General features: G+C 38.9%; 2 protein-coding genes across 5 annotated transcripts; both read right to left on the minus strand.

Moving 5' to 3' along the window:
- Nucleotides 1-437: 437 nt before the first annotated feature.
- Nucleotides 438-65,340, minus strand: LOC117394931 (protein FAM83H-like). 2 transcript variants are annotated; one of them, XM_059012957.1, is made up of 6 exons: nt 65,237-65,340; nt 65,031-65,069; nt 29,065-29,561; nt 20,170-20,334; nt 10,909-11,033; nt 438-8,283 (listed from the first exon to the last, which is right to left on the minus strand). In XM_059012957.1, the coding sequence occupies exons 1-6, from the start codon at nt 65,292-65,294 to the stop codon at nt 5,415-5,417; spliced, it is 3,753 nt and encodes a 1,250-aa protein (XP_058868940.1). In that variant the 5' UTR covers nt 65,295-65,340; the 3' UTR covers nt 438-5,414. The 2 variants fall into 2 exon arrangements, with proteins under 2 accessions (XP_058868940.1, XP_033849585.3); XM_033993694.3 differs by lacking the exons at nt 65,031-65,069; nt 65,237-65,340 and adding an exon at nt 51,950-52,271.
- Nucleotides 65,341-80,235: 14,895 nt separating this feature from the next.
- Nucleotides 80,236-115,359, minus strand: LOC117435355 (uncharacterized). 3 transcript variants are annotated; one of them, XM_059012958.1, is made up of 16 exons: nt 114,927-115,359; nt 114,642-114,834; nt 109,064-109,127; nt 108,058-108,126; nt 103,383-103,401; nt 102,432-102,485; nt 100,810-100,872; nt 98,136-98,275; nt 97,639-97,755; nt 95,786-95,837; nt 90,089-90,377; nt 87,083-87,137; nt 86,697-86,762; nt 86,080-86,184; nt 81,467-81,542; nt 80,236-80,863 (listed from the first exon to the last, which is right to left on the minus strand). In XM_059012958.1, the coding sequence occupies exons 2-16, from the start codon at nt 114,674-114,676 to the stop codon at nt 80,802-80,804; spliced, it is 1,266 nt and encodes a 421-aa protein (XP_058868941.1). In that variant the 5' UTR covers nt 114,677-114,834; nt 114,927-115,359; the 3' UTR covers nt 80,236-80,801. The 3 variants fall into 3 exon arrangements, with proteins under 3 accessions (XP_058868941.1, XP_033914332.1, XP_033914333.1); XM_034058441.3 differs by having other exon boundaries at nt 114,642-115,359; XM_034058442.3 differs by lacking the exons at nt 114,642-114,834; nt 114,927-115,359 and adding an exon at nt 114,228-114,246.
- Between the last annotated feature and the right edge of the window lie 10,785 nt (nt 115,360-126,144).

The raw sequence follows: 126,144 nt of genomic DNA on the forward strand, positions 1-126,144 counted from the left end.
TCAATCCCAGGTGGGGGACACTCCTGCTGTACCCTTGAGCAAGGTACTTTACCTAGATTGCTCCAGTAAAAACCCAACTGTATAAATGGGTAATTGTGTGTAAAAAAATAATAATGTAATTGTATGTAAAAATAATGTGATATCTTGTAAGTATACTGTAACTACTGTACAGTATACAGGGAAATAGAAAACAACTTGCTATGGTAGAAAAACATATTTAAAAAATCAGTATAATGTAGCATATAAAATTGATTTTAAATTAATTGAATGGGACCCAGAATTCCGTAAGTGTTTGATCTGTTCCCAGTCTTACTGTGTGCCTCATTATCAGAGGTGGAACAGGACACTAAAGCTTACAGTAAAACCTGGAATGGATACAGAAAAGAGAAACCTGACTGAAGGGAAAGAAGTAACAAACAGCAGCAGACACCACAAGATTTTTCTTGTAAAGCAAGTTTTTTATTAGACAATAATAAACAAGCCAAAAATAGCTGAGGTCCTTTATTCTGTACAACCAATTTCCTCCCACGGTAGTTCTGTAATGTGCAATTCTGGAAGAAGCAGGAGAAACTTTCTCAGCTGTTACTGTACCACAATATATCCACAGGCCCAATAAAGCTCTAGCATGCTCCAATATAAACAGGTTCTGTCCTTTAACTCTGTGTGTCAGAAGCTTGACAACCAGAGCTTTCACCAAAGCTTGTAGTGAGTCGTGCAAAAAAGAGGATTCACAGATAATTCTTTGTATTTTGTTACTGACCCATCACTACAACGTGTCTAATTTTATAATTAACACTGGGATTAAGTTTTAATTACGGCAGCACTATCTTGCAGCGGCTTATCAAATAACAAAAAACATAAGTTATTTGGTATTTTATAAGGACAGCGATGCCAGAACAAAAATGTTATCCCAGAACAAGTTTCTTTTCAGCCCTTTTTGCGTGTTTACGGTGATGGATCCAGCGTAACTATGAAGAATGATCAGCTATCTTATGAATAGGTTAACTGGTCAGTGCCTACAGAGTATTCGAGAGACAGCGAACACAAAGCATGGCCCGCTGTTACATTGCAACATAGTGTGCACCCCCAGGGCAGCATTCCACCTTCCAATTCTACAAGGGGAGTTGGAACACTGGCCCTCGTCGGCTGGTGCTTCAATTTCTCCACTCCCTGATACCAGATCCTGGTACATTTTTCTTGATTTACTTTCGATATACAAATACAACTCAGAATAATATGAAACCCTGCAAAATAATTATAATGAATCCTGTAGAACATATACATTTAAAAACATTAATTAATATTGACACCCCCACCTCCTGCTGCTTAGAAGGTATGATTTTATATATAGTTTTATTATACATATAAATGGCAAAACAGAAATTAAAAATACACATTATTAAGAATTTTCCTGATAAGATAGTAATATGTTGGGCCTGATTCACTCAGGTGTTTTATTTGTTTAATAAACTGTAGTCCCTTTAATTAGCTGTACCACCAGTTTCACTTTTCCCCGCATCACTAATAAAGTTTTGCATCACCTAGAATTTTAGGATTGATACATCATTTAAAAAAGACTATGTGAACATAACTTAGAGCTTATATTTAACATCATGTACTCAAAGAAACTACAAAATGATATTGCAAAAGTCTACTGGAAGCCATAATAGTACATGTTACATTTCGAAATGTCAAATTTTCCAATTGTCAGTTTTTCGTTACGTATATGGAAAACTACAAAGCAGTTTGCGACTTTATGAAGTAAAATTAGTTAATTCTACAGGGTGATGCAAAACCTTTGGCCATAGCTGTACATCTGGGGCAACTGTGAAAAAGGCACTCAACCTAACTAACCTGATCCAAAAAAACACACACATAGAAAATAGATATTTTTCCCCACTATATATAATAAATGAAAAATAGAACTGATATGATGAAAAACAAAGATTACAGGTTAAGTACCTATGATTAACAGATTTTGTGGCATTTAGTCCCAGATCAGCACATGGTCAAAATAATTTGTAAACAGATTCATCTGGAGTACAGCACCGCTAGAAATCACAACAACGAGAGGCTTTCGCCTGAACAACTGCATGGTTTCAAAATGTCTTAAACTTACTGCTAAATTCAGTGTAAAACAAAACCGAGATTGTCCCTTACTGCAAGCCATTCACAGTGATACTACTACAGCTATGGCCGAAAGTTTTGCATCGCCTCGACTTTTAGGACCGAGATAAAAAAATCTAATAAAATAAAATAAAAAAATCTTACATGAACATACTTTTATTTAACATCATGTAATCACATAAACTACCAAATTATACCACAAAAGTCTACCGGAAGTCATAACAGTATTACAGTATTTCATGTTAATGTAATATTATTCAGAAGGTTTCATTCGACTTTATGAAGCTAAATTAGTTATAATTCTATAGTGGGGTGATAACTTTTGGCCAAAGCTGTATAGCTTTGTGAGTGTTGACTCTTATTTCAATCTAATCCAGCCTGAAATTTTATATTGCAGTGAATCTAATATTTAAAAAAAAAACGGATCCACTATTGTCATAATACCTCATAACCTAACAAAAAAAAAAAACTATGAAAAAAAGTCAGATTGTGTCTTCACTGAACAATAAGGCTGTATATATTTACAGAAATACTGAGTTAAATTCTACTTTTATAAATTAAAAGATGTTAAATAAGCCAATTATGTTTTGCAAACATTTCATGAATTTCAAATGTGATTGATCATAAAATAGTAAAAGACCTTCCACAGGGGATTGCAATTAATTCGATTTCCTGGTGAATCACCCATTGGCTGTATTGGGTTACTTACTGTAAATCTAGGGGTAGATTTGATGTACTCTGATCCCTGGTACAGTTCTTCAGAACACTCTCTCAGTGTTCTTTAGTATGTTCTAACATATCATTTTACAAAACTGTATACTACTGTATACGTTTCATATAATACATACAAAAATGAAATCCAAAAAAAAACCCAGTTGGCATTTCTCATTAGCATTAGAATTTTTGTAGTAGACATATAGAACACAGTATAAGATATACTTATGGATAATTTCTCATTCTGAAGGAAAAACCTACAGTAGTAAACTAAGAAGCACACTAGTGCTCAGTACTCCATGCTGTAAACATCATTCAACAATTTGGTGTTAGATACAGAATCTCCTGCTAAGGTTTCTGTTGTGGTTTTAAATCTTTTTCATAATTCAAGCATGTTGCAAACAGATTTTACATCTAGAATGGGTTACACTAACACTACTGGTCTTAGACTTCCAGGACTGCGTTTTCCACTGTGTGAAATCACAAACAAATTGCCCACTCCATAGTAAATGTGCAATACGGGCAATTTGTCCACTGTGAAAAATAGACCTCAAAGTAATCAAACTACACTAAACCAATCACGCGACCCCCCCCCCCCCCCCCCAGTACTTTGACAAAGATTTATTGGCTTTAATAAAGTGAATTTAATACAGTTTTTTATGGCACTTATAATAGACTGCTGTGCTTTTCTTGATATAACTTACTTTCAAATGCCTTGCTGAACATCTGCACCCAGTGTTTCTATGAAAATGATATGTGGATGCAATAATCCTATCCTATTTGGCAACGGTTAAATCATTAGAATTAAAATATTAATAATAACAATAACAATAATAATAAATTATATAAAAACATGTTAGACCATGTATTAGTTGCACCAGGTTTAGTAAGCTTTTGCTCCAGTGAAAAAGATTTGCACCTCTCATTTCTCCTAAAAAGGAAGAACTAAAAACTGATGAGTGAAAAACTATGGTTGATTTCCCAGAACCTGAATTGCACTAAATTTCGGAATATCTGAAGTAACATTAGGTGGTCCAAAATTAGCACTAGTAGGGTCAAGGTGTGGTGGAATTATTATATCAAATTTGGAAGGTCTGGCCCATCCCTGTGAGATGTATTTGTAAATATTACCCATCATTATGATTAGCAAATGAATGATGGGACACTGCCTGCTAGGTGGTGCAACAGTGGAGTAAAAGCGTTCAAATTCTGGTCCCTTGTTCCTTGCTCATCTGTTTTTTGGACCCTGCTGAGCTATACGATTCAGGCCCTCATTTAGTACAAGAAATTAGTGTTCAGTGTAATCACTTCCATTGTTCTGTACAAATTGCTGAAGACATATTGACAAAATTCCCAAATCAAATGAGAAATCCATTATCCTTAACCCCTCCAAGCAGCACAACATTAATACTGGATTTACCTGTCTCTGCATCTGGAGTACCGTAGCATCTAGGCTGAAACCGGCATGAACCATACCTGCCCACGGGTATTAGGTCAGCTGGATTTTCAGGTATTTAAGGACAACTTGAGGGTCCGCTCCCTCTATCATGTTCAAGGTGTTGTCATACAGGTAAAACAGTAAATTAAAAAGCAGTTGGTTATTTGTTTTTGTAGCTTCCTTCAGCTGTGAGCAGTATAAGCACATTCAAACTCCAGAGGTGCAGAGGAAGATATCCATTAGTTTGCTGGTAGTGTAGATAACCTTCTGCCTGTATTACAATGTCCAAAAGAAAAGCCATATAAATATGTTTATACATTTCAAAGTACCTACTGTACATGGTAATAAGAAGAGCAGGCCAGTATAAGGTAGCAACTAGGATCGAGTCAGCAACAAGCAGCAGAATTTTCCTGAGTTTTAAATAAGAGGGGAGATCAGTTAGGTAAGTGACCGTGATCCCCCTCTCCCCCAAATAAAAATTCTGCTTTAGCTTTTAACATACTGTAATCTCGTTTTAAATCTTGCAAGCGGAGTCTCCAATAGAAATAAAGGAATGTGCTGTCATTCAGTAGTTGGTGCGGGTTTAAAGTATTGAGAACTAATCAGGACATTACCCAGCAGCACTGGGACATGTATTTATTATTATTTTTGTAGTAGGTTTTATTTTTTAATGGGAAAAGGGTAAAGTCAATGTGAATTGATTAACCATTTCCACAGTTTTTTCCGGTGTTTATTGGCTATCCACCAATTTAATTTTTTTTGTATCAGGGGTGTTTTATCGGGTTTTATCAGTTAAAACCGAAAATCAGAAGCCCTAAATATAAATCAAGTATATTAAAAAGTTAAGTGTATTTGTCTGTAGGTCACCTGCCACTGGTTTGCCATCATTCCAGGATATAAGAATTTAAAAAAAAGTTAGCAGATAAACTGCTGCAGAGTTAATTATAATCTCAGCTGTGGCAAAGTATTCCTTTGAGAAAGTAAAATTGGGAAGAATATATGCAAAAAAGACACAGAGATCATTCTGTAAGTTTTTCTGTAAATCATTATTGTTGTTATTATTACTATTATTGTGGTCAATATTTCCGTAGCATGAAGTGGTGTTTGTCAGTATTGTGTACTCAGAACTGCAGCATTATTTTTTGCTTTTGAAAAGTCCCAGCTTGAGTTTGCCCATCATCGATTCCTTGCTGACGTCCGTTTTCCCATCCTCCTCAGAGCCATAGTCCGTCCCAGATTTGGGTGCTTCCTCCTTGTTCTTGTAGAAGACCTCGAACCGGCTGTAGACCTTCTTCTCCTTGCGCATACTGTCCATCTTCTTGATGAGCTTGTCCCGCTCCTCCGGGTTGGTCTGCGGCTTCTGAAACCGGTTCTTGGTCAGGAAGCTTTCAGGCCTATGGACAGACTGAGAATTGTTCTCCGAGCTAGAAACATCGCTGGACTCTTCTGTGTTGTTGTTGGAAGCCTGTTTGGCCATTTCTATCCTGTTCTTCTGGCTGTTGGCGGAGATCTGCTCCAGGATGACCTTGGTGTCATCTCGGAGGTTGCTGCTGTAGAGCACATTAGAGGTGGAGGATGTGAGCCTGTTCTGGCTGCTCTTGGGTGGGGATGACTGAGAGGATTTGTGGGTATTGTCCTCTTTGTTCTCCACTGTTTCTGGACTCTCCACGTTAGTTGTCTTGGTGGAACTCTGTTCCTCTGACACTTCAGCGACTGTGGCCATGGGCGGGGCAGAAGAATTATCCTCACCAACCTTCTTATCTACCTTCTGTCCGAGGAATTCTTTGAGCTTTTGTGATCCCTTCTTTAGAAATTCTATGGCCTTTGGATCCTGCTTGCCCTTCTCATCCAGGAGATTTAGTGAGGTGTTGGAGCCGTGGACTTTGTTCAGTTTCTCCACAGACTCCCCCCGAGCCAAGGACGAACTGCTCTGGCTGCGGGACTTTTTCAGCTCCCTCTTCTGGGAGTCAGTAGCATCAGTAATAACTATAGTCTGCGAGGACACTTTGAGAGGAGGAGGCTTGGTTGGCTTTGCAGGTGGGGCTGGGGGTTCTGTATTAAATACTTCAACAGCAGGTTTGACCTCGTTTTGTATGGAATGCTGTGTGACCTCCTTGTGTGTGGCTGGCTGTGGCTCTGGTGTTTTTGCTGGTTTAGATACATTGCTTATAACTGCAGGCTTTTTGTTGGCAGGCTCAGGCACTTTGCTATTTGAGTCGACAGTTGTTTTAGCTGCTTTGCGTTTGGCGGCTAACTCTTTGAAAAAGGAAAGTCTGACACTGGGGTCATTCATGTTGACCATGTCCGTGGTCGCTGTTGATGTTCCACTGGGGACTTCGCTCAGGTCTTCCGGTGGAGAAACTTTTTCTGGTTTCTCTGGTGGAGGAACCTTTTGTGGGTTGACTAGAGGAGAAACCTTAGTGCTAGCCTTATTCTGGTCAGTCAATTGGAATTCAAAAGGCTCCCGTGCGATGGATCTCCTCTTCTCAAGAATCTCAGCAATAGTCATTGAGGGCTTAAGGGGGTCTTTCTCCTCCTTTGACTCGCCTATTGACTGCTCATTCTGGGTAAGCAATGATGAACTGTGCTGCTCCTGCTTGGACGAACTGAAGATCAGTGAAGATCTTAACCTGGAGCTCCTCTGAAGCAGAGGGTTCAATCTATGCCTTATGGATTCATGCTTTGAAAGGGTGACCTCCCCTAGTTTCTTACTCTCTGTCTCCTCGCCAGTTTCTGGTGTTGACCCCGAAGCTGGAGAATCTTTCACAGTCTCTGAAACAACCATCCTCGTGAAACGTGGGGGCTCGCTAGGCTTAAAAGTGGGCATCTTTGGAGCCTCTCTTGTGAGGAATCTGGGGACAGATGGTTCTGGACCAGTAAACAGCTCTTCTGAAGGTTGGGGGCTGTCATTGAAGGCTTCCAGCTCTGTTATAGGCTGCTGTGCACCCTCCTCTCTGGAGTCTTCGTATGCACTGAGGTAAGAGGATATCCTCCACTTTCTCAGCCCCTGATTCCCACTGGAATCTTGTGGCTGCCTGTCCAAGCTGGACTCATAGAACAGCTGGTTCTGATCGGGGGGTTGCTTTTGCGTCGGGGACATTTGGCAGACGTAGGGGTGACCCATGTTTTGGCTCCTCTGAGTGGCCTGCCCTTGCCATCTTTCCCCTGAAACAAGTGGATTCTCAGAGCCATGCTTCACCTCTTTGGAAGCATTGGAAGGAACGTAATCCAGCCGAGCTTGGTAGCCACCAATGTCCTGCGGTTCCATCCTGGGCATCTCCTGGGGAAATCTGGAGTCATCAGGAAATTCCTCCATTTGCTGGTACCCCATGCGGCTGCTCCTGATTTTCTCAAAAATACCCTGTCCCGAGCCCGGCCCCTCTTGCATGTTGTGATCGAAAGGCCTGTCGATCTGATAGACTTGTTGTCTCTGGAAGTGGCTGCTCTGGGCCTCCATTTCTTCCACGTTGTTCATTACCCTTTGCCTCATGAACTGCTTGGAGGAGGAGTAGCTCTCACGTGTCCCCTCAGCAAAGCTGTGCCTCTTGTATGCCTCCAGCTCCATCTTCTTGGTCGCCATCATTGATTTGCCGGGATCCATAAAGGAGCGCTCCATATTGAACTGCGCAAACTTACTGTTGAACATCTGCATGGAGGACCCTTCCATGGTGTTGTGGAATGGGTCTTCCCGCCTGAAGTGCAGTGGCAAATCCCGGTCACGGTCCATCCTGTTGTCAAAGGAGTAAGTGGGGTGCTGGGAGGCCAGGGATCCCTCCATCTGGAGGTAATGCATGGGCTTCATGACAGGTGGAGCCCTCATATGGCTTCTGTACTGGTTAGAGTCATAGAGGCTCTCCCCAGGCATCGGCACCAGTGCGTTCTCCAGAACCAACGGCTGGGATTGGGCAAACAGGATGCGGAACTCCTCATCGAACGTGGCCACTAGCTCCCCCAGGAACATGTGGGCAATGCAGCGGTGGATCTTCTCGAATGACCACATGAAGCTGCAGAGAGAGAGAGAGAGAGGAATTGCGCATTTTGAATAAGTAAGAAATCAAGAGCATTTCGGTTTTTTTTTTAAATAGGTTTTATAATCTGTTAAGCACAGGCAAATAATTGAGTGACAAAGTGGAAACTAGCTCTCTGTCCATCTGCTGGAAGATATTGATTCTTTATACCTGGAATCCATTTATGATCTGTAGCGAGAGCTCTGGGACAAGATGTGGCACTCCAGGTTTGTAACTGTGACTGGACCAAGGTGACAACGGTCAGGGGTCTGAAGAATTATCAAGGGAGAAAGAGATGCCTGAGAGAAGGGGCAGAGGCCTCGCATTGATCAGTACTTCTTACGAAGCTGGTCAAGTCAAACGAGTGAAATCCAGTGACAGTATGCACACCACAGTTTGTAGGATATCAGCACCCCTGTTATAGACAAGGGTAATTCCAATAGGAGTACAACCAGCGATGAAACCAATAATCCTAGTGAGCCTAGTAATACGAGCCAGCCTAGGAGAAAAAGGAACCTTAATAGGCACAAACCAAGGGTTAAGTGGCTAAGAGCCTATGAGAAAATGGCTTGGCACATAGTTGACATAAACCTTTGCTTTTTATTGGAGAAGTTAAGTGGAACAGTAAAGGAAGCGGGGTACATTTGGGGATACCATTTATGCATATGGGAATGAGAGGTTTGGAGTAGAAGATAGAAAGCAATGAATAACTAAGATTCCAGGAAAGTCCAGACAGCAGCTGGAGATTGAACATCTGGTTAGAGAAAGGAGGAAATTGAGGAAGCAATGGAGGAGGGCTGAAAATAAAAAAGTCAGATGGAGGCCCTCATCCACTTCTGCAAAGTGATCTAAAACAGAAGTTTGGAAGTTGCAGAGAGCGTAGCAAGAACCAGCTTTTATAAAGATCTATTCAAATTTGTGAATAGCTTATTCACCAGCATAAACAATGGTATATTTACAGCAACTAAGCCAGAGTTGGAGAGATATCTTGGAGACATACGCTGATCCAAGAATATCAGAGGGGAGCCTAAAAATCTCGAGGAGGTTGAAGAAGATAGTGTGGTTAAAACAGTTAGCAAGGGAGTGGTCTTTATCTCCAAAGAAAAATAATCTAGCAGCATCAGCCAATTCCGTCCAATTTCCCTGTTAAACGTGGATGGTAAGATATTCTTCAGCATTGTGGCACAACGGTTGTCAAATTGTATACTGAAGAACTGCATGATAGACACCTCCATACAGAAAGTTGGTATCCCAGGCTTTCTGGGATGCTTGGAGCATGTCAGTGGCAACAGTTGGCAGTTTCTCAAAGTTGGAATCATGGCAGGTCACAATTTCACCACTGGACTTTACCATGGCAACGGAAGTTATTATTAGGGACTCAAAATGGGTAGTGGGAGAATGGCTGGCTTCTGCCGCCACTTAGAGCATACTTGGATGACCTGACCACCATGACTACAACGGTAGCCTGCACCAATTGGTTACTTGGCAAACTAGCAAATAACATCAGATGGGCTCTTTGACAGAAAGACAATGATTCTTGGTGGTAAATCTCCCTCCCGACCTGTGAGGGCGCTAAGTAGCAATGACCGAGTACTTTGGACTTTTTGGCCTGACAATTCATTCCATGGTCGGTCATCTAGGAAGGACAGAGCTTCGATACACAAATGCATTGACCCGGAAGGGAAATGATGCGACAGCCACGGATTGGAGGACGGTATATTAAGGGGACGAAGCAACGTGATCGGTTCCTTCGCTTTGGTTAACAGTAAACAACCCAGAAGGATGGAAAACCCCTGTGATTGCTGTTCGTGAGTGTTTATTTGTTTTTGGTTACTAATTCTATTGGTTTATTGTTAGTAGACACCTAAACAAGTTTCGGAGCTGTTGCCGAGGGCCAGCAAAAACCCAGAACAACACTGCACAAATTGTCACCAGATCCCACCCCGAGCACTACAATGCGCACCTGGTGACTGGTGACCATGCTTGTATATTGTGGGAGAGATACATGTTGTTATTATTTGGAGCTGCAACCCGTGTTATTTTTATTTTTTCTTGTTTTCTCCTCAATTTGGAAAGCCCAATTATTATTTTTTTTTTTACTTCAACCTGGCTCACCGCTGCCACCCCCGTGCTGACTCGGGAGAGATGAAGACGGACACATGCATCCTCCGAAACGTGTGCAGTCAGCCGTCCGCTTCATTTCACTCTGCAGGCCCGCCATGCAGCCACCACAGAGCTACAGCGTCGGAGGAACACGCAGCTCTGGGCAACTTACAGGCAGGCCCGCAGATGCCCGGCCAGTCTACATGGGTCACTGGTGCGTGGTGAGCCGAGGACACCCTGGCCGACCTAAGCCCTCCCCACCCGGGCAGCGCTTGGCCAGTTGTGCACCGCCCCCTGGGAACTCCCATCCACGACTTGAACTGGCGATCTCCAGGCTATAGGGCGCATCCTGCACTCCACGTGGAGTGCCTTTACCGGATGCGCCACTCGGGAGCCTGTGTAAAAGACACCTGGTTTAGAAATGATAGCTAGAGGTGTGAAAATATCATCTGTGAGCTGGTAAGTGGAAAATCTCTTTTCAAAAATCACAGAACTGTTGCTGAAAGGTTAATCTCCTACCTGTAGTTTCCGCTCAGCACAGCTCTGCAGTCCACCAGCAGGAATCGCTCCATCACCTGGCCCTTGAATGACTTCCCAGTGCGGCAGAAATAGGTGATGCCAGCCACCGTCCTCACCCGCATGAACTGAAACACACAGAGACAACATCAAGTCAACTGAAATACAGGCACAGAGCCAATCTTACACAGCAGCGAGACATGCTCCACTTCACCAAACACCATGCAACACTGTAAGAATCGACAACAGCATTGTTGCATCACTGTTAAGTGGTTGAGGTTACTAGGTAGTTTATTTCTTGATATATGCTTCAACAGTTTTGAATTAAGATATATGAGCAAAATATGTTCTGCTCTATTTATAGTTGCAGACAAAAGTATTGGCACCCTACACTTAACAGAAGATAATTCAAGAAAACGTTAAATACAAGCACTTATAGCCTTTTCACACTTGCACACCAGAGCAGTGCCGAGCGCTCACGGTACGGCTAGTTTCATACTTGTCATTTTGTCGAGCCGAGCCGTAACCGAGAAAATCTGGCCTCGCAAGATATCTGGTACTGGCTTTGTGCTGAGTAAGGCTGGGGGCGGGGTTAACTCGTACTGTCCGAAACAATAAAGTCTACCAACAGATTTCACAGGAATTGAGAAATACGGGACTAAGTGTTGTGAAAAAATAAAAAAATAAAACACGATTACAAAAAACCTAAAGATCCTAACAATAAAGCGGGTCAGACAGCAAAAAAAGTAAATTTTATGATTTCATGGACGCAGTTCTTGGTCACAAACATGCAACGACTGATATGGTCATTTATTTAACATTGCATGTACAAAAACAAGTTGTAAAGAAAAATATCTGTAAATATGTTACGTTTAGATTTTGTTTTTAAAAGGCCTACTTTAAATCTATTTTTCTGAATGTTTACTGACATTTTTCAAATACTATCTGTAACGTTTTAAAGTTATTATTATTAGTAGTAGTTAATCTAACTTTAATAATATGAAATAATATGATTTTATTTGCATTCAGAAACATGTGAACAACAAATACAAAGTTTTTTTTTATTTTTTCACCACACTGTTTCGCGCTGCGCAGTGCTTAATTTGTGCCGGGGCCCAGCCCCGGAACCTCTGGGCGTGCAGAGTCACATTCCTGGTGCCTCTAGTTAAAAATCTCATAAAATGCTTTCTTTTTAAATTCTCAACACAGTTGTATCAAGTCTGCAAGTTCTTGCGTGTGCACTAAAGAGAGACAGTCCGCTGCCATGTTTGTAGCCTACTTTAAAATTACTTTACGATTTCAGCTTGAGTGCCTTTAAGTAAGATGACACTGGCTGCAACTCTATTGTCGTTTTTTATACACAAATAAGCTTTCTTGATTTGAAAAACATGAACAATACAAGTAACTGCTTACACTACTTGGTTTGATTAAATGAGTAGTACACAACAAAATATGAAAGCTGAACATTAATTTCAACAAAGAACGGCAACTTTTTAATGAAAAAAAAACTGTAGCCTACTTCAATAGGATCATTAGTCTGCTATATCATATTAAACCAAAACAATAAAAAAAATAACAACGATCTGGTTCTCTCTTGCCTTTTTCAATGAATATAATTCAATTAATAGAGAATAAAACCATCCTAAGATAACAACTACCGAACTACCCTTTTTGTAATCTACCAGCGACTTCTGTTGCATACACATCGCTGATATTAATAGTGCAGTCTGTGTAAACCAATGTTCATGTTGGGGTGTGTATTTATTATTATTTTTTTAATCAATGTCGTCCTTCTGGATGCCCTCTGAATGCATTTTAATTTTTTATTTTTTAAATCCACCCGTGCTGGGTGGGCTCGGCTTTGTTCGGTTCAGGTGTGCAAGTGTGAAAAGGCTATTAGTGAACATTAGCCACTAGAACACAACAAAAAGACCAACATTCACAATTTCTGGTAGTTTAACAAACATTCTTTATTAAAAAATAAAAATAAAAAGCATATTAGCAAAAGTACTGGCACCCCTGCTTTAGTATTTTGTGTAGCTCAGCCAGATTCCTTCAACTCAGACACATTGGATACACAATGCTTGGCTACAGCTTTTTTCAGATCAGTCCAAAGATTTCTATTAGACTCAGATCTGGTCATTAAAAGGCCATTCCAAAACTTATCTTATTTTTCTTCAAGAATTCCACACTTGATTTAGTCACATGCTTTGGGTCGTTGTTGTGTTGGAAGATAAACTGTTTGTCAAACAGCCTATGAGCAGATGGTATCATTGTACTTTGTAGAATGTTTTGATACATGGCTGCATTAATTTGATAGTCAATCACATGAATGTCTCCAGTCCTTGAACTGCTAAAACACACTCATATCATGATCAAACCATCTCCATGTTTAACTCTAGGTACAAGGTTTTCTTTACGGAAGATGTTCCTCTTTTTTCTCCAAACATACTATGGTCCATTTTTGGGGAACAGTTCTATTTTAGAAGAGACAAGAGAATTTGTTTGAAGAATGCTTCAGATTCCTGTCCATATTTATTGGCTTATTTAAGACGGTTTGCTTTATAAGTGGTTTGCAGCAAGGTCCACATGTATATAACTTTGTATAACAAATCTTTCATGCACTATTATGCCTGATGCTTCTAAATCTTTCTTAGCTTTTAATCTTGGATATTTTTTTAGCTGCTCGGACTATTCTCCTACCTGCTATATTTGTTGTGGATTTTCTGTAGCTATTTTCTTTGCTACGAGTGCTTTTTTTGAACATGAATCCAACTCCTTTGTCTTGACCATCATCTGCTGTTTGCCAAAATGTTGTTCTTCAACAGATGTTGAAAATAATTACCACTTTCTCTGGCTATTGACTTTATAATGCAGCATAATTACTACGTAATGGTTTTCAATTAATAAATACATATTTTAAATTAGTTCTATTCAATTTGTACAGACTTTTAGGCTGTGTTCACACTGGACCTGTTTAAAGGGTTTGGTCTGCGATTCGGTACTTTTGGTGTTAAGTGTTAACAACAAAGTCCGCTTGGGAAACAAACCGTACCACCTAATGCGGTTGTCTCGGTCCGTTTGGCAAACACACCAAGTCTGGTTCGCTTGCTAAACGTCAACGTGAACAACTGCTGGACTCGGCCCCTTTGCACATATGAAACAACCATACAAGGTAACCTGACTTGGAAGTAAACATTTTGTGTGTAGTTTAGTTCATATTCTGGGAAAACAAGTAGAGCAAAAACAAAATCTCTTGGCGCTACATTAGAGATTGTCCCAGTTTTCAGCCTTCATCTTTTGTCCCGATTGGAAACAGTATTTTTAAATCATTCCGTTTTTTTTTTTACAAAACAGTATTGGTGTGTTCAGCATGTTACTAGCAAAGTAATGTATTAGGTTGTGTTAGCGCCATTCAAAAATAAAACAGGGGTGTAAAATTCATATCGTTTGACGCCCGGGACAACAAGATGAGTGTGCGGGACAACAAGATGAGTGTGCGGGACAACAAGATGAGTGTGCGGGACAACAAGATGAGTGTGCGGGACAACAAGATGTGTTTGCGGGTGTGGCAAAGTGGTTGCTGATTAAGACCAGATGCAGAGGTGATGCAGTGCAGAAACAATCGCACGTGAAAACTGTAATCCAATTTGGAAAATGTTCTTTTTATTTTAACAGAAATCCTGGTCTGGCGACCAAACAATAATCCTCCAGCAATACACCCCTGGAGTAAAGCTCGGCAGGAGAATAATAACGATTTGTAAACACAAACAAATAATAATACGTTATCCGCTCCCACAATACTACTAACACAAATCACCAGTCCGGGTGCATGCAGTAGTGCTCAAGGTGGGTGATAACAAATAACAGTGACTGTGGTGTTGTTGTTCCGGGTAGTGCTGGCCCAAGGCGACAGCTCCGGAGACGTGTTAGCCGTCTAGTGAATTTACAAACAAAAGACAATTACTAACAGTGCTACAAACAAACAAAACACTCACGAATATTTATTATTTATTTTTGGGAACTCTCCCGGTCCTTCCAGTTCCGTGCGTCTCTGAAACCAAGCGAAGGAACCGATTACAAGTCTCTGTCCCCTTTTTATGCTGTCACGCATGACCCCTTGGTAAGCTAATGCAGCTGCCTTACAATCAGCAGCTGCTACATTGTTTACCTTCTGGGTCAATACGTTCTTGCAACAGAAACTCGCCTTCTTCCAGACTGGCCAACTCCCCGACCCGGGAAAGAACTGTCAGTCCAGCCCGTCAAAAGAACTCTGTCCTTGCTGCTTAGCGCCCTCACAGGTCGGGAGGGAGATTTACAACCAGAACTCATTATATTTCTGTCACAGCGGGACAAGATGATGTGTGTGCGGGACAACAAGATGTGAGTGAGGGACAACAAGTTTTACTGTTACTTTGCCCTTCAGACAAGTACATTTTTTCTTTTTTTGTCACAACGTTCTGTTGCTAGAAAAACTCCCGTAGATTTCTAGGGAGTCACGCACTCTAAATCTCAAAGCAAAAATATATACAGAGTATACAAAACAGATATCCTTTTAATTCACAAACCCTCAGTCACACACAGTAACATACATATTTAAATTAATGCAAAAATACTATTACATTGCATCTGTGTACAGTAGAAGCCCAGTCAAGTTTAACAATGTATTTTTTTTTTAAAAGCTACTTAATCTCGAGTGGCTTTAGATTTGTAAAGCTATACATTGACTTAATTATTTAATACAACTTTGCACTGTAAGACCGACAGACTGTGACTGAAACGCCCACAAAACAAAATTATTTCCATTTATCCGATGGCCATATAGGAAACCAAAACGTATTAAACAAGCGTCATCACCGTTCTTCTGGGTAATGTAGTTTAGAAACCAGTTCTTTAACCCTTCCACTTGAAAGTATACCGTATTATACCTTTCTAAACAGCTGAGAATCTGAAGATTATTGAGAATAACGTTTTCACTACGATGAAATATACCCTACGATTACCTAGTTTAAATGTAAAAAATACGTTTTAAAATGTACTCAAATTCATTTTTCTTTAGAAATGTCTCTAAGTGTAATTTAGCGATCTCCTACCTAAAAACTGTAACTCAGTGGTATCACTGTATCAGTGGTAGCCACAACTCTCAGGAAGTAAGATCAGAAAGAATTTTATAAATACCGTGTCTGGTTTTCATTTTACACCAAATTGTTTGATGGGTGTGTAATGTGAAGTAGTTCGCCATCAGATAGATCTGTCAACTCATCAACATCTTCTGTAAAAAAAACAAACATTTTCTTTCCGGTCGGTAAGCATTCTTGGTAGTGTAAAGCAATTTAGTATGACCTCCGGTAATGCTGCTCTTTAAAATCAAGGTATATATGGCAATCAAAACCTAAGATACTGAAATGCTGCACCTCATAATAAAAGGTATCTTTATTGGCCTGGTGCATGAAATCGGACGTAGTTTGAATCTTTTTAGTTTAATTATTATTTTTGTTTTGCCATGTGTCATGCACAAAAAATTAGATGGGCTCAGTTTTGGCAAGTATGTTTGGACTGAATTACGTTTTCTTTATTTGATTTCATGAAGCAAAAATTATTATTAATCACTAATTGATTGTGTTCATCGTTTCATAAAAGCAAAATCTGAAAAGTTGTATTCTACTTGTGTGCGTGTTTTGTGGGATGGTGAGGGGGCAAGGAGATTTCTAAGAAGGACAAGTAGATTTTTTTAGCATTTTGTCACTAGGACAAGAAGTTTTTTTTCAAAAATTGCACACCCCTGAAACATTCAAACATTCACATTCATGTTTTGAGATGACAATATAAAGAAAATAATGAGTTATGATCTGCAATAAATATACCTGATGTTTAATTTTTCAACTATTATTGTGTTATTATATGCAGTTATTTTAACGGCTTCATAGTTGCTACGGCATCAGTGAATTAAAGAAAAAAAGTCCCAGTTTTTATGCAAATCTGGTAACCCTAAATTACATGGACAGTGCGAGAAACTAAAGCTCTCATAGAAATGTAGTCAGACAGCAAATGAACTGGACAGAACTCAAAATTTTCTCTAAAATAGTAATACTCTAAAAATAGTAATTCTCAAATGACTTTGTTTAATGCCTACAGAGGAGAACAGTGCAGTACTGCGTAACTGAATACTGCATTACTCTCTTACTGCAGACATTCAACTAATGTATTAAAGGTTGGGTGCAATGACATAAAGTCATTGCTGAGTGCAGCTAAACTTTCTATACATGTCCTGAAAGTTTCATTCACATTCGTTATTTATAAAGTGGAAAAAAAGGCAAATTTGTGGTTTGACCGTTTTCAAAAACCTTCGAGACCTCTACCTGGAAGAGCGCGCGTGCGTGACATCACACCAGGACATTCACTGTTGTAAACAAATGCAGTAGATGGAGGACAGAAGTGAAAGCGATGTTACCGGTTTGGATGTTTTAGCATCTTAAAATCAAACAGATCAGAAATGTTGGTCTTGTGCTTCATTTATATTGGCTTCACAATGTAAAAAACGCTTGTTTACATTTGCACTTACTTCTCTCTCTTCCGTGGTTTGTTGTAGTCTGTTGATGGTAGAGTAGTACAGAACGAGGTTGTTTTTTGTGGCAGTTTCAGGTTTTTTAATTTGAATTTGTTTCTTGGCAGTATTTTCACGTCTGCTTTTAGTGATAAGCTTGTGCCAAGCATCCTTATTCAGACAGTGAATTTATTTTGAAGAATATCACTTGATTGTTGCATCTATGCATCCCTGCTGTAGCGCGGTACTGGAACTTAGTTATTAATCAAACAAACTTAATCAAACATAAAGGTTAAATGATCAATTGTATGTTTCGACTACGCCACACTCAATGGTGAGGGACCTCTAATTATCTCCTGCACAGGTATTTACCTGGGCATAACATCAGTGACTGATAGGAAGTATACAAAAAAATTGTTATTGTTACCTTTTTTTTTTTTAATAAGATGTTCAATTTACTTGAGTAACACCAGAATTTACATAATAGTCCAGTCAATTACATAGCATCACACACACACACACACACACACAATCCAATAACCTTCACTGTCTATGTAGGCTATGCCTTGCTGCAAAGGTTCTTAAGGCTGGTTTATACTTCCGACTGCGACCCCATTTTTTTTATAACTAACTAAAAGAATCTTGTTTTCATCTGATTGGGTTAAAAAAAAATGATGTCATGGGAAAAAGAGTACAATAATCCTAATAATGTTCTGTTTGTTAACTTGTGTCTTTTCCATGCTTGGAGGGACATACAGGTAGTGAACAAAAAATGGAAACACCAATGTAAAGTCACTTAATAGGGCGTTGGGCCACTATGGTATCCCACTCTGTGGAGTTCTCGGTGGACCGTTTTTGATGAAACTGGCTGCTCGTGCCCCAGGTTGAAATTTGCAGTCAATTGATCTGCAGTTGCTCACCTGTTTTGCCTGTTGCACTTCGAATTAATGCACGGATATCACGATCCTGGAGTATGCACTTCCACCCACTGTTGCCCTTTGCTGATGATGTCTTTCCCTCGGAGTTCCATGCCGACATCACCTTAGACACCGTTGCTCGTGAAACATCAGAAAGTTGAGCTGTCTTGGTCACTGAAGCTCCTGCCAAACGCCAATCACCCCTCTTTCAAAGTCACTGAGGTCTCCTCTTGCAGCCATGCTAGCCATAATTATAGGCAACCAGGCCTGTCCAGCATTTTTATACATGACCCTAAGCATGCTGGGATGTTATTTGCTTAACGCATGAGCCACACCTGTGTGGAAGCCCTTGCTTTCAATATACTTGATGTCCCTCATTTACCCAGGTGTTTCCATTTTTTTGTTCACAACCTGTAGTTCCTAATTTTCTCTACCATATTAAAAAAAATCTCAGTTGTAATTATGCAAACCAAGACTTCGACTGACTATTTTTACTCACAAACGAATGAAGAAATTGGCAACTTCTTCATTTTAAATTACAAAATTACAGCAGATTTCTGGTTGAACAGCTGCTCAGGCAGACCACACCTGTCATTATCAGCTCCTCTACTCAACCAACACCAGTGTCTATTAAACTGTCAATCTGGAAATAAAGGGATTCAACTTTGTACCATCCACATTTTGATATTTTTTGTATTTATTACCAGTTTAATATCATATGTGGCGTTTAGCAGAATTCTCTTTTGCCATTTCTGCTTTGATCATCATTTTTCCACTTAGGTTATGCTTAGACCAGGCTTACTAACTAACATCCTCTTTCAACCCACGGGAATTCGCTTCTGATAAGATTCATCAGTTTTAGAAATGGTAACTAGGGGTTTGCAACTGTGTCAGTAGTGAGATAGTAAATGGAAGAATCTCTTTACTATATCAAAGTTTACTATATCAAAGTTTCAGAGGGAGAGACATTTCAGATGCACAGCCCTGGTGGTAATTTTTCAAACTGCCTCACTTCAGAATATCTTTTCAGAAGCAGACCCTGATTGGAAAAGTAGTTAGTAAGCCTGGCAGATAAATAACGATTTAGTCAGAAATAACAGAAAGTGGTGAAGAACACTCACAATAGGAAATAAACAGGTTAGAAAAGTGAAGTCATTGTGAAGTGCGTAGTTTCAGCTGCATGGAACTACAGTTACAATCCATTGACAAATAAATTTCATTTTAAAACATTAATACATTCATAAATATGCTGTTTAAAATACAGTGCACAAACAAGAAAGTGATTTTTTTTGTTTAAAGTGGCAAGCAGTCGACCCATTCAACTATCTTTACCTGAACTATTCGACTCTGTCAAATTAGCAGTCGTTCGGCCCATAGCTTGATTGACTAATACTTTGTACTTTCTTAATAGATATACAGCTATGGCCAAAAGTTTTGCATCACCCTATATAATTAACAAATCTTGCTTCTTAAAGTTGAATGAAACCTGGTGAATATTTACCTGCTGAATTACATACCACTTTTAACGAAAAACTGACAAATTGAAAAATGTGACATTTCAAAATCTAACATGAAATACTGTACTACTATTATGGCTTCTAGTAGACTTTTGCAATATCATTTTGTAGTTTCTTTGATTACATGATGTTAAATAAAATATCTAAATTATGTTCACATAGTTTGTTTTTAAATTATGTCTCAATCCTAAAATTCTAGGTGATGCAAAAATCTTGACCACAGCTGTAGGTGATTGTAATAGAAAATCAAGAGATTGAACAGTCAAAGGAAGAGAGCATTGCTTACATTGACTAGCTCCAGATTGACTTTGCAGTGGGTGACCATGGCTATGAAGTGATGTGCGTTGAGCTCGTCCAGCAGGATATAAACTGGCACGCGGCGTGAAGCAGCGTCCAGAATATCAGCAAACAGATCCACATCGGTGAACACATCCATCACCAGGGCGATCACCTGAAGAACAGAGACAGGCAAGCGGGTCAGAACGGCATTCACAGGACAGTCACCACCGTCCCCATTATGTTAAGGACACCCACATTCTGTCCCTTATGAAACGAGCAGTGTTGTGAGATGCTGTGTCGTTAAATATTCTGACCCTTGGTGGTGAGATGAGGTTGAAAGCTGTATAATGATGAATTCAGATGAGCCTGCACAGTGGTTAAAATGCTGGCTGGCGGCATGCAAGGTCATCGGTTTATGCCCTACCACCGTCCTGTTAAACTTACAGTGACACCCAGCAGACCCTCCTCCCCCCGAAGGTTCAAAAGACAATTTCTTTTCTGTGTATATATTTTTTATATAACTGTGTTCTGTAAAGTTATTCCAAATATGTGCTACATCTTTTTCGTAATATTTCATGTAAGACTTTCAGTATGTGCGTTTGTGTCCTGTGTGTGTGCGTTTTTTTTTGTTTTTTTTGACAATTCTCAGAATTCTACTTCTTAGAAGCTGCTTTGAAAGGAATCCAGTCTAACTGCAGGCCGGACAGCATTGGACATCAGTTATGTACATCAGTTATGCATGATGAACCTGCTTGGATATGTTTCTACTTAAAGGCAGTTTATTTGAATAAAATACTTTTTCATATAGCTTGTTACAAATATCCTGAACCAAAAGATGAATAGGCCCCTTTACTTATGGACACAACCAGCAAGTCTTCTCACAAAAAAAAAAAAAAAAAAGATTACACACCATTGCACTTATGTTAATGTGTGTAATAAATAATCTAATTTCCTTTTAAACACTTAACAGAAGGTTAAATTGCATTATTTTCCACCTCATGGGCATGCCTGGAGCTCAGGCGTACAATACCTGATTTTATATTTATTTTAATAAATGATTTTGAAAGAAATTTAAATAACTACAATTACTTAAAACCCCAGCTGTGGATCACCACGAATGAACCCGAGAAACACACTTTCACTCAAAGCTAGCTAGTGTAGAACAAATCGATACATCCTCTAGCTTTTTCAGTGTTGTAACACTGGTAATCCTTATGTTTCTATACAATTGAACAATACAAAAACAGTGTAGGCACACTTACTCATATCTGCAAAGTTAAAAACGTGAAGGTGTTGTACAGGTTAAAACTATTTTTATAAAACTGAATTGTGCCAAATGCAATGCGAAATGTTTGCTTCCAGGTAATTGTTATGTTCACCATTCAGTGATTCAGATGGACTGACATGATCAGCGCATAAAAGGAGGTCCCATTTTTTGAGAACCCCAAATAAAACTATGCCAATTGACAACAGTCTCTAGTCTGACTGTGACATATTCCATGGTTTAGAATACCAAGAAACAAGTGATACTGTTTGGAATCCGGTTTTGCAAAACTCAGTGGGGCCGTACACATTCCTAAATCGTAGTGTAGGTGACACCTGCCAAACTCAGAAACTTTCAGTTTTGGATTACAAACAAAACTACAGTAAAAAGGGTGAAGATCAGTCCCAGATTCCAACAGAAAAATATTTTGAAATTAGTTACAGTTTATTTATTTTATGTTTAGAATTTGATTAACATTTATTTTTCTAAAGAGGACTGTTCGAGAGTAGAACATACAACGTTTCCCTGTGGAAAGCTATCCAGTGTGTTATCATGTGCTGGCCTAGTACCTGTACTGACATTTGGAGACATGGAGAGGGCCATTATCTAAATGTATTAATATTATGATGAGCCCTGTTTTTATTCTTCATATGACGCAATGAATAATACAAAAAAAAAACCTTTGTTTTGATAGCACACGCTGCATGCTAGTTATACATAAACAAAATGTATTCTAAATGACTGTGGAACAGTTGTTTTTTTTTCACACGGTAGTAAATTCAGCATTTATTAAAGAAATCAAAGTAATAATAGCATTAAGATAGCCTACTGCAAATGTGTTGGTAGAGTGGGGTCTGTCAATATCTAAGTTACATGTTTAAAATACACATTTTGTCTTGCTGAAATAAACATATTAAAACCTATTCATATTTTTTTAGTATGAACGTTTTATACTGTAGAAACAAATGCCTTTACAATTCCTGTAGTACAATTGTTATTTTAGCCCTATGAACTTGCAAAGGGCAGCAGTGTGGAGTAGTGGTTAGGGCTCTGGGCTCTTGACCGGAGGGTCGTGGGTTCAATCCCCAGTGGAGGACACTGCTGCTGTACCCTTGAGCAAGGTACTTTACCTAGATTGCTCCAGTAAAAAAAAAAACTACTGTATAAATGGGTAATTGTATGTAAAAAAATAATGTGATATCTTGTAACAATTGTAAGTCGCCCTGGATAAGGGCGTCTGCTAAGAAATAAATAATAATAATAATAATAATGTTGTTGTAGTTGTTGTTGTATGTGTCATAAGGGTTGCATTGGAAACTGAAAAGGGAAGGAAAGCAATGGAAAGAACAGTTGTTTAGTTGTATTAGTAGGTTATTAACATTTGAAATTGTTATACTTTTTGTATTTGTGTAGGCCTACAATAAAATACTTTTACAGTTATTTTTAACCTTCTTGGTGTGGCTTAAGTTTTTCCATTGTGGCTAAAAATGTTGAGTTATTTTAGCCACAGTGAACTAAATAAAATCCCTAAAGGGAACAGTGACTCATGATAATTTTAATACACCCAATTGAATGTATTTGTGAAACCCTAGCATGTGTCTTAAGCCGTGTAAGAGTGTCTTTCTTTCTATATTATTGTGTTAGCAGAGGTGTGTGTATGTGTGTGTGTGTAGCAGAGGTGTGTGTGTGTAGCAGAGGTGTGTGTGTGTGTGTGTAGCAGAGGTGTGTGCGTGTGTGTGTGTAGCAGAGGTGTGTGTATGTGTGTGTGTAGCAGAGGTGTGTGTGTGTGTGCGTGTGTGTGTGTAGCAGAGGTGTGTGCGTGTGTGTGTGTGTAGCAGAGGTGTGTGCATGTGTGTGTGTAGCAGAGGTGTGTGTGTGTGTGTGTAGCAGAGGTGTGTGTATGTGTGTGTGTAGCAGAGGTGTGTGCGTGTGTGTGTGTGTAGCAGAGGTGTGTGTATGTGTGTGTGTAGCAGAGGTGTGTGGGTGGGTGTGCCCTATTCTTTCATCTCATCTTTTCAATTTCACAGAGAACACCTGTTCTGTCTCTCAGCTTTCCCTGGTCCTTGAGGGAGTATCTGCTGTATCATCTAAATTCACAGCCACTGCGCACACACAATCACACGCTTAGAAGTAACAATGAAATATGACGTGAGACGCTCTGAATATAAACATGATTAAAACACAAAGACATACATTCAGGAAAGATTTACAGTCAGATTTGAGAGACTGGCTGGCATGCAGTGTTGCCAAGCAGTTTGAGCCAAGGCACTGGGATACAATGAAGGCAGTGCAGGTAGTGACTAGAGCAGAGGGGCTGGGAGGCACTGTGGTCCAGTGTGGGTAAAGCTGATTGTATGCATTTTGACATTTTGATTTCTTCACTCTAATGACTGGTAATAATTTAATCAATCTCACGCCCTTCTAATTAAACTGTATTGCCTGTTGAGGCATGTTGACAATGAGTCCAACCAGGAGAGAATGATTTAAAGCTGCAGAGTCCCACAATTGTGTTAGTTTCTACAATTAAAATACACTTCACAGGCGGTTTACTACATTCTTCCATAGCTCAGCCCCCTGTGCACTCTCCTTTAGCAGGCAGACCTGGTTGACTGTCCAATTTGTTTCACTACAAGTAATTTGAGCTGTAGGGACACAAGCACCCTCCCCTTTTGAAACCTTATACTGTGAGAGCCAGAAAGGTATTATTATCCTACTACTCGCAACAGCAGGAGGTTACAAATAACATCTGTAAACTATCTTTTTGGTCAGGATGAAAATAAACAACAGGCATTTAGATGGCATTTAGATAGCATTTTGTTCTACTGAAGTGTGTAGAAATCCATGTATAAAACATCACTATGCTCAAACAGGAATTCACAAGGAGGTAATAACATCACTCTCATTAGCATATATGCTACACATGTTTTAGTGAAACTAGTCAATTCTGAGTGACCAAGATAAAATAGTTTGTGGACTTTTATGTTGTAGGTAAGTCATGGGCCACATGCCAGTTGTGCAGCAGTCTAGAAAAATGCTCCAGGCAGGCTAAGGTGTCTGGTGTGGTTGCAGTGTTTTGTGCAAATTACCACGTGCCAGGCCAGTGGTGGAGCTCAATTGGAACATGTTCCATAATAAAGTTTTTATGAAATACAGGGTTCATACAGGACATGGTAAATAAAATTCAAGGACTTTTTCAAGGACCAAAATGTTGTTTTCAAGGACATCTTATTTTTTTGTTATATTTATGCTTACAAGAAGTTAAGAAAACGTCATTGTACTTAAAAATATTTACATAATGTTTACTTTTAACTATATAACACAAGTAAATAAATAACTTAAAATCGTATATACAAACCAAGCAGAAAATTAAAAGGCGCGTCAGCCAGATGAATATATAATACTTAAAAAAATTTTAAATAAAACACATGCTTTTAACCCTAATATGACCATGAAATTAAGTAATAATGGAAAAAAAAGACATTTTATGTTATTATCTATCCGTTTACAAAGACGTGGTGAACTCAAGAGTTTAAAACACAAAACAAAAAACAAGACCGGTTTAAGCACACAAAACTATCATCAATACACACTGTATAATACATTTTAAAACACAGGAAATACAAGTCAGAAAAAAAAGATGATTTATATTTTTTCTGATGCTTCTCAAGTAACGGTCCAGGTTTTTGATCCAGCCAGCACCGTAATATTTATTTTAATATCTTCACTGATTTATATTGCATTTAAAACATTCAAGACCCAGTCATCATAACAAATATCAAGATAAAATGAGTAAGTGCATAATTTTGTCTATGCTACTAATCATGCATTTATCGTGCAATTAATGTTTCATGTACCAACATGTTATGATTTGATTTTTCCTACAACTTATGAGAAAGTCCTGCTGGATTCCTACAGGAAATCCGGCTGAATGTGCAGGAATTGTGAAGGTGTCCCTCTGGAATTGTACCAAAATGCATCTATTGTTTATGTTTTGGAGGTCAACATCTTACCATTTCAGCCTCAGGCCCATGTGAGTTGCTGCTACTTGCCGAGTCTTTGAAAGTATTTGAAAAATATTCCAATATCAAACTTTTTCCATCGTTGATCATTAAAGCTTTATGTTTGGCAGACTTCACGTGCCTCGAGTGCTGACTCTCCCATATTTCCGATATCAAAATCTTTCATGCATTTTTTTGCAGCGCGCACGGTTAATATTCTTTGAGTCTGGCAACAGCCAGCCGGCATACAAATTTATGTCCTGCCACGCAGAATTGTATTTACATTTTTCTGGCATTTACTTTTGTGTTTTCACAGTAAAAACATTGCAGAAAAAAAGCCAATGGTAATCAGGTTAAAAAAAAATAAAAACGTCTGTCACTGTCCATTATCAAGTTGGTGGAATACTGTACGTAGAAATATTTTAGCGTCTATTATATGGAAAAGGGTGGTGTTTATAACCGAGGCGTTAATTTTAGAAGTACAGTATTTATAATCACATTGAATGTCTTCTCATGCAGCCATTTTATTATATTTTACATGAATACACTGCACGTGTAGATTATCTGTGATTATGATCAAAAATGACCGGTTGCTTCTATAGAGACGTGAGATTAATAATTGAAGCCAAATTTATAATTTACATAAATTTAGAATTGAAGTAGCCAGTAATAATTTTGTGAATGATTTCTCCCCCCCCCCCCCAGGACTTTTCTCAGCAGATTAATCAGTACGTTTACAAGACAAAGTGTTTTCCGAAAACTAATGTTTTCGGAAAACTGATTTTCTTAAAACGTCACTTTTCAGTGTTGACATGATTAACGATAGAAAGTCTAATTAGAATTCAACTGTATACATGGATTGAAGTTTTCGGAAAACGCAGGATATATTCTCATGCAAAGTACTGTAGTACCACAAGTACGATTTGAACAGACCGGACATTTTTTTCTGCGATAGAACGGAGACCAATCCAACAACAAGTTCTTTATCGAAGTGTCAGGTCTTAAATTCAAAGATTACTATCCTATACCTCTATTCAGATTCCCCACAATGTGCAATCAGACTTTCCAACAGCTCATCCTGTTCTATATTAACAGTTTCTTTTGGTGACATTATTTTAAATTATCACGTAATTTTAAAGCTGGAAAACATGTGCTGCTTTAGTATGGGCTATTCAAAAAATACATACGGATAAATATTACTTTATCCCTAACTTATTATTATTACATTATTATTATTATTGTTATTATTTATGATTAATTTATTTATTAGCAGACGCCCTTATCCAGGGCGACTTACAGTCGTAAACAAAAATACATTTCAAGAATCACAGTACAAGTATTAATACAATTGAGCAAGATAAAATACAATTACTTCGGTTCTAGCAAGTACAAGTATATGACAAAATACGATTCACTGGAGTAAATGTATCGATGCAGACTACATATTATTATTTTCTGTTTTCTAAAACCACGTGCAGGAATGAAGGTCAAAGTTTGCACATGTGCAGTACACTATCAGAATAAGTTTTCCGAAAAGTGTGTTTACATGATATACATCTGGTTCGTTTTCGGAATTGAATCGGAAATTTCTAGGAGCTGTTTTCCGAAAACTGACCTAAGGAATATTCTGATACATTTTCCGAAAACTGTGTTTACATGACTTTTGATATCGGAAATACTTTTCCGGAAAATATCGGAATTCATATGCTCATGTAAACGCACTGATTGATTTTCCGAACCCTGGAAATACCCTGTATATATTTATTATATGTATTAGTTTAGCATGTGTGCACATTGGACATGTATGACTACCAATATGCAAACTTCACAAAGAACGTAGCTAATTATAAACTGACGTTTATGAGTACTGGGGCTCCATTAAAATAGTTTTGTTAGTTTAACACTAGAACGACCAAGGCGGTCATTTTCATCGTTTTTGGAATTTAAATTTAAATTGCTGTGCATGTGTTTAAGATACGGAGCTGTGCTTTCCTGACTTTTCCTAAATATATGTACTAATTAACCTGACAACGAGAGAATCACGTAGCTGCAAAAATTAGGGAGATAAAATACTGCCATACCTATTCTGGCCAGGCACGGTCAAATTGACCGATACATATAAAACATAACAATTAAATGTTGCAGTATTATTTGTGCTTCTCAGTCAGGACTTGCAGCCCTATTGAAGTTTGATTACATCAGTCTGCATTCCTCAAGGGAGCTGTCTGTTTACATTGCTATTTTTTCAATGAGTCTCTGATAGCCCATCGAGCAGCCTTGACAGCTCACGGCGCCAGGCTGTCTGTCTGCACTGGTACTGTAAGTCACTTGTTTTTCCAATAAATTAATTACTATGTCAATACACATTGGATCGCTGAAGAATCAGGACAGAAAAGAGTGTTTGGAATTACTGCAAATTTTACCAAACAATATTTTGATGTAGCAAAGACAGACAATGCGGTAAGTGCACTGCATATTTTGAAAAGCTCAGTACCTGTGTGATTTGTGCCAGCACTTAGACTTTGTAAACAGTTGTAAATGAAGCCCATTCTGTTCTGATGTTTATTTATTCATGTAATTTAGATTATAGTATGTCTGTATATAAAACACATAGCTTGCATATATAGGCAGCAGTGTGGAGTAGTGGTTAGGGCTTTGGACTCTTGACCGGAGGGTTGTGGGTTCAATCCCAGGTGGAGGACCTAGATTGCTCCAGTAAAAACCCAACTGTATAAATGGGTAATTGTATGTAAAAATAATGTGATATCTTGTAACAATTGTAAGTTGCCCTGGATAAGGGCGTCTGCTAAGAAATAAATAATAATAATAATATATGTGCATTGTTATGTAGGAAGTATAAACCCATTTATTTAAAAAAAATATTGATACTTATTTACATCGTTTCAATTGTACAGTTTTGCATGTACATTATGTAAATGTATATATGTGCACATTTGACTGAAGACCATTCTGTTCAAATGTTTATTCATGTCATTCGATCATAGTATGTCAGTATATAAACGCATAGCTTCAGTTGCGTATATGCACGTTGTTAAGTAGGCAATATAAACCCATTTATTAAAATGGGTTTATATAATTAAAAAAAAAAATACATTGTTTCAGTTGTACAGTTTTGTATGTACATGATATACCTGTATATACACAAATGTATTTTCAAATATTTGTTTATTTCATTTTTTACCATTTTTTGAGGTTGCGCGTTATGAAATATGTCTGTATATATAAACACATTTCTGTTTAAATGTCTGTTTATTTACAGTGTTTCAGTTGTGTAGGTGCTTTATATGATGTTCATTAATAAAACTACGACTTATATTCAATTGTTTGTCCTTTCTTTATAACATTTTTGTTGTTTTTAATACGCCGGTCAAATTGACCAGTCATGGTTGTTCTAGGTATGCCTATAAACGCAGTTGTTCTAGTGTTAAAAGTAAAAATTCTAAAGCTGAAGTATTTGCTTCATCCAGTATGGTCATGATTGTGGTGATCCATGCCCCTGTGCAGTTTGTAAATTGTAAATTCAGCACCAGCTCTGCATACTGATAGCCACAGAAGACTGTGTGTCTGTCTGTCTGTCTGTCTATCTTTGTGTGTGTGTGTGTGTGTGTGTGCACCTCACCTGCTGTGCAGACTTGATGAGCCGGCGCGCCTGTTCCTTGATGCTGGGCATGTTGGGGTTGGAGGGGTTGACCAGGGTGGTGACCTCGGTGGGGCCGATGAAGCTTCGTAAGTTGGGCCAACCCATATCCAGCCCAGGGGCATCTAGGTCTGAATGCATGGGCCAGTAGGTTCCCGAGGAGCTGTCCGGGTCCTCGAAGCCTCCCTCCAGGTACAGGCAGTCTGGCTGCACACTCATGCGGGGCACCTGCAGAGTCTGCTGGATGTGTTTGATCTCTGGCTCGGCCAGGAAGTCCGGCACGCCCCGATTCTCTAGGAAGTGGTAGTAGCCCTCCAGGTCATCCTCCGCCAGCGCGTCTATGGCCAGGCGGTACTCCTCGCGGTAGTGAGGCTCGAGGTAGTTCGGGTCCAAGGGGTTGTCCCCCTGCGAGGAGCACTGGGAGGGGCGGGCCATGATGGGAGAGGGAGGAGGAGAGGGGGGAGGGAGAGGAACACAACCTGTCCAACGGGAGAGAGAAAGTGGGTTAAAAGGGGTTTTCATTCTTTATGTCAAAGCTAAAAGTGAAATGATTCATGGTCTGTTGTGTACTGCAGTGCTGGGACAAGTATGCAGTGGCAAGAACTGCCATGTTCGTAGTCTTTCAGACACAAAGAAAACCAATGCATCAAAGAAAAATACATATTCTCCAGTTTTTTTTTTTTTACTGTAATAAATGTAATTTAGTTGAATTATACTTGTGTTTTCAAGCTAATTCAACATTAAATATTATTTGAATATTAATATTGTATATTGTTACAAACAGAAACAATTTCTTGTAGTTCACAGATGGGCATTATTACCAATACTAGGGTCGATGAACAGTGATCGTGTTCATCCCCTATCAGAAGGACTGTGTGTGCTGCAGCAGTTTTGAAATCGATGTAAAATTATCTCGGTAATCATCAATCGAAAAACATATATACTGTATATATTAATATAACTTTTTGTCCACTACACGTCTGTCTTAAAATATTTAAGTATGTTTGCGTAGTTTTACATTTACAGACCTCTAAAGTTACTACATATCGTAAGAGACAATGAAACCGGTCATATTAATCGTAATAATAATTTCTGAAAATATTATATAAAGCTCACAAAATATCATTGTTAGGATCGTACACCTAGGTTACATTTGGCACAAAAAAGCATACTTTACTGAGTGGATTTTATTGTATAACAGTTTCTTTTTAAGACAAGTCGCAATGGCATTTCCAGACTTAGCCGCAGCACCATGTCTGCGACACACTCAGCTTCATTATACAACACATACAAAAAGGCATTCAAATAATCTTAATAGATTTTAATCTTTCTGAATCTCAGTTTTCACATTATTCTGACAGTCGGAACATAAAAAAAAAAGTTTAAATATTTTGGGCCGGTATTTCGAAAACAAAACCAAATTCCAAACTCTCAAAAACGTTATCACTGGTTAGTGCAATGTGTCCGGAAGACACACCTCTTTGAATTATTACCATATGAGGTGTGGTTTTGTAAGATATTTGGGTTGGATTAAGTGACGCGCTTCAGGTTTTTACAGGCGTCCAGTCGAAGTTCCCTCACTCTGAGACAATGACAATAACAAGTGCTGCTGCTGTGAGTGTTAGAAGGCGCCAAACAGTGATAAGGGGAAGCAGCATTCCTCTGTGCAAAACCCGTCGTGTCATTATTAACAAATGGGGTGATGCATGAGATCTATACATTTGCCAGAAGTATTAACGAGACAGAACGATATGTAACTCTCGCAGTTTACAACATCTGTTTACTGTATTCTGTATTTGGCTCTTACTTGAATGTGAATCATATTTTTATAACTGCTCTTACCTGTATTATGATATTCTGTAATGTGATATTTTATAATGTGATAACTTGTAATGCGATATTTTTTAGATACTTTTATGCACATATATAATTAACATGATTTGTGTATGTAGAAACTTCACTAAGAATATGCTGAATACATTTAAAAGGCACATTTCTATTTGAAAGCAGACGCGTGGTTGACAGCAGTGACATAGATGGTATGACTGGTTAAACATCACAGGGCAGCTCAGATAGTGCAGAGACCCACAGGGCTAGTAGCATTGATACAATTTGCAGTGGATCTGAATCTGCAAATATGCTAGACTGTTTAAATGCATGGATTTGTAAAATAGAAAGTAAGTTAAAACATGTGGAAGACATGACTTTGCAATGCACAGATTAATTTAAATTGGATTACATTTATAACATTAAAAAAAAAATGCTTCATATTAATTATGTATATTCACATTAACATCAGTGGCAAATGCATTCATCCAATGTTGTATAACAACATTCTTTACAAATTATTAATGTGTAAAACGTTGTTATTATGACTTTGACCCCTAAGAGATACTACTAAAAATATTGCATAATGGGTATAATTATAATTTTGTAAGAGACAAATAAATTCCCTTTAAAACGTGCTATAATATGCTACGTTTCTGTATATTATAACAAAACCCATGTATTTAAAAATGACGCCTATGCATTTTTTTGCAGTACTGTGTGTCTCGGTGCCACACCCTCCTGGCAGTCTTGGCAGAGTGACAGATGTGTTTCAAGGGGTAGGCTCTGGCATAATAAAAAAATAAAGATCTTCCAATTTAAAATCACAATCGAGCTTGGAATGAATTCTTTCAAAGAAAAGTTTTAATATTTTAGTGACAAGTCTTTTTTTTTTTAAATTCTAAAAGCTAAAAGTCAGTGCAAAACTTAAATCCACCAGATAGGAACTGCAGTTGAATTTGGTGCGTGAAAAAGCATTTTTAAACGTTTTAATACTTTTTTTTAAAAATGTTATTTTAATTTCAGATGTGTTTAAGTTAAGTGAAAACTATTAATAATAACCTATTTGGGGTTTTGTTTGTTGAAATCTAAAAAAAACATTTGCCCACCCTACCAATACTTGTACAACACTACAACAGATTCCCCAACTTTCACTACATGTTTTTAAATGGTATGCTGCTACAGACAAACACAGCAGAACGACCTTATTGCAGTCTTGACAAGCAGTGCATGCTCAGTATCAAGAGACTCATTTAGACATGGATCATATACACAGTAGACGAAAATTACATCAAGTCAGTCTAAAGGTTATTGGCTAATATTAGAGTTGTTTATTCATTCAAAGACTAGCCTGTAGCATTTTGTCTCATTTCACACTCTGTATAACACCCTCACAGGAACCCAGGAACACGCTTTTGTCTCTCCAGAACTGATAATGAAGAAAAAAGCCCTTCAGCCAACGCCCAGCTATGTTAAAGTTCTTCAAGAATGTCTGGCATCAACAGTAGAGAAAACCAGACACTGCTAGTCTCAACAGAGGTTTTGAGAAAGCCTAATCATAATTCTCTAGATACTGTATGTGTAAACATGTTAGTCCTCATCCTATATTCTGATACTGCTATCAATAATCTGTGCTAATGATTGTACTCAGCAATTTTCATCCCAATTGGATCAGATATATACTAGACATATTGACACATCTACTAGATATATTCACATACACACACACATATATATAAAGTTTGAGAAAAAGGAAAACTGCTGTGTACCAAAATGATCAATAAGAAAAAAAGAAAAAAAGAAAAGGATATTTCAGGTACTTAAAAAGGTAGAATAATTGATTACAAATCAATTATCAGGACGTTTCGGACTACAAGTCCTTCATCGGCTGAATACAAAAAAACAGAGTTTTAAGAAGTTGATAAAAAACAAACAAGTAGTCTTTTAAACAAAATTCCAGAATGATGATGATGATGATGATGATGATCTCAGAATAGAATGTTCATTCCAAATGGCTCCAAAGTGCCTAGTTTGAAAATAAGTTCACATTCCTTGTTTCCTGACAGCATTAGTTCCATAGCATTGAACCATCCCACGAATTGTGATGTCTTCTATAGTGTGGTCATTTCTGTTAAAATGTCTGGCGACAGGAAAGGTAGAGGTGTTAATTCGTATACTCCTCAGATGCTCCACGAAGCGATCAGCCAAGCGTCGTTTTGTTTCACGAATATATAGCTTGTTACATTTGATGCAGCCAATGCAATATACTATTCCTTTATTAATGCAAGTAAAAGTATGTCACAAAGACGGCCAGAGTGGGTGGCGTCAGACCAGAAGCAGGAAGGAATACAGAGAGACTTGGGGTTGTGATGAGCTGAGTGCAATGGCTGCACTCAGCGTTTATTAACAAATAAAAGGTTTTAACACAAAACAAAACAGGACACGGCACTACACGCCAAAATAAACAGGTAAACAAAACGCACTAACATACAAAACAAGTGGACGAACGTTAAACAAGTACCGTGCTGGCACTTCCAGCACGCTGTAGCAATTGTTATTTTAAACTTTTATTTCTCCTTCTCTCTCACCCGTTCTCCACTCTCGAACACCCAACCCTGAGTGACTAAAAATGTGCCTATTTATACTGTTGTGCTGGGATTCAATTACTAATTAATTATTCACTTGAATCCCAGCACGTGAATTAATTCTGTGCAACCCCGTGCTCACATATTACATTTAACCAGCACGTGAAGTGATTTGTGCTCTCCTCGTGCCTAAATACAAATCTACACTTTTAAATATACGTGAAACACAGACCCGTTTATATCCCGTGTACCAATCTCTATACACCAACATTAACACACGCACGCAACATACAACACATAACACACAAATGCACACAGGGGCGGGGCACATTGCCACAAAGTATCATGGATAGTAAATGAGGATTTTGCTCCCTTAACTACTGTGTTGCTGTGAATGTATTTACAAGTTGCACAACGTGACCTATTGCATGGAAACGTACCCTTAAGACTGTCCAGATTGGGTCGAATGTTACTGTGGACCAGATGCTCTCTTAGATTTTTGTCTCTTCTGTATGACATTAGAGGAGGGTTACTGAAAATAGGAGCTGTAGAAGGATCATCTTGAAGAATGCTAAAATTTATTTGTATGATGTGTTGTACTTTTTTGGTCATAGGATGATATGTAAGAACAAGGGGAATACAGTTGTTGGTATTCTGTGTTCTATATATATATATATATATATATTCATGTGGAAAGACTAATACCCCAGGTTATGATACACTCAAATTTGTCACAATTGGACAAACAGTTATCTAGATATACGCTGAAGTGTAACACGCTGTAGCTACACAAGGACTTCCGCCTGCCTACTCCCGACAGGGGTATCCCCAGCAGATAATAACAAGACCTGTATGGCCTGTAGCAGGACTGCCAGGAGAGTTTACTGGATCAAGGGGAATGGTTATGGCTACAGGAATATATTACTCACTAAAACAACTTTCACATTTCAGGGAAGTCTTCATTTGGGTGTGGTGACAACTCATCAAATAAAGTAAAAAAAGGTATTTGGTTTCAAAGTACATGCAGTGCTGTATAAATTGAGCTGGCATCCAGGCTATCCCAGTCACAATCTGCTGAACTGAGAAAGCAATTGCTCAACATTCGTTAGCAGGCCTGGACCAAACAAAACTGCACGCTCGTATAATAAACAAATCACCATACTCTCATTCAACTTGTAGGAATATTTCCCAATAGAAAGAAGAATCGATGGATCTTCCAGTGCTAAGCTTTAAATCAAGGAGGTCACAGTATGCGAGAATGAGGAAGATTTTTTTGTATTAATCGTACACCAAGGCTAACATCAATATATGTATATTTCTGTTAATGGTTAAATGTGATAAACCAAGACTTGCCTCTTTATTGGCATTAGCTACATTACCAGAAGCACCACACAGAAAAGAATGTTGTAACACAACCTCACACACGTACAGAAAAACACAGGACATTCTTCAAGTGAAACTCCCTAAAAGCTACGAATACAGGATTTTCATGTTTGGATATTCGCTCATAATTTAAATATTCATTTGTTTTCAAAAAGTAATAAAAGCCATTATATTGCTCAGAACACAGGCAGAGACAGCATAGCAGCAGGGGCAGGGGGGCCATGGCCCCTGTGTGTGTCTTTATTTTACATTAAAGTAAAAAAATATCCCAGGAGTAAAGAATACGTTGTGTAGGCCTTACTTTACCCCAGTGAATTAACTACAAAACAAAGGGTGCCAAATGTTCGTTAAACATTGTTTTATTTATTCCCGAAATAAACAGTAGCCTACATAAAGTTGACTGCATTTTATTTATATTTTTTTAAAACTTTTTCTTTCATTCCTTGCCATTGCCGTTTCTTCACAGTAAACAGTGGCCATCGACAGGTTTTCATAAACTAATGACATGAGGTTTAGCTGAACAAGAAATGAAAACTAAAATTTTACTTTAAACACAAATATAAACAAACATGGAAATGGCGTTGTAAAATGAAGGGGAAAAACTGATCGTTTTGGTTCTCGTTTATTAAATTCCACATAAAGTCGCAACAACAAAAAAATAATATATACAATCTATATAAAAAAAAATCACTACACATTTCCAACACGTTGGGCACTGTTTAAGCGAGACATTTCACAATGACATGCTTGCCTTTTTTCTGTCCCATGAGATTCTGACTCTCTCTAAAGCTGCATAACGCAGATGGCTTTCCAGAGATCACTACGTGTGCGTGCCCATAATCTGGTGAGGTGGCAAGTAAATGCAAGGTATTTTTGTCATTTCTAGCGAATATGAACATCTGATTTTTGTATCCGAATACATGTCAATAAATATTCATTCAGATATTCGTATATTTGTCCCAGCACTACTTCATACACAAAGGATAATGTTTCCTAAGATTATACAATAGAGAAAAAAAATTGCCACTATTTTTGGTGCAAAAAAACTAACAATCTGAGCCACTGAATGTACTTTCTGAGAGGGAGAGAGGGTTATTGTAGCTTTTTTTTTTCAGGTCATACATCAAATCTGCTACTACTTTCCAAACTAACCCATATTCATTACTTTGTCACATACAGATTTATCCTCCAGTTTGTACGAAACTGTTGCCTGTTTTTAAATTCTAGAATAATGTTGATTTTATTCAATATGATAATTATCAGGTTTATAATCATTCTGAGTGAGATTCTTGCTTTAATGTAAGTCATCTGACTCCGGGTTTCCCAATCCTGGTCCTGGGGCTCCACTGTGTCTTCTGGTTTTCATTCCAAGTTCTCAATTACTTAATTTAACCCTTAACTGAACTATTCATATCTTAATTATACCTTTTTAATTGTTTTCAGCTTTTAAACAGTTGGAGATTTCAAGTTAAGTATACAATTATAAGCAACTTGAAAATCTGCATCTTTTTAGGAGCCGATAACAATTAAAAAGGTCTAATTAAGCACATTATTAGTTCAATTAAGGGTTTAATTAAGTAATGGACAACTCAGTTTGAATGAAAACCAGAAGACAGTCGGTCCCCAGGACCAGGAATGGGAAACCCTGACCTGGCTGTCATCTTGCTTTCAGGTCTGTATGGTTTAGATTTTTTCTTGCGAACCTGCATCATTTTAGCCAGTTAGAGTGAGTAATGGAGAAAAGCGATATAAATCCTAATATTAGGAAACACAACTCGAACCAGAACCATTCAGAACTACAGGCCTATGATCTTTAAAAGAGGACAAAGTCCAAATCCCAAGGAAAGGCAGTACACCAGACCTGGTTTTGAAATCACTAGCAAAGAGTCTATTATATTTGTGACTCGGTTTCCAACACGGGAAAAGTAACAACTAGTTCACTGGCAGTGGAATATTCAAAAGGGGACACTTTACATTGTTGTTGGCTAACACTTTCAGCTACAGTGCCTATAGAAAGTATACACCCCCTTTCAAAATGTTCACCTTTTGTTGCCTTATAGCCTGGAATTAAAATGCTAAAATATTTTTTTTCATTTACCTACACATCCTACCCCACAACTTCATTGTGAAAATAATATTCTAGAAATTTGTAGAAAATGTATTAAAAATAAAAACTGAAATAGCTTGGTTGTATAAGTGTCCACCCCCCTTGTAATAGCAATCCTAAATTAGCTCAGGGGTAACCAATCGCCTTCAAAATCACACACTAAGTTAAGTGGCCTCCATCTGTGTTAAATTGTAGTGATTCACATGATTTCAGGATATATTCAGCAGTTCCTGTAGGTTCCCTCTGCTGGGTAGTGCATTTCAAAGCAAAGACTCAACCATGAGCACCAAGGTGCTTTCAAAAGAACTCCGGGACAAAGTTGTTGAAAGGCACAGATCAGGGGATGGGTATAAAAAAATATCAAAGGCCTTGAATATCCCTTGGAGCACAGTCAAGACGATTATTAAGAAGTGGAAGGTATATGGCATAGTCAAGACGATTATTAAGAAGTGGAAGGTGTATGGCACCACCAAGACCCTGCCTAGATCAGGCCGTCCCTCCAAATTGGATGACCGAGCAAGAAGGAGACTGATCAGAGAGGCTACCAAGAGGCCAATGACAACTTTGCAAGAGCTACAGGCTTTTATGGCCAAGAATGGTCAGTGTGCCTGTGACAACAATATCCCAAGCACTCCACAAATCTGGCCTGTATGGTAGGGTGGCAAGAAGGAAGCCATTACTCAAGAAAGCCCACCTTGAATCCCGTTTGAAGTATGCAAAAAACACTCTGGAGATTCTGTAGCAATGTGGAAAAAAAGTTTTGTGGTCTGACGAAACTAAAATGGAACCTTTTGGCCTAAATGCAAAGCGTTATGTTTGGCGCAAACCCAACAAAGCGCATCACACAAAGAACACCATCCCTACTGTGAAGCATGGTGGTGGCAGCATCATGTTATGGAAATGTTTCTCATTGGCAGGGACTGGGGCACTTGTCAGGATAGTAGGGAAAATGAATGGAGCAAAGTACAGAGAAGTCCTTGAGGAAAACCTGCTGCCCTCTGCAAGAAAGCTGAAACTGGGACGGAAGTTCACCTTTCAGCATGACAACGACCCAAAGCACACAGCCAAAGCTACACTGCAGTGGCTAAGGAACAAAAAGGTAAATGTCCTTGAGTGGCTCAGTCAGAGCCCCGACCTAAATCCAATCGAAAATTTGTGGCATGACTTGAAGATTGCTGTCCATCAACGCTCCCCAAGGAACTTGACACAGCTTGAATAGTTTTGTAAAGAATGGTCAAATATTGCCAAATCTAGGTGTGCAAAGTTGGTAGAGACCTATCCCAACAGACTCACAGTTGTAATTGCTGCCAAAGGTGCTTCCACAAAGTTAACTCAGGGGGGTGGAGGCTTACCCAATTATGATCTTTCAGTTTTGTATTTTTAATATATAACTTTTTTTCCCCCTTAACAGTGTGGAGTATGGTGTGTAGATAAGTGGAAAAAAAATGCATGAAACTCTGACGCACTGACACAATAAAATGTGAAAAAAGTTCAAGGGGGTGTAGACTTTCTATAGGCACTGTATTTTAAAAGTAATTTGCCGACTCAGATTTTTAAAACAATTTTACAACTTATTTTATTGCTCCTGTTCAAATAATGTATTGGCTTAATTGCTTAAATTCAATTGCTCATCTATTGATACTGCTTTTTATAACATGTAATAAAATTGCAAAGTTATCTAGGCTTGGGCACTGCTGCTTTAAAACAACAAGTTACACAACCAGACCCAAGTGTACTAAAGATCAGGCTAGATATTTATATACAGTCATGGGTCAGTGTGTGAGATAAACGCTCAAGGAATTAAGATCTTCCTGTTAGAGAAAGAAAAGACACGCACCTAAATGTGCATTCATTCATCCGGTGAATAACACACCTATCGAACGAATGCTATGCATTTCTATGATGTCTGCCTTGATTAATTCTGCGTGACAAATCAAATGCAGCGTTTCAGATAAACGTTCTTTCTGCATGCTTGCACGTTATGTGATATTGACCACTAAGTCCAATGTATGGGGCGTTTCCCAAGGAAAAGACTATTAAAAGATTAAAAGGTTTGTGTTGTACTGTAAATACTACTGTCTATCTGTATATAGCTGCACTGAAAAGTGTAGTAAACCTTTGTCAGGGCAGAAAGAGGATCGAATTATTCTGAATATGATTTAAAAGATCACCAAGTGTAATGACTACTTTTCAAAAGGACACAAAGGGCCAGATTCTCAAAGCCATTTACTCCCAATTGGCATTAGCACAATTTCTTCAGACAGTAAAAACACACGATAAAAAGATACCAACCAAAAACTAAACTACTAAGACATTTAATTGAGGGGCTTGTAATATGTCTAAAGTTGTTTTATTCATTTTAGAAATGCAAGTTGTATTTTTTTCTTTCTGACAAATTATGCTAATGACAATTTGGAGTAAGCAGCTTTGAGAATCTGTCTTGATGCCTTAGGTAGAGTTTTACAATATTGATTTAGTTTTTTCCCCCCACAAATTGCAGGTCAAGCAATCTTCAGAATCAAGTTACCTCTCCAGAAGGGTTCAATTTCATTAGTCTTGTAGTTATTTGCAACAAAAGCTTGCACTGCTTGGACTGATCTGAACTTATTATTGGTATTATATTTAATATTTAAACCATATTACACAAGATATACAGTATATAAAAACAGTATGTACATAGCACAGTCATTTCAGAAAATGTGGATTTTTTGGCAATAATTTTATTTTTTTCAATTTCAATGCAAATGTCTAGTTTTTGGTCCCAAAATATTCTACTACCACTCGAGTGCATGGATCCGAAGTTGCCAAGCTCCTACCAAAGTTGTGTTGATACGGCAACAAGATGAACATTGTGGTCCCTCAAGAAATGTCAACTTGGTCATGCAAAAACATTAAATATATATATAAATAAAATATTATTCAAACCAATTTTATAGTGACTGTGAAGACTTTACTATCTGATCCTGTTAATGATGCAAAAAACTATATTTTTTTCTATTTTCTGCCTAGAAATGTACACAAATATATTGAGATGAGTACAATATACAGGCAAAAACAATATATTTTTCCAAGATACATTTTTTTTTTTAACTGTGCTCTGATGAGCTTTAGTATAGTGGATAAACATAATAATGAACAATTAAAATATTGAGCAGTTTTATTTTTATTTTGCAATTTAATCTTGTGACAATACCGTAACCGAGTTGACGAGAATAAGAATTGACATACAAGTGACTAATATACTGTATATTGAAATTGTTTAATGATTTTTAAATAAATCAACAATATATTAACATATAAAATTGAAAAATATATATTTTTAAAATTTAACAGGATCAACAAGTGCAATATTTCAACAAGAAAAAGAAAATATGAATAATACATGTCGATATTTTATCAACAACAAAACTGTTTACAATGAAAGAATAAATAATACACTAACTTTTCAAGTAATGCTTTCAAGTGTTATTTCAAATGAACATTAAAAAACAATAACATTACTAGTGTCAATTCTTTTATTTATTTATTTATTTATTTATTTATTTATTAATGATGTAACTTAAAAAAGAGGATGATGAGTAAGTAGATTCAAGAAAATGCACAGAGTCCTTTTCTTCACTCAGTTGTTAGGTTTATTGAAATATGCAGGGAGTCTGGTCCCAGGTACAGGACAAACAGAATACTCGTTCTTACAATTGTTGCATGACATTAAATACCCTTCTGCATAGGTGTCTCTCTCCTCCTCTTTCTCTGACACTTAACCAATAGAAAAGGTACAACTCATTATCATTATGTGTGTGTGTGTGTGTGTGTGTGTGTGTGTGTGTGTGATCTAGTGTGAAGATCTCTGAACTCAGTGCATTCTTCAGACCCTGGTGCCACAAAGGTCCATACATCTGGTTTTTGTCATCTTCCTTGTTCCTATCTCTCCGATTTGCCTAAGACCCTTTGATCCCAGTGGCACTATCTCTTTGGATCTCTCTGAAGTCTTAGAGCCTGGCTCCTTCGGTCCCCTTGAAAACTAGCTTTATGACCCCGTCATAAACCAGCTGTATTTTCTAAGCAAAAACCTGTTAACTAGTTTTATACCCCAAGGGCAAGCTTCTTTCATGTCAGGGCTGGAGATCAAAGGACTTGTTTGTACAGCCGTGTGCTGCTGGCCAGCCATTTGCTTTGACACAAAAGAATCTTAACTTCTCTACCATATTGCAGCTTTCATCTATCACAGCAGTGCTTGCATTTTTGGAACTAACAGTTTTTTCTATCCAATGTTAAATCACTTTTCAGAAAAATAACATGAATACAGCCGTCATTCCTCATGCGTAGCAAACTGCTATTCAATACTTGTTCCATGTTTTCCAACAATTAAATATAGTTTTGGTTGTCATAACTTAAGCTTAATTGATATAATTTCGTCTACCCCTTTTTACCCTAAAAGTAGTAATAGTAATGTTGTAACACCAGGCTATTAGGATCACAGACATTAACATGGGATTTTTTCAGATGTTTTATATGAAGCTTTTCAATATAGTCCACAACCTCTTCGGTTACTGTGTAACCTCTGAATGTAGTGCTGGTGTATGAAGGTACAATTGTGCTCTGTAGCTTAGCTAACACATTAGACACTGGGCAGTAGCACTTTTCTCCATTTGTTGGCTTGCAAAACTTTGTTGAGGGCCCTGATGGGTGTAAGAACTATACCATAACATCGTTCTGTTCTGTGACTTCATTTATATTCTCTACCCACCAGAAACTCTCGTACACAACTGCAACCCAGTCCCCAAAAGCCAAAGCTAACTGTGTACTACTGGAAGAAATCACTCCTGCTCATGCATCATTTTCTTGCTTTTTTCTTTTCTTCAGTCTTCTCTTGCTTCAACCACCTGAACTTTGTTTTGTGTAGATTTCTTGAATTTTCCTTGAAGGCCTTTTCCTTTTCCTTGAACTTTGTGAGCCTTCAATTCTGATCTTTGTGACATAACACACCTGGGGACTGAAACACTTGCACTGTGTTCCCTGGCAAAAACAAGACAAGATTGTGTGCTATGGTAGGCCCAGAGGTTCCTTGAGAGCATACAATTTGGTGCATCTTCATTGTTCCAGGTATTGCTCCCAGCTTAGGAAGTTCAAAGATTCCTACTATTTCTTCTTCAATGTAAGACCACAGGCTTCAGAAAGTCTTTTCCCTGATTAACAAGCCTGTCTGCAGTTCTTTTAACAGTTTCACCCATGCCATCTGGGACTCCTTTCCCATGCCCTGAAGAAAAAAGGTTCCATGACACTTCAGTAAATCCTAGTTCAAATGTTAATTTTGAAGGTGAATGTTGGTTTTGTTTTTGTATTGCCTGCTTGGGCCATCAGACCAAACATGAATAATCACCTTCTTCTTCTTCTCAGGATATTCATCTCTGATGTTTCTGAGTACAGGTAGCATGTATACCCATATCGCTGCAGCACCTTGGCGCATTGACTCGCTTACTGTGCAAAATGTGTTGGTCTTTTCCTTAACATAATACACACCTGTGTGCAAGTTCACTTGTGGTAAATGTTGTCCAAAGTGCATTGTTTTTTTTGTTTTGTTTTTTTAATTAATTAATTCCAATTATTATTATTTTTTTATTATTTTCTCCCAATTTAGAATGGCCAATTATTTTTTAAGCTCAGCTCACCGCTACCACCCCTGCGCTGACTTTGGAGGGCGAAGACGAACACATGCTGTCCTCCGAAGCGTGTCGTCAGCCGACCGCTTTTTTTCACACTGCGGACTCATCATGCAGCCACCCAAGAGCTACAGGAGGACAACGCAGCTCTCGGGCAGCTTACAGGCAAGCCCGCAGGCGCCCGGCCAGACTACAGGGGTCACTGGTGCGCGGTGAGCCGAGGACACCCTGGCCGACCTAACCCTCCCTCCCCCCGGGCGACGCTCGGCCAATTGTGCGCCGCCCCCTGGGAGCTCCCGTCCACTGTCGGCTGTGGAATAGCCTGGACTCGAACTTGCGACGTCCAGACTATACAGTGCATCCTGTACTCCATGTGGCGCGCCTTTACTGGATGCGCCACTCGGGAGCCCACCAAAGTGCATTGTTTGTACTTCGTTGTGGTAGTTGCATTTCCAACTTTCTGAAAAGTCAATGTGCATTAGTACTTGATCATCGGATTGTGTACTCTCTTCAACACATCTTTTGTAGACTTGTGACTGGTTTTTAGTGGAAAGATAATGCACAGTGGTTTGTTCTGCGAGTTTCTTGCAGTAGCTCTCAATCAGCTCATTTAGATTACCTTTGATGTCTAGCATCTTAGTGATTGATTTCCCATTTTCATCTACTGTTTTTCTCCATTGTTTCCAGGTAACTTGAGTAATATGGTGTTCTTCCATGACTTCGAATTTCTTGTTCTGACATTTTAAGCAAGACCTAAGCAAACACGACTCAGTAAAAGGATTACAACATATCAGACTAAAAGAGTCTTCTAGTATTTTTGTGGAAATCTGTTAGCATTGTCATATTGTGCACTGGCAAGTGTTTCTGTCTGAAGGCTTTGCAGCAGTTATGGCTTTAAGGCACAGAAACTGGTGTACGACTGCTTCATCAATGGATTGCTTTGTAAGAACTGCATATGAAGATTGATTAGTGTATCCTGCAATATCATGCGCTGTCGTTTGTCCTTCTTCCTTGTTACGGTGTCATTTTTGTCTGTGGTGATCCTTGAGTTTTGTTCCAGAAAGACTTTAACATCATTTTCCAGCAGCTTTAGTCTTCTAGTTTTTTTGCATGTAGTTTTGCGATTGGATCTCATAACTTTACTCGTCAGTCCAATTTCTTGAGCTTTTTTCATCAATTGATACTTTCAGGATTTTTCCTTGTATCTTCATTTTCTGAAGTCCAGCCAACTTTATGGTAAATAAGAGTTCTTACAATTTGTGGATTCTTTACTGCCTCTCAACAACTTTATAGTTGATGATGTTGGAGAGTTAACATTCTCACATTTGGTTTGTAGTCATTGGTATATTTTTCTGTACGTCTCTTTCTTGGCAGTTTCTTTTCTGTTTGTCTTCCAAATCTCTAAGCTTTGATTCAATTTTGCATTCATTTCTCTCTTATTTTCTCTCCTGAGATTTTTTGTTGTGATGGTGTTTCAGCAGTCAAAGAATCTGGTGTGGTGTTTCCTAATACCAGTGGTATTTCTTGTTGCTCATGAGCATTTTCTGGGCTTTCCGGTGGTGATATGGGTAATTTGTTTTGTTTCCGCGTTCTCCTTGAATCTTGCTGTTTCAGTGTCCAATACTCTCGCTTAGATCGGACTTCTCTAGGTGTGATGGGTTTCTTTATCTTTCGTTCTACCACACAGTTATGCCACAGCTGTCTTTTTTGCATCATATGCTGCTTTTCTGATTGGGTCAGCTTTGATTTTTGCCCTTCTTTTTTCTACAGATGTATTAATTACTTTTTGCTTTGCATTCAAACACAAAAACATGTAAGTTATAGGATAATAACTTTCACAATTTAATGAAACACTACTACTACTAATAATAATAAGTAGAATGCAGCCCTAATCACAAGCCATGTCAACTTGGTCACACATATTTGTATAAACTGTGATCAAGTTGACGGTTGACAAGTTTCCCACCAATAAATGGCAGTTACAGAAAAGACTCCATCTTACTGTAATTTTAGATCAAAATATACAGATAATCTTTGACTTTTCTGTACAGTTTGAATATTTTAAACAACTTTTGTCAAATTGAGACTATGGACCAATTTTAATGTTATGGTTATCATTTCTACATTATTATTATTATTATTATTATTATTATTATTATTATTATTTATTTCTTAGCAGACGCCCTTACCCAGGGTGACTTACAATTGTTACAAGATATCACATTATTTTTACATACGATTATATTATTTTTTACATACAATTACCCATTTATACAATTGGGTTTTTACTGGAGCAATCTAGGTAAAGTACCTTGCTCAAGGGTACAGCAGCAGTGTCCCCCACCTGGGATTGAACCCACGACCCTCCGGTCAAGAATCCAGAGCCCTAACCACTACTCCACACTGCTGCCCATAACATAGATATAAAAAATTAAAATAAATAAAAGATAGGTTTTAAGCAAGGTTGATCAATTATATAAATTAATACAATACCTAAAGTACATTACTAACATATTGAAGTTAAATGCATACAAAAAACAACTTTAACTTTCCTGTTCCAATCACATGCTGCATAACTCCCAGCTAAACCTAACATAAGTATAACAATTTGCAATGCTACTGTGATACTGTAATATTCCAGAATAATAGGTTGTGAAGGCCTTGCTTTGCCTGTCACACAGTAGTTAAAACTATGCAATTTTCTTGTGTGTATTTCAAGCAGAAACAGTACAAAAGTAGACATCACTTCAGGTTTTGGGGTTTTTTTTTTTTTTTAAATCCCTGTCATTGTACTTTCTTCACCATAAACAAAGTGTCAAAAGTAATAGCATTACAGAGGCTTACTTATGCCTTTTTTTGTTGTTTGCTGTACACGCAAGTGAAAACTGTCAGATTTCACTTAATAAACCTCAAAGCAAGAAATGTGGAAAGGGGGAATGTACAAAGAAAAAAAATATGTTTTGATTTTCGTATTACTCTCCTCATAACAGAAAACAGGATCACAAGCCAAATGTTGATCACTTTATGTAACATTTACCTTGCAAGTGGGGCCAGTGTTTGGAAAGCGTGAAGCATTTTCAAGGGACATACCTGCATCTGTATCCTAATTCTGACTCGCTTGCCAAATCTGAAGCTGCACATTGATGAGTCTGTCTTTTTATGTTAAATCCACACATGACTTGCCATTTTCGAAACTGTCGCCCAAAGGTGGCAAATAGGTGCAAGGCCAAACACGTTGTGATATGTATTGCCAATCTATTAACTATGTAATTTACAGTGGAGACACAGACGTGGATTTTTGCCTTCATGTGCAGCAATGTTCGTTTGAATATTCAAATAATTTCTCTGCACTAAAGAAAATAATATTACTCCATACCGCTGTTTTCATGTCGCACTTCATTGATCAACCAATGAGCACTGACAGAAAGCAAAATGGGCAGAGATTGGTGACATATGTCAAAATGAAAACTGATCAGAATGAAAGCTCAGCCAATCAACATGCAGTGAGTATACTGATGTTAATGGTGGGCAATAGCAGCAAACAGAAACAGACGCAGTATTAGGAATCAGAATGCAAGCAGCATGAACTGTGCTGAATGAAAGCGGATTGAGATAAAGGTTGATTAAGAGAGAAGTTGCTGGGGGCTGCTGTGGCCACACAAAATGCCGCTGGTGGCCGCATCTGAGAAATGTTGCCTTAAACTCTAATTCTAAGAAGAGATAAAAAAAAAGGACTATACCACCTTTAATATATTTCTAAAATAAACAGAAAATTCATATTTAGCTGAAGACCATGATCAAACATCATACAGTATTTTAAATACATTTTTCAATAACATTAAGGACTTATTATAGGTACACATTCTGTGATCTCCCCTGTTTTGAAGCTGGTTATCCTGTGCCAGCAGAGTCTAAATAGTTATTTACGATTCAGTAACAAATCCAATATGATATTTTATGCAGCTACAAATAGCATGCTTTTGGTTTTGTAAATACACATTCAAGAAACCTGCAAAACTGACTTCTAAACAACCAGAGGCTGGAGGCTGGATACAGTACTTTGAACATCAAGCTATATTATTGGCCAGATTTAGAATCACTTAAATATGCTTTCTCAATACAGACAGTCGTTAACTTGGCATACTCAAGTGAGAAGTAGCATGTAGGCTTGCTTTACATAAAATCAAACATTAAATAATAAACAAGTGTCTTTTTCAATCTCTGAATTCACTGTTGGTCCTTCAAACATTATCAGCAGAAAATTACAAACAAGAATGGAAAGGTACCGCAAGTGAAGTGTGGGGAATGTATGTAAAAAAAAAAATGTGAAAATGAAAATTCATGTTAAGAAAGTATGTATGTCTTTTTTTTTTTTTTAAAAAAGGTTATCAAGTACCAGACTACGCTAAAGAAAGTTCTCCGCACGCATGCCTTTTTTGTAAGGTTTTTTGCTCTTGTACAAGATCATTGCTCCTTAGCCGTGTCATGTCAGTGTCACAAAGGTGAAGTGGCTGGTTGGTTAATGACAGGAAAAAAGTCTCTGAAGGGATGGGGACAATGACAACTAAGAAGTGCGAAAATAAATCTGAGCAGACATTTGTATAATATAGTATGGTACCAGATACTGTTTGTATAATGAAGATACGTTTGCAAAATGTATTGTTACTTAACCATAACAAATTCAATTTAATGCACAAGGGAAACCTACATAGAGAATGAAAATTCAAGACATGTAGAACAAAGGTACAATACAGTAAACACTCCCCTCTGCACAGATTGTGTGTCTCTCCTGGCCTGGGCTTGGGCAGAGCAGCAGACCTAGGAATCTCATCAGCAAACACCTGCAGTGCTTTGTCCTCTTGAACACTGCACTATGACACGCACCGAAACCAGCACTGAAACGGTGTGTACAGTATGAACACAGCTAAACACACACGGTTGCAATGCCTGGCTTTGGTAGTGGAACAATGGAACAATGGAACAATGAACCCTACCTCCACCCCGCCTAGAGTCCTAGGGATTTTGCAGTTGATGTTACCGTACAGTACGCATAAAGTTAATGTATCAAGCAACCTATCAAGCAGTGTGGAGTAGTGGTTAGGGCTCTGGACTCTTGACCGGAGGGTCGTGGGTTCAATCCCCAGTGGAGGACACTGCTGCTGTATCCTTGAGCAAGGTACTTTACCTAGATTGCTCCAGTAAAAACCCAACTGTATAAATGGGTAACTGTATGTAAAAATAATGTGATATCTTGTAACAATTGTAAGTCGCCCTGGATAAGGGCGTCTGCTAAAAAATAAATAATAATAATAAAAAAATAATAACCTTACGAATGAATGGATGAAACTCACATTTATATACACAGCCTTATACATCCACAGATGCAAGATATCAAAGCACTTTTTTACACTCTGTACAACAGAGCAGAGGAGCAAAGACTGCAGTGCAATCAGTAAATTGAAACCTGCTGTGGAACGCAAATAAAGATTTACTAAACAGTGTTTAAAGTGGTTTGAAAAACGGGCTGGTATGCACAAAAAAATGTGCTTTGGGGTAGCCAAAGCTACGGATTATGTATAGTTTTTAAATGTCATCTACAATATGTTATTATTATTTCGCTTTTTTAAAAGGACTTGTTATTGTTTTAACGTTTTACGACAAACACAAAAATAGTTTTACTGTCAAATTATTTTAGATTATGCACCATAATATATATAAATTAAAGATTTAAAAATCTCTTTGTATTCCACATATTATTGTTTACTTCAGCAATCAGGGTAATTGTCTCTGTGTGATTGCTCAGTGTTAGACTGCTTTGGTGGGCCGAAAAATGAACTTATTATTTACTAGTTTGTGATGCTCTTTTCATTTTTACGTCATTCATGACGTCAAACACAGACGAAATTCAACACGAAAATGTACTAGGATTTCACTGGTACGATTTCCAACACACATAAGTAATGCATAAAATGCGCGGGTACAGTGACCTACAGGGGAAGTGCTTCCGGAAAATAAGGGCAGTGACCTTTTGTTTTGTTTTTTTTCCCCCTAGATGTTTTTTTTTTCTTTTGCCAGTATGCCGTCAGTTTTTTTCTTTCCGGTATGCATACCGCTGAATACCACCCCACTTTAACCACTGTATTGTAGCATTTCCAGAAAATAGGAGAGATGGACATGCTTGTTTCTCCTTCCAATAGCTTCTTTATTCAGCTCTCAAGTCACACACACAGCTCCCTGTCTGCTAGTCTGGAACCATGGCAAACAACGACACCACAACAACAACAACAACAACAACAACAACAACAGGGTGTCAGAGCACCTTTTATAACACCACCCCCCCACTACTTTATTCAACCTTACACATCGCATTGGTCCTCAACCACACACTTCAGGCCAATGGGAACACACTGAACACGTGAACACACAGTGACTCACAGACGTGACCAATCATGGGGGAGACCCAGACCATGCACTACACGACTGACACAGAGGGACGGGTCAATCACAGGGGAGACACAGAACATGCCCCCACACGCAGGCAAGGGTCACACAGCAACAGAGAGTTAAACAACGGCGGGAAATACAGAGGGGGATGGGAACACAATTACAAACAAACAACAGGAATAACATAAGACAGACACAGCACGTAAACACACATACACAGAAATACAGTACAACACAAATGCACAGATCGTTACATATAGGAAAATACGTGGGCTGCAATGAAGGGTACATTTTGACCTTCAAAGGTTCGGAACACATTACCGAAGGAAGGTTCGAACCTTTGATGGTACTAATTTGCATAATTTACTGGTAACGCCACCATACTTTGAATGTGCCGCCCCTGCTTGCTCGTCAGCGCTCAGCCAATAGTCAGGGACCAGACGTTGAAAAGAATTGTGGGAAATGTGGGATCAGGCATAGAAGCAAAAGGTATATTTCAAGGTTTTAAAATGACATTTCCCACAATTCTTTTCAACGTCTGGTCCCTGCCTATTGGCTGAGCGCCGCAGAGCAAGCATGGGCGGCACATTCAAATTTCAAACTAAGCAGAAACACGGAGCACTTTGCTTAAATGTGTTTAAGCTTCTGACTGTCTCTGTTGAACCGAATACTGTTTTGTTGTTTCCCGTATTTTTATTCATTTAGCTTATTTGTTTTTAAACTACTGACTGTCTCTGTTGAACCGAATACTGTTTTGTTGTTACCTGTATTTTTATTTTCATCGGCAGACGCGCTCTGGATGCAAGTACAGTGCTGACACTCCTACAATTATATTAAGTGAGGTTTTGTGTAAATGTATAAAGAAAAAATGCAGTGTATATTTCAGCACTAGTACAACAAGCCCATGTACGGAATTAAAATGAAAAGGCATAGAATAGTCTTTTTTTTTAACAATTTAATTGGTTTAAAAGCAAACAAATTGGTCGTTCTAAATCAAATAAACACTCGGTATAAATGCAACAATTGGAAAATACGTTTTTAAAACATCATAATTTCACCTGCAAAGCACTGTAGTGGGGCTGCTGCAGAGATCGTAGTTGCTGCATACACTAAAATGGGGTGCTACCGTTAGAAGGCTAAATGCGTATACCTTGGCTTCTTGCAGAAGAGGGGCAGCCTCCAACTCGCAACAATTGCATAAAAAATTCTGCTACTTTACCACTTCAATGCATGTACAACCGCGAGGATCAGGTGAAAATGAATAGTACCTTAGTTGTAGTTCTACCTCCAAATACTGTAAATTTAACGTGCTTAGGATGTTGCAAATGGTGGTTTGTGAATAGTTATACACCAAACCAAATTACTCAATCTTAAATGAATACATAAATAAAGCAAATATCATTGTGGCATCCTCTAAATGTGAACTACAATAGATTGCCTTCTACTAAAGCTTTCTGGAGTTTCATCACGGCCATTTTTATTACATAATTACTGCATGATGCACTGTCATATTAACTACATTTTAATGTGCATAAGAGTGAAAATGTCCTTTCACACTTAACTAGGTATTGCATCAGCACAGTATTGTCTTTTACACTCAGAATGATACATCCTTTATCAGTCTTTCAGTGTCAAGGTTTCAATGATTATATATATATAGTAGAAATCTCAGTTCCCGCAGGCAGGCGCATCACACAGGGTGAGGCAATCCACACTCAGGTGGAGGATTGTGTGTGGATTGCCTCGCCCTTTGTGTTGCGCCTGCCTGCGTTGACCTATTTTGCTCTTATATATTATATTTGTGTGTGTATATATATATATATATATATATATATATATATATATATATATATATATATATATATATACACACATAATACACACACACACACGTATGTACAGTTGCAGACATAAGTATTGACACCCTGTATCCGAAACAAGGTTATTCATTCATTTATTAAGTGTACTGTAATAAATATGTTTTGTTAAATATCTCAGTGGTGGCTGGTGTGGTTGAGGCTGACAGAAGTTTAAGGGGATTTCCAAATATTCTGCAGTTAGTTTGCTCTATATGAAACACACTATGTGATTAATTTAATCTCCATTACTGCAGTATGTATGTAGAGATAAACAATGTGTAAAAAAAAACATATTTCCTTATTATTACAACAACAACAACTGCTGTGTTTCTAATCAAGTTAATGATGCAATGTAACACGAAGTGAAATTAAAGAATAAATCCTAGCAGATTCATATTGCTAGTTATAAGTACAGTGCACACTGCACGGTTTAAATTCCTGGCAGACCGCACACGTCCCGCGAGCTACAGGAAACAGGTACGGCAGTGACGTTGAACTACAGACTAGGACAACGTGCAGGTGAGGCGGTAGACGTCTTTAAAACGATTCATACCAACTACAGAATGGAACTTGTCACGATTTAAATTACAGCAAATATAATGCTCGTAAAATACCACAATAAAAATGTGAGTTTATAATATATATATATATATATATATATATATATATATATATATATATATATATATATATATATATAATACACGCACCGATCCATAAATCAGAAATGATGACAGTATATTTCATATTTCAGGAACAAAGAATTGTGTTTTTAGCCGGCAAACCAGTGTGCATTCCATTTTGCAGACGCAATGTGAAACTTCAACTACGCTCCGTCCTCCCAAAGCCGGGTTGTGTTAGTTTGACTTTTATCGGAAAAACAAACGAATCTGCTCTCGCGCACTCGGTAATTCAGCGTTGGTAAAAAAAAACAATTCAAAGTTGTACTAGAACTTTATATGCAATTAAACAATATAACGAATAACTAAGCATGTTTCTTACCTTTCGAGTATGTAAGCGTCCCTGGCCTCCCTTTATATCATTTATAAGTAGTTTTTTCCCCTTCTTTCTTTCTTTCCCTCTTACGTTCTATCTCTGGTGTCAACTTGGAGTTGCATTCATGATTCAGACTCGCAGAGCAGACTCCACCCAGGATTTGGGCTGTGGTGGAAATAAACTCTGGAGAAACCTGTTTGTATGTGTGTGTGTGTGTGTGTGTGTCTCTCTCTGCCCGTCCCGAGCAGTGAGTGATATGATAGGAACGCACTGAAAATCCAACGACCCTACTCGCCTGACAATTTTATCCACTGCTTCCTGAACTGATGATAGTCTACGTACTGACCTCCAGTGCTGCCAGATAGTTTTTGCAAAGCCCCCCACACATTTTGGAAGTAACCAGCCAAAAAGTAGCCAAATTGTGTTTTTAAACCAGCCAAAAAACAGTACTTACATTTAACACTTAAATGTATAGAGGCATGTATTTAAAATTGAAAATAACATATGCAAGGCTGTAAGAAACCCGCGGGCAGTGAATTTGTTGCAGAAACAGCAACTTTTAACATAGACCACAACTTTTAATGTCTGTAATTTCGTTGCAAAATAATGCTGAAAAATAAACTGAAACATTAAAGGAAACGTCACTCTCCCATTGTCTTTTGCTAGTGGGGGATTGGTATGCCTTGTCATCCTCTCTAGCCAATCAGTGATCTTCTTTCGCGTTGCTATGGTTAGCAACGGAAAAGATGACTGTGGGCCGTGATGTAAGTACTGTAGTTTCTGTTAAATTTGTTGACTGAAGGTTTATTGCTGTTTTGTGGCTGTTCAGTTTTGTGAGTGAGCTTTTACTGTTATGCAAGTACTGTATGTTATGCGTCGTTATTGTTAGCTGCAACTCTTCACTTGTAATTAAATACAGCGTACAACGTTTTATTTCATATGGTGATATTAAGAGGGAGTCTTAACGTATGTTCTAGTTATCTGTTTTATTCTTATTGTTGTTTTTGAACAAATTAACAAAATCCATCTTGAATTTAAGCAAGTATATATACGTGCAAACTGTTTGTATTTATGACCGCGCCGAAACCGCAACTTTAATATACAGTGGCCGCAACTTCTTGATAACAAAATCACAATTTTCTCAAACATGTAAGTAATGTTTTAAACATCTATCTATCTATCTATCTATCTATCTATCTATCTATCTATCCGGTTTGTATGATACGCTTCAGTAGGTTTGCTAGTTTTATGTGCATAATTTAAGTGCAATCACCGCTGTTCTCATATGATGAGATCCAATGCGGCATGTCCTGTGGAAAAAATGCATTCACAGTGTAGTGTAAAATAGTAGGGCTGGTTGCACCAGTTGTGTGTAAGTTCTTACTTAGCTTAGTTAAAGCTTAAGTCTTTACTAAAGTTGATTTTGCACATTACTAACTTTTCATGGGTTGCACCAGCTATGCTAGTTATAACATAAGACTAGTTATTGCTTAAAATGTACGCATACCTTTAGGGATGTGTAAGCTGTTCGTAGAATCAAAATAAAGAGGACACGGCAACTTTTGATGCGTGAGATTCTCAACTGAAGTGATTTTGTTCATAGTTTTCGTCATCAGCGAATCCTGCGAGAGCACATAATTATAGGACATTCTTTTAAATCCTATTAGATTCTAAAGTTTCATACGATTTAATAGGATAAAAAGCAAATCTTATAGGAATAATTTTAAAACCAAAATTATATATATATATATATATATATATATATATATATATATATATATATATATATATATATATATATATATATATATATATAAAGCTAGTGTTGTCTGTCACTTCTGACACGCAATTTTTTTTAATCGTAACCTTATATATTGTAGCGTTCACGGGGAAGTCAGCAGCAGGGCTGGTAGGTGACGTAACCACACACAAAGACATAAGCCCGACAGCGATACTGGCGCTGTGCTTTACTGCGAGAGGTTCCGGGTTCGAGCCCGCCCGCCGCCTGTGTGTGGCTTGACTGTGTGATGCGCCTGCCTGCGTTTACCCGGATCACTACTAAAAAAAAAAAAAAGGTTCACAAAAGGTTCTGTGGTAGTTTGATTTGTACCACTGACCAAGCCCTTTGAAATATCCTCACTTCTAATTGGCTACCGAGCAGCCATGACGTCACCGACTTAGTATGAGGCGCTGCCTGTAGTGATAAACTGACGAAGTACTGGAAGTACTGGTGTGGTGCAACTGAAAAAGACAGTGCTTAGTTATAAACTAGTGACAACTAAGGAGTTAGTAGAGACTTTACGTTATAATTTAGGAATGAATTTAAGCATAGCTGGTGCAACCCAGCCCAGAACTGCAAAAACCGCCAACCTGGGAGCAGTGTTTACCTCGTCAGCATTCCTTTGTGCAGTGATCCAAAATTATAGCTGCGGGCCCATAGTACCAGGGCCGGTGTCAGAAAATGCATCCCGGTAGCATTTTCTGACGTTGCTGTATATCAAATTTTGCACCCCTGTCAGAAAATGCAACCGATACTATTGTGCAGGATTCATTTATTAACGTTACAACGTTTACATGGAAATATGCACCCCCTGCAATAACAAATCATTTACAAAATATATCGTTCAAAATATTAAAATAGTGTAAAGTTAATTTTTGAAAATGTTAGTGGTTTATTTATGTTTAAGAGCTCAGCAGCAAACAAAGATACCAGTAATTTCTACACAATTTTGTAAAACTTTGAATGCCTGAACAACTCCACTAATTAACACAGTTAAAAAAATAAATAAATAAAAATTATATATATATATATATATATATATATATATATATATATATATATATATATATATTAAATAGTAAAAAAAAAAAGAATCCGTTTTCTAATACATGACTCAATGCCAATGTTACATTAAAAATAACATTACAGTTTTGTAGACTGACACTAACCTGTAAAAATAACATGAATGTTTAAATATATATAATGTATCTAATCTATAATCTTAAACAAGGAACGTTAAACAAGAACCTAGAAGAATCTATGCTGTTTTCCGTGATGTCTGTTGTCAGTGCAAAGGCCGTAGGAACAACGGATATGAGCAAGACAGATATTTCACATATTTATAGAGGGAAAAGTGGTACGGACAATATGATTTTTTTCATAGAACTATGAATAGATTCGCAATACGATTGTTTCGTGATGGAGCTCTGCTAACAGTAAAGCAGCGGCGCGACCACAGCATAAAATCTTTTTATTATTTATTATTATTTTTTTCTAATTTATCGTTTTATTTGGGTAAGAATTATTTTGTTTTATCCGTTTTATTTCCCGACATCTATAAACCTGGCTTTCATAACAAAGCAGGAAGGCAGAATATAATTAATGTACAATTATTTGGGCAATTAAAAAATTAAAAGTCCAGTAGTTATTTGTGGCAATACAACTATTTCAAATGAATCTCGGTGGTTTAAATGATTTGACAGAGCCGAGATGCCAAAAATAAAAAGGCGGGATAAAAGAGTGAGGCGGGGATTACTGAAACAGGTATTGACCATGTGGCTATATGACCGACAGAGCTATTGCGCATGCTTATATGACCAAGGGATGCATTTTTCTAAGGGGTGCGTTTTCTGACATACATGCAATACTGGCAAAATACAATAACCTCGATTTACGATGGTCTGTACTGTAATATAGTGAGGTTTCTTAAAATATATTTGACACATAATATTAATGTAATAGTTTATTACATATGATGTAACTACTGCTTCGAACTTTCTGTCTAAAAAAAATCGTCACAATACACAAATCGCTGTCAGCCATGATGGTAAAACAGAAGTGGAACTAAATGATTTAGCGAAAAGGCTAAAACCTGTTCCTGTTCCACATCGAACAAGCTCTAGCTCACGAAATTCTGCCTTAACTAACGGATGGTCAAAATTCAGTATTTAAAATAAATAAATAAGTAATACATGCTTTGGGGATATTCATTTAAGTGTTTGTGTTCATAGAATTATGTTTTCGCTTAGGAGTTGCGTTTTTTTTTTTTTCTTTTCTTTTTTTTTTGGGGGGGGGGGGGGGAGAGACTGTGTCTATGTCACAGTCTTGCACCAGGGCCCAGTAAATCCTAGCGCCGGCACTGCCTGGTAGTCCTGTCTCAAACCACCTCACTTCAGACATTTATCTTTAAGGAGTCTTTTCAGAAGCATGCCAAGTGGTTGAACAGAGACAGTTGGAATAGTTAATAAGTAGGCACAACAATGACGATTAATAATGCAGCACGCACATAATAGGATATTAAATATAAGATAAGAAATTAAGTATTAAAAAAAAATAGATGATATAAAGTGCCTTTAACTCAGGGACTGAAAATTACAGTGAAACCTGACAATTGGCCCCCACGATGGTTTGTCCCCCCTACACAGTTCATCCCCACGGCAATTCGTGTCCCCCCCCCCCCCCCGACAGTTTGTCCACCCAGCAATTCAACCGTATTACTAGATGTACATATTGTAACCCAGGGTCAACAGTTCAATAGTAGCAGCAGGGCCGGCCTTAAGGCAAGGCGAGCGAGGCAGCCGCCTAGGGCCCCCACCCTTTAGGGGACCCCGCGCTCAACCAGACTTCCGTGAGATTGAATGTGCTAGCACTAGGGTACCTTATATAGCACCTGCAACATTAAATTCTGGCCCCAGTTGACATGTTTCATTCTTAATTTTTATTGTTTATTGTTTATTTTTATTGCTTAGCTACCATAGATTACTGTAGTTTATCATTGGGTCTGGTCTACTCACATGACCCACCCACGCTCATCCACATACACAGGAGAGAAGGTTCGCGTCTTGTGGGAAAGTGATAGCAAACATGTCGCAGTTATCAATTAAATGTTTGTTTAGCAAGTCAAGAAGGTATGTGGGCAATTAGTAGACTTAACAGGTAACAATGCATTGTAAAATAATAATATTTTGTTTTCGCAAGCCTCTTCATTTTACCGAAGTTAAGCTTTGCTAGTTTATAAACACATTTTGTTGATTGATAAATACTTTGGTTAGATGAATATAATCATGGATTTATGTTAAACCCTAATCAGTTGTTGCAGCTAATGTAAATCTAATCCATTAATACAATTCAGTGTAGCTGAATTCACAAGCTATTGTTTTATTAATATGTTGAACGTTTGGGCTACTCCGGTCTGCCGTCTTAGGTTTCTTAATACAGTAGAGTCAATTATCCGATCTTTGATCAACCCTACTGTCTAATCAACGGAACACACCTGTAATCACGTGAATTACGTGTGGTGTATTACGCACACAGCTTCTGCTGCTAAAATTATCCACACACCTGACAGACGTGGATATGTACACGGCTACTCACTTGGCCAATATAACCAATATTCCGAAAGCCGAAGCAAAGAAGGAGGATCTCCATATCGCCATTGTGACCAATGCTGCAACCACACGGACACCAGTCACTTTAAGGACTACCCAGATTATTACGAGCCACCTTCATCACATCATGATCGATTCTGCAGATCTCCAGACCAGCATTCCAGCCACCACCCTGCTATAGGGGGGAGACACCTTACAGCAAGTATCTATGACATAATTCTCTACAGCCACGGGGCACGAGCCCTAGTCCCTGTCCCAAGCACATTTCTTTCAACGAACGCCAGCAAGCACCAGGAGATTACCACAAGCAGGGAAACAGATATTAGTCAACCTCCCCCGCACCAGCCCCACATAACAACTCTTCGGGATTGGACAGGGTAGTGACTGCCTCAACTGCAACAGAAAACCTTCCAGTGGCAACCGACATAGACATGGCTACATGTTCTCCATCATGCTCTGACAGTTCGCCTTCCAGTCTGGTGAATAAAGAGACTATTACTACTATTGTTGAGGGACGTGAAATTAGCAGATTATTAGATACTGGCTCCAGTATTTCTATTAGCATGTCAATTCTTGCATTATACAGACAGCCTCTTAAGAAGAATTTTATACTGGTTAAATCGGTTACAGGTTACTGTTTTGGACACGCTTGGTAAAATCAACCTTACCATTTGCCTGGGGGCGCACTTGCTGCAGCATGAAGTACAGGTCATTCGTAACATTGGACATGCTGTTTTACTTGGCTGGGATTTCCTTTGTCAGCATCATGCTGTAATAGACACAGCAAATTGACTTTGTCAACTATACAACCAGGACTTGCCGCTATTGCATTCAAGCTAGCTCATCCCAGTATGTTGTGCTGCCCTTGTATTTGTAAAGACCACAGTTCCTCCTCAAAATGAAATGCATTGCATTGCCACCTTAGTACCACCAGCACTGTTCTTCCAGATTCCTGCAACGGGTGCATGGAACCGTATCACCTAGAAGCAGAAGGAATAGCTATTGCACGAACTGAAAATTGGCTCACAACTGTACGTGTAATGAATCCTACAAGCTATGCAATTGAACTATTGAGCCTGGTTTACAGATTGGTCAATTCTACCCAGTAGCAGCACAGGAGATCCTGGATCACCAACTGTTAGTAATGTTGCTGACTCTACTACATAACAAACGCCATTGCCATTTGATTTCCAACACAGAGGACGGACATTGTAAAGCACAAGATACCAGCTGGTGATGCTGCACCAAATCCAGTCACAAGCTGAAAACATGGTTGTAAAGGGGATTGTAGAAGAGAGTCACAACGCATGGGTGGCCCTGGTTGTCATGGTGAAGAAAAAGGTTGGCACATAGCGATTCTGTGTTGATTACAGAGGTTTAAACTCTGTAACAGTTAAAGAAGCACACCCTCTTCCGAGAACAGATTACACTTTAGATGCACTGGGGGGCTCATCAATTTTTAGCACCATGGACCTATCATCAAGCTATTGGCAAGTACAGATAGACGACAAGGCTAAAACAGTTTTTACCACTGGCTGTGCACTGTACCAGTTCCAAGGAATGCCAATGGGTCTGGTGAAAGTCCCTCCCACATTTCAACATCTGAGGTTTGTCATGGAAGGTATGCCTGGTTTACATATTGTTGTCTACAGTAAGAACTTTGCAGAACACCTTGAGCATCTCAGGGAAGTCTTTGATGGTCTAAGGTCACCTCATCTCAAGATATCTAGGTGCCAGTTCATTAAACATGTCACCTTTCTTGGACATATTGTCTCAAAAGAAGGACTACAACCTGCTTCACGTAACATACAAAAGGTCACAGACTGGCCCATTCCACGAAACGCCACTGAAAGACGGGCTTTCGTGGGCCTGAGCTCATATTACAGATGGTTTACTCACCAAAATCTTTGAGCCTCTCCACCGCCTCACTCAGAAGGGGAAGCCTTTTGACTGGACATCACCTTGCCAAATTGCTTTTGACACCCTGCGTAAGGCTCTGACACAAACTCCAATTCTCACCTTTCCAGACTTAACCGTGAATTTTTACTTTTCACAGATGCATCTAATACCACCATCGGCTGTGTGCTTTCTCAACTGAACACCGATGACAAAGAGGTTGTGATTGTATACGGCAGTCATGTCCTGACTCCATCAGAGAGAAGATGGTCACTTCATTTAATTGGGATGTGGTATTTTTAAATGATAAACAGAGATCACTTTTCAGAGCAAGACAGTTTCGCGCAGTACAATGCAGTGAGTATGTGAGTACGTGAATACACTGTGACTTGTGTAAATTGCATAAACCATGTTGAACTATTGAAGGAGCTGGAGTCTCCTGTGGTTTCACAGGCTGCTGTTGTAAAGAGAGTGAGTGAGTGAGTGAGCTATTTTATTTTGTCTGTAAAAGTTCAGTGAAAGCTCAGCCCAGCCTGAACTTTTTTTTTTTTTGGGGGGGGGGGGGGGGGTTTGTTAAACTGTTTATTTTGGCCATTGTACCTTTTCATTTGTTCCTTTGTTACTCATTTCGCACAGTTCCAGCAGCCAGGACGACTGTTTAGAGCTGCTGGGTCTAACAGCTTTCCTCATCCCATTTAAATTATGTGGCAATATTATCTTTCAGCTCTGCCAGCCCCACCCACTATTTGTCTGTAGATATAAAATAGAGTAGGTGAGGGTGCAGAGTTGTAAGGTCATAGTATCACATGATTTGAATGGAATGAGGTAGGCTGTTCAGTCCTGGCATTTAGGATTCTCCAGACAAGCTCAAAGCCATTTGAAGGTATTTACGCTTTAATTGTTCCAGAGCTCACAAATATTGTACTGCATGGTTAGGAAACAAAGAAACCAAACTCAAACATTAGCTAAACACAGAACTACACATTAAAAAAGGAAATCCACAGCAATAAGGTCAAGTCGCACTCCCCTTTCAAGTGATACATCAGTCCCTCCATCGTTGTAAAGATTATATTGAAAGATTGCTATGTGAAACTGAAACTCTGTTTTGTTCATCATGCTTGCAGATTTGCAGTATTAGAAAGAAGCATTAGTGTTTCGCAGACTGGACTTTGTAGCTTTTGCTGACATCTGGTACCCTGGTTTCAAACCCTGTGGTGACACATTATATCAAACACACAGCCCTTTAAACGTCTAGTTAACACTTCACCATTAATACCCAACACAGTGGTTATTACCTGCTAGACAACTGGAGACCAGGTCAGTTATCTACAGGTAATGGCCATTTGGAGCATATTATTCTGATTATTAACCACTGTGGTCCAGTGGTTAAAGAAACGGGCTTATAATCAGGAGGTCCCTGGTTCAAATCCCACCTCCGCCACTGACTCATTGTGTGACCCTGAGCAAGTCACTTAACCTCCTTGTGCTCCGTCTTTCGGGTGAGACGTAGTTGTAAGTGACTCGGCAGCTGATGCATAGTTCACACACCCTATCTCTGTAAGTCGCCTTGGATAAAGGCGTCTGCTAAATAAATAAATAATAAATAATAATAATAATTCAAAGAACTATTTTTGTGACGAGGATCTAGTTATAAAATGGGTTTTAGGTTATATTTCGGCGGAGTGACCAGAACTGCCAGTAATAAACCCTCAAAATACATTAGGGCTGAAGAAAGACAAGTATTTATATTTTATTGGATCATGTTAGGAGAATAAGAAATGGATAGTCATGTTAATAATTTGTGTTGCAGCAGCTACTTGCAGCACTGAGAACAGTTGCTGTAGTAAAAATCATACTGGTACGGTGGTAACATATTTTGGACTGTACCACTCTGAATGGGAGAGAAGGAATACAAGCTGCAACTCTACCTCCTGACCAGGAAGGGCGCTAAGTAAGGTTGGTGGTACGCCTTCACAGAGATGGGCCGACTCGATGGTAGGACGGAACCGGAAGTCGGTCATCTTGGGGAAAGGGCGTATCTGTAGGACTGCTAAACAAATTAATTGTGATCAGCTGTGGGGTGCGCGCCGGTTGGATAGAGTGTGGCGCTGTGCTGATCAGAAGGAGGAGTTTGGCAGTACTAAGGGGATGAAGCTACATGAGTACGACCCCTTACGCTGAAATACTAACGCACTGGAGCACTGTTATTTTTGTGTTGTATAATTGTTTTGCAGATGAGTAGCGGCTTGGGAGCTGCAGCCATGGAGCCAGCACAAACCCAGGAGCACCACTACCTCTGCACAGCACAGCACATCACCACTACCTCCGCACAGCACAGCACCACAGTAACCTCACCTTTCCTGGAGCACTTTTTCCACGCACTTGTGGATTGTACAGTATTATTATTATTTGTTTAACCTTTTTTGTTTGGGACTGGAAACCCGCCGTTTTACCCCCATACCATTGCTGGTATAGGGGGTGACTGTAATTTACCTACTAACAATCATCAACAATCACCTACTAACAATCACTTTTGGCTACTCACATTTATGTTGCAGTTTAAACCCAGGGTATCTACTGTTAGGTAATGACCGTTCTACTCAGAACCCAACTTACTTATAATTTCAAAAGGGTTATAATTTATAGTAAAATACAGTACGAGTTCCAATTGACTCAATATACAGCTATGGCAAGAACTTTAGGATTGAGACATAATAAAAAATATAAAACTATATGAAAATAATTTAGATATTTTATTTAACATCATGTAATCAAAGAAACAACAAAATGTTATCGCAATAGTCTACTGGAAGCCATAATAGTGGTAACCCGTTCCGTACTGTTACCATCTGTCCACCTTTATCAGAAAGGAAGCATTGTTGGCTCTCCAGTTGGTTTACATGTTGGTTTAAATGCATTGTAAGCAAACGTGATTGTTTTTTCACTGAAAATCGGTTGGGGTTGGTTCACCTCATTGTGAGACAGCAACACCCTACTGGTCAGGGTCTATCCAAGGCCATGGAGAGAGCTGTCAGGCTCAGCTCTCATCTCCAGGATTCAGTAGCTTGGCATCATCAACCCCTTAGCTTCGCTTTACAAAGAAGTGTCTCCTAGCCGTATATAAAAGAAGCACTGTAAAGGAGGGTGGTTGTGAAAGGGTTAAGTGCTTTGCTAGTAGGTGTGCCAGGCTTGCTCAGGTTTGTTATTAATAAACTTAGCAACAGTCAGTGCTTCAGGCAGGAGTAGGGTGTAGCTATAGGGAGCGGCAGCCTGAAGAATGTACACAGGGTTTACAGAACCATATAGAATTACATAATGTTCTAATGAAACCTGCTGAATAATGTTGCATTGACATATTGAATTACATACTTCTTTGTAGTTTTCCATATACTTAACGAAAAAGTGACAAAAATTGAAAATGTGACATTTACTACTATGGCTTCCTAGACTTTTGCAATATCATTTTGTATTTTTTTTTTTTTTTTTTACATGATGTTAAATAAAAGATCAAAATTATATTCACACAGTTTTTTTATTATTATTATTTTTTATCATGTCTCAATCGTAAAATTCATGTGATGCAAAACTTTTGGCAATAGCTGTACCTGAGCAGCCCGGGGCCACAGGACAGCACTGCAGCACACACAAAGCCTGGGTCTGAGGATACCCCTCCCCCTCACAATAGCACAGTGACTAACCCTCCTGAACACCTACAGGACAAAGGGTTCAGGGCAAGCAGCTCACGGCTGTGATAGTGAAAACCTGGACAGGATCACCAAGCCCAGGAAAGCTGCAAACTTAAAAAAATATATATCTTAAAAACCACATGCAGTTTAAAGCTGCAGTGTACCCCAATGATCGTCACTAAAATAGTATTCCTGGGTGAATGTGTATGACATATCAGAATGTGTAAGACATATCAGAATGTGTAAGACAAACAGCACGAAAACAAAGCCTGCCATTCATTGCTTTTTATTCAGAAAAGCACATAACCTCCAGCCACAAGAGCCTGTGCCTACTGCGGATAGGCAAGATATGAGAGTCTAACCTCCTCTTACTTTGCCATTTAAAATAGCTTAAAGCTAGTATGTAGTGTCATATAGTGGCACCTACCAGCTACAATGAACTGGAGTTTTGTTATATTAATAACGACTCATGTCTTTGCTTATAAAAGTTTACCACGGCCATTTTGATATTACTATGTGTATACTATGCATCTACTATGCTTCATCATGGTTTATGATTTTTTTTTAACAACACTACCATACTTACCTCTAATTTACCATTCTTACAGTATGCTTTACTACTATTTGCTATTATTTTACTTGGTTCGGTATACAGTGGTAAACTTTTATATGAGCTGTCGTTTCCCCTTGTAATATTACTCCAAAAAACAGTTCGTGTCTAGAGCAATGTGATTGACTGTTATACAGTGCTTTACCATATTTATCTTTTGCTATAACCTGTTTTTGTTGTACTTGACTGCGTGGAGCTATTCTTTGACCTGCTATATAGCAGGAAACCTTTATAAAGGTTGACCTTTCCCCTGGTACTATCACTACCAAAGTAAGTGTTATGGATTAACAAGCATTCTTATGCAATGTCCTATTGTGACACCCCCTGTATAATATAAAATGCATTCTGGTGGCACCTGGGGTACCACCATAATATTCTATCAACGCATTCATTGCTCATAAATAAACAATCTCTCGATAGAGAAGGAGAAGGCTGACAACAGAATGGAAATGTTTTATAGCATGCATTTGTAGTTCTTGGTGTGATCTTTCTGCCTGTGCACAATTACACAGGAGTTAAGAGTTCCCTCTCTTTCAGCCTGGGGATAGATAAACTAGCCTGGTCCTAGATGAAAAGGACATGCAGTTACCTGAACTCCAGTAGCAGTGCCCCACCCTGAAGCCCAGAGGGGCTGTGCAGTTTGTCAGTACTGATGGGTCATAGTGACTCTTCTTTTTGTAATATGAGATGCGAACATTAATTACTTAAAGGGTGCAGTGTTTCACAATTATGTAATATATATATATAAAACAATCGTATTCACTTTCTATTCGGCAAAGTCATTATAAAAAATACAAAAGTCTGCACTGTATCACCTTACCATTTACTTCCCACCTCAGCATAATTCTGTGTTATTTAAACCTCAAATTTAAACTATAATAACTAACAATGATACACTTTTGTTTTATTTAAGCCAGCATTAACATTATCCAAAGGGACTCTGTATAACTTTCTGTCGCTTTGCACTTTCTGTAGACTCTTGTGTTTTCTTCTTCGTTTTTGTTTTGCAAGTAAGAAATGTAACCGAAAACACATTCAAACAGCCGCTATTGCTGTTACTATTGCAGCCGCAGTAATAATAAAAAAAAAAGTCAAAGTAAGAGTATGTCTATTGTGATTACTATTTATACCGGTGCATTTGTATTTCTAAAAAATGCACAAACATTATGCTTCACTGATACAAGAAGTTGAAAATAGCAAAGATCATGAGCAGCACAGTGCACACGCACAATCGCCAGACGCCGGTTTAACCTATCAGAGTGGAAATCCACTCAATGGAAATCGCGCATGCGTACAGGTGGAAAATGTGGACGTAATAGATTGTGTTTTTGTTTTGTTTTCTTTCCATCTGCGGTTCACTTTGAGATGCTAAATGTGAGGGAGGAGACGCTCACATTATCTCAGTATGTATCTGGACATTTACTGCAAATGTTTTTTAACTGTTTTTGTATTGTGTTGCTGATCCTTGTGTTTAGTAAGGAAAATAATAAAAACAAACTTCACTTACCTGTTGTATCGGGACTGGAGGCCTGTGGTTGGGAGTGTCCTGAAAAACAAAAGAAAGGTTAATCAAGAGTACTGTTTAGATAGTTGGTTTGGAAGGGTGCACACTTCCAGAACAATGTATTGCAGTACTATTGTTAAGATAAACTTTAAAATGAATAACAGTTATTTTAATGTGCATGTTTTTTAATATGCAATGGTTTAGGTAACCTGAGTTGGGTGTGGTGGTATGGTCCTCCATCTTGACAGGAAGTGGGGAACCAGCCATGTTGGTGAGGGAAGCTTTTATTGACTTCCCTGGGTACTGACTTCCTGTAGCAGGGCAGTACCTGTAGAAGATATTGAAAGGGGGGATAGCTGATTTTAATTAAGTTTCCCTCTGCTTGTTTTAAAGCATAGTTTTAATGCATGTGTTAGATTAATGTTTAGTTATATATATTCATTGATTTGTTTCTTTTTGAATACTTTATTATTGATAACTGTTTGCTGGTTTGTTTTTATATAACCACCTGCATAATGGTTTATTCTGGGAGAGGGGTAGGCCTGTAAGGGTATAAAAGCTGTTAGTTGGTTCAGTCAGGATCTTCCTTTTGTGTAGATAAGAGGGCAGTTTTGCAGCTCTATGGTTGGACTCAGTTATTGGAGTCAGTACCTGTGATTAGGTGACTATAAATAGTTATTTTTGGTTTCCACTTTTTCTTTCTTCAAATTGTTTGATATTTTGTTCAATTAGTTTTTTGTTTATCATTGTTCTTCAATAAAAATAATTGGTTTTACACCAAACTTCTCTGTGATCCGTGTGCTTCCCTACAAATCAACACTGGCCGCTGGCTGCACTCTCCAACACTAAACAAAGATTAAATAACACACTTGTTTAGAGGATCATTATTTTCTTTTACTTTAATTTGCATTTTTGTCGTCCTGCCCCTGACCCTGAAGGCATGGTCACCCAGGCAACATTTGTCATCACCTTGTTGCCGACTTGTCGCCTTGTGTGACCACCCTAGGCAACACACCAGCAACATGCCGGTGTATGGTGTCCATTTTAGGACATCCTCAGACCTCTCCCCTTTTTGAGTCAATCGTCAGACATCAGACCTCACCCCTCCACGAGTCAATCCTCATCCCTCCTCGAGTCAATCCTCATCCCTCATCGAGTCAATCCTCATCCCTCCTCAAGTCAATTCTCATCCCTCCTCGAGTCAATCGTCATCTTTCCTCGAGTCAATCATCATCCCTCCTCGAGTCAATCGTCATCCCTCCTCGAGTCAATCCTCAACCCTCTTCGAGTCAATCCTCATCCCTCCTCGAGTCAATCCTCAACCCTCCTCGAGTCAATCCTCAACCCTCCTCGAGTCAATCCTCATCCCTCCTCGAGTCAATCCTCAACCCTCGAGTCAATCCTCATCCCTCCTCAAGTCAATCCTCATCCCTCCTCAAGTCAATTCTCATCCCTCCTCGAGTCAATCGTCATCCCTCCTCAAATCAATCGTCATCCCTCCTCGAGTCAATCGTCATCTCTCCTCGAGTCAATCCTCAACCCTCCTCGAGTCAATCGTCATCCCTCCTCAAGTCAATCGTCATCCCTCTTCGAGTCAATCTTCATCCCTCCTCGAGTCAATCCTCAACCCTCCTCGAGTCAATCGTCATCCCTCCTCGAGTCAATCGTCATCCCTCCTCGAGTCAATCGTCATCTCTCCTCGAGTCAATCCTCAACCCTCCTCGAGTCAATCGTCATCCCTCCTCGAGTCAATCGTCATCCCTCTTCGAGTCAATCTTCATCCCTCCTCGAGTCAATCCTCAACCCTCCTCGAGTCAATCCTCATCCCTCCTCGAGTCAATCCTCAACCCTCCTCGAGTCAATCCTCATCCCTCCTCGAATCAATCTTCATCCCTCCTCGAGTCAATTGTCATCCCTCCTCGAGTCAATCGTCATCCCTCCTCGAGTCAATCGTCATCTCTCCTCGAGTCAATCGTCATCCCTCCTCGAGTCAATCGTCATCCCTCCTTGAGTCAATCCTCAACCCTCCTCGAGGTGTTTTTTTTTGGGGGGGGGGGGGGGGAGAGTGAGGGGTTGGACAGAGTCGTCTGTATCACCCAATAAAACAAGAGCAAAAAAAACCTTCGGTGCTTCCATTGGATGACACAGATGTCAGTGTAGCTGCTGATTGGTGCATGTGTTTTTACCTGTATTTGGCATTTAATATGTATACTGTAAACATTTTAAAAACTACTTGAAAAGTTACAATGTGCAATTTGATTGTTTGAATTTGTTTGGATTTAAATTTGAAGGCAAATCTTATCAGCGTACATAGGGAGACCGCTATGTACGCAATATATATATCACACACAGAATGCGTGTGCTGATATTATTATTATTATTTATTTCTTAGCAGACGCCCTTATCCAGGGCGACTTACAATTGTTACAAGATATCACATTATTTTTACATACAATTACCCATTTAACAGTTGGGTTTTTACTGTAGCAATCTAGGTAAAGTACCTTGCTCAAGGGTACAGCAGCAGTGTCCCCACTGGGGATTGAACCCACAACCCTCCGGTCAAGAGTCCAGAGCCCTAACCACTACTCCACACTGCTGCCCTATATGGTTATATAATTAAATAGCATTACACTCGCCATTTCAATGAAGGTTATACGCTGTGGAGCTTTTTAACACTGAAACACATCTTTCTGCAGTAGCAACTGTAACAGGTAGCGCGGCCAAAAGCACCAGTAGGCCGAATACATCGGGATATAGAAGCCCCAGGTCATGTTCTTTACAGACCTTCATGAGTGCTGGCAAAGACATTGCATTGTCCGACTCTCGAGCGTTAACATAGGCTCAGTATGGTGTACAAATAAATGTACTGCATTTCAGGACCTCTGCACTGAAATTATTAGTATTTTTTTTTATCAAATGTTTTTTATTGACAATAAAACATGATACATAGAATTTTTTCCTTTTTTCCTTTTTTTTGTCTTAGTTCTTCCCTCCCTCTCTCCCTCCCAACCATCCACCCACCCATCCATCCATCAATCCATCCATCCATCAGTGGGTACAACCCTATTCTAACACCTCCCCTCAAAGGACCTCAGAGCCTAAATTAGTCAGTGATAGCTGGAATTGGGTTCAGAACAAATCTAATAGATTCTGCAGCAGCTCTCCAGGCCTCTACAGTCCCCTCCCTAGCGCGATGGATCCGAGCTGTAGAAAGTTCTAAATGTATAATGTCTAGAAAAGAAAGGATCCATCGCTGCCAAGGAAGGGAATGCGGGGGTTGCCAACACAGAGCTATCATCTTTTTAGCTGCTGTGAGGCCAGCCAATCAGATACGTTCCTGCTGCAGTGAAAGGTCAAGGGATGAATCATCATTTAGTAAAAGCACCAAAGAACAAGAAGGAATATTATTTTCCAAAATAGTGGACAAGGTAGAGGAAACCCAAGCCCAGAATGAAGCCACATCCGGATACTCCCAGACCATATGCAGAAAGGTGCCCATGGCACCCTGAGAACAGAGCGTGCACAGAGGACCAGGAATAATTTTCATTTGGAAACGTCTGCGAGGAGTTAAATAAATTCTATGAGAAAAATTAAAATGGATAATCTGATGATTAGGGTTCCTGGAAGCAATAGTTATATTGTTCCAAACAGTATCCCAGCAAATTTCTAAAGTTAAATCCCTATTCCAAGTTCAAATAGCTGCAAGAGGTTTATACGAAGCCTTTAAGAGGTATACATAAATGGTAGAAATCACTCCTCTAGTCCTACCCCTTGTGTACAACATGTTATGCAGTATATGTGAAGGCAGCTCTGTCCCCCAGGGCACCCCATAGGCATGCATTGCTGAGCGAAGTCTAAGAACCTGGCAGGTCAAACTGTAATTGTAAATCCTGGAACGTGCGAATATAGCCATCATTAAAGATATCTGAAAGAAGATGCACACCCCTATCTCTCCATTGAGGAAATGAAAAGGGGCGCCCACCTGAGAGAAGCGAATAGTAATGAAAGATAGGTGTGCGAGAATGCCATTTAATTTGAAGTTTTGCATATTTTTCCACAAAGCGCCAAACAGTAATTAAATGTGTAATTATGGGGCCAAAACATAACCAAAAAAAATCTGCACTGTCTGAGAGCGATACCTGTGTATATCAGACCTTGAAGCCTATTTGGAGATACCAGATTCTCCTCTAGAGATTGCCATGAAACAGGGGTATTAGGAACAAACTGTTAGCGTCCGCAATACAAATGCCCAAAAATAAAATTTAAAATTAGGTAATGCTAAACCTCCTACGGATTTCTCACGTTGCAGAGTAGAGAACTTAATACATGGACGCTTACCTTTCCATATAAATTTTGAAATCATATTGTGCAGATTATCCCAGTAATCTATTGGGGGAGAGAGTGGAAGCATAGAGCTGACAAAATTGATGCAAGGAAGTGTGTTCATTTTTATTATAGAGATACGAGCTTGCAACGAATTAGGGAGGTGCATCCGTCTGTTTAAGTCTGCCTCCACCCGATCAAAGATTTTGTTAAAGTTATTCAATGTTATGGAATGTAAGGATGGGGTAAATGTCTACATCAAGATATTTAAAGTGCTTAACCACTGGTATGTTCCTTAACAACACATCATCTGCATATAACGAGATATGATGCCGAGAGGAATTAACAGTAATAGGGGTAGACATAGTGGATTAACGGACAGCCTGAGTGAATGGCTCGAGTGAAAGAGCAAATAATAAAGAGGAAAGTGGGCAGCCTTGACGGGAGCCTCTCGTAATAGCGATTTGGGAAGAGCATTTACTGCCTGTGAGTACCATTGCAGTGGGATTAGCATATAATACTTTGATCATATTAATAAACTATTTTCCTAAACCCATAAACTATTTTCCCAGCACATCTCCACTCTGGCACGCACTTGCTGATTCTTCCTGAGCAACATCCGAAGAATCCGACCCTTCCTCACCAACTATGCTACCCAGCTCCTGGTCCAGGCCCTGGTACTCTCCCGCCTAGACTACTGCAACTCCCTCCTGGCTGGCCTCCCTGCGTCCGCCACCCGTCCGCTCCAGCTCATCCAGAACTCTGCTGCCCGCCTGGTGTTCTCTCTGCCTCGCTTCGCCCACGCTACTCCACTGGCTCCCGATCACCGCTCGCATCCAGTTCAAGACTCTTGTACTAGCCTACAGATGCCTTGACCAGACTGCACCCAGCTACCTCCAGACCCTCATCTCTCCCTACACCCCCACTCGACCTCTCCGCTCCGCCTGCACTAGAAGACTGGCTCTACCTCCGCTACGCTCCCCTGCCTCCCGAGCCCGCTCCTTCTCCACCCTTGCTCCGCAGTGGTGGAATGACCTTCCTACAGATGTCAGGACTGCCCAGTCCCTGACCACATTCCGGCGCCTCCTTAAGACTCACCTCTTCAAACAGCACCTGTAGAACTCCTCTGTTGTATCCTGGGACACTATCACCCTTCATTTAAATATGCTTTATTTTGCTCTTATCTGCCCCCTATTTTACTACATTTAATCCTGTACTTCAGAATATTGTAATCTGCCAAGTGTTTAACCTGTAGTATTTTGTACTTAATCATATCCTGATGTAACTATCACTATTTAGTCATATCCTGATGTAACTTTCACTATTATCTGCTGTATTATTGAATTGTGGTTTGTCACACTTGAAAAAAATTATTGTATTTCTTGCTCTTATTGTATGACTTGTATTGTAACACTTGAATGTATTTGTATTTGCTTGCGATTGTAAGTCGCCCTGGATAAGGGCGTCTGCTAAGAAATAAATAATAATAACCAACCAGAGGTATTCCCACTCTAAGCGATCGAAAGCCTTTTCGGCATCTAACGAAAGAACAGCACAAGGATCGCCAACATCCACAGCGGCATGTATAATATGAAGAAGGTGACGGACATTATCAGATGCTAGACGGGTCTTAATAAGTCCTGTTTGATCGTGATGGATTAATCTAGTCATATAGGTTTCAAGGCGTCGTGAAAGCACTTTAGCATACAGTTTAGCGTCTGAATTTATCAGTGATAGGGGACGATAACTTGTACAAGATGTGGGATCTTTATCTTTTTTTAGTAATAAAGATATGATAGCAGTATTTACATCTCTTCGAAATGAACCTTTTTCAAAAGCAGTTTGCATCATATCTAGTAAAAGGGGGCCCAACTGAGACCAAAAAGTAAGAAAGAATTCGGGTGGAATACCATCAATACCAGGTGAGTTCCCCGTTCTCATGTCCTGCACCACATCTTTTAGCTCCGCTGGGGACAATGGCGCTCCGAGCACCGCTGAAACATCAGCTGAGAGCCGTGGCAATTGAAGGTTTTGGAGAAATCTCAGACATTTTTCCTTATTATAGCAAATATCAGAGCTGTATAGTTTAGAATAAAAGGAACGGAACGCAGAGTTTATTTGAGAAGGGTCTGACAATATATCTCCCTGGGTAGACTGAACTGCTAAAATGTCCAAAGCGCTCATTGTTGTGTAGCCTTAGAGCAAGCAAATGACTGGGTCTGCTACTATTAAAGTAATAGTTTTGTCTGGCCCTATGGATAAGAAATTCCACCCGCTGTCTGAGTAATTGATTCAGTTCTTTTATTGTAAGATTAAGTTCAGCTGCAGTAGTTTCAGAAAAAGAGTTTTGTTGATCATGTTCTAAAAGTGCCAATTTAGTTTCCAATTCATTGATTTTATTAAACCGTGATTTGCTAAGTTTTGAAGCAAATAAAGTGGAATTGTCTTTGATAAATCCCTTAACTGAGGCTCATAGAATACGGGGATCATCAATGGAACCACGATTAAAACTAAGGAACTCCTCTAAATTGGAGTGAAACATCGTCCAGAAGGATTCATTTTGTAATAACGTGGTATTAAAACGCCAGCGTGGGGCTGTAGTTGGGGTAGATAATACAAATTTAGAGAAGTTTGCATGATGATCTGATAATGACATAGGCAGCAGCTCTGCGGTATGTACTTCGGAGAAAAGGGTCCTTGATGTGAATATATAATCGATCCTATAAAAAGATTTGTGTCTTGGTGAAAAAAATGTAAATTCTCTCACAGAGGGATTAAGTACACGCCAGACATCTACCAGCCCTAAATCACTAACTAGCCTCTGTAAAGCAGATGGTGCTAAATTCTGAGATCTCCCTTCTTGTAAACCCGATTTATCAAGTGAATGATTCATTACCGCATTCATGTCACCACCAAAAATTAAACAAAAGTCAGGCAATTCTAGCAGTAATTTAGTGAGTGAACTAAAAAAATCCTCCATCAAACGTTGTTGGAGCATAAACTGAAAAGCATTTTTTTTCCCTGAGATAATAGTTTTTAAATATGCCACTCTCCCAGCTTCATCCCACCCCCCCCCCCAAGATCAAGATAGTAATCTGAAGGTAATGGCGTAATACAATCAGTGCACCCTTAGATTTGTTTTCTGCAGAAGAGAAGGCCGCTACATAGAAACATTTATTCGCTAGCCTGGGAATGTCTTGTTTTTTAAGGTGTGATTCTTGAATCATGGCAACATCTATCTTTTTCCTACGCAAGAGATCCAGACAGTCAGTATGTTTCGTGGGAAAATTTAGGCCTTGCACGTTCCAGGATAAAACATAAATACTAGTCATAGGAATCAAAAACAAGTTTAAGTGTCAAAAACAAACAAGAAAGGTATCGGATGGGAAGTCTGGATATAGAAATAGACAAAATAATATTGAAAGACAGGACAGTATTGACTCTCATGAAGTCCCCTCCCCGGTACATAGCCACACCCGCCCCCCCGAACAAAGTATAATACATCCCCACAAAACCCAGAACATGGGCCTGGATAAGAACAGACCTGGCGCCCCCCTCCCCAGATAAACTCTCGTGGCACTGATGGTATAGGGCAAAAAGACCCTCCTCCCCTTCCACCTCACCCCGCCAAGTACTTTAGATCCCTGATAAAAAAAAAAATTAAAAAAAAATCACAATCTGATAAAAAAAAACAAAAAAAACAACAATGAAATAAAGAAAGAACACCCATATATAGAGCAATTATAATAGAAAATAATAATAATGGTACCGAGGAGAGCAAAAATAAACTATAATCTTGAAGAAATAATAATTAGCTTAAGCAAAGAGTGCACAAGTTAACAATGAGTTAGCGTATGAGAGAAAATAAAAATAGATATGTATATTTAGCTAATATGTTGACATATGAAGGAATGAAAAAGTATTAATAATAGTAGATAAATAAACTTATAAAATAGTTTGTTTACCACAACTGAAATGGAAAAAATCAACACGATTAAGTAATAGTCCTGCAAAAAACAGTATAGAAAGCAGGATCCCCATGCTGAGAGCAGATGGTGGTCGGCAGAGCAGATTCGGGGCAGGAAATAATCTAGTCCCAGACGCAGAGCTGAAATCCTCTTCCCAAACTCATCGCACTCCATCCCGACAACAAAGAGATGGATCTCGTGTGGGGGAAACTGCAAGGGTATCCAGGAACTGCTGAGCATCGGCTGGTGACTGGAACAGACGCGGCTCCGAGTTGTGGGTGACTTTCAGGGTAGCAGGGTAGAGCAGGAAAGCTTGCAGGCCTTAGGATCGAGCTGCACTAAGGGGCTGAGAGAAGGCCCTCTGGCGCTGCGCTGTACTATTACTATAGTCTTGATAAAATTTAAGATTTCTGTCCAGGATTCGAGGGGTGTTCTTTCTGGCTGCTTGTAGTATGGCCTGACAGTCTGTATACCGTAAGAGATTGAAAATGATTGTACAGGGCCTGTCATTTGCCTTGGATCTGTCATTGTAAATACAATGCGCTCTCATAATTTCAATATTCCTGTTCGACAGGTTTGGGAGCCACAATGGAATAGATTTTGTTAAAAAAATCAATGGCATCTGTACCTTCGGCTCCCTCCTTCAGCCCCACTAACCGAAGGTTATTGCGCCTGCTTCTGTCCTCCATATCGGCCATTTTCAACTCCAGTTGATCGACCCTGGATTTGCAGAGGTTTGCAGCTTTTGTGTTGTCAGCTACCAAGGTACTGACGGCAGACAATTCCTTTTTAAAAGTCTTGAACTCGAGAGAGAAGGCCGAAAAGTGCGTTTCTATAGAGGTCAGTTTGGATTCAGTGCTCTGCCCCATTTCTTCAAGTCGAGTAAGGTGATGCTCAAAATAGTGCCGATTCTTTTCCATACAGGCTTCTATAATGGTGGCCATGTCGGAGTCCAGCTTACTTTTTTCACCCTTACTTGGTGATGAGAGCTGGGCTGAGGACCTTTTCTTCTGATTATCTGGCATTGCACAACGTTTCAGAAGCTGATTGAGGGCAAGTTAGGCAAGATACAGAAATTGAACTCGAATAATAAACAAAATAGGCGAAGGGAAGCGAGGAGTGAAAACTCTAAGCTGCCATCACTACCAACAGGTCACGTGATCCTCTGCACTGAAATTATTGATTCAGCTTCACCAGTGCTTTCCCTTTAGTATATTAACAGTTTTCAGTTTAGCGTAAAATAGCATAATTAAAAAAATATATATTCTTTTCCCACTAAATGTACTACTGCAGCTGGACTCAAACAATAAGGGGACACACGCGCCAGTCCTTAACTGCACATTATGTGAAGCGTGTGCAAACCGAGTACACGCGCGTCCATAACTGCAGATTATGAGGAAATACGTTCAGTTTGTGAGCGTCAGTGACAGAAAGGCCAAACGCAATATATTGATAAGCAGAAATCAATATTTTGGAGATGATTATTCGAGGGGCCAGTGCCCCCCCACCCCCTCCCCTGTGCACGGCCCTGAGCGTACAGCATCAGACATAATTTTTTTTTTTTTTTTTAAGTTTCGATGTATATTTTATTTAATTTAATTCTATTATGTGTGGCACTTTGTTTACGTGAAAAGCGCTATATAAAAATAAATTGATTGATTGATAAGTCTGTCATTAATCATTTTTTGGGGGACTTTTGTGGGGACTTTCTTTTTTATATTATGAAGTATTAAAATAAACGTGTTTTACTCATCAAAATGTAACAGAAGATAATCTAAATTACACATATAAACCAGGTCTATTGCATTATTGAACAGTTCCAAGGCTTTTGCCCAAGCACATAAAATCAAGTCCCCAAAACAATTTCCCCTTACTTTGACAGAACGAAGTGTCCCCTTTTATTATTAAACTGCAGTAGTTTTGTCCTGGGGAATAATTCCTGCAAGTAACATTTTTCAATTACATAACAAAATTAAATTAAATTAAATATACATCGAAACTGTTTAAAAAAACAGTTATGTCTGATGCTGTACGCTGATAAGATTTGACTTACAATTTAAATCCAAACAAATTCAAATAATGAAATTGAACATCGTAACTTTTAAAGTATTTTTTAAAATGTTTACAGTATACGGTACATATTAAATGCTAAAGGTAAAAACGCATGCACCAATCAGCAGCTACACTGACATCTGTGTCATCCATTGGAAGCACTGAAAGTTTTTTTGCTCTTGTTTGATTGGGTGATTCAGATGACTGATGCCGGGCGACTGACTTGAGGAGGGATGACGATTGACTCGAAGAGGGTTGAGGATAGACTCGAGGAGGGATGACGATTGACTCGAGAAGGGATGACGATTGACTTGAGGAGGGATGAGAATTGACTGACTCAAGCAGGGTTGAGGATTGACTTGAGGAGGGATGAGGATCAAATTTGTCACATGACGATAAGACTAGACCATAACGTCAGACAGACAGCATTAAATTATATGTAGTCTATAGATATACAGTGTGTATGTGGATAAGCGAATGTTAATGTCCACGATTACAATAACATATTTAAGTTATAGATACAATTCTACAATAATAAAATATGTGTAATGTATTTTTAAAAATATGTTTTATTTAATTAATTTGCCATGTATGCAGTATGCCTGTCATTTCTACATTAACCCCCAATCATAACATCTTTTATTTTAACAGTAAATGAAGTGGAAAAAAAAAAAAATCAAATTTCAGGTCTACCTTCTTGCTGTTGAAAGCCTAGAATTAAATATACATTACTGAAAACATTGTTTAGGATAATGAATGCTGATATACTCATTATGTTTTTCATATTATATATGTAGACCTAACTAAATAATTCTACTAATGTACAACTTATTTAATTAAGAAGGAAGGTTTGTAATGTAATTAGTACATTTTTCGTAGTCTTCCTTCGCAGCATGTTTACGTCTCGTGACAAACACGTGCATTATGATTGGGTTGCATTACGTTGTTGCCTGTGTGTTGCCAGCTTATCGACTGCATGCTTGTCTCCAAGGCAACACGCAGACAACAAATGTGTTGTTCTTGTTGCCGTCAACAAGTTGCCTGTGTGACCAGGCCTTTAGAAGTACCCACAAGGGTACGCATGAAAAAAAAAAACCAGCACACAAAAAAACACACACAAAAAAACAACCTTAAACTAGATAAGATGTTGGCCACCAAATAACAATCTAAATATAATTGTTCGAATAAATATCGATGATTGTATCACCTACATACATTTTCGCTCCATTCCTTCACCCCCCACCCCAGGCATGATTATTTTAGTATCATTGCTGTGAAGTAAAAGCTTGTGCACAACAATTGAATGCGAGGAGTAATTACGCCTTGGTAGCGGTCAGGAGAAAAACAAAACACAATAACATTCGCAACAAGCCTAAAGCAAGTTTAACATACTACAGGAGTGTTACTAAAATATTTATTACAAACAAATGACAGTACTTTGGAATGTAATATATATAAACTAGACAGGAGTTTATGAAAAACTGATTTTTTTATTTAGTGACAGCTGCAGCATCACACATTGCATCTTGTTAATACTATACCACCTAACTTTCATGATCTGTGAAACACACAATGTGGAAATCCCTGCCAAAAACACAACAACATTAATGGAATTGTTAAATATTCATTATATAACAGTTCACGTTGAAACTCCAAACAAGCGCAAACTATATACAGTCAGTTTATTTCACACAATTTACATGCTGTTTGCCAGGATACAAGCATGTCGTCCTGCTCTGGATCCAAGGTGGCACGCTTTTTGTTTACATCGAAAACACAAAGGGCGGAGGGCGTGTACTTACACAGCATTTTCAAAACTGATTCGCTGGTAGGATGGGATCAGCAAATCAGATGCTAGGAAAAGAAGAGCACGCCCAGTGCTTCTCTGTCAGAAATACAGTAAATAGCAAGGCAGGGCGTTCTATGCAGTTTCATTGATAAACTTAAATAATGTTATTAACTATGAGTGTTACAAAAATGTAATTATTGAATTGATTATCCAGTAAATATATCGATGTATATGAGTAACAGAATCTATCGAAAAATGGATTTAATCGTAGCAGCCTTAATAGATGTACAGTAGTCTGTGTTGCCTAATCGGGATACTGATAATCTGGATTTCTGCTTAAATGGGATAAAACTCTAGGAGACGGTTCTTCCCAATGCTACTTATGTTGTTTAATTGGGATACAGTATTTTCAAATGTGAACTGAGATCGCTTTTCAGAGCAAGACAGGTTCACGTAACACAGTGCAGTGAGTGTGATTACGCTGTGACTTGCGTAAACCCGCATTTAAATCTTGAAGGAGCTGGAGTCTCCTGTGGTTTCTCAGAAGACAGTTGCCATCAACATAGCAGGTGCCTCATCTTGTGAAAGATGTGCTTTCATTCTCTTTCATTTCATGTAGAAATAAACAGCAGTTAATTTTGTTTAGAATGATAAAAAAAAACAATTGACTGATTTTAAATGATGTATTTTATCATATAAATCATGTGATTTCATTATTTAGAAACCAAAAAAGTGTGACTAATGTCATCTCAATTGCCTCTCGTTTCAGTGGGACAGCTGCTTATTCTGGCTATTTTCACTTCTCCCGTGGTGTCCTGATAAAGTGGTGCCGACTGTACTAAATATCTATATGTCCGATCTAGTGATTCTTTAATTTCTGTAATCCAGTGTTTCCTTCAGTAGCCCCGACAGTGATGTACATCAGCGAGTTCACTGTTAATCAAAAAAAAAAAAAAAACACAACGATTTGCAGGCAATTTTTTGTAATGTCCCAGTTTAGAAAGTACAGTATGAAAGTGTTTTTATTTTTCTTAACAGAATGTGGAAGCTAAGTTTTGTTCTCAATTTGTTATTCTAGTACAATTATTACAAGTTTGTAGTTTTGGACATGGTGTATTTTATACAGTGCCTTGCGAAAGTATTCTGCCCCCTTGAACTTTGCGACCTTTTGCCACATTTCAGGCTTCAAACATAAAGATATGAACATGTAATTTTTTGTGAAGAATCAACAACAAGTGGGACACAATCATGAAGTGGAACGAAATTTATTGGATATTTCAAACTTTAACAAATAAAAAACTGAAAAATTGGGCGTGCAAAATTATTCAGCCCCTTTACTTTCAGTGCAGCAAACTCTCTCCAGAAGTTCAGTGAGGATCTCTGAATGATCCAATGTTGACCTAAATGACTAATGATGATAAATAGAATCCACCTGTGTGTAATCAAGTCTCCGTATAAATGCACCTGCACTGTGATAGTCTCAGAGGTCCGTTTAAAGCGCAGAGAGCATCATGAAGAACAAGGAACACACCAGGCACGTCCGAGATACTGTTGTGGAGAAGTTTAAAGCCGGATTTGGATACAAAAAGATTTCCCAAGCTTTAAACATCCCAAGGAGCACTGTGCAAGCGATAATATTGAAATGGAAGGAGTATCAGACCACTGCAAATCTACCAAGACCTGGCCGTCCCTCTAAACTTTCAGCTCATACAAGGAGAAGACTGATCAGAGATGCAGCCAAGAGGCCCATGATCACTCTGGATGAACTGCAGAGATCTACAGCTGAGGTGGGAGACAATCAGTCGTATACTGCACAAATCTGGCCTTTATGGAAGAGTGGCAAGAAGAAAGCCATTTCTTAAAGATATCCATAAAAAGTGTCGTTTACAGTTTGCCACAAGCCACCTGGGAGACACACCAAACATGTGGAAGAAGGTGCTCTGGTCAGATGAAACCAAAATCGAACTTTTTGGCAACAATGCAAAACGTTATGTTTGGCGTAAAAGCAACACAGCTCATCACCCTGAACACACCATCCCCACTGTCAAACATGGTGGTGGCAGCATCATGGTTTGGGCCTGCTTTTCTTCAGCAGGGACAGGGAAGATGGTTAAAATTGATGGGAAGATGGATGGAGCCAAATACAGGACCATTCTGGAAGAAAACCTGATGGAGTCTGCAAAAGACCTGAGACTGGGACGGAGATTTGTCTTCCAACAAGACAATGATCCAAAACATAAAGCAAAATCTACAATGGAATGGTTCACAAATAAACATATCCAGGTGTTAGAATGGCCAAGTCAAAGTCCAGACCTGAATCCAATCGAGAATCTGTGGAAAGAACTGAAAACTGCTGTTCACAAATGCTCTCCATCCAACCTCACTGAGCTCGAGCTGTTTTGCAAGGAGGAATGGGCAAAAATTTCAGTCTCTCGATGTGCAAAACTGATAGAGACATACCCCAAGCGACTTACAGCTGTAATCGCAGCAAAAGGTGGCGCTACAAAGTATTAACTTAAGGGGGCTGAATAATTTTGCACGCCCAATTTTTCAGTTTTTTATTTGTTAAAAAAGTTTGAAATATCCAATAAATTTCGTTCCACTTCATGATTGTGTCCCACTTGTTGTTGATTCTTCACAAAAAATTACAGTTTCATATCTTTATGTTTGAAGCCTGAAATGTGGCAAAAGGTCGCAAAGTTCAAGGGGGCCGAATACTTTCGCAAGGCACTGTATAAGACTCATGATGAAGAAATGTACTTGTGGTTTAAATGTTTGTTTGCAATCCCTTGTAAGATAGAGTATTAGTCTGCCTGCCTTTTTCAAATCCAAATATATTGACTTCAGGGGTTGGAGGCACTCTGCTTCGCCTCGTGGAGCACAGCGCGACGAGGCGTCTGTATATTCAACGTATACGGACACCCCGTCGGGCCTTGTTGCATACTTCTATATATATATATAGCAGACAGCAGAAAACGAATTCCAGAATACAAAACAAAGATGCTGCAAACACTAAAATCGTCATAAAACTCTTCCGAGAATTCTATGCCATGGTGAGAAAGTCAGACAGACATTTCTATGCTAAAAAAACTTTAATAACAATGCACGATGGACTTCAAAAACATTGCTTTCTTGACTGATACATAAAACAAATATGAACTGCAGATCTTGGCTCATAATGGGAATCTAAAGGCCCCTAGGGAAGAATTATAGTTGCCTCCAGGGGACAATGCCTGCGGCTTCGGGCATTATAGCCCCCTTTTGGTAACTATAGTTCTTCCCTCAGGGGCCATAGTTTTCCACTATACACCTCCTCTCCATTCCACAGAGAGATAGATAGATAACCCAAGTGGTGCTGCATTGATGTCACAGTGGCCAATTAGCACCTACTCTCTAATAGGTACCCTTATCTTAACTGCCCAGGTATCGAGAAGATTGATAAAATAATGCCCGGGTGCTATTTTAAACAAATACAAAAAACGTTGTTTAAAAAGGTGTCAGACTTCATTCCCTGGTAGTCACTTCTTCATTGCCTTTACTTGGAATAACTCAAATCCATGTGAATTCTTGGGAAAAGAGCTTTCACTGCAGTAGAACAGGGCGTTTATGATTCTGTCCGTTCAGAACAGGGACTTGGTTTCAGCTCCTCCCTGATGTGTTCCTGGAAGCTGGTGAGAATTCATCAGGATATCTGGATGGACCTTTACAAAAGAAAAACAACAGGAAGAGAGGAAACGATGAAGTGAATGGATATGGCAATCCACCAGTACCAATGCAGAAACCAATGCATAAATGAGGTCTAAAATGTTTACTGTAATGGTATGAATCATGCTTTTATTTTACAGATAATTCAAAATTAAAAGAATGTTCAAATATTCACTATATTACCATCACTTATAACAAACAGAAAAACAAACAGAGGTCTGCCATAAAGCTAGGTTACAAGTTGCAGGGTAGAGGAATTAAGATTTAGATCATACACATTTACCCCAAGTAACCACAGATGAGACAAGTCATTTAAGTATATTCAAGTCTTTTAACTTCAATTCAACATCTATTTCTTCTTTTTTCATTGAAAGGCTATAGGAGCTGATTATTATAGTAATTACCATGGACTGCCATGTATTGTTGAGCATCAGGATGTATGTAAAATAACCCACTCTTTGGCATTTGTTGATTATTCTGCTACATTTATTCATGACAAACACAGCACTAGGGTACTGTTTCTGATGCTATCCCAAGCTGTGAGAGAGGCTTCAACTGTTGACAAAGTTCCACAAAGCTAACAAGTTTTGTATAATTACCTTGGTAGCCATCTCTCCCAGACAGTCTCATCTGAGAATATTCCTGAGGACCAGAGGGCTGATCATTGCTTTTAGGCTAAAAAACAAAAATAAATTTAAAAGTAGTGGTATATATATATAATAGTGCCAAGACAAATAGTTGAACAAATATTTTTTGACATGTATTTGGATACAAAAATCAGATGTTTTTATTACCTTGCACTTATTTACCGTCTCACCAGAATTTGTGCAACAGTTTCATAATATAAAAGCGTGTTGCTGTTTTAGTGCAGCTATCCAGCAGCACGATTACAAAGGCATGTTCGCAAGTAGGCTATTTCTTGTCTCATGTTCTGCTGACTATAAAATTAGCCAGTGGCTTGTGCAGATGGGCATCCCTGCTACTCACCACAAACAGTAACTGCGACCTGTCGCCCCCGATCCTAAGGGACCAAGGCTACTGTTCTGGTGCAGGCTACTGCTAGTCTCGTGTTTGTACTGACTGGTAGTTTAGTCAGTGGGTGACTTGTGCTCCGTGTCGGTACCGAGCACACTCATAAGAACATAAGAAAGTTTACAAACGAGAGGATGCCCATTCGGCCCATCTTGCTCATTTGGTTGTTAGTAGCTTATTGATCCCAGAATCTCATCAAGCAGCTTCTTGAAGGATCCCAGGGTGTCAGCTTCAACAACATTACTGGGGAGTTGGTTCCAGACACAATTCTGAATGCCCCTTTATCTAATCTCCATTTGTGACCCCTGGTCCTTGTTTCTTTTTTCAGGTCGAAAACGTCCCCTGGGTTGACATTGTCTATACCTTTTAGAATTTTGAAAGCTTGAATCAGATCAGTGCGTAGTCTTCTTTGTTCAAGACTGAACAGATTCAATTATTTGAGCCTGTCTGCATACAACATGCCTTTTAAACCCGGGATAATTCTGGTTGCTCTTCTTTGCACTCTTTATAGAGCAGCAATATCCTTTTTGTAACGAGGTGACCAGAACACAATATTCTAGATGAGCTCTTACTAATGCATTATAAAGTTTTAACATTACTTCCCTTGATTTAAATTCAACACTTCTCACAATATATCCGAGCATCTTGTTGGACTTTTTTATAGCTTCGCCACATTGTCTAGATGAAGACATTTCTGAGTCAACATAAACTTCTTGGTCTTTTTCATAGATTCCTTCTTCAATTTCAGTGTCTCCCTATGGTATTTATAATGCACATTTTTATTGCCTGCGTGCAGTACCTTACACTTTTCTCTACTAAATGTCATTTGCCATGTGTCTGCCCAGTTCTGAATGCTGTCTAGATCATTTTGAATGACCTTTGCTGCTGCAACAGTGTTTGCCACGCCTCCTATTTTTGTGTCATCTGCAAATTTAACAAGTTTGCTTACTATACCAGAATTTAAATCATTAATGTAGATTAGGAATAGCAGAGGACCTAATACTGATCCCCATGGTACACCACTGGTTAGCGTGCTCCATTTTGAGGTTTCTCCTCTAATCAGTACTTTCTGTTTTCTACATGTTAACCACTCCCTGATCCATGTGCATGCATTTCCTTGAATCCCTACTGCGCTCCGTTTGAGAATTAATCTTTTATGCGGGACTTTGTCAAAAGCTTTCTGGAAATCTAAATAAACCATGTCATATGCTTTGCAATTATCCATTGTCGATGTTGCATCTTCAAAAAAATCAAGCAGGTTAGTTAGACATGATCTCCCTTTACTAAAACCATGCTGACTGTCTCCCAGGATACTGTTACCATATAGGTAATTGGGGCGGGGAAAAGCAGCGCTAAGAAGAGTACAGCCAAGAAACCTCGTTCCTCGTCTACTTCCTCTTCCAAATCCCCTTCACCTTTTCCTCCTCAAATGGTTCGGAAATCAGGACAGATAGATAAAATCTGGTGAGGTTGTGTCACGCCAGCAGGCAATTCTAACTGAGCTGATGCAAGAGCGCTCTGTCCCACCAGTAATACAGGATCCTCCAGCACCCACTCCCTCTGCACCTTTGCAGGCCGTGGCTAGTGGGCTAGAGAGCAATATACTGTCTATCACTGCCTCCGAGGAGGCTGACGATCAGGACATGGTGCTCCCTTTGGATGATGCTGAATCGGGACATTCCAATTACGCAGCTCCCACTGTCATCAGAGCTCATGCCTTTAATGCAACAAGATACTGCGGCGTTACGGGTTCCTTGGCCTCAAACAAGGGACGAGCGGCTCTCCATCACTCCTGCTGCCCCTCCGGTTCATCCAGATTTTCTGTTCGAGCTACAGTCCACTTGGGCTCACCCAGCTACAGCTGCGACGGTTTCCTGTTCTGTACACTCCACTATAACAGAGTGTTAGAAGTGGACAAGCTGGGTCTTACCAACTTCCCGCCAATAGAGGGCCCCATTGCTGCGCCTGTTCAGCTTACCAATCTGTCTTTGCCAGCCAACGACGCGGTGTGCCTGATTAAGCAGTTCAGAGTGACAGAAGTCATTTTAAAGAAAGCATATGCAGCTAGTGCGCGCACGCCTGGCTAACTACAATAGCATAGTTGTACCTTACCAGGCTCAACTTATGGGGTCCCTCTCTGAGGACCATAGGCCTTCGTCTCAGCAACTAGATGAGCTGTGCCTAATTTCCAGCAACCTGCTATGGCCGTCCAAGCTTAGCCGACAAGCAATAGGCAAAAACCTGGCAGCATTGGTGGTTGCGCACAGGCAGCTCTGGCTCTCCCAAGCACACATGCTTGACTGAAATAAGACGGCACTGCTGGATTCTATGGTTACTCCAGGCCACACATTTGGCCCGACGGTAGACAGGATGCTACAGCAATCTCACTGTGCAAGGGAGTCCACCAAGGAATTGGTGCACCTTATTCCCAAGAGACCCCCTCCATCACGTAAGCCTGCAGCTCAGTGGCATCCTAAGCCCCAGTTTCAGAGGAAACCGGTACAATAGGGTGGTACCACAAGCCCAGGGATCCTTCTCCAGAAGTCACTTGGACTACTTGAACAGTGCACCAAAAGACCCCTGGGTGCTCAATACTGTGCAAACTGGTTACTCTCTCCAGTTCCAACACAGCCCCCCTTCCTTCTGGGGTATGACAATTACAACTGTCACAGAACCGCAAGTCGCCGCTCTGGAGGTAGCAGCTCTGCTCCAAAAGCAAGCCATTTGTATAGTAGACCCCCCCAGCAAGAACGCCCCCGGGGGTTCTACACCAGGTATTTTCTGGTGCCAAAACGTTTTATTTTAAGTGTTTAAAGTTAAATGTCAGTTTTTGTGTGCTTGTTCAGCTACAAAAAGGCACTTTATTTTTATTCCTTGCCATTGCTGTTTTCATAAAGAAAGAAATAAAATGCAGTGTCAACTTTATGTACAATTTATTTTGGGAATAAACATAAATAACTTGAACTGCTATTTGGCATCCTTTGTTTTGTAGTTAATTCACTGAGGTAAAGTAAGGCCTACACAACATATTCTTTACTCCTGGGATATTTTTCTATTTTAACGTGCTACATATTGTAAGGTCTTGCTGTAAAATAAAGGCACACACACACACACACACACACACACACACACACACACACACAGGGGCCACGGCCACGCCCCCCTGCTGCTATGCTGTCTCTGCCTGCGTTCTGAGCAATATAATGACTTATTACTTTTTGAAAAACAAACGAATATCCTAATGAATATTTAAAATTATGAGCGAATATTAAAACATGAAAATCCTGTGTTCGTCCCAGCACTAATATACAATATAACATAATATAATTACCGACACAATGACAATGCAAGAACACTCAAAATAGTTTGAATCTAGGTCTCAAGATATTTCAGGTTGATCGGTCACATTTACAGGGATGTGTCTCCTTAGTTAATCACAGACTGGTGTGAGCAGCTCTGAAATCAGACCCTGTGGTCTCCTATCCTATAGTAACTAGGCGGTCTTTACCACAGGTTCTACCTGCAATTAACCCTTTGCGGTCCATTGTCGGACTGGGTCCGACATTGCAATTATTCCTCACAGGTCCTTTGTCGGACTGGGTCCGACATCATTATAGCAACGCAATAAACGGGTGTTTAGTCGTTTTTTCTCCGGAAAAAGCCGAGAAAACCATTCAATTGCCGAGTGGTAGCGACAGGAGCCGAGACAAGTCGGGAAAAAAAAAAAAAAGGCGTATTTCATGAACAGTCATACATGGTATCAGGTATCAGATAATGGGCGTTCATAGTAAACAAGCTGGCTAAGTGCGTCAGCGCACTGAGACTATCATGGACATTTGCAGAGCTTTTTTCAGATGTTATAGTAATAAAATAATGACTTGGATCGCATTATTGAGGAGTTTGGTGATAAAACGAGTGATCTGGAGATGATCGATCGGTATGTACGACTATTATTATTTATTTCTTACATAGCTGAACGCTATAGCAAACAAAAGGGTGGGGCGGGGCTGGAGATGCCTAGTGTGTGCTTTGTTGATATGCAGGGCCATTTAAACCCGTTTGACTGTGAAAAAAAATACTTTTAAACAGCGCGTATAAAATTAACTGCGCGTGTGAAAATTAATTAGACCTGGCGTGCCTGACGCGCGATTAATAAATGGACCGCAAAGGGTTAACTTACTGATGCAAAACTTCTCAGCCGATACTCCATCAGTATGTCAGTCAGCTTCTGTGTGATCTTCAGAACCATCTGTGCATCACTCTCAGTTTCTATATGGAAATTTTCCTGAAAAATAAATTATATAATATAAAAAAATTAAACATCCAAAATATTAAAAAACATATACTGAACTACACAAAAAAAGCATGTTTGGTTTATAATTGTGCATAGAGTTTAATTATAAAAATAGTATTTATAAAAAGCAGCAGTGTTTAAGGGACAATATCCAGAAGAATCTTGGCATCTTGTTAATGTAGATGTAATATAAATTATGTACCAATCCACACGAGTGTCCCCACTGGCTCACCTGGTAAAATCACTGATAGGAGTATGTCAAAGACAATTCTGGTGCTTAACAAGGTCATTTTATACTGCCCTCATTACATAAACTCCACCTTGCTCAGGCTTGCCTCAAATGTAAAATTATGCAGGTGACTGAACATATCAAATACTCATGACTGCAGAAACAGTAATAAATTATTAGGAACACATATCATGATAATAAATGGATGTAAATATATTGCCAATTCAGGAAGGTAAGCAAGTAATAGTTTCAAGCTACAGAGTAAAAAACATACCAGAATTTCAAAGACTGGAGAACATGTGGAGCTCCCTTCAGGAGTTCTCTTGTAGGCTTGGTTACCCTGGAAAAATATAACAAAGAATCACCATAACAAAAACATTCAATTTGGAAAAATTTCAGAAAGACAATAAAAGCTTTGACAAATGTCTCAACAGGCAGCCTTAATATTTTGTTTCAAATTTCTTAAACAAACACATTCTTATTTGTAAATGTTAATAGGTAATGCAGGTTCACTTTTTAGAATACAGATGTTTTATTTGAAAGCATCTTAAAAAGCTACCCAATCCTTATTCCGAGTTGCCAGAACATGTATTTTAAAAAGAGGTCACAACAGTAGCTGACTTTCTGTAAGTGTTAGCAGTAGAAACTCCAGTGACTTACATCCATTGGAACCATTTGATCTAATCCTTGTCTTCTGATGAGTGTTTCAAATTCACTGTTGAAAAGAAGAAAAAGTCATTCAATGTAAACTAAACCTAAAACTCAGGACAACAGATGGCTTGATCATTTTTGATTACTATTATTTTTTGTATTTATTTATTTTTTAAATGTTGGGGTTCATGAAGGTAAGCATACATTGTATGCATTTGACTGCTGTATTAGACAAAGAGAAGAAGATGTGATAACCTTTTAATTGTATTAATACTTGTACTGTGATTCTTGAAATGTATTTTTGTTTACGACTAAGTCGACCTGGATAAGGGCGTCTGCTAAGAAGAAACAACAACAACAACAACAACAACAACAACAACAACAAACTCAGGGTTCTCCCCAGGAATTTTGTAAAGCCGGGTGGCAGAACATTATAGCCGGGAGCACTTTTAAAACAGAATAAAACTTACCTTAAATATATAATACGACAAATAGATTTGAATAATATGTTGTCTTTTGTTGACTATCTGCTTGATCTTTATGTTCTACATTCATTACGTTTTTTTATTATGGTAAATTACCATGCTTATTTAGGCACTCTACGATTTGACTGGGGAAAGATAATGAAGGTTTATTTGGAGTTCACAAAAATAAATAAAAAACGGTAACCTTTGCACTTTCTTTTTAGCTTAATTATTGAGCTTATTGCTTCCTTTAAATTGTTTTAAGTTTTCAGTGCATTTTGTTAATGCACTCCCATTTTTGTTCCTCGCTGAATGCAACTGTTCATTTTAACCATTTTTTTTTTTTTTTTACACAACAGTACTCGCACACGTTTGGTCACCATCATAACTGTTGCATGAAACCGGAGTGTAATAATCCAGCACTTCTGCACTTAAGCATTACTATGTCAGCTGACAAGTGTTCAGCTGATGTCCCAGCACGCCTTTCTTCTTAAAAGGCATACAGCCTCTATGCATGAACCCCCAATATCTCTCGCAAGCATCTGGGTACATATATTTTACAATATCACAACAAACTTTTTTTTTGGGGGGTGCATATGTATAGCTATTATGTACTATATATAACCTTACAGTACAATACTAGGACAAAAAATGGACGGAATGATAATACCCGAAAATAAGCTTAATATTTTTTTAATAAAGTAGCCACTGCAAATACAGTATTAGAACATAAGAAAGTTAACAAACGAGAGGAGGCCATTCAGCCCATCTTGCTCGTTTGGTTGTTAGTAGCTTATTGATCCCAGAATCTCATCAAGCAGCTTCTTGAAGGAACCCAAGGTTTCAGCTTCCTCAACATTACTGGGGAGTTGGTTCCAGATCCTCACAATTCTTTGTGTAAAACAAGTGCCTGCTATTTTCTGTTTTGAATGCCCCTTTATCTAATCTCCATTTGGTGACCCCTGGTCCATGTTTCTTTTTTCAGGTCAAAAATACCTTTTAGAATTTTTAATGCTTGAATCAGATCACCGCGTAGTTCTTTGTTCAAGACTGAATAGATTCAATTATTTTAGCCTGTCTGCATACGACATGCCTTTTAAACCCAGGATAACTGGTCGCTCTTCTTTGCACTCTTTCTAGAGCAGCAATATCCTTTTTGTAACGAGGTGTATTAGGCGGTGGATTGCACCGGTCGCCGGCTTATTTTAAAAACACTGCATTCATTGTCACTATCTTTGCTTTGAAAATAAATCGCTTACTTTTTTAGCAGTCATTTTAACGTTTTAGCCTCTCAAAGTGCTTAACACAGAAAACCCACCCCTTCAACTCTCTGATTGGTTAAATGTTGTGTCAAGATGCAACACAGCTGTCATGTGGTAACAAGATTTATTTTTTTTTTCACCCAAAAATGCATAAGTGATCTAGTCTGCAAGTGCAATCAATCCTTATTGTTACAGGCACAGTAGCATCTGCAAGACGGGCGGATCGGGTTTTTTCAGCCGGGTGGTGTACCCGGCTGAAAAGGCCTGGGGAGAACCGTGTAACTAAACAATAATTAATCAAGTTTTCAAGACCTCAAAAGGTCTCTTGAAAGTAGAAGAGAGATTGATGTTTATATTTTAAAAAATGTAAACAAATCAATCTCTCTTTTCTACTTTCACCCGAAGAGACCTTTGAGGTCTTGAAAGCTTGTGATTAATTATTGTTTAGTTAGTCCAATAAAAGGTATCGCATCTCCTTCTCTTTGTCTATCAACTCTGGACTCATATGGCTACCATTTCATCTATCAATGACTATTGTATTTCAAATCTTTTTTTTTCTTACAGCTGAAACAAACGGGACTACACAGTAATCTTCTCATGTTTGAGTTTTCTGTTTGGCTAGAACCAGGTTAGGCATAAAGCCCCCTAGATCCCCTAGGAGATTCCATGTAAGACACATAGTGTGTTTAGCTGACTGGGGATTGGAAGAGGGAGGAGTCTTTGTTTCTGACCCTTGTGAACCACACCATGTTCACAATACCATGTGGGAGGCACACAGAGGAAGTAATGGGAAAGTTACTGCATCACACGATTAGAAAAACGATTCAGTATCATAAGCCAATCAGCTTCCAGCTATAGCGGGCATTAATACACAGTAGATGCCCGGTGGAACGTCACCGCATCACCTGTGCACTAAATTTAAAATCAATCTGCGCAAGTACCGTCAGCTCAACTGAAGCTCAGACAGCATCTTTCAACAAATCAATACAGTTCAGTAATATTGCTCCATTCTGATATCTGACACTGTCCAGATAAACTATAAGCAGCTCTGACAAGTAAAAAAGTGATTTGTTTAATAAAGTCATTGTTTTCTCCAATTATATGTATGATCCTTTATGAAAATATTTGGGACTATTTTCTTAACTTCTCAGCGGAAGCGTACTTGATGAATCATTACTAGTTCAAGGTAAATAAAGGTTTTAAAAGAAAATTGAGAAAAATAATTTTCTAATAGCAATAGTGCCCTCTCAATGATAGATGGGCACTATCGCTTAAAAATCATCAATTACCTTCTTACTCCAGCTTCAAAGTCGTTCATTTCCGGTCTCATCCTCTCCCCTCTAAGAGGGCTGCCTTCACGGAAACTTCCACTAGGAAATTCATCAGGATATCTTCCCGGGCAATCCGGGTACCTTCTCCTTGGATAAGCATCAGGGTGCATCCCAGGAATATCATCTCGGGACATGCCAGCAGAAAAATCTTCATGGGGCATTCCTGGGGGAAAATCATTGGGGTGCATTCCAGGGGGAAAATCATTGGGGTGCAATCCACCTGGGCCACCATGAGGAAATCTCTCACCTTGAATAAATAGATAATGGAGTATGTGAAGCGGCATACATCGTTAACACTTTAACTGGAACAGAACAAATCCCAGCAGTCATGAACGCTCTCAAGGTCCATTTTCCCCACAAGAGAAGATAGAGAATCATTCCTCGGAGACCAAGAAATCAAAATCTCAGCAAACAAAACTGCTTTCGATACACTGTAAACCTTGTGAAAACATACCTACAACACGTAGGCCAGATGAGAGGCTTGCATGACACTGGAATTTGAAAGCTCAATGTTAACTTGTATTGTGTATTTAAAAAATTAAGAAAAAAAAAGCAGAAAAAAGGTGTCTGAATATGAGCCAGGAACTGTGAGTGGTACCCTGGGAGTGTAGATCGCTCTTTAACCCCTTAAGGACTGTGACCGTGTAAACACGATCATACTGAAGTGTCTTTCTGGGCCAGTGATCGGGCCAACATGATAAACACACTTCAATTTGTTGACTTACTGGGCCACCATACTTTGCCGTACAGGTTGGAAACGCATAAAAAAGAGAGGAACTTGTTTAGAAATAAGAAAGAAAAACAGAAAAACACTGTAAATCCGTGTTTTTGACTTAATTATATTAGAACGTGTATTCTCTCATGTGTTAATATATGTTTGATCAACTTTTATAAATAACAAGAAATGAGTGGATATAAGCAGATACTGTTTCATGAGCTAAATTTATATCAGTAATGTTTATTATTACTGACAATAATGGATTGAAGAACTATTTATTTTGAGAAAATCGAGTGGTGTCCATTATTGCTTAAAGATCCTGAGAATAAACGTTTATTATGGCATTGCAATTGTACAGCGTTGGCTTATAATAGTTGACGTTAGCACTAGTTATTCGGTCATTCTTGCTGTTTGAAAAATACTGCTTTGATAATAGGATATTCAGTGTAAATATATACATTTATGTATGGCAGGTAAAAAAAACTGATGTCTGAATCAGAATTTTCTGACAGCGATTCATTTATAATATAGATGAAAAATATCAAGATTTAGTTTTTTACTTATTGGAGTCAAAAATCAGTAAAAAGTACTTTTTATAGTTTCTGAAGTATTGCATAATATTCTTAAGTGTTCCACATTTTTAGTTTTTATCTTAAATTTTTCCTGGGAGTTTAAGTTACAAATATTAAAATACGGATTAAAAAAGAAAAAAAGGTGACTTTTTTATTGAAACATCTGGAAAAATCTCTGATTAAGTTTAAATATCCTGCTGGCAAGCTGGCCCTTTAACTCTTTTTACTCAGGCACTGTAAAGCCCGACACACACAGCCCGACTCATCTCATCTGAGTATGCACAGATTCTGCGATCAGTTGTGCTCAGTTTTGGTTTGACGTCACAATTGAGTTTTTCCCGACTGGGTGTCGCACACTGATAAGACTGAATTACTGATCACAACTACAGGTACTGGACAAAAAAATGGAAACACCAATGTAAAGTCACTTAACAGGGCGTTGGGCCACTATGGTATCCCGCTCTGTGGAGTTCTCGGTGGACCGTTTTTTATGAAACTGGTTTTTTGTGCCCCAGGTTGAAATTTGCAGTCAATTGATCTGCAGTTGCTAGTCTGTTTTGCCTTGCACTTCGAATTAATGCACGGATATCACAATCCCGGAGTATGCGCTTCCGCCCACTGTTGCCCTTTGCTGATGATGTCTTTCCCTCAGAGTTCCATGCCGACATCACCTTAGACACCGTTGCTCGTGAAACATCAGCAAGTTGAGCTGTCTTGGTCACTGAAGATCCTGCCAAACGCACCCCAACAATCACCCCTCTTTCAAAGTCACTGAGGTCTCCTCTTGCAGTCAAGCTAGCCATAATTATAGGCAACCAGGCCTGTCCAGCATTTTTATACATGACCCTAAGCATGCTGGGATGTTATCTGCTTAATTAACGCATGAGCCACACCTGTGTGGAAGCCCTTGCTTTCAATATACTTGGCATCCCTCATTTGCACACACACACACACACGCACGCGTGTGTGAAAAATCACATGGAAATAAGATCATATGCAAAGTAGCCTACATTATTCCGTAAATGCACCAGTGGGCATCTTAATTATTTACCCCCCCCCCACCCCCACCCCCACCTTTTTAATTTTTAAGTGATTAAATGCCTGGTAATTGTGGTGTTCTTTTTAGAAGTAGAATATGAATGTGTGGTACAGTCCTCATTTGTAAATCAATATCCTACTGTAATCGTTTTTTATGTTGGTGTCTGCTTTGAAATAAATTGTTATCGGGACTTTTAAAATAGTAACTTCATACATTACAGTGGGGGGTGGGGGCGATATTATTATTATTATTATTATTATTATTATTATTATTAATAATAATAAACAACTTATATGGCACCTAAATGCAAAGCATCTCAAAGCGCTGTATAGTTTCAAACACGGTAGCACAGACATATTTTCTTTTTTGGCTCGACAAAAACATACATAATTCCAAAATTATACAACCGAACCATGATGGAATGCCAATAAATAAAGATGCTTTTTTGGTTATTATATGTTTTAAATAAGTAAGAGGAAAATAATGTATTAATAGCCTAGTATACAAACCAGGAAATTCCTAGATTAAAACGGGTCCCAGGGGGGAGATTGGTCTTGAAAACAGGAGGGTCCTGATCAAAACGGAAGACTTGACAGGTATGTACAGATAATCATAGTTGTAGGCATTTGTGTTACTCACACAATTTTGTTAAGGTAACTAATAAATGTATTTGGTGGCAGGAGAGGCTGAGAGACGCTGTAGCAGCACAAAGTCTGATGCGTTAAATTTAGTAATTTGAATGCTGCTCTAGAGTATAATGCCTACATTATTTTGTATTTAATAGCTGTCAATGTATAAAAGTGGGTGAATTTTGAAGGATAAAAAAGGATATGATAAAAGAGGAAATAAAACATTCCAAGACCCGACGTGCCGAGACCCAGACCCGACGTGCCGAAACCGAGACCCAGACCAAGACCCGACGTGCTGAAACCGAGACCAGACGTGCTGAAACAGAGGCCGAGACCAAGACCCGACGTGCCGAGACCGAAACCCAGACCCGACGTGCCGAGACCGAGACCCAGACCAACAGACGTGCCGAGACCGAGACCCAGACCCGACGTGCCAAAACCGAGACCCAGACCAAGACCCGACGTGCCGAGACCGAAACCCAGACCCGACGTGCCGAGACCGAGACCCAGACCAACAGACGTGCCAAGACCGAGACCCAGACCCGACGTGCCGAAACCGAGACCCAGACCCGACGTGCCGAAACCGAGACCCAGACCAACATCAGACGTGCCGAGACCAAGACCCAGACCCGACGTGCCAAAACCAAGACCCAGACCAACATCAGACGTGCCGAGACCCAGACCCGACGTGCCAAAACCAAGACCCAGACCAACATCAGACGTGCCGAGACCGAGACCCAGACCCGACGTGCCGAAACCGAGACCCAGACCAACATCAGACGTGCCGAGACCGAGACCCAGACCCGACGTGCCGAAACCGAGTCCCAGACCAAGACCAGACGTGCGGAGACCGAGACCCAGACCAAGACCCGACGTTCCGAGACCGAGACCCAGACCCGACGTGCCGAGACCGAGACCCAGACCCGACGTGCCGAAACCGAGACCCAGACCAACATCAGACGTGCCGAGACCGAGACCCAGACCCGACGTGCCGAAACCGAGACCCAGACCAAGACCAGACGTGCTGAGACCGAGACCCAGACCAAGACCCGACGTTCCGAGACCGAGACCCAGACCCGACGTGCCGAGACCGAGATCCAGACCCGACGTGCCGAGACCGAGACCCAGACCCAAACCCGACGTGCCGAGAACCAAGACCAGACAGCCCGAGACCAAGAACTCAAAATGTGGCCTCGAGACCGAGAGCAGGTCTCGAGACTCCATCTCTGGTGGGGGTGGGGTCAAGTACCACAGATAAGAGGAAGGGGGGGGGACGTACCAAAAAGTTTGAGAACGACTATAGTAAACAAACATTTTTCAGACAATCTTTACAAAAGAAGAGAAATTGAAACAAAGGCACAAGGACCCATTTTCCGACAAATATATACTGTAAAGCCATAAATATTTGCAAGCCTTTTATTATGTGTTCTTCACGTATGAAAACAAAAAACGGAAACATTTTTGACACGAATATCAAATTCCACTAACAATACATACTTTGTATATTGCAACAGGTCGCCAACATTTCTGGAGCAAAATTGGTTTTATGGGTGTGATTCGCCAATTATTTTGGGTCGCAAATAATTATGGATTTACAGTATTTATTTTTCGTGTTGTTTTTCAGATGCACGAGACAAGTCAGCTGTTAGGGTTAGGTTGCCATGGTCGCCATCTTGCAAACATCTGAAGCCATACTGAATTGCTCCATCTTATACCACATGATCAGGGTGCCTGGGACGAATAGTTTCAATACGTTTTTTTTTCTTTTGTACATTTTTCAATTGTTCCAGTTTTTTTGGCTTCTTTTGTATATATGTCCATAATTCCTTTATTTATTATCCAATTTGTTAAAAAATTGAAGTTTCGTTGTACACTTTTGCGTCAGATTTGCGCTGGCCATGCAAAAGACATTTTACAAACAATAAATAATGTTAATGTCAAAACAGGCGAAATTAGCTCAGACCCTAAAGGGTTAATGTCCCTGGCATGTATGATGCAAATCGAGGCCACATTTTCCCAAGTTACCTGGTACTGTGCGAACGTTTGGGCAATCTCTGTGCTGATGGATATAGTATCTGCAGAAGGTATGAATGTGACATCAGCACAAAACAAGCCAGGTTTATTCGCCTTGAAATCATAAAAATCACACTGGACATTTTCATCAATGCACTGCATAAGTTTACCAAGTACCAACTAAAGCATCATCATTTTCTGTCAAATATTTACGCTTTAAGATTGTCACAGTTAGGCAGTTTTTAGCTGATGGCCAGTACTGTCGAACAAAGTCACCAATGCATACCCTTCTGCAATAAACAGTGGCTGTCCAAAGCACAGAGCTCTAACAAACTCATTAACACAGTCATTCTGCACTCCCTTATTAAAGTGCTTGTAAAAGCTGCAAAAATGGGATTGCTTGTCTCAGTTCACATTCTTGTTTTAGAAACAGAAAATGAACTGGTGCCTCCAGGAAAATACATGGTATGGACCACATTTTGTTGTTTTTAGCAAGGTGATCAGTACAAAATCTTTAAAATGGCTTTATAGTAGATTTTCAACTACTTCTGGGGCAAAAAAAACCTGCCTTGGCAGAATTAGCCAGCATGTCTTACCATTTTGCATGGGCCAGTAATATTTCTCTTCTACATATCATTTCACCTTTTACAGAAATATTTTGACATATACTCCATAAAAACCTACCTGATTCAGTGTTTGAATTGTTATAAGGTGGACCTCGACTTGACATTATCACCTACAAAAAAAAAAAAAAAAAAAAGTTCAGTTTTGAGAAGTATTTTTTTTTATTCTTTCTACACCAAGTAACTTTGCAAAAAGACAACTCTTCTGTAATGAACTAGTAATTGCATAATGTCTTGTATGAAAATAAGTCCTACACAAATTGTTCTGAGTTCATTCTTACCTGATATGCACATCCTTTCGTTGGAGGTCTCAAATGTACAGTTTAAAAAAAAAAAATAAAATACTATAGTGAAGATGTCGTTTTTATTATAACCAGGCTATCTGATACAACAATTCGTTAAATAATTCTGTTTGAAAGCCAAGCATCAGAATGTGTTACAATTTCTTCTTTTTTTTTTTTCAACAGATGGATGAAATTGGACCCTCCCCTTCCATGGCTTTGATCTTGTCATTAACCACCCGGCTGTTTCCCTTATTAAGTGATTTGCTTTGACAGATTTCCTGAGAGTAAGGCATGGAAACACTGAACTTATTAACTTTTTATTTTATTGAAAATACAGTACAAGTAGGATTTAAGATGTATTTCAAAACTGCACATCTTTGACCTATATACCTAATGAAAGGGCAAAACAGGTAAGATTCATGAAAATTGTAGCTAACAAAATTAACTGTTCTAGGTTGTTAAAATAGTCAGTTATGTTCCTATGATATAGTCAGTTATCTAGAGACTGTACAAAAACACACCAAGTTACAAATAGGATAAGCAGCATAGCTGTATAAACAAGACACGACTGGGACTAACTTAGCTCCGATATTTTTCACATACTGGTTATAAAAAGATGGAGCAAGGGAAAACCTTGAATGTGAATGTTTTTCATAAAAATAAATACAAACAATAAAGCCATCCATCATTTTAAATCTGGATAAAACTTCTTTATATCATTTTTAATTATAAAGTCATTGTATTTTAAACTTGACAGTTTTATAACAGGTGTTTAAGGTTAGTACCCTGGATTTAGCAGGGTATCTAATTTCATATTTACACAACTGCAAAAGTAGCTTATGATTTATTTAGAATTTATTTTGGTGATGTCATGACAACGCATAGCAGCAGAAATCGGCTTCACTGAAAACATTAACCCGAAAATCTAATCGAGAATGCCAACAAAAATGTACGTACAACTATGGGAAAAAAAAATTACATACTTCTCTGTCAATGCTAATAAAATCAAAACAATAAGATATATAATACAATAATAAACGTGTTTGTTTTCAGTTACAAAGTAAAAACACCAACGTTTTATATTAAAAAAAAAAAAGTCTAAATCATGATAGACACGTACCTTAGTGTTCTCAAAGTAGTAACAAGATTACTTTGATCCAACACAAAGCTGTAATAACATGTTATGTTGCATGAACTGACAGTTCAATACCGTCTATAGACAGCTAGTTGTACTTGCCTTTTCTATTTACAAAGTTTGTACAATGGGGCCTTGCTATTATTAAATCAGTATGTTTAAAAAAAACTCGCTTCCATTTAATAGTGTTGCCGGTCCAACAGCCATACTGGATTTTTTCATTCAAGAATCCCGCCGATACAAGGAAGTGTGGCATGCCTCTCATCTGAAAGGGGCCTCCAAGGGTTTGAGGAAAATACCTTTCTCTTTCTTTTCAATATATTAAAAGGGAGATTCATATAAAGTGAAATTATGAAAACACATATGTCATGATATTCATTGAAGGTCACCGGAATTGGTGCATATGTCTAAATCCAATACACAAGTACAAACCTTAAACTAGGTGTCCAAATAGTAGATGCTTTCATTCAGAATGTGGGGCGGAACTGTCCTTACCTTCATTACACCCCTTCCTTCCAACTGCTCAAGAAGCTTTGCCTTCATTCCTATTTTCTTGTTCAGTTTTACATCTCCCAAATCATTCTCAGGGATCATATCATCAGGTTTTTTTTTCTAAAATAAGATATAGCACGGTTTTAGAAAGTTAAATTACATTGTATGTATCACAAATAAGCAATTGCATGTGATCACAAATGCTACAATAAACCCTCCACAAGCTTCCCTTCTTACCCTATAATAAAGTCTCCCATGTACAAAAGAGTGGATTGTATATCTAATAGGGATTGACTTTCAAAGAGGAAAGCAAGCTATTAACACATTTTCTTTGACAAATCCAGTTCTTACAATCCCACAGTTCTCTATTGAAATGGAAAATGTTCAATTAGAAGATCAGAGTGCATCAGGGTTGCTTTGCTTTCCCTTCCAATATGTCAGTCTACTCTTCCAGTAAATCTTTTTGCTTCATTCATATACTTAAGGCAGGTTTTACTAACCAGATATTTGCTGCGATGTTTCGTACTAATGATGTGATCAGCAAGGACGTTCACGCTTCCTTTGACTTTACACAGCTTGCATAAGTAGTGTGGAGGGAACTCATTATTGGGGTTGAGGAACTCAAGAACATACTGCAGACCTGCAAAGAGAGCAAGAGAAAGAGGAGAAAGACTTAATTCAAACACAGTAATGACAAACTTTTTAAAAACCCAACAATGGCAACCTCAGAATTACACTTCAATTGATTAAAGCAGTCGTTACCTCCACCTTGATCACCCCACTATGTGACCATTTGAAGAATGAGGTTATCTTTGTGATCCAATTTCTTCAATTCGATCCATTTGTGCGGTTTTGATAGTTCTGCATGTTGCCGAGCAAGGGTTTACAGATCTGCATTTAGTGTGCAAAACATTTCAACCCAAATGTCTGACTCCTTGAAGTCAGCAACCTCCATCTCCAAATCTCTGATCGAGATGCCCAGAATCACCATCAGGTCCAATTCATGGTGGCGAATCATAAATTTGAACAAGGCACCACCAAAAGTCCACAAAACGAGACGAACGATATAAGCAGATCAGATGTGAATGCCATAAGCTGCTGCAGATCCAAATTGTTGCCTTTGCAGTTCAACATTATGTTGATTCAAATTACCTGTAATGTCAACAAGATAATGCAACTTGAGAAGCCAGTCACAGTCTGAAAGTTCAACACCTGGATACAATCCACTTCTTCCAACAGGGACTGGAATTGAGGTGATTGAGGGCTTGAGCAAGAATCCAATTGATTGCACAGACAACCAACGCCCTAACATCACGAAGTACCACTCCACATGACTAGGCACAAAGTGCTTCCTGGTGCATAATACAGTGAAAACTTAAAATGCGACATTTCTGTCGAAACAAGCTTTCCTAACTGTATCCGCATCTCGCTAACAAATTCCATCACTACATTAAGTAGATCTTAACCTCATTTGATTTTTCACTGGCAAAATTGCAAGCATTTCTTCTTGTGCTACACTGCCGCATATAAACCGCCCAATACACAGATGTGCAACATCACAAACATCTGTTGACTCATCCATAGCAAAACACATATCAGAACTTATATTTTCTATTTGCTGCTTGTCAACCTGATTCGCCACAGCTTGATAGTGAACTGTTTTTGCAAATAAAGTATGCCTTGTATTTGCTGCCAGATTTGGTATTTGTCTGGGAATTCTTCAAATAGCTTCTTGGCTATATTAGGAATACAGCTCTTTACATATTCACCATCAGTGAAAGGCTTACCTTTGCAAACAATCTCTAAAGAGTCTGTGAAATTTGCTGACCACGGCAAGAGTTTACTTTTCCCCGCTTTCATTTTTCTTTGCAGCTACTCGCAGGCCTTTTTCTGCACCTCACCTTCTTGGTATTTCAATGCAACTGCCGAATGTTTTGTTATGAGATGTTGTAAGATTTTGTGTTTGAAGACAGTAATCCGTCACCCATTTTTTTGTGTATTTTTTAATAAAGCTCATACACTGTGTCTCGAAACTTAAAGAAACTGTGTACAACTGAGGTTACAGATTGTGTCTCATGTTAGAGCGCATACTGACCAATCAAAACATGGTAAAACAGACTCCATAAATAGAAACACCAATAAGAGCAGTGAGGTAGAACATTCCGAGTTGAGCTGTGGTACATTTGTGTGGATGCTACTAGTAAAATAAAATAAAAAAAGTGCTAATGACTAAGAGAGACTCGAGAGTCATTCAAAAGAGCCAGGTATGACTCGCGAGCCACACGTTGCCGACCCCAGTTCTATTGGATATGTTCGTAGTCCTGGCCAGTGCTAAATGTTTCCATCATTTGTGTGAATGTTACATGTCTGTCAACACTGCCTGTCGTGTGTTGATCCTTCTGCACCCGGAGTTCCGCTTGCCGCTGGATGTTTTTTCCATTTCCTGTAGACCTGGGAGACCTTTGTCCACTTCCTTGAGCCCTGCATCATAGGCTCCCATTATCATACACCTTGTGAAGTCACTGACCGTATTCTTACCCATGTGTGAAAGGATAGCGTCAGAAATGAGTCCGGAGGCTGCAGTGAAAGTGCTGTTGCACACATTTACAAAACACACCAAAAGACAGGAACAAATAAACAAGGTACAATGACTAAATAAAAAGAGTTAAACACCACAAGTCATACACTAAAACAATATTCACCTTTAGGCTCGGCAGTGGCCTTCACTAAAGGTTCTCCTTCTCTCCAAACTCACCCAAACAAACAAAGCTTCTGGCTCCCTTTATATAGCATGTGGCTGGGGCTTGATTGACCAATTATTAAAATGTAGGCCCCAGCCACATTCCCCACGTGGATTATGGCATGGATGAAATTAACCCCATCCCTGCCATACTTAAATCCCATGTTGGGCTTCCTCTCCACACCATGTTATTCAGTGAATGGTGTTCACCACTGCCGCTACTGTTAAAATACACCTGATTGGTCATATGGAGCACCATAAGACCCAGATTAATTTGAATATCATTTCCACAGAGCAGTTGCAAGTTAGAGGCAATTCTGTAATTTTTTGGCTAGCCAGTTATTAAATTTGACTGCATGTTGTGCTGTATTTTTTTCATAGAACTCCCCCTCCACCCCCCTTTCCTTAATCTTTAGGTCAACAGTGCCACTTACCAATAATAGGCTCGTGCGGATGCCTAATTTGAAGAAACTGCTCCAGGGTACTCAAATTTTGCACTGAAAATACACATACAAAAACTCAGTGATGTCATCTACTTTCACACAGACTGCAGCAACCTCTAAGTATATACAGTACCAACAATGACAGGAGTCATAAAACCCAAAGATTATTGCCAAACCTGGCCTAACCCAGATGCACCATGAAACTAGTCTGTAAAGCCAATTCCATCTGCAGTCTACAATGCAACATCGGACATTACATAAAAAAGTTAGATAATTTTTTAAAAATTAATTCACTAACTTCCAATATTTCCTGATAGCATCAATTTTTTCAACAGCCCTGCCATTCGCATTCCTTTACATGGGTGGGATGCTCATTTACGTGAGTTCCATCATTAGCTGAAGATATGGTGTTCTGCCAGCCTCGCAATCCTAAAGTAGGGCTGACAAGAGTTCCAACTAAAATAGGTTCAATCTTGATTGGCTGTTGAACTAAATGAATGAGTTGGATTTCAAATCGCTTCAAGTCTGCCCCAGTTGTAGATGGAAATGTGGCATTAATTTCAAGTAAGGCTGGCTGACCTTTGTGTTGGGTATTCTAATCTGATTATCAATACCTCCTACCACTTAAAAACAAATTTCTCTAGTAGTAAGCCCTGTTCACACTTGTATCGGAACAATAACACTTTCTGCCCTAACTCACTTTTCAACTCCAGTACAAGAGCAATAATGTTGCGATATACCTGTCCACATTTAAGATAGTTTATATGGACACACATACAAAGATATTCTGTATTACACACTCCACTGATTGGGACCTCCGGCACGCTGCGCGCAAAGGGTTGTGGATATAGAGTTCTGGAGAAGATTTTCTATTGACAGACAATGGAGCGGTGTCGGATTGGCTTTGAGCTTATTTTAATCAATGTTTAAAAATATTTTTAAAAAAAACAAACAGGTGAAGTGTATTTTAGTATTGCCCAGGGTGACTTGACGAAAAACATAACCCATGGTAATGTTGACATACTGTAATCTATACGAAAAATGCGCTTTTCTGAACCCAGTACCAGAGATGGTGCATGCACAGAAAACAGAGATGAGCGTTTCACACAGTACTAGAGTAGACAGAAGAATATGTTTTTACTACTGTAACTTATCATGACTGAAGTAAATAATCTTGGTAATATAGAATATCCTTGGTGTAAGTGTGCGTATGCCTCAGACTCCTCCATTCTGTTGTCGTACCGATCCATGTGTCCACACTGATCTGTTCAGTCATATCGCAACTGTACCGGTGCAAAACATGCTCTTGTCTGGGTTTCGTATTGATAGTTATATCGGTACGATGCCAGTAACAACCCCAGTGTGAACAGACGTTGAGATACTGTTCTGCAACGATACCAGTATAAAAATGCAAGTGTGAACAGGGCATTAGTGAGCTTCCATTTCAAGACGACACATGACCAGACAATCAAGATATGCCACCAACACACATGGCTCATTAAGGCAAACAATCTGTTCACAGTCGCCATGTGTCTTGGCACAGCAGTCAAAATACTATTGAAGCTGGCAGACAAATATGGCTACAGCTTCACTAACAAGACTTATGTACTCACGAGGGGTGTGGGGGGTGCGGTGGGGAAATTCACCAGCCTTCCGCCTCAGGAAGCCTGTTGGAAAACATGTAATATAAGTGAGTTAAAAGAGTGCCCATGAATGTTGCTCTGAAAAGAGTTAGCTTCTGCAGCTCTGCAAGGCCAGCACAGGTTAAGGAGAAAGCAACACCCAAGGGAAACAGATAGGTATGCAGACAAAAGCTCAGAGCTACAAAAAGCCCCTGGAAGTAATATAATATTCAAAAGGATAGACGAGTTCTTGTTATACGACAATCAGCAGCCCCCATGGGGTGGTTTGGGGCTGGGATGGCACACTGGTTGGAACCAGTGTTTAGTGTTAAGATTGGGTTGAGCGAGTTCAATAGAGTAAAGTAACATTCCGGAGGAGATGGGGTTAACAGGGAGCTGTCCTTTTTCTATTGGAGCAGCCAGGAATGAACAGGGATGTCTGATTGCTATGTGCAAACTATATATATAAGCTTTGGAGAATTCAGACATGGTTCAGTATGTGTGCCACACAGGAAAGCATCCCTTTACCTCCAAACAACTTACTAGAGTAGGGATGCTTTGTACCACAACCAGACCTGGGACAAATATAGTTGTATTTGATATTTTATTTGTAAACACCAACTGTTTCAAATAGTTGAAATATTTAAATATATATGCTCGAATACATCCATTTTGTTTGTAAGTCAAATATGTAAAAATATTAAATTTATGCAGAAAACAAATACTCTTTGAAAATATTTAAATATATGTAAAGTTACATATGTATGCATGTATTAAACTATTTACTTTCACAAATCATATTTATAACTACATTTATCCCAGGTCTGACCACAACAGGAGTATTTGATTCAGCAATAACCTACTGTCCTTATAGGCTATAACCTGGATTCAATATTGTGTTATTAAGTATGTTATTTACTATTACACATTTTATGTACTTACCCTTCCAGGGTTTCGCTTTCTGCAAATGGATGTTGTCCGGAAAAATAAGCAAAATAACTCAAATTAGTGCGAGTCACAAAAATCATATTCAGTATCACTTTGTGTGAAAGACTGCCTACCAGAGTACAACCTGCACTAGGAGCCCCAGTGATGGCACAACGACAAGCCATGTTAACACACAGGACAGATGCTGTTGCCACGCACCTTTTTTTTTTTTTTTTTTTTAATTTAAATTCACAATGCCCAATTATTTTACCCCGATTTTCACCCAATTTAGTATGTCCAATTAAGATTCCTCACTGCAGCAATTCCCCTATCCCACAACCAAGCTATTTGACTCTTTACACCCAAGAGCTTGATAGTAGAGGTCAGCTTGCTACATCGAGGTAAACCTATCCTTTTGAGAGCATTCTTGCAAAGCATTAACATAAGCATATTTGCATCTGTCTGCAGCTGATTCTCTGATTTCCCTGTAAAAATGCACACCACATTAGTGCAGAGCTCGCTCGGCGCCAGTGAATCTACTGGTACAGGGTGGGCGAAGCACGCGTCTGGCGATTCTGCCTCTATGGAGATTGCTGCTCGGTGCTACTGATCAACTTTGCAGTTTTGAACTTGTCGTATAATTGAATACTAATAAGTGAATGTGACAAGCAGGCTCTAGTGGTTACGTCAGACCAGAAAGGAGTACACAGACAGACGGTGGATGAAATGGTAATGCGCTTGCTTGCGCCGTTTTATTGTAAAATAAAAGGTTTGAACAAAACAAAACACAGGACACGGCACTTGAGGCCAAAATAAATAGACAAACAAAACGTCTAACACTTAACAAACGGGGCACGGACAGACACACAAACACGGTGAGTATATATAAACAAACAAGTATCGTGCTGGTCCTACCAGCACGCAATAGCAATTGTTATCTTTTTTTTATTTAACTTTAGTTCTCCTCCTCTCTCTCCCATTCACTACTCACCGAACACCCAACCCCGAGTGAGTGAAACGTGCATCTATATATACTGTTGTGCCGGGATTCAATTACTAATTAATTATTCACTTGAATCCCAACACGTGAATTAATTATGTGCAACCTCGTGCTCACATATTATATACTTTAAATGCACGTGAAGTGATGTGCAATCCCGTACCTAAATACAATTATACATTTTAAATAACTGGTGCTACACACCCATTTATATCCCGTGCAGCCATATCTATACACCAACATTAACACACGCAACATACAACATATAACACACAAATGCACACAGGGGCGGGGCACATTGCCACAGTGAAGCACAATCTTTCTGCATTATTTAGAAGTAGAAATACTCAGGTAAGCATAAATAAAAATTACAATTCTCATACTTTGACGTTTTTTGTTTTATTTCCCTATTAAAAAAAAAAAAAAAAAAAAAAGACCATTTCAGAAATATCATCTCAAGCGTTTTGAAACTGGCAAAAGTGTAATCAGAATATTAAGAGTAGAAAATACACATTTAAGTGTATACAGTAGTTACTATACAGGGATACTATTCTTAGTTTTGCTGTAATTCGCTTGACCAGGTTCGAGTCAATACCGTTAAATATCATAATGCCAGACAGTTGTAAACACGTAGAGAATCAGAAAGCAAGAGACGACAACAATAGCAAAGCACTGCATTCTTCTATGCTGAAAAACTTAGACCTACGGTACTGCGCACAAGGCAGGGCTTTCCTGAAGTAAGTAAGCCAACTTAAATTGCGTATTTAATTAGTGTTTAGCTTACGACGATGAAGAAACAAGCTCAAAGCTATTTTTCTAGCTATACATTCCTTAAGGAAATTGACTGTGTAAAGGATGTAGTTACTATACTCCACACCTTTTGTTTCATAAAGACATTGTATCTGGAGGCACACCTCTTGTTAAATCTTGCAAATAAGGAAGAATCAGCAAAGGAACAATTGGGAAGATTAATTATGCGTTTACATTAAAAGGGGCGCTATTTAAATTACAATCGGGTGATACACAGCAGTGAACCTGTTTTAGAGCAACGCGTCAGTCAACTTACCTTTTCTCAGTGCTTCATATTTTATCCTGGTTATTGCCAGTAAAACGCTAAACTTAATTTGTGGAGTATTGTAGATAGGACTACTCTCACATCTGTTACTAATTGTTTAATATTAAATATTGTTTAATGTTACTGTAATGCCAGCAATAAGATACAGGTCTTTTCAAAACACCTTCATTTGTAGACTGAACTACATTGTTAGCGAAGACAGTAAATATGATTCTCACAACAGTGCTGGACATTTGTTTTCTGAACTGTTGTAAAATAATTCTTAGGTTTTCCTGCTTATTTTAATACCAACAATGAGCCAAGTGATTTCTATAAACATTGACAGGCTTGAAGTGTCTTCAGGTGCTTTACATACTATTACAGTAACAAGAGTCTTATAAAAAACAAAATAAAAAGAATTCTGGTAATATTTATTAATTTACTTATTTTAACTAGCAACGTTATATTTATGTTCAACGTTAATAAGTGGGGAAAAAAACCCTAAAGACTGTTAGAATTGAAGGCAGTGCAGACGCCAGTGTTTTATACAGCAGTATGAAGCAATTCTATGCAGGCCACCAGTTAAGCATGCAGTCTTGATCTAGGAGAACAACTGACAGGGCTGCATTTATGATAGGATCTCAGACAGGCATCATAAAAGGTAAATATATGCTTCATAAAAATGCTATATTTATTATATACAAATAAAAATAAGAGGATGATCCAGAATTAGAGGCAGAGCCACAATAATTTTTGAAGTAAATTGTAAAATTGTTGAGATACTTGTTGGAATATTGTTTCAAAATTGTTAAAGCTACAGTGTTCAGTGCAAAACCACATCATGAAAAAACACATCTGTAGGTGAAAAATGCTAGAATAAAAGTCGCTACATTTTAAAAAATATATAAAACACGTGAAATTTTCGGTCCACTAAAATAAAGGGCTTTACATAATCTCTGCAAGTAATAAGTTGCAGTGTCCAGTGTGAACACACAACACAAAATAAATTAACATCCAAAGTAGCACTATAGCATTAAAACGTTCAATACAGAGAGTTACAAGCTCGAGCAGTGTCTAAAAATAAATAAATAAATAAAATAAATAAATAAAATCCTAAATATGGATTGTAGTGTTACAACAGGAAAGCGTAATCAAATCAAACTGCGGATTGTGTATCATCTCCATGTCTTTGTTATCTGAACCAAAGAGAACCCTAACTCTAACCCCGAATCATTCAACACACAGACCAATTAGTTCTAGGCAGTTTTTTTTTTTCTATTCACGTGAGCCGCGGTATTTCCCTCAGGCATTATTTGCGCATGGTTATTAAAAACCAGAAGTTAATGGTAAAAATGTGACTTTCAGCTAAAAGTTGGGGTGGGGCGATCGTTCAAACCAGGACGTTGACTTGGCATTGTCAGGTAATATATTTTGACTTAAGGCCATTGCACACTGGATCCAATCATGCATCTGATTTGAACATGCATCTAAGAAAAAAAAATGATCATCTGCATTCCTAATTGCACAATGCACACGGAGTCTGTAATTATCGTACGACGGTGAATCGGTGATGTGTCAATTTTGGAATCGAAACAAGTTCGATTTGATATGTGTTAGAAATTATATTGAAATTATATATGAAGAACGACTGGGAAGACACATGGATTCTTGCAGTTCCTGTTTTTGTGTTTTTGGGCTCTGGAAAAGATTATTCTCTGCGTGGCTAACCACGAAGAACTGTATATTATAACTGATTATTATTAGTAGCTCCTCAAACTGAACTAGTGACATTCTGAAATAAACTTGGAACCGTTCGATGTCCAATTTGAACTCCAATTTTTACTATTAACGCATTTCTCAGTTGTGATACACACAAATGGATTAACAGGTATCAACTGCATTTAAGGAGAGTGGAAAAGCCGATGTAAAAGACCTATTTAGACATATATGCAGTAATTTATAGAAAGCCATTTATTTTAAAATGCTTAGAGCCCTTGCAGGTAACACACTTACCCCAAGATGGCCGACATCCAGTTCTCCTGCTGTCGACTGCACATCGAGGGGGAGGCAAAATGTTTTTATTTTAACGTTTAAACTATATATTTTTAGAAGTCGAAATGTTTATTATATTAAACTGACTATAGCAATCCTAATTAGCATTGAGCTTGTTTATTATAATTTTTTAAAAATTATAATCTGTGTCGCAAGCCTTTTCCAAAGATTTCTATAGGAATATTGTGATTTGGTGTTCCTGGAAATCTCTCTCCCACACACAATGGTTTGCCTCAACGTGCAGTCATTTAGAAACAAGTACTTTCCAAGTATGAACAGGACGATGTCTGCATAAAGCATACCCAGGGAAGTACCTCTATTCTCAGGCATAATAGAACATATGTCCCATATGTATTAAACTTGGAGGACCCTGAAATGCTCAAATTTGATTCTTCTTGTTAACTGTGTTTTGGAAAAATTTAAGTTTGAAATGTTGCTCCTTTCATTTTTTGGAGTGGTGTAATAAAATGATCATTTCTGCAAGCAAATTAAGAACGAATAAACCTCCAGTAGTTGCAGTGTTAACATTCCCTTTAATACATATACATGGTCAATGGCATTTTCATATTTTTATACACACTTACCAAATGGTGTTTACGACCCGCCTTATGATGCTTTAAATCAGAATCGCTTGTACACGTCACCTTGCAAGTCTAAAACAAAAGGGATACCATTGAAAAGTGTGCAACATTAATACCATATTTTACCTGTTTTCTAATTGTTAAAAAGCACACTCACACAGAGAAAAAGAAAAAGGGTGCCACGCAGATCTTGTACAGCACGAGTGTTTTTTAATTGTAGCGAACAAAAAGTACGTGTTTTGCACATCTATTTGCTACATTAGCCTCCTGTGTACAGTTCTCAAAGAAACACGTTATAGCAAACATGTACTTCCATTTTAAAACATGGCATCCGGTACTACTTTAACATAAAACAAGTTATCAGTTTCTATGCCTTTTTCTCCGGGTATATGTTACACTTGCACTTCCTGGGTAATTTCACCTCACCAGTGTCTTCTGGGTCAAAGCAAGTTACTGGCTGAAAACATGTCAGTCAATAAATGAAGCAACTGGTTGGCTAATGGCAGTAAATAAGCCAGTGAAGGGTTGGGGACATGGGGGTAATGACCAAGAAAGTGCAACACTAACCAAAAGCATGGCTTGCAAACTAGTCTCTACCCAAATCTACTACCAGATATCACGATGTACAATTAAAACAGATGTTCACTATAATATGCGTTTCTTTCAAGTTGGAGATTTGAGACTAATCTAACGAATTTAAGTACACAACCTGTACGAGTTATGGAATTAGTTTGTTAGCCACAATCACTTTAATTACTGTACAGCAAAGCAATCAATGCTGAAAGTGAGTATTTCCCAGCAGGCAAACAAAGTCCATGGCATGTATGCATTTTGCATTATCTAAAATTACGGTGTGATTTTAGAACACATTATGTTGTGTCAGATAGTTCAATCTGAATACTGAATGTTACTGTTTTAGGTGTCTCTTTCTATATATGTTTTTTTTTTTGCAATAAACTAATGCAGGCATGGCTGTTCAAACAGACCATTAATACAGAATTAAACTCACATTACAAAAATGTATCTTTTTGCTATCAGGTGGTTTGAGTTCACTGCCATTATCCATTTTGGATCTGAAAAATAACAGAAAAGAAGCAACATAAGTCATGCATTACTTTTATATAAAAAAGGCAAGTGGACTAAATTTGACCCTTTAGTTTTTGCATCTTTTTATCTCAAAATCCATAGCATGTTTGTAAACTAAACCCTAAGATATTGCTTTAAAAAAAAAACACGTTAATAGAACTGACAGTACCTGTTTTTAACTTGGACTCACAAAATCTCTCCTTATATCCCAATGACAATAGGTAGTGTAACACAGCAGGGAGGGGGTTAATAGTCTCCCTGCATAAAAAAAATGTGCAAATGCACATTGGTTTGGTTTAATTGTTTTGTTTTATTGTTTAATTATATTTGTTAATTGTTTTATTATTAATTATCCTCTGCACCTGGTGATCATTGTAAATTAGAGCCAGGTGCAGGGTATTTAAAAGGAAGCAGCCAGTCTGTTCAGGGCTGCTGGTGTGTATAGGAGTCCAGTTGACAGTGTGCTCAAGTGTACAAAATAAAAATAAAAATAAAAAAAGTAGTGTAAAAACCTGTGTGGTTTGGTGTGTTTGTTTGGCTGGTAAACTGCTTAGCCGTCCTGCGTGCTAGTCAGGGACCTGCCTGTATAGTCAGTGTTCCAACACAGAGCTAGGTGTTTATTTTTGTTTGTGTTTTGTTTGTTTATCAAATAGCGCAACCGCGCTTAAACTCCATTTCCTGTGTCCTGGGTCTACTTTCAAAGGGGCAAACAAACAACCGGGAGTGTAAATTTCCAAATTTTTCATGCACTGTGTTCAATCAATCAAATCTTTATTTTATACAGCGCCTTTCATAGTGGACCACCTTCACAAAGCACTTTACAAGACACACTAACAATAAGAAAAGCCAAATACAGATAAATGCATAACACAAGCTATACAGTTTTTAAAAAAAAAAAAAAAAAAAAAAAAACCAACAACAATACATGACAGTAGCATAATACATGAAATAGTAGCAACAACACAGCAGCTAATAGCAGATATCAGGCTTAACCCTTTGCGGTCATATGTCGGACCTGGTCCGACATTGCAATTATTCCTATCAGGTCCAGTGTCGGAAAAAGCTGAGAAAACCATTCAATGGCCGAGTGGGAGCGACAGGAGCCGAGACAAGCCGAAAAAAAAGGGCCTACCTCATGCATAGTCATACTTGCCCCTGGCATCAGATGGGGCGGCCATAAGGAAACAAGCTGCCTGTTACTGAATCAGCGCACAGAGAATAACACGGACATTTGCAGAGCTTTTTTGAGATGTTATAGTAATAAAATAATGACTTGGATTGCATTATTGAGGAGTTTGGTGATGAAACGAGTGATCAGGAGATGATCGATCGGTATTACGACTATTATTATTATTTATTTCTTAGCATATGTGAAAGCTATAGCGAACGAAAGGGTGGGGCGGGGCTGGAGATACCTAGTGAGTGCTTTGTTGATATGCAGGGCCTTTTAAACCCGTTTGACTGTGGAAAAAAAATACTTTTAAACAGCGCGTCTAAAATTAACTCCGAGTGTGAAAATAAATTGGACCTGATGCGCCTGCCACGCACTTAATAAATGGACTGCAGAGGGTTAAAGAGCATGGAAAGCAAGAGAGAACAGGTGGGTCTTGAGAGTCGATTTAAAGCGATCGACGGTGGGAGCATCACGCACTAAAGCTGGGAGAGAGTTCCAAAGAGTCGGAGCCATCAAGCTAAACGAGCGTTCTCCAAGAGTGGTGCACTTTTGCTTGGGGGTAACAAGCAGGCCAGAGTCGGAGGACCTCTGCTTGCGGGCAGGGACATAGCGGGTCAGCAGGTTGAGGAAGTACTCAGGACCTGTGTGATGAAGGTCATTGTAGGGGAGCAGGAGAGTTTTTAAAGTAATCCTGAACTTTACGGTAGACAGTGCAGCTGGGCAAGATGGGGGGGGGGGGGGGGGGGTGGTGGAGATGTGATCACGTTTTTTACATCTGGTAAGGATCCTGGCAGTGACATTCTGGTCTAGCTGCAGTCAGTTTATGGTGCGTGCCAGTAGACCGACATTTAAAGAGTTGCAGTAGTCGGGTCGAGAGGAGACAAATGCATTACAAAGTATCTCCGCATCTGCGAGGGAAAGGTAGGGACGGACTTGATGTTTTGAAGATGGTAGAAGGAAGATTTGACCATGGAGGAGATGTGGGCATCAAAGGAGAGGTTGCTGTCAAGAAGTACACCAAGGCTTCGTACTGTGGGGGAAGGCAGCAGCAGACAGTTTGAGGTTCTGGGATTGATTGATTTCAACAGTAGGCCGGAGACATCAGCAATGGAGAGTTTAGAGAAGGAGGAGAGGGCAGGAGGGGCAACTGGAGGAGCGTTAAGGTGGTCAAGTAGTAAACTGGGTTTGTGGCGGGACAGCGTAGAACAGATGTTGTCAATTTTGTTCTAAAAGAAGAGAAATCATGACGGGTAAGAGTGGCGGATGAATGGGAGATGGATCTGTCGGTGGCTGGATGTAGAATTTGGTCAATGGACTTGGAGAACATTGGGTTTACCATGTACCATAGTTATGATTTCAGTTGTATGTGCTATGTGCGCTGCCATTGCTGGTAGTGTGGGGCGTATCAACTTCAACCTCCGTCTCGATCTCCTGCCTGTCACTCAGCATCGAATGCATGCACCCACATGGCAGACGGCTACTCTGTCACAAGCATTAATACCCTTAACTTTCTAAAAAAAGGATTTAGGGGAGCTCCCTAATTACAGCTGACTCTCAAAATAGTAATAGTAAGAATATAGTAACTGTTACAGTTGTGTATAATAGTATTTAAAAACAGGATTCATTTATCCAACTTTTTACATATACACCCTTACTCTGGTCCCACCGCAGTCGGATATGCGATGGATTACTGCAATAAAACGTGCAATTCCTCCTTCCAAGCAACAACAAGCAGCAACTTCCGTTTGAGTCAGGACGACCTTTGAAAATAAAAGGACTACCGATGTAACGTCAGAAAAACGCATCCTCGTTAGAAAACGCAAGGAAAGAATACCAATTTTTTCAACCAAAAACAAGTTTTTATTCATTTGTTTTACTATTTATATGAAGGGAACATTGCAAAAAAAAAACTGGAAAAAAAAAATCACAAAATTATTGGTTAGAGTGACTTAGAACAATGACTCAGGTTCCAAACTTATTGTAAATCAGGAAGACAGCCCTAACAAAAAAAACAAGCAAGGGGTGGACAAATCACTACTATGTGTGGTAGGCCGATGGGCTACCAAAAGGTAAACTATGGTAGCCCACCACAAATTTTGGTAGCCCACATTTTTCAGTAGATAAACATTTCCATTTAATGCTACGCACCATTAAAAAAAAAAACACAATACAATTGTAAGGGGGTAAGGTTCAGAAAAGAAATCCGACATCACTTGAGGACCGCATCATTTGCATTATTTTCCCAGACTTTATCAGTCCTGGGGACTCAGTCTGGGTTTTTGATCCAACCAATATCTCATCATTAATTAAAATATTCACTGCGAAACAAATTAAAACAATCAAGTTCTGAGTCCTAAATGGACTGTGGGAATTATTATGCACTTGTTGTAGTAGTGTTGTTTTTATTTTTCCTCACCTGTGCCATTTTCAGAACCTAGCCCCACCTTTTACCAGTCTTCATTAGCTAAACAAATTTGTACTGTTTACTTTTATATTTTTAAATATTCCTAAAAATATATATAAAACACAAATACAAAGGATTAATTATTGTTTTACTTTACCCTGTGTACTCACAGTATCCACTGTGCATTATCAGTAACTAAACTCTGCAAGTGCTGCATTTGTTTAAGACAAATTTTTATTTCTCTCTCTGATACAATGTCCGTGCTGACATCTTTTGAAAACATGCCCTTACAGCCCCATAAGCATTGTACTTTTAAACTATTAGACAAAATATTTACAGAATACTTAAACTGCTGCTATAACCATGCTGCATTTATCAATAGTGTTAATTAAATTATATCAAATCACGTTTATATTTACAATGAAGGGGACATATACCGTCTAATATACCTAATAAAACATATTGCAAAACTAACATGTATTTTCTTTACCCCTTTTTAAAATTCCAACAAGTTGTTTTTTTTATATTTTATGCCCCTTTGTAAACACGTATCCAGAGGGCACAGTAGTTGGAACTCCAATGTGGAAGCGCTGATGACTTAACAATTATTCTATTAATATGTCACATATCGTAATGATACGCCGTTAAATTCTCACACTGTTCTATTATTAAAGTACTATTCATATGGTCAAATATGTAAGTTTTGTTCAATATATGAACATTAAGTTATGTAATATTTATTATTGCTTTAAAATGTGCAGAGTAAAATACTATGGCCTACCTACTCCTTACTTTTGTTAGGCAACTCTATCTGTCCAGGGTATATGAGAAACACATGCAAACAGTTTTACAGCAAGAAGTACAGCATAAACCAGTCTGCGTTGTTGCAGAGGAAACTACAGATGGGACAGAAGTGTCCTGAACATTGTATTTCATTTGTCATTTTATGAAAATTGTATATTTTTTTTAATAATGCCTTGTTTTCAACTAATCTGTATATTGTAATGTCAGCATTAAGCTGTTTTTTTTCAAAACCTTTATTTGTTGATTGACCTACAGTACATTTGTTACTCTCAGAAACTTTAACAATTGAACACACTATAAAAAGCAAAAGTAGTCTCAAGTAACAACTTAGTGTGTTTGGACTGACACAGAAAAAGGAAATCAAAGAAAGAAAAGTAAAAGAAAAGAATGACTGGGATGAGTGGGGGATTTTTCTCTGGTGTACTCCATTGCTAAATTCTTGTAGTTCACATATTGTAGTTCACATTTACAGGATGCCACAATGATAATTAGCTTTATTTATGTTTGTAATTTAGTTTGGGAGATATATATATATATAGAGAGAGAGATAGAGAGATAGAGATAGATAATGACACACACACACACAAACAGAGACACCAACATCGCAGTAACTGCACGACAGAGTAAAGCTCCCAAGCCCTCACTGGAGTCATTCACAGGTGGGGTGATAGTTATACTTTAATACCCGGATCCGGGCCTACTTACAAATGAAGCTAGGCCTGTTGTAGCGAGTGCTCCTGTGCACAATTTGGATGAAGAATAAATGCTTTTCACCAATTACACTGTGGGAATACGGTGCTGGACAGGCGTTTAGTTTTACACGCTGCTGAAATGCAAAGTGTGCCTCTTGTTTATGCCAAAGGCATTCTTCAATACTCACCCGCACGTCTACCGGGACACCTCCACTATTCCATCAAAACAACACGGTTAGCGAACTCCCCTTTTAGAGAATGATTTTTAATGCGCGGTAAAATGAGCACAAAACAAAAATCACAGTCTGTCTCGGGATCGTTTTTTAAACTCGTGTTATTTTCATGCTGTGTGTTATGTTTTGGTACTGCGCATGCATGTACAGAATAAACAGTACTACTATACAAATACAAAAACATAAATACTCACTCTGTTGGATGCTCTGGATCATAAAGGTCCCCCATCTCACTTTACCTGCCACACGATACTGTCCTTTCTTTTCACTCAAAACATCCAGCAAATCCTATTTCCAAACCGGGGAGTTCTCGAAACGAGGTTCACCAAACAGGCAAAATAAGAATGGAACACTGCAATTTCGTAAACGTTTATTTATTTTTTTCTTCTAAAACAAAAAAGACGAAGAAATTAAACTCTCGTTACATAAAAATGTTCAGGTGCAAATAGAGAGACCACAGTTTGGTTTATTTAACTCACTCTCTCTCTCTGTCTCGTTGTTCTCCCTTCGAAACGGAAACTGAAACAAACTGGTAACTTCCTACAAACCAGTCCTGCATCGGCTGTAACCTAGGTGGTCGCCATTGTTACCAGATCAGAGGTTTTCCCTCCAGATCTAGAGGTTTCACGTTTCAGTTCAGGGCAATCTGGAGGTAAGAAATGGGCAGATGTTTTTTTTTTTAAAGGTACATTTTTAATTTTAGAGGATTGTCGGGTTTTTTTCTGTCTAAAAAAATGTTGTTCTCTAAGATCTATTCATAATGTGCAAATCCTTCCTTTACTAAGATGGCAAATGCGCTGTGACATCGTGCTAGTTGGCAGCGGCGAGCTCTATGATATCTAGGACACCATTTCTTCAGACTTCGATTTACTTTGATTATGGAAGGCCATCTGGGTCAAAAACGCAGTGTGTCGTACACGTTTCAAATATTCGCTACACGTACTCATTTGGACCAATCAGAGCAAAGAAATTACAACGTGTACCAATTTTGGTACGTGTTCTAAAAAAAAATTACACGAACTACGTAACTACATTGGTGGACATTTTTTACATCAGTGGCTTGTCATGACAACGTATTAGCTTGTAATCGCTTCTTATGCACAACGTAATTGGCACAGTAGCCAATAAACTTTGGTGTATCATTTAGACAAGAAGACATCAATTTAAAATAAGTAATATTGCAAATATGGAGGCGAGAGATTTTCTTCTGCGCTACAAGCATACATTTGCTGAGTGCAGCCGTCTCATTGAGGTTTGCCATTTGTTATTTTACGTGGCGTGGTGTTACGTAAAATAGGGCCGGGGGCGTTTATTTACAATATTTGCCAGATCCCCGCCGACTATTGAGACCCGCGTTTATTAATATTATGTAACATCATCTTCAGATGCAATCATGGAGAAGCCACTAACATACAATGTTATAGAATTAACATAACTAAATCGCAACATTCCAGCAACATTGTTAAAAGGTTGTATCAGTGGGTATTAAGTAACAGTTTTATTTTATAACACAAAGGTGCAAACCTTCCAGTCATAGGCCAGTGTTGTTCACTAGTTAGAGCAGGACTGGGAGGCAGTATGGTCTACTGCTTACATCAGAGGGACTGTGTGGTTTGAGCTGAGGGACTGCTAGAGAGTGCGGTCTAGTGCAGTGGTACACACACTTTTTATATGTCGCGCCCCTTAGCATACATTTTGAAAATTGTACTTTCATATTGTGGCAAAGTGGTTTGTAGTGCGCAGGTGTGGAAGTGATGCAGTGCACGAATGGCAGTGACCAAGCAGCAGTGTGGAGTAGTGGTTAGGGCTCTGGACTCTTGACCGGAGAGTGGTGGGTGACCAACTAATAAGGGGCTAGTGGTAGACAACAATGTGTAACACACAGCCAAAAACCACAGGGTTCAGTCCCAAAATATTAATAATAATAATCCAAAACCAGATGGTAAACAGGACAATGCAACACTAACAAACGAACACACAGTCACAAGTCCGGTGAGTGCTTTTGCATGGTGCTACGCGGTGGTTGTGAGGTAGTGCAGTCCGGGTTTGATACTGGCCTCTTGAGCTACAACTCCCGGAGTGTCAGGTTTTATCAGTCTAGTAACGACACAACACAGAATGTTAACATGTACACTAATAACACACTTTAACACTCACGGTTTCTCTTTCAGTTCGTCGGTCCTTCATTAGCCATAACAAGGGAGCAGTTTGCTTTGCCACACCCCCTTGGTATCGGGTGCAATCGCCCTTTCTCCAATCCACGAATGCCACCGCACCCACCACGCAGACAATGTCTTGCGATATTGTGGCTCTGCCCCTTTTCTGGATGGCTGACTTCCAACTTTCCCTGGAATGAATTGACAGCCCATCCAGTCCAAGGTACACTGTTCCCTTTACACAGCGCCGCCACAGGTCGGGAGGGAGATTTATGACTCAGATTCATTCTCTCTCTGCCACACAAATATAATTTATAAATGTCGAAAATGCGTATTGTAAATTCAACATTTAAAATCAGTCTATAAATCTTTTTTTAAACTTCGGGAGTGAAGATTAAGCTGACACGTTAAATCTGGGTTTTCGAACAAATAAATCAGTGAATTTAAATCTTTATTTACACTTGGCAAGTCAACATTTAGTTAACATTTCTAACAAATAAATCCATGAAAAAATGCATGTAATTTAAATCTTTTTTTTACACTTGGCGATTCAACATTTACCTAACAGATACATCTGAAAAATAAAAAAAGTTTTTATTTTTACAGAATTGCCTCTTTAATCATAGTCGCCGTCGCCCCCCCCCCCCCCCCCTTACTGTCTCTCCACGCCCCCATTTTGTGCACCACTGGTTTAGTGGTTAGAGCTGAGGGACATTGCCCCTAACCTTTAACACATTTTCTGCAGAGATACAAGTAACTGGTAAATCCATCTGTTACATATGTGAGCAGGAGGATGATGGGAAATGTAGTTCTGAGAGGTCCACGTGGGTACACATGAAGCCATTTTGAGGGAGGGACTGCAATTTAAAAGTTTAAAGTGGTCAAAATGTAAAAAAAAAAAAAATTAAAACAATACACACACCTTACGTAAACAGTTGCAGCAACACGTGGGAACATGTAACACAACAAAATAAAAAGGTCCTTATGTACCCTTTAATGGAGCTCTATAGGGCTGTGCTGGCATATTTTTATTGTTGGATTTAGGTGTGCAAAACGCTTTGCCCCAGATCTTTGACTATTCTTTGTAATATATTATATAATTGACATTAGTTTGGGGCAAGGCGTTCTTTATATGTAAATGACAGACTACATTCTTTATTGAACACAGTAAGATACAATAATATGCAAAAAAAGTGAAACATTTGCACAATGAACAACAATGAGGCATACATTTCATATCAATGAGTTAAACAAAAAAAATAATGAAATACAAATAAATAAAAATAAATGGATTGTTTTATTATCTGAAGGTTATTTAAACAAATAAGTCAAGGAGACAAATATATTCAAAAGTCAGTACCATTGAAGGCATCCAATGTTCTGATCGCTCTCTTGTCTTTACACATCTTCAAAGAATTTAGATATTTTACAGCGAAAATGAGAGAAGTTTGGTTTGGTTTTCATCCATTTGCATTTATGTTGTAATATTTTCCAAACAAAATAATGACATTTATTAGGAAGACAAGAGAATGATCAAAACCAGTCCTCAAAATAACAGATGATATCTTTTATCCAAAATACATAAGAACATTTAATGTACAACTGAAAAACAAGTGAGAGATTGTTTCAGGATGAGAGCTGCAAATGGTGCAATTTGAATCAATAATTGAATGTATTTTAACTGGGTAAACCCTATGTATGATGCAAACCAAATCGCTTTAATTTTTGGCAATAAGGCATACTCATGAGAAATTGTCCATGCTTTCTTCCAATTAACATTGCAGTTTAGAAATGACTTAAGATAATGATGCTAGTGCAGTTGGAAGCCTTGTCAGGAAAGGATATTTATTTTTACACTCTTAAATTCCTATATATGAACATGCTAAAAATCAAATGAGGTTAGAAAAAAGTGTTGTCCAATTTATACTGTGTGATGTTAGGAAGAAGTTCAGGCAGTTGCAAATGTTTAAGGTAAACTCGTATCACAACGTGGGAAAAAGTAAGTGGGCATGGAGGACTGAACTGTAAATGTACACACTTGCATGTATGTATATATATATATATATATATACAGACGTGCTCAAATTTGTTGGTACCCCTCCACAAAAAACGAAGAATGCACAATTTTCTCTGAAATAACTTGAAACTGACAAAAGTAATTGGCATCCACATTGTTTATTCCATATTTAATAGAAATCAGACTTTGCTTTTGATTTTTTATTCAACATAATATTGTAAATAATAAAACAAATGAAAATGGCATGGACAAAAATGATGGGACCACTAACCTAATATTTTGTTGCACAACCTTTAGAGACAATCACTGCAATCAAACGTTTTCTGTAGCTCTCAATGAGACTTCTGCACCTGTTAACAGGTAGTTTGGCCCACTCTTCCTGAGCAAACTGCTCCAGCTGTCTCAGGTTTGCTGGGTGCCTTCTCCAGACTGCAAGTTTCAGCTCTTTCCATAGATGTTCGATAGGATTCAGATCAGGACTCATAGAAGGCCACTTCAGAATAGTCCAATGTTTTGTTCTTATCCATTCTTGGGTGCTTTTAGCTATGTGTTTTGGGTCATTATCCTGTTGGAGGACCCATGACCTGCGACTGAGACAGACCTTTCTGACACTGGGCAGTATGTTTTGTTCCAGAATGCCTTGATAGTCTTGAGATTTCATTGTGCCCTGCACAGATTCAAGGCACCCTGTGCCAGGCGCAGCAAAGCAGCCCCAAAACATAACCGAGCCTCCTTCATGTTTCACTGTAGGTCTGGTGTTCTTTTCTTTGAAAGCTTCATTTTTTCGTCTGTGAACATAGAGCTGATATGACTTGCCAAAAAGCCCCAGTTTTGACTCATCTGTCCAAAGGACATTCTCCCAGAAGGATTGTGGCTTGTCAATATGCATTTTAGCAAATTCCAGTCTGGCTTTTTTATGTTTTTCTTTCAAAACTGGAGTCCTCCTGGGTCTTCTTCCATGGAGCCCATTTTCGCTCAAAAAGCGACGGATGGTGCGATCAGAAACTGACGTACCTTCACCTTGGAGTTCAGCTTGTATCTCTTTGGCAGTTATCCTTGGTTCTTTTTCTACCATTCGCACTATCCTTCTGTTCAATCTGGGGTCGATTTTCCTCTTGCGGCCGCGCCCAGGGAGGTTGGCTACAGTTCCATGGACCTTAAACTTCTTAATAATATTTGCAACTGTTGTCACAGGAACATCAAGCTGCTTGGAGATGGTCTTGTAGCCTTTACATTTACCATGCTTGTCTATTATTTTCTTTCTGATCTCCTCAGACAACTCTCTCCTTTGCTTTCTCTGGTCCATGTTCAGTGTGGTGCACACAATGATACCAAACAGCACAGTGACTACTTTTATCCATTTAAATAGACTGAATGACTGATTACAAGATTGGAGACATGTGTGAAACTAATTAAAGAAACTAATTAGTTTGAAATATCACATGATAAAATCACTTTTCAGGAGGAATGAAGCATTATTTCAATGAGCTGTAAGGGTACCAACAAATTTGAGCATGTCTGTATGTATATATATATATATATATATATATATATATATATATATATATATATATATATATATATATATATATATATAATGTGTGTGTGTAATCAGGATGTACTGATTATCTGAAATGTTTTCTTCCCCCAGGAGAACCCTTTCTCAAATGCAGGAATATTTGAAGGAGGACCTGGATGAGGATTCAGAGTTCAGTCTTCTGACCAGAGGCATCTTTAACACTGTTTCCTGATTGACACACTAAAACTTGATAGTTAATTTTTTGTTGTTGTTGTATGAATTGTAAACTAAATAGAAGATACATGTATATATCACAATCTTTGTCAATAAAATATTAACATGAAATGTTTTATGACTGAAGAATATTTATTTAAATAATTATTTACAGAAATGACATGCAGCACAACAATTACATTTTTGTCATTCAAGCCTGAGAAAAAAATCACAAACAGCTTCTTTAAAATCATTGTCATTGTAGTTGGTAAGAAGACCAGCATTTAGTAACATGTTTCATACAATCTGCCTCTTAAAGTCTTTTTTTTGGAAGTTCACTAACCTTTCCAAATAGTCCACCGCCTGTCTTGTGACTAAAATGTCTATTTATTTTCTTAAAGATGGTCTGCGTGTGTAACCAGCTTGTGTTTTAATTGTCATTCCATTTATGAACAGTATATCGCTGTAATGAACAGAGATTACTTGCCCCAGCTGTGGTTACTTGAATAGACATGATCAGAGAGTGTACTTGGAGGCAATGCCTGTTGCTGTCCTGCAGGGGCTCTCATTTGATGTTTTCTTTTGAAACTTCGTGCTCTGTTTGGAAACTGTCTTGATCTTGCATGACTTTTCGTCCATGCAATCCTTTTCCAAAGTGTGGGAGACAATATCTTGTGTTTTTAATATTTTCATGCAATTCATCAATGTGTTTTGCAAGGTGCTCTGGAATTGATTGCTATTTCTGCACGGTTTTCAATATGTTTTGCAGTTTTGTAATTATTTCTTGTGCAACCTCTTTGGAGGAGTGCATAAAGCAGAGAGGAATGTCTTTTACCGAAAGAGATTCTGCCTGTGAAAGATCGTTTGTGATCTTTTCAAATGACTTGCCAAAATAGTCACAGGGAACACTTGGACAAGTATGAGAATGTGCAACGTGCATAAGTAGTCGCTGAAGAATGATATGTTTCCTTACCAAACATGCTTTGTACGTCTCTGATGTTTGCATGTAATACCTCTTGCACCAACTGGACAACTACAGAAGCATTCAGCAGGGCATACCTTGTAAGGGATGTCAGAGGTAAATTCTGATGGGACATTATAATGGAATATGTTATCCTCTGTTAGACAGATTTTGCTAATCCAAACTTTTACCATCATTCTGGAAGCACATTGTAGTACTTCAGCAGATTTCTCAGCAACACAATTCGGTATCCGATCAGCTGCCTGCAAGTCCCTAATGACAGCAAAGTAATTATCTGCCTTATTTAGGAGCACTATGAGGTCATCTAATCGTCTGTTTCTAACACCTGATAAAAACTGGTACTACGGTCAATGGAAAAACCTGGAAAAGAAAAATGATAATTAAAACTTCAAGAAATACTGACTTTTAATAACTTGAGGAGGACACACATATTTAGAGAAGCAAAGGGGTATTTCACAATCAATGTTTCAAGTATATTGTAGATTTACCATGGAAAATATATAAAAGTTTAATAATAATCAAAGTTCATAAATTGGGAATTTTATAAAGTTACATGACAAATAAACACCGACATCCACCTCAATGAGGAAAAACAATCACAAAAATGAAACCCTGTTCTCTCTCATCTGTAAGTAGAAATCTCTCGAAAACAAAGAATTTTAGGAAAAATCTTTTGTAGTAAGTTTTTGCTTTTGTGGATGAGGAAAAAAAGTTACAAGAAATAGATGTGTACAATTATTTATTTCAGCATTTTTTTTTTTTTGCAAAACTCCTAAAATTGTAATTCAGAAGTATTTATACCCTTTGATGCTATGATAGTATTGTCTACAAGGTGCTAGAAATTTCAATATGATAATGCAGAACCCAATTCTAGAAAATGCTGTATTGTAGGTGAACATTCTTTTAGAGTATAAAAGGGTTAGGCATAGGATGATTGCGGTCATTACCAATAAGTCAATATGGGAAAAAGTAAAGAGTTATCTGAAGGCAGAAAATGATTTATTGTCATAAAGCTGGAGAAGGATACAAGAAGATTTCCAAGCATTTGAGTATCCCAATTTCAACTATTGTTTCTATTATCAAGAAGTACAAGACTCATGGTACTGTCACAGCACTCCCTCGGTTTGGAAGAAAGAAGGTTCTTTCACCAAGAACAAGTAGAAGAATTGTGAGGAAGGTTAATAACAATCCGAGATTGACTGCCAAAGATATTCAAAGTGAATTGGCTGCAAGTGGGACTGGGGTTTCCATTTCAACCATAGGTCGAGTATTGCATGGTGAAGGTCTCAACGGTCGCAGGCCAAGGAAAAAAACACTCTTAGGAAAACGTCACAAGGACAATCACTTAAAGTTTGCAAAACGGCATTTGAATCATGGATATGAGTTCTGGTCAAAGGTTTTGTGGAGTGATGAAACAAAAATCAAGTTATTTCGTCACGCTGATAGTCGTTACGTTTGGAGAAAGTCTGGTGAGGCATACAAAGAACACCATACCTGATGTCAAGCATGGAGGTGGTAATATCCTTCTATGGGGCTGTTTTTCCTCTAATGGCACAGGAAATTTAGTTCCAATACGGTAAAATACAGTAAAATGGATTCCATAGCATATCAAAAGATACTGGCCAATCATCTGAAACCCTCCTCTACAAAACTTGGTTTAAAACGCAACTAAATGTTCCAACACGGCAACAATCCAAAACACACATCAAAATCTACTTCAGAATAATTAAAGAAGAATAAATCAAGGTTCTGGAATGGCCTAGTCAAAGTCCCGATCTAAATCTGATTGAGAATCTTTGGTATGAGTTGAAGAAGGCTGTGCACAAGAGAAGTCTTCAGAATTTGAATGAACTGGAACAATCTTATGTTGAAGAATGGTCAAAAATCACTAAAGAATCATGCCAAAAGCTCATTGACAAATATCCTAATTGTTTAAAAGAGGTTATAATTGCTAAAGGTGCCTCAACTAGCTATTAATTTCATTTTCATTGTCAGGATATGAATACTTTTGAATTTTTTGAGTTTTGCAAAGAAAATGCTGAAATAAATAATTGTAGACTATTTCTTGCAACTTTTTCCTCATCCACAAAAGCAAAACTTTTGCTACATAATATTTTTCCTATAGAGATCAGAGCGCTGCTGCTGAAAAACCATCGGACCATACTGTGCTGCCATTCGACTGGGTTTCAGGAAACAATGCCACCAATCTTGTGAGAACCGTATGTATATCTGGGGTTGGGGTTGGGTGAACTGCCCGAGGGACATGGAGTTAGTTTCAGGATAGTAGCAGATAGGTGTATAAGCAGGATCTCCCCTTGTTAGTAGTTTTTGTACTGTGTTTCATTTTGCTTTTCATATACTTTGTTGTATGTCCTCCATGAGCTACCATTGTTGGTAGTGATAATTATTTGTTTTCGAGAAGTGTCTAGTAATTATAAAATTATAAACATGCATTTGTTGTGGTGAATTTAAAATGCAACTAAGGGGCTCCCGAGTGGCACATCCAGTAAAGGCGCTCTGCATGGAGTGCAGGATGCGCCCTATAGCCTGGAGATCGCAGGTACGGATCTAGGCTATGTCATTGCCGACTGTGACTGGGGGTTCCTAAGGAGGCGCCGCACAATTGGTCAAGCGCCGCCCGGGTAGGGAGGGCTTAGGTTGGCAGGGGAATCCACGGTTCACCGCGCACCGGCGACCCCTGTGGCTGATAGGGCGCCTGCTGGTCTGCAGTGGAGCCATTCAGATCTGTGTTGTCCTCCAGCACTATAGGTCTGGTGGCTTCGCTGTGGATCCATTTCGAGTCGCCGGGGGGGGGGTTGCAGCGGTGAACCGGGATAAAAATAATAATTGGGCATTCCAAATTGTGGAGAAAACCGGGGTAAAAACCATTGGCGACGACTAAATAAATAAAATAAAATGCAAGACAAAATATTTCTTATTTCAGGCTTCAATTGTTTATTTATTTAAAGTTGCTGAGTTAGTCCAGGACAAACACTGGCAATGTTGGCACTAGTGGAGGAAATTAATCTAAATGGTGATTTTAGAAATGTATTCTAATTAATATTCATAATCATACAGGTATGTGCAGGGCCGGATTAACGCATAGGCAAACTAGGCACCTGCCTAGGGCCCAAAGTCATGGGGGGCCCAAAACGAGGCAGTATATCTCACTTGTGTTCACACCAAATCTAAGTGGCTGACCCGGAACTTACTCTGTGTCGCTCACTTTTTGGGCGGCGACACATTCTAGTAGATTCCAGTTTGATTTTGCTTGTATACAGCAAACAATATCTCTTTCAGGGGCAGCAAAGCATAAACACAAGAAATGAAAAGAAGAAGAATGCAAGCAGCAAAGGGGGGTGTGGCAAAGTGGTTTATAGTGTGCAGGTGTAGAGGTAATGCAGGGAGCCAAACAATGACAAACACACTACTGGTGATATGATGGTTTCTTTTATTTATAATCCAAAGGTCAAAACTGACCAACAGAAAAACAATAATGAAACACAGGCAGTACCAAATGCTGGGTACTGCTCTGTATAAATAATATACGGGGAAGTCGGGGCTCCCGAGTGGCGCATCCAAAAGCTCTTGCGTAGAGTGCAGGATGCGCCCTATAGTCTGGACGTCGCAAGTTCGAGTCCAGGCTATTCCTTTGCCGACCGAGGACGGGAGCTCCCAGGGGGCGGCGCTCAATTGGCCGAGCGTCGTCCGGGGGGAGAGAGGGTTAGGTCGGCCAGGGTGTCCTCGGCTCACCGTGCACCAGCGACCCCTGTAGTCTGGCTGGGCGCCTGTGGACTTGCCTGTAAGCTGCCCGAGAGCTGCGTTGTCCTCCGACGCTGTAGCTCTTGGGTGACTGCATGGTGAGTCCGCAGTGTGAAAAAAAGCAGTCGGCTGACGGCACACGCTTTGGAGGACAGTGTGTGTTCGTCTTCGCCCTCCCGAGTCAGCGCAGGGGTGGTAGCGGTGAGCTGAGCATAATAAAATAATTGGCCATTCCAAATTGGGAGAAAAAAATAAAAATAATTGGCAACGACTAAAATTAAAAAATAAATAAATAAAAATACAGGGAAGTCCCGACTGAATTAACAAATACACAGTAAATAAACACACAGACAAAACATACACGGTCACCAGTTCTTTAGTGAGTGCAGTAGTGCGAGTGGTGAATTTAACAGTGGTGCTCTAGTGCAGTGATGTTCCGGGTGGGTGCTGGCCTCTGGCGACAGCTCCGGAACTTTGTGTCTTAGCCGTCTGACAATACAACAAGCAACAGGTTAGACAAACGAAGACAAACACTCAATACACTTAACACGGGTCCTTCCGGTATCCTCAAACATTTACCCAAGCGAAGGAACCAATTACAATTCTCCGTCCCCTTTTTATGCTGTCACATATGACCCCTTGGTAAATTAGTGCAACCACGTCTCCAATCTGTGGCTGCCACATCGTTTACCTTCTGGGTCAAGGCGTTCTTGCAATGGACTCTCGCCTTCATCCAGACTGGCCGACTTCCTGACCCTGAGAAAGAACTGTCAGACCAGCCCGTCAAAAGAACTCAGTTCTCCCTGCTTGGCGCCCTCACAGGTCGGGAGGGAGTTTTACAACCAAGCATCATTGTACTTCTGTCGTAGGGGGGCATTAGAAATAGTTTTACAAATTGGTGCTGAAAGCCCCACACCACCGAAAACCTTATCCGTGACTCTGGAAAAAGAGCATTTTCTTTAATAAAGCGTGTCAAAACCCACCTCCGATCAACAGTAAAGCAAGGAAAGCTCACTGCCTTTGCTGTGTTGGTGATTGAGAAAGAAGC

This window comes from Acipenser ruthenus, chromosome 3 (genome assembly GCF_902713425.1).
Source record: "Acipenser ruthenus chromosome 3, fAciRut3.2 maternal haplotype, whole genome shotgun sequence".
In the NCBI taxonomy this organism is placed as follows: domain Eukaryota; kingdom Metazoa; phylum Chordata; class Actinopteri; order Acipenseriformes; family Acipenseridae; genus Acipenser; species Acipenser ruthenus.

Coding starts and splice junctions, on each gene's coding strand:
- LOC117435355 (XM_059012958.1), bottom strand. CDS start 114,676: ATGGGGGACCTTTATGATCCAGAGCATCCAACAGA. Junction 87,138..90,088: donor TTTGAAGCTGGAGTAAGAAG/GTAATTGATGAT, acceptor TCTTTTCAACAG/TGAATTTGAAACACTCATCA. Junction 86,185..86,696: donor CTCCAGTCTTTGAAATTCTG/GTATGTTTTTTA, acceptor TTTATTTTTCAG/GAAAATTTCCATATAGAAAC.
- LOC117394931 (XM_059012957.1), bottom strand. CDS start 65,294: ATGGCTGGTTCCCCACTTCCTGTCAAGATGGAGGACCATACCACCACA. Junction 65,070..65,236: donor TACCACCACACCCAACTCAG/GTTACCTAAACC, acceptor TTTGTTTTTCAG/GACACTCCCAACCACAGGCC. Junction 20,335..29,064: donor TCATCAAGTCTGCACAGCAG/GTGAGGTGCACA, acceptor TCTGTTCTTCAG/GTGATCGCCCTGGTGATGGA.